Source organism: Centruroides vittatus, unplaced genomic scaffold (assembly GCF_030686945.1).
Source record: "Centruroides vittatus isolate TY-2023 unplaced genomic scaffold, ASM3068694v2 scaffold_3315, whole genome shotgun sequence".
Classification (NCBI taxonomy): domain Eukaryota; kingdom Metazoa; phylum Arthropoda; class Arachnida; order Scorpiones; family Buthidae; genus Centruroides; species Centruroides vittatus.
The window spans coordinates 2,378,707-2,522,885 of record NW_027122703.1 but is presented as its reverse complement, the minus strand read 5'-3'; the positions used below and the strand labels follow the sequence as shown (position 1 = coordinate 2,522,885).

The 144,179-nt window shown below is 29.9% G+C and overlaps 5 protein-coding genes across 10 annotated transcripts; 4 read left to right on the top strand and 1 right to left on the bottom strand.

Annotated features, from left to right (window-relative positions):
* The first annotated feature begins 12,192 nt into the window (after positions 1–12,192).
* On the top strand, positions 12,193–16,134 carry LOC136988449 (cubilin-like). The gene is made up of 2 exons (XM_067286293.1): positions 12,193–12,492; positions 13,347–16,134. Exons 1-2 carry the CDS (start codon positions 12,402–12,404, stop codon positions 15,716–15,718), a joined length of 2,463 nt encoding a protein of 820 aa, XP_067142394.1. The 5' UTR covers positions 12,193–12,401; the 3' UTR covers positions 15,719–16,134.
* Positions 16,135–18,567: 2,433 nt separating this feature from the next.
* On the top strand, positions 18,568–21,572 carry LOC136988453 (BAG family molecular chaperone regulator 3-like). 3 transcript variants are annotated; one of them, XM_067286300.1, is made up of 3 exons: positions 18,604–18,723; positions 20,001–20,078; positions 20,201–21,572. In XM_067286300.1, exon 3 carries the CDS (start codon positions 20,219–20,221, stop codon positions 21,416–21,418), a length of 1,200 nt encoding a protein of 399 aa, XP_067142401.1. In that variant the 5' UTR covers positions 18,604–18,723; positions 20,001–20,078; positions 20,201–20,218; the 3' UTR covers positions 21,419–21,572. The 3 variants fall into 3 exon arrangements, with proteins under 3 accessions (XP_067142399.1, XP_067142401.1, XP_067142400.1); XM_067286299.1 differs by having other exon boundaries at positions 18,621–18,723; positions 19,974–20,078; XM_067286298.1 differs by lacking the exon at positions 20,001–20,078 and having other exon boundaries at positions 18,568–18,723.
* Positions 21,573–27,484: 5,912 nt separating this feature from the next.
* Positions 27,485–65,206, top strand: LOC136988611 (trans-1,2-dihydrobenzene-1,2-diol dehydrogenase-like). Of its 2 annotated transcripts, none has more exons than XM_067286517.1 (8): positions 27,485–27,579; positions 45,181–45,319; positions 48,678–48,789; positions 50,446–50,609; positions 51,231–51,477; positions 58,243–58,367; positions 63,749–63,899; positions 65,030–65,206. In XM_067286517.1, the coding sequence occupies exons 2-8, from the start codon at positions 45,221–45,223 to the stop codon at positions 65,128–65,130; spliced, it is 999 nt and encodes a 332-aa protein (XP_067142618.1). In that variant the 5' UTR covers positions 27,485–27,579; positions 45,181–45,220; the 3' UTR covers positions 65,131–65,206. The 2 variants fall into 2 exon arrangements, with proteins under 2 accessions (XP_067142618.1, XP_067142619.1); XM_067286518.1 differs by lacking the exon at positions 27,485–27,579 and adding an exon at positions 29,066–29,133.
* A 7,468-nt stretch (positions 65,207–72,674) lies between these two features.
* On the bottom strand, positions 72,675–92,544 carry LOC136988440 (organic solute transporter subunit alpha-like). 2 transcript variants are annotated; one of them, XM_067286287.1, is made up of 8 exons: positions 92,365–92,544; positions 91,597–91,696; positions 91,323–91,474; positions 91,172–91,245; positions 88,289–88,447; positions 81,311–81,422; positions 76,987–77,239; positions 72,675–73,549 (listed from the first exon to the last, which is right to left on the bottom strand). In XM_067286287.1, exons 2-8 carry the CDS (start codon positions 91,655–91,657, stop codon positions 73,440–73,442), a joined length of 921 nt encoding a protein of 306 aa, XP_067142388.1. In that variant the 5' UTR covers positions 91,658–91,696; positions 92,365–92,544; the 3' UTR covers positions 72,675–73,439. The 2 variants fall into 2 exon arrangements, with proteins under 2 accessions (XP_067142388.1, XP_067142387.1); XM_067286286.1 differs by having other exon boundaries at positions 91,597–91,701; positions 92,369–92,544.
* A 1,192-nt stretch (positions 92,545–93,736) lies between these two features.
* LOC136988430 (RNA-binding region-containing protein 3-like) lies at positions 93,737–139,670 on the top strand. Of its 2 annotated transcripts, none has more exons than XM_067286273.1 (12): positions 93,737–93,868; positions 114,528–114,681; positions 117,435–117,589; positions 119,952–120,065; positions 123,898–124,009; positions 128,877–129,058; positions 129,529–129,758; positions 130,621–130,800; positions 130,878–130,972; positions 132,221–132,279; positions 136,467–136,599; positions 139,497–139,670. In XM_067286273.1, exons 1-12 carry the CDS (start codon positions 93,864–93,866, stop codon positions 139,551–139,553), a joined length of 1,476 nt encoding a protein of 491 aa, XP_067142374.1. In that variant the 5' UTR covers positions 93,737–93,863; the 3' UTR covers positions 139,554–139,670. The 2 variants fall into 2 exon arrangements, with proteins under 2 accessions (XP_067142374.1, XP_067142375.1); XM_067286274.1 differs by lacking the exon at positions 93,737–93,868 and adding an exon at positions 113,041–113,088.
* Positions 139,671–144,179: the final 4,509 nt, after the last annotated feature.

The window sequence follows — 144,179 nt, the reverse complement described above, 5'->3', positions numbered from 1 at the left end:
CAGTAAAATTAATCTTATATGCAATATATACACATACACATATATATTGTATTTTAAGTGCTGTTTGATAGATTGATGAAATATGACTTGTAAATTATTCATTCGTCTTTGATGTCATCTTTGTAGTCGGACGAGTTAAAATATTCGGATCGATATGAGTCGAGAGAATGCAAGCGCTTCTAATTAGACTTACGTATAAACTAAATGAGCTACTATTAGGGAGTCCATTTTAGGGTCTCATTTTTTAAAATTTATTATTATTTGGTGGTAGTAGAAGAACCTCTTACACCTTACAAGGCCTGATTTGCACATAAGCTAAACAAGCTACGGTTTAGGACCTGGCATCATGAAACTATTAGCTTAGGCCCTCACATTTTTATATGTATCATTTGATAGAAGAGAAAGGCTTGTTACATATTACACTTACAGCCACACCAGGTCTAAATCTTAGATTAGTTATGAGCCTAAGTCAGCGGACCCTCAGACAATAAAGAAAGGAGCACAAGCTATAAAAAAGGGCATCATACGTACATTATGCAACATATACAGGTAATCCCCGATTAACGCAGTCTTTCTCCATCATATAATTATTAATTTTAAAATATGAGGCCCTAAACTGCGCTTTTTTAGTGTGACGCCCTAAGCTGTTTAGCTTATGTATAAATCCGACCCTGAGTGTATTAGTTTTTCTTTGTAATCGATAAGAAAAGAAATATCTGATAAATATTCTATTCAATCTCAACATGCGGGTCATATGTTAATTTTTTATCAGAAAGGCTTAGTATTGAAGAAAATCTTCAAATATTTTTCTACCGTAAGGTTTATTGATTTGTTTATTGAAGAAAACAAAATTACACACACACACACATATATATATATTCAATATTAAATCTACTGTAAAGATGTAAAGAAAGGAAGAAGTTAGAAATAAATTATGTCTGACAAATACGTGTTGATTAATTAAGGATATAATTTAACGAGAAAAGCTAAGTCTAAGGATTATAATACTATTGCTAATTAGCATTATTATCAAATACGCTGATTAATTACTGATTAAAAATTTAATTATTTTCAAATGTTAATGGCTATTCTTATGTAAATTTATAATCGCAACTGTAATGTGCATCGGAAATATTTCTAGACAGATTTTTTTAAAAAATAAGTTAAGTTTATAGACTTATTCTGAATTGCAAGATATTTAATTTGCTAGAATTAAAATTCTGTTTATTTCATTCCTTTGTGTATATCAGGTTTATATTGTTATTACACTGATCAAACACACAATCTCGATAGTGAGGATTTTAAATTATGCTAATCCCTCGGTTGGACTTATTTCCAAATTTACTTGTATATGATGTGAAGCTTGTATTATATAATAGTGCTACTTGATGTACAGTACGTACAAGGTCTAGCTAGCTAGCTATCTAGTATAGATGTTGTACAGGGTACTAGCTAGCTAGCTAGACCTTGTACGACATACGAAGAGCATTAATAGCATTACTATAATATGAAACATATAGTGGGACGAATAATGTTAAACAAATGTTTTTGAGGCCTTGTAAATATGTACAGTACTGTACGTGAAGTACGGGATAAAAGGCCCTGCTGGCATTTCCTAAGATAGGGTCTGCTGGACCAAGAATATCAACTATTAAAAATATATTTGTGCGTGGAAGCTCTCGACAGCCATGCCAATATAACATACACATGAAAGATAATTTATAATATATTATTAATATGTTTTGAAAAACGGAAATTTCAAATAATATATAATTAAAATATTATTTTAAAATAAGCAGAGATTTAATAATTATTTTGCATATTATTCCCACATTTACATCTAAATATTTACTAACTTTTCAGTTATTTGTTACAGAATTAGTAATTGAAAATTAACTATCATGCAAATTTAATTCTTGCATTTCGATTTCTATCCTGCTTGCATTTTAATTACTTTGATTTTCCATTATATATTTCAATTATTTATTCCTTTAACAGTCAAAAACTTAATTATGTTTTTGTCTTCATTTTCTTAATTAAAGAAGGTTTAAACAGTTTTATATATTAAAGTAGAATATATAATACAAAACTTTGATCCAATTTGACATTTTATCATTAAATCCTATAGAATATTGGAATTAAAACGTGTTAAAACTTTATAAAATTAACAAATTTAAAGAAAACAAAATACAGTAGCCCCTCGTTATATCCAGGCCTTATCGTAGAGAAAGCCAGCATGACCTTTGGCCGGGCCTCTCATTTTTGGAGCCTCAAAAACATTTATTACAATTTATTTATTCCATTAAATATTTCGTGTATTAAAGCAATTTTTAATTATTCTTTTACTGTATACATTAGATTTAAAAGAGCGAATGTCTCGTGCCTCTCTTGACCTCTAAGAGGCCCTAATTCAATTTAATAACAACATACAAAATTAAACGATAATTTTTGTATTTCTAGATTTCCAACAGTAATTACGTATTTTTTTAAATGTGTTTTCTCCAATTTTTCAAGCTATTTCATTTAATTTACTTCCTTTCTATATTTCCTGAAATGCGTTTGTATGATTGAATGTCGCGTGATATTTAAATGTGTGAATACTTACAATTCGATGTATGAACAACAGTGGTAAATGCCATTTGCGATAAAAGACACCCAGGCAATACTAATAAGTACCAATCGATAGTTCTCAATGGCTTCAACGCTACTAACTTTCAACAAGCAAACCGCAAGTAACTGTCTGAGGTATTGCATAAACAATAGAATCTAGGAAATTCAAATTAATTTAGTAATAAATTAAACTTCACTAATATTACGGTTATAAATTTTAAAAAAAATTATATAATTTTATCAATTTTTATGATTTTTTTGCTTTAATTTTGCTTGCAAAATGACTTCAAGTTCGAATGAACTATTAAATTAATTTTGAAATTCTTACTAAAATATTTTCAATTCAAATTATTTACAAGTTTAATTATAGAAGGATTATTTTTCTCTTTCTTTTGAACTTATTATTTTATAAATAAAAAATGTAATTATAAATATATAATAAGAATTATAAAAACTGTTATATATATATATATAATAATATTTAATAAGTACTATATTGAATAGTTATTATGATTATTCTTTTATATATTTTACATTATATTATTTTATATATATATATATAATAATAATAATAATATATTTTTTTATTTGAACAATATTTCTTCTTCATCGATAAGAAATATTGATCAGATAATATCAAGTTAGCTTAATGCCTTAGGGATTGGAATCAAACCTAGTTGGACGGATATACGCATAAACTAAACAAGGCCTTGTACTGCACACTAGATTCTTGCTAATCCGGCCATTCCTTGCACAGAAGAATGCCGAATTAGCAAGAGTCTAGTGTACTATGACTTAATATGTCGCGCTTTAAATATATTATTATTTAATAGAGGGGTAGGTTTCTTATGTTATGGCTTAGGACCTTAATAAATCTGCCCATGATGAATTATGGAATGATGCTGTAACATGTACGGCAATAGACATCATGGCATCATTCCATAATTTATTCTAAGCAGCCCCTCGAAGATCATTCAGGCACTCCTGTTTATTTTAACATAGCTAAATTTATGGGCACTATAATTAATTTATAATTAAAAACGATAATAATTTTTAATTATAATTAATGATGCATCACAGGGCGTCATTCCATATTCCTCATCCATGTTGGTCGACTTTATCGTAAGTTCAAGCCGATTGTAAATGGGTTTTATTGTGCCAAGTTTACAATGTGATAGTACCTTGCAATTAATTAATTAATCAATCAATCGATCTAACTCTAATAAATCTTGATTATCGAGATGTAAAGTTTTGAAGGTTTAAAAAGTATCATTTATCATCGTAATTATCGAGTTTAGTTTAAAAGCTAATCATTAGCAAAGCGCTTTATGGTTAGTTTTTGTGTGTTCTCAATAGATTTTTTACATATTTAATCCTTTAAAAGTGTCTGTACTTATCACTTAAACGCTAAAGAACAATTTTGAAAAGAAATTAAATCAATAAAATATCTATTAAGATATTTAACAGTGATTTTCATCAATCACCATCTCCATTGTATCTGTGGTAAGAAAAAAATATATATATCATCGTTCCCAATCGAATTTAATTCGCTCAAGTATGACTATAGCAAAAACCATCTTCTTAATCAATTAAATTGTACCTAAAGAAAGGAAAGGAAAAAAATTCTTTCTCCAATCTTTTTAAACAGTACTCAGATCCAATAATCCATATAATGTCCTTTTGAATTTGATTACAAAGAGATAGCATCGACGTTGACCCAAAATTCTATTTTTGTAATTTACTAGATATTTTTATGGCCATACAAAATTTTAAAAAATTACTAAATAATTATATTTTTTAATTATAATCGAAAATTTTTATTTTATTTAATTTAAAATATATGCTCTCGATCTCAAATTAGCAGTGCTTTGCCCCTGTAAATCATACTCTTCCTGATAGCAACAGAGTCATGCCAGTCATCTATGTAACTTGTTCTGGAAAAAAATATTTGAATAGAAATCACGTGATTTCCGGTCTAGACCGGAAGTTTGTATATAGTTAATCGGGGAATACTGCCCCTAAAGTTTCCATATCTGGTCTCGAATTTGATCTATCTAGCTCCATTCTCGATATTAAGGAAGAGAAGACTGACAAACGGACGACGATAGGAATTTATAGGTTTACAATTTTTCTTTTAAATTGCGGCCCAATTACAGATATTAATTATATTTATTGATAAGTAAAACAATAAAATAATAAGGTAAAATTTTTTTGTGAATCCAAGAATTTATTTTCGTGAAGGTTTCTGGAGAAGATCATTTTAAAGAATTTTGTTTCGTGTAAATGAGAAAAATATGCTATATTCTCCTTCTAAAAAGTAAAAATATTAAAAGAAAAGAAGTCGTCTACGCTATTTAGTTACATCCGAACAGCTTTGTTTTCACATAAGTAGACTTTTCTCTCTGAAAATATCGCATTTTAAAGTAAAATATTACAAAAATGTAAGTGAAGTATCGATCGTATTATTTAGTTTCCTAATATATAAAAAGACTTTTTTTAAATAAAAAAATAATAATAATAACTCCATTCGATTTTTTTAAAACTAAAATATTCTGTTAATTTGTATCAACAATATACATTAATTGTGTATCATTTTATTAAAGCTTAACTCATGAAAGGTAAGACATTTAATTAAAAATTAATTAAAACAAAAGGTTAAATTTTTAATTTTAAATTCAGAAATATTTATATTTATAAATTAATTTAAAACTTCGTATATCACTCCGGGCAAAAATCTTCATTCTGTTTCACTAGATTTTCATTAATAAATTTCATAATAAAAAGAAAGTTATACCTTATGAACAAACAATAATTAATTTTATTTATAAAATTAGATAAAAATCTAGAAAAATAATCTATATTTGTAGAAAAAAAAGAGAAAGAAGATGACATTTATGATTAAAGTAAATATAAAATATACAAATTTCATTCCATAGCTATTTGAATTCTTCCTGGGGACTAACTAGAATTCTAAACCATATAAATGTTATAATAGCTTAAGAATTCAATCGATATATTGTCCTTATATATATAAAGATCAGGCTCAACAAAATATTATTTATTTATTTTCTTTCTGTTTACGTATCGGAAAAAATTTTCGAAAGGAATTCAATTCTTTCATCTTGTTCGATTATAAATAATATCATATAACCTATATTTATATATATATATAATTTTAAATATAAGATACGTTAAAGCTGTAGAATAAACTAAATTGAACGAAATTAGTTTAATTAAATTTAAATATACATAATTAATTACAGTTTGAATCAATTTTTAGACTGGCTATTATTTAATTTAAAATATATGCTCTCGATCTCAAATTAGTAGTGTCTTGCCCCTGTACATCATACTTTTCCTTTAACATTAAAGTCGTGCGGGTAAATTCAAAAAATAGATATAAAAAAATAATAATAAATAAACTTTTATGATATTATAAAGAAAAATCATTTTTTATATTAATTTCTTCGTTTTTTAATGAAATTTAATCATAATAATCGTGCTTATAGTAGTTGCATAGTTACACTCGTTATTATATAGTAATATAATTGTGTAGTAATTATATTATTTATTATATAGCAATATGATAAAGAATATAATTACTATAAGCATAATAACTCGTAAAATGATATTGTAATCACCGTTGTAATTTATTTTTAAACGTATCTACACTGAAAATCAATTATTCTATATAAAAAATAAGATAAATTCCCTATGGGTATAGTTTATTATATGAAAAAGCAAGAAGAAATCATTTTTTTATGAAAGAAATAAAGAAAAATAGTTTTGATATTATTTTTTTTATCTATCTTCATTAATTTTAATCATAGTTTTTTTTTTGTTCTTTATTATAGTAATCGTGTTCATAGTAGCCATACTCACTGTTATATTATGATATAATATGACACATGATTACTATGAGCATTATACATTTAAAATTGTATATAACGATTGCTTTAGTTAATTTTTAAGTATAGTTTACTGAAAATACTGTTTGTACTATACAAAAAATAAATAAATATTAATAAATAATAAAATAAAATTTCTTTACCTATAATACATTATCTAAATAAACGAGAAAAATATTTTTTATAAAAGAAATGAAGAAAAATACTTTTGATATTTTTTATTTTTGAAAAAATTGTAAACCTATAACTTCCTACTGTTTTTTTCTGTCTGTTCGTCTGTCCTTCCTTAATCTCCAGAAGGGGTTAAATAGATGAAATTCGAAAACAAATGTGGAAATATTAGGAGCAGGTGGCCCCAGGTAACTATATACGAACCTCTGATGCAAACCGAAAGATACCTTATTTCAATTCAAATTTTCCCCTGAAAGGAGTTAGATACGTGACAAGCATGACTCTATTGCTAACAGAAAAAGTCTGATGTACAGGGGCATGACACTACTAATTTGAGGTGGAGAGCATATAATTTATTATTTTAATTAACTTTTTCATCATAGGTTTTTTGTATTTTTTTACAGTAACATGCTCATAACAGCACTCAATTTATCAGCAGAGTCATTTGGTAAGGGCCTCATATTTATGGAGGCCTCAAAAACAAGGTATACAAATTTTTCAATTGTTTTGCATTTTTTTATATTAGAAAAACTTTTACTTTTACCAAATTCTATTATTTAAATAATACGATAAAACTTTGACGGTAGTTTTATTTTTTTAATATACTGTGGAGTCTCAAAAGGGTAAGTAATTGGGCCTCTCTTGACTTCTAAAAGACCCTTGCTATGCTCATTATAATATGTAATATAATAAAGAAAATTTCGACGAACGTTATAAACCGTAAAATTGTGTTACAATCATCATTTGAATTGATTTTCAAGCTCAGTTTGCTGCCAGTATCGATTATACTATATAAAAAAGAAAGAAAGAAAAAGAAATTCCCTATGGATATTTAAATAAACTACAGAAAAATAAATTCTTTTTTGTTTTATGAAGTGTGGAAAGATACATTTGATATTCTTTTTCTTTATTAAGTAACTAAAATTACACTGTTAATAATTAAACGTTATGTATAAGAGATGAATAACTTATTAGCATCATTCTTAATCATTTCAATTTATCGCTAATACTTTAATAACTTGAAGATAAAGATTTTATAACTAATATAAAACAAGTCTCTCGTAAAAATCTAACCAACACTTTAAGTAATATTGATCGAGAGATGTAGACTAATAATCTTTAAAACCAACAAAAATAATTTATTGATGAAATTTTGTGTAAAAAAAATTTAAATATCAATAAATTAGTTTATTAGAAAGCTAAATATAAGTATTTTTGTTAAATTTATACTTAAAAAGATGTGTTTCTTTTAATAAAAACACCAGTCGATTGAAGTGTAATTTAAAATAAAGATAAATCTGTTATATTCGTTCACTTATAATATCTTTCTACAAGCGTAACAGTAAAGTAGATGTTATTTATTATTATTTTTTTTGCATGAAATATACCACTGTTGCCCATCTGTTTGTCTGTCCTTCCTTAATCTTGAGAACGGTATTAGATAGATGAAAGTCGAGACCAAATATGGAAAGCTTAGGGGCATAAGGCGGGACCTCATGCCCCTAAGCTTTTCATATCTGGCCTCATTAACTACATACGAACTTCCGGTCTAGACTAGAAGTCACGTGGTTTCAATTTAAAAAATTCCCCCTGAAAAGTGTTAGATAGATTTACCCGCACGACTTTAATGTTCAAGGAAAAGTATGATGTACAGGGGCAAGACACTGCCAATTTGAGATCGAGAGCATATATTTTAAATTAAATAAATTAAAAATATGATTTAAAAAAATTGAAGCCAGGCATTGTGACTATGTCACAATAATTTTTGCATGTTATATTTAAATTTATTTATTTTTAATATTTTAACGTTTTTTTCGAAACACGAACAATTGTTTGGAATTTATTTCATCTTTAATGTAAAATAAATTAACAAATGAATAGTATATGCTTAAATGCAATTTTGCTCGTTAATTTTAATTGATTAATTCCTCTCTCTTTTCCATTTTTATGACTAAATTTTATTTAATAAGACCAGAAAAATAGAAAGAAAAAACAATAATAAAAGAAATTAAACAGAGTAATTACAGTTAAAATGACATTAATGAAGATATTTTGTATTATAAAAAAACAGAAGATAATTAAAATATAAGAAGAAATTAGAAACGTTCTTTGATATAAATTAACCAAGGGAAAAAACTAAATTAAGTTTATCTTCTTGCTTATAGCATTATAATATCACTGCACTTTATTAAAATTGATGAATTATTCACTAGTAGTTGACGTTCTACATTAAATTTTTTTAATCGAAAACTTTTTAATTGCAAGATAAATAATTATTCAAATGAATATTTGAGTTCTATATTTTGTAATTTGATATTAAGTCCGACTATTTGCATTTTATTAATTTTCAGTAAAGGGAATAGTAATTACTTGGAAAATTATGCACAATTTAATCCTAAACTGTAAGGGATACGATTCATTACTTGTATTTTATTTAATAAAGATTGCGCTATATTATGTTTAAAATGAATAAATAAAGAACAAAACACACTATATGCATCATTAATAAAATAGATAAATAGAGAATCATAAGGTATTTTTTTAGGGGTAACGCAGATGCATGCTACTTCCTGTACACAGGGGAGATACAGTAGGGATTGATAACCGTAAGAAAGGAGGAGGAGTGCCATAATTATATATATTACAGGGTGGGATCGTTTATACAAATTTAATAATAAAGGAGGGGCACGAATACAAGTAATTTCACACTGAAGACTCTTTCAAAAACTTAAAGTTTAAATTGCGTAAATTCTATTATTAACACTTAAATTTCACTCTTTAAATATAAACAGCCCCTCTTATTTATTTATAACGTCTTCACTCCTCACTATACTGTATACATCTTTAATTGAATACAAATTTTAAAGGTTACATTTTTAAAAATATGGCACAAAAATCAAATTGATCAACGAAAAAGGGATCGAACAATTGCAGCATAAAATTATTATAGATTCTAATAAAAGAATTATGAATAAATAATAATATAATATTCGAAACGAATACAAATAAACAAGAATAAGCAATTGAATAATAGAAGAGAATCACTAAAAGAAATGGACGTATATATTTCCGCTGGTTTTCTCTTGAGATGATAAAACCGTATAACATGAAATGGAAATGAAATTCGCATTAATTAATAAAATACTCTGCAAAGTATAATGATTGTAACTTTATGGATTATTTAAACAATCATTACTTTTTAAATTTAATTTCAAAGCAGTTTTAATAAATGTATGAAGCGCTTAATGCATTTTCAGATTCAAATATAAGCTTATATTTGTTAATAATGGCTTGCGTTATGGCTAATTCTGTAAAATTTAGCTACTAACATTCTATTTAATTATTATAATTTGTTAAATAAAATACTTTTAATGGATGCTAATCTAAGAGGATGCTAATCTAAGAGGAAACAAGAATTGAACCGATCTGATGTTTATAGGACCAGACAGAGAAGTCAACAGCGCAATTTGGATCGACCCTTGAAACAGAGGACCTCAAATACGGAATTTTATATAAAAGATGTATAAAAAAATCATACGAAAGTGATATAAACTAAAATTTATATTACTTTATTTTAATATAAGTGGTAAAGAGTTAGTCATTTAAAAAAATGCAAGGTCAACTAGTATAATACGTAGGACAAAAATTAACGTTATCGAAATCATTTCGATTGGATGCCTGCCCATTAATTCTATTCACGTGTTAATGGCGTAAACATACCTATGTAAACAAGTGTAGTGTTTATAACTCTTATATAATATTCTGTAAAGTAGGCAGCTGAGTCAAGTGTCTTACAAAACAATAAAAGAATCGCCTGTCTTTCTATTTCGTATACCGTATTAATTTCGAAAAATATTCGAAAATTTCACTATTAACGATATTCTTCTAAACGTGAAGGGTGGTCCAAAAATCAGGCTCTTTAATTGGCTCACTCATTCGAATAGAAAAACAAACGCTGTTCTAAACTTAGTGTACAAATCATATTCACAAGTATATCTGGATAACTGCTTTTGGACAGGATCTTCTATGTGTTTATAGGGCTCTTTTGTACTTTTGTAGCGTAGTTTATGCTTTCACAGAATATTTTAATAACGTACTTTTATGTAAACCTTATTGTCAATAAAAATAAACTTTTTTCCCAGCTTAAAATGTCGAATTTTAATTCAAAAATAATTTTAAAAAACTACGTATAAGAGAAAGATAAAAGTTTAAATTCTAGAATTTTAAATTATTAAAAAGCCTGTTATTTAATATATTTCTTCAGCAGACATTCCGCTTTATACATACATATAACTATGATGTTTAAAATAGATAAAATAGTCAAACTTTATATATCACGATACAATATTAAATTTTAATAGTAATTTTTCAGCCTAGATCCAAAAGAAAATTATTAGATGATAATTCGTTTTGACATGTAAGATTTGAAAATATTTTTTAAAATTTAAATGTGAATAATATTTTTGGTTTTCCTTTCGTAATGTCTATGCTAATTTTTTACTCATTACATAACTCAAGATAATTCTTTCAAAAAATATATTTAAAAAAATGAAATTTTGTGATAGTTTTTTACAATTTTAAATTATAAGAAGAAGAAGAAGAAGAAGAAGAAATAAAATAGATAAAATTTTTAAATAAGAAAATTATTTACATTTTAAATCATACATTTTTCTTTTTAAAATATTAAAAAATGTACTTATAAATATTTTAAAATTTAATGTATATATCTATATGTGTGTTAAAAAGTAGAATTAATTTAATATTGAAAAAGGAATGGTATGCCTAAAACACGTCCTCAATAATTATAAATAATTGAGAGTGACTTGAGCACTTAGTTTCTATATGTCTTTTAGAAAATTATTTAACACTACTTTTGATATATAAATTTTCACTTTATAAAATTCAAATTGGCACCCGAACAATGATAAATATAAATTATTTATTGTTCTCACTCTGCATCAATAAAATAAAATAGATAAAATTTAAAGCCTTACGTAAACTTATGCCTTAAAGCGTTTAAAAGTATAGAAAACGATTGGTTTAAAGAATTATGCTAATATTTTTTTATGATCGTCTCGTCTGATTTCCATAATTTACATAGACTAATTACTTTATAATTGTCTTTTAACGGTGGAACAACGATTTAATTCCGGAAAGTTAAATACATACAAGCATCTACATATTTCAAGAGTACGCTTTGGGAAATCAATGTTATGATTAAACAGGCTGTTTTAACTAAAACAGAAATTTAATTATGGCCAGTTAAGCAGATATAAAAGTGATCAAATGTATTCTCTTTTCTCTTAACAAACATTTGATGTGCAGAGATCAACTACATTTATAAAATAATTTTCTACTTTTTTATTTATTTTTTTCGCATCTTGTCTTTTTTTCTTTAAGAAGAAATAACTTAGAATATCAAGAGAACTTCTCAAGAGCGCTTTTTGATACAGTAGTACATTTATAAATGAAGGATTTTAATCAGTTGAGCGTACAACAGTTTTCATCTAAACATTGCGGACTTCCAATTCTTAATCGATAAAACGTTGCACATGCGTTGTGGATCGTAATAACAACCACTCTCAGTTGAAGAAGGGTCAGAGCAGTTTAACAGTGATGTGGACTCTTGTAATTACTCGTGTATCGAGAAAGAGCATGTTAAAGATTAGAAAGGCGATTTATTAGACTAATAACATCCTTTCCCTCGTCGAAATGAAGAGTGAAATATATAGGCGTACGTTCTTTCTGCTTCTATATTGTCTTATTGAAGGCAGCATGGCTGCTGATGTTGCCTATAGAGGAAGTAAGTAAATTCAATTTTATCATATATTCTGACAAATTAATTTATCAAAAACGTCGTTTGTAATAATTAAATTTATTATATATATAGTGAACTTTATAAAAATTAAAATTTATTATCGAGTCGGTTTATGCAAGAGCATTAATAATAGAAAAATATTCGTGTGTATTATTTGAATTATTAAAACGTTATGTCCTTTTTAATTTGCATCAATTAATTATCACTGTTCTGATATTATATGAGTCGTTATTTATTTATTTAGTGTTATTGTGTGGTATTTATCGTTTGTTACTGTGGTTAGATACAATTATGCCGCTTTTTTGTCGTTTAAAAAAGAATAATTTTCGATATTGACTGCATACTTTGATATCTCGCTGTCACATTAAAGTATAGTTGTCATAGTAACTAGTTTATGAACAATGTTAGGTAGACCCTCTATTGACAGATAGCGTGCACGTGGGTAAGGTTCCACCTTGCACAAATTTGCAAATAATTGAAGATTTCCTTTTATCTACTCGTTCTGAGAATTCTTTTCATTTTAAACAGGTGGAATCATTTTAAAATTTTATTATTATAATGTTGAAAATATATAAAAATTTATTAAAATCTTATTTCGTTTACGAAAATCTCATTTGATTTCTTTTTCCAATTTTTAGTCTATAATTTTATAAAATGTAGAAAATTTGATTCGAAATTTTCTAAATTTACTAGAGATAAATTGCAATTACTTTTATACAGATTTTTTAAATTTAAATTTAAATTTAGTTAATTTCGAATAATAAATTAATGCGATTATTTTAAAATGAGTTAAAGATATCTAATATATAATGTCTATATACATATATTTTTTAATTTAGACGAAAACGAAGACAGGTGCAATAAAACTGTAGATATATATCAAGCAGTATCCAGTCCTCCTGTAACAGAAGCAAATCGTGGCAAAGCATTACATTGCAGCTATCGGGTTCGAGTTCGACCAGCACGTGACGATTGGGTAGTCTTTGTACGCTTTACTAAACTCCGAATAGGTCGACCCACGGAAGACAGGCAGCAATGCATCGGTGGTTACGTACAGATAATTGATGGATATCGAGAAAGTAATCATAGCAACCGTGCCAATCCTGGTTTTTATTGCGGAGATATTGACTCTCCGAAGACATTTATATCCGAAACGCCTCACGTTAAAATTGTTTTCCATGTCGATAAATATGACTACGATACCTATCTGCAGTTCGATGCCAATGTGGAACAGCAAAGAGAAGTTCATGCCAGATACGGACAATATCCACAGTTATATCCAAACAGAAGGGGTGCTCCGATATACGGAACTTATTGCGATCGTGTTTTTCACGATTGTTCTCCGGGTAGATGCTTTGTACAATCACCAGGTTTCCCGGGAATTTATCCACGTGCTTTACATTGTAGATATCGTCTTAGTGTTCGACACAGTTTGGTAGGACTTGATCTCACTACATTCGACGTCGACGGATTAAGGTGTGATAACCTTTTAATGTGTTTTCCTCGCCCTATTTCGCGCCAGGCGGAAGATTGTCCATTCGATTACGTTCGTGTTTACGATGGACCAACCGAAGATAGTCCAGTTATCGTCACCTTATGCGGGAGAGGAAGGCTCAAATCTAATATAATAGCCTCCGGTTCTGAAATGCTAGTAGAGTTTATTACATCTCCAGCAGGACCGTTGCTCAATACGGGCTTCCATTTCAAAGCTGATAGCATCTACGATACTGGGGACACAGAATCACTTCAATTAAGGAACAGCAGCTGCAGTATCGAACGACATCTGCGAGGATATAAGGAGAGTGATTTTTCCAACTTGAGATCTTGGTATCCGGGTAATACAACGTGCTTCTATCGTTTTGTGGCTTCTGAAGAAGAAGTTATTCGTTTAGAATTTTTGTGGTTTCGAGTCGAACGAGTAACTCTTTGTGAAGAATCTATTAAATTGTATGATTCGTACGAACCGGATGGGATGAAGATAATTTCTAAACTGTGTGATATGAATAAACCACGAGCCGTTTATGAAACAACGGGGCCGGTAATGTTTGTCGAATTTTTTAGTCACGCAGGATCTTTAGATGGTTCATCACTCAGTTATGGCTTTCAGGTGAAAACTGTTAATGTTATGCCTCAAGATAATCATATAAGTCAATCTGCTTGCAATAAAATATACGATGTCGCCAGGGAAGATATTGGCTCATTCAGTTTGTCACTGCAAGATTTAAATTTTACACTCGGAAATCAACCTATAGTGTGTAATTATACATTCGATGCCAGCTCGCTCCCCCACGGAAGAATAAATATTACCCTATTATCACCGCTCTCGAAAATGGTTGTCAATTGTCACGAATGTTTGGGTGATCCACTTCTAATGGAAGTTTACGCTGGTGTTTTAGATGATCCACCGTATTGTTTATGTCAAAGTAATCGTCAACGTGTTCATCATATTACTTCTCTAGGATCTAAAGTGTTGCTATCATTACATTTAACTCCAGAAGTGAAGGGGATGAAGATTAAAACCTATCTACAGGGAAATTATACCCATTTTAGCGATTATAGATGTGGTACGGAAATACGACCATTAGATCTGCAAGGAGTAATTCAATTTCCACCTTCCAATGTTTATCCAACTAAAGCCATGTACTGTAGATGGAGAGTTCCCATTTTTCCAAGAATGGACGTTTCTTTTCAACTAGAACATTTTCACGGTCAGAATAATTGTACGTTCGATTACATAATCGTCAATCAGATAATCCTCTGTCAGACGTTATCATCTACAGACGAGACATTTATCTTAGAGAAAGAAGAAATTCGCAAGTCTGATGTTACGGTCGAATATCGTACATCAGAATCGTCTGAAGGAAATTTTACTTTATGGTGGACACAACTAAAAGTTTTACCAACTCCCTCCAGTTCCGATTCACTCGTTTCACTAGGAAAAGATTGTGAATTTCTTTGTGCATCGACCATGACATGTATAAGAAAAGAACTGGTATGTAACGGAGTACAAAACTGTCCAAAACAAAGTAGCGGCCATCGTAACAGATTATATGCTGCGGATGAGGATCCAACTATATGCTTACCCCAACAAGATTCGTTTCGACTGTATTGGTGGATCATAGGTTTTGCTTTGGGAGTCTGTGGATGTGTTTTGCTTTGCCTTGTCTTCTCACTGTGCAGACGATGTCAAAGTAGAAGACAGAGGTTTTAAATCGCTCAATTACAATATCTCATGAATATTCATGTTTGAATGTGTTTTTACATTGGTATATAAGTTTTTACATGTTTTTAAAATTATTTTAATCTACAATGGAGATTATTAAAAGAAAAAAAAATTCTTGACACGATTTCCCAGAAAAAAAAATCACTGAAAAGAAAGTGATTTTAAAGTGTTATATGTAGATCAGTTTGATTTTTAAATTATTTTATAGCAGAGGGAGGAATAAAAAAAGAAAAGAAACAATTATATCCTCGAGATCATATCATCTTCTTTGTCACACAATCAATCGACTTTGTACACATTTATTACGTTTTATGTGTGTGTACCAGGAAATTGTACCTTTTTATTAATGCTCTATGCAGGAAGCCATGTTTTCAAGATGTAAATAAAATTGCTCAAACCGAAAATGATCTAGATTATGATTTATTTCGAAAAAAAAAAAAAAAAAAAAAACTTATTCTAGAAATATTTAAACACAAATTATTAAATTAATTTATCTAGTAAAGAATTTTAAATATAAACAAAATTCGGTAGGAACGTATGCTATTAAAAAGAATAAAAATAAAAAAAAATTTAATTATTAAGTCTTCGTTTCGAGTTGAAAATAAATAAATGATAAGTTTTAAAACTACTAATAAAAATTTATCTCGAGTGCCACTAGATATGAAATAAAAGAGAACAAAATAGTCATTAGCAGGAAATAAAAAAAATGGCAAATGAAATATTGTATAGAAATATAAAAGAAGGAAGACAAATGAAAAATTCTGAAAGTTTTTTCCTTAAAAATAATTTTTTTTTAATATATATATATATAAATTTCGATCGGAAATTAAAATTACATTATACAAAACTCTCTCTCTCTCTCTCTCTCTCTCTCTCTTTTTTTTAAATTTAAAATTATTCAAAATTGAAGTTTTGCATAAATGATGATACTCACTTTAATAGAGTTTACATACTTAAAAAAATAATAATAATAAATTTTTTTTTGGTTTCTACTAAAATATAATTTATTTTAAGAATTTTCTGTAATGAAAGAAACATTTATAATTTTCTTACTTATTAATTATTATGGTTTTTTCCCCCCTCCTCTTAAAAGCTTAATTTATTTTACCTGGTTTCTTTTCTTTTAACGTTTATAAAATCCAATTTTGAAAAATATTTATAATATAGATACAATATTGGAAAAAAATTGTTTTCATAAATAAAACATAAAAATAGATGAGAGCAATATCTGTTGTGGAGATTGTTGTGGTTTCTCTTTTATGGGGGCTCATAAATTAATCCTTTCAATCTGATTCTCTATCAAAATTGCCTCATATATTACAAGATAAACTGTAAAGGGTACACTTCAATTCGGGATTTTCTATATAAGTTTTTACTGTTTTTAAAGTATATAAAGTATAGAAAACTTGAAAGATGTACTACGAATCTCATTAAAACTTTTATACTAAATCATGTTCGGAATATTTAAATGAGAATTTTTTTTTTCTATCCCTTTCCTTCTTAATTTCTTCTTAGTTTTAAATATCAGAAGACTTAAATATATTAATTTTAAAAAAATATACATTAAATTCTTTGTATGAGGAAGCTTTAAATCAACATAAATTAAAATGTTTTTATTTAATTAAATTATGAGATTTAAATATTTTTTTAAAAAAGATGTAAAGATAATCTAAAGTTAAATGTCACGTTAAATATCAAAAATTCTTGTTTTATAAATCGAAAATTGTGTAGATAAATAAATAAATATACTAGTGGAAATATTATATATATAAATACGTACATAAATAGTGGAATAAAACAGTGTTTTAACGTTTACATCGGTTAACTTTTAGGCCACGCTGTATCTTATATAACGCGTATATAAATATATTTTTAATGTACCGTACGCATATAAAATTATGTATATAAATCAGAATATTATTTATGGATGTGTTATATTAGGTGGCCCAAAAATCATTTAATCACGGTTTGTTTTTATGTGTTTTGAATCTGAGACATAAATTGAATTTAGAACAAATCTTTGTTTTTGAAAAATTAGCGAAAACACGATTAAAACACGGGGAGGTGTTTAAACAACACAACTATTTAGTTTTTATAATGACTTTTGGGCTACCCTATACGTTAAAAAGAAAAAAATGTTCCTGCTAATGTAGAAAAAATTATACCTCTAATAGTAAAATCAATATTTCTTTTTCCATTTATGTGCCTGTTTATAAACTTTGAAGCAGACGAAAATTCTTAAAAAGAAACTTTCTAGAACATCAAAGTATTGGAAGGAGGAAAAAATATATATAATAAATTTACAGGAAAAAAATATTTTTCAAATATATTTTTACAAATCAAAAATAGATGGCGCACAGATACGTAAATACACAATATAAAAAAGAAAAACTACCCTTAAATAAATAAATAAATACGTTTAGCAATTGTAAACTACCTGTTTAAATAAAATTAATTTATTTAATATTAAAAATTAATTAAATTTGAATTTTTTTAAATAGACATATAATTTAAAATAATTAAATTATTTTAAGTATTAATTCCCTTTAATAATTAACAGAAGATATGTTAATAATAATAATAATAATAATAATAGGGGAAAAAAAGAGACAGTTGTTTATTCTCAGTACGAGATTATTTTCGTTATTTTTCAACGTTAGAGACGTTAGAAAATGAGAAAGTGCAACGCAGAAGTCTTAAAATACGTGGAATTTATTCTTATTTTACCTATCTCGTCACTTGACGTCACTATACAGGGGTCTAATTCCATTTAAGGAAGTCGCGCTATTTATGCTATCTCATTGGAGAAACAAGCGAATTAACAAGCTATCATTGGTTAACTCTTTTTATTACGTTACTTTTATTTGATAACACTTTTTCGACGTGGGATATAGCATCTTTCTCGTTTTGTAAGTCTAGCTTAAGCCATGTTTTACGATCCTACTCCTCCGTTAAGTTCCAGTTGGTCTGAATGGTCGGAAAGAATGAGCAGAGTAAGTTTTGTTTTCCTTTTTTTTTATATGTTCGACATTTTTTCGGCTGTCTTAAAGTTTCAAACAATTGCAGCCGGTGTTTTGTCTATTAGACGCAGTAACTGCTGCGTAGATTCTTAAAATAGAAAACAAGTAAACACAGTCTGCTGTAATTTATAATTGAAAAATATATATATTCACGACCTTTACACTAAAATTTTATGTGTTTTACGGCTTTGTATTAATGTTTTCCTTCGATTTTTAATGCAATATGGGCAGAAAGTAAGCATAGTTAAAGGCCTGGACAGATGTCATCGTTAAGAAGTCATCAATAATAGGTTTGGGCATAAAATCTTTTATTATAATAGATATAAAATGGTTTTTATATGTGAAAAATAAAGGTTAAAAGGGTGAACTCTTCTGTATATAACTTTCAGGAAAATTAATAAGTGGGCGTTATGTTTATTTCCTTAAACTTACATAAGTTATAAGATATAAAAATAGAAGATTTAACACTTCATTTAATAATCTACTTTTAATGGAAATTTTTATTAATCAGATTTATTGGCTTAACCTTTAAGTTAATGGCCGATCAATGTATTGTGAAATTTCTACACTATCGATTGATTTGATCGATAGAGAAGAATGAGACGTATAAAATGAAGCTAAATTATGGCTTAAATTGACTTAAATTTTAAATTGTACAGGGGGAAAAAAAGAGTTTAGAAAGTAAATGTAGATTGCAGGATATTGATATTATACGACTCGTACTATCTAAAGTTAAAATGATATAATTCCCTCTTTGTCATTAATGTAAAGTATTGTATAGAAATTTAATCAACAAAATGCGTTTTAATGACTAGAAAAGTAATAAAAGTCCGGAAATTATGACGTAAACACTCTATTTAATGTCAGTGCTTTTGTTCCACCACACTTTGTAGTGACAGTTGGATTCGTTGACCGGAAAAATTGTTCGAAATTTATATAACTTCTTTTTATACGTACCCAGATCGATAACAAAGTAGTACTTTTTATGGTAAGTTAATAACCGTGGCTCGTTTTTTATGTTTCTCTTTTTTTAATTCAAAAATTTTGCGTGTTTTCTACGAGTGTATGATGATTAAACGCGTGAACAATAAACTCTTAATAAGGTAGGAATTGATTAATGTAAATTATAATATAACGTTACTAATTAGTCAATAATCGATAACTTCCTGCGGTAATCAAGTTTACAAAATGCTTTTGCTTTATATTCGTGTGTTTTACTTAAGGTCACGTGTTCTAAATTCTTTGTATAGTTTTGAAGTACGTTGGATGGAATTTCGCAATTAAGGTCGTGGGAAGATCGAAGACCTCTTTATCTCAACTAGATCAAGGTACCTGAAAGGGTGCCAAACCGTTTAAATTTTATTTTTAATAAATTCCAATTAAATGCTATTCAATTCTATCGGTTGTATTCTTAAATACTTATTTTTTTTTTAATTTTCTTTTTTTTTAGCCCAGCCATTACGATGATATGGAGTGGGGTAGACCTTTTAGAGAGTACACAGGGTCTCATACTAACCCTAGAGTCAGAAGATTTGATTTCGCTGATGAAAGTCCCAGAATGTCAAGAACTAGTAGTCGGTCGGATGTGGAAAGCACGCCAGAAACAGACGAAAGCATTGAACAGGAAGGAAAACCACCAAGAGTGCACCGAATTCCAATTATGGTGGAGTGTCGAGACGAGTTTCAATCTAGCAGTCGCCCCCAAACTCCCGAATCTTCGAGAATACAGGAAGATATGCCTCGGTTTACGGATTTCGAGACTCAACAGAGCAATACGGTCCCACGCAGGAGACGTAGAAACATTGTAGATGAAGACATTCAGCGTAGTCAGTCGCAGTCTTCCGCAGAGCCTATGTATCATAAATTCGCTAACAGAGTCCCGGAACGTAGGCGACGAAATGTAACAACAGTCAAAGTCAATTGCGAACCCGAAGAGTTGAAAGAAAAATCGAGAGATCAATCAACAGAAATCGAATCTATAATTAAAGAAGTAGAAGATTTAAAGACGCAGGTGGAGAATTTGACAGAAGTCCAAGATAAACTATATCGTTATTTAGACGAAATGTTGACTCGCTGCATGCTAAAATTAGACGATATCGATACCATGGGCTCGGAGGATATACGCTTGGCAAGAAAAAACGCTATAGGAAGAGTCCAATCGTGTATCGACTTATTAGAATTGAAAGCTCATCCTCCTCGTCCTCCTCGTCCTCCTCGTCCTCCTTCTCCTCCCAAGCCTTCTCAAACAGATAATCAAAATTCCGACTGCGAAAACATTGTGATCAGCTTACCGTTCTACGATAAACAGCCATCTAGAGAGGAAACGATGTCACAAACCGAACAGGTGTGTAGTAAAGATGAGAAAGATGACAACGTAGAACCTAATAAAAGTGTTATAGTTCTCCCTTATTACGAAACAACGGAAGTGACGCATCCCGACCCGCAGAAGGATAAAACAGACAAGAACGAAGACGTAGAGCCAAACAAAAATGTTATAGTGCTCCCTTATGAGAAATCAGAAAAGGAACAGAAAACACCCGAAAAGACTGTTATTATGTTGCCTTTCCACGAAAATAAGGAAGAAAATAAGAACGTCATACCTCTACCCTTCCACGAAACTGTCGGATGCAACGATTCCTGCAGTGAAAGTTACTGTACAAAGCTGTGATGACGGTTGTCTATTAATAGGCTATATAGTTTATTAATAATACATACAAATACTAGGTGTTCTTTTTTAAAAATTTGTATATTTATGTACAGATTAATTAATTTAATACGCGGGCGTATAAATGAAAGAATAAACAAAATTTGGATTCTTCGTATATCCGTTTGCTGAGTCTAGCCTCAATACTTAACATCCTTGGCCGAATAATTTACATTAGGACACCTTGGCCGAGTAGACAAGAATAATATATATGTAAACAAATGGAGAGTAGTCGTCAAAAAATTTTGTACGAATTTTTTCCAAAAAATCGAAAATTTTATCAAGGAAATGTGATGTAATATTTATGAAAGGCAATTCTATCGATGAATAATTTATATTTAAGATAATAAATTATTAAAATAATCAAAATTTAGGCTTTAAAATTACTCAAGAGTTCCTGTAATTCCATAATTAGTAAACTTTGTGTATGAATCATCAAAGCTAAAGTTAATTTTCTATAGAACTTTACATAAACTTGGTATACTTTTGTTTATTAATTTCCTCCTTATCTGTTTATAAATATCTTTAAATTCTTCTACGGTTTAACCACATTAAAACTAATTTATATTATTATTATTATTTTGCAGCATTATTTGCTTCCAACTATAAAATAAAGTTTTCTTTTTAATTGAAACTGTCATTTAAGTAATTAAATTCAATTAGTTGTGTATATATTGGATAAGAAAGATTTTCATTTTACAAAATTATAAATGTCAATCTGCAAAAAAAAAAAAAAAAAAAAAAAAAAAAAATTGAATTATTCTCTAATGTTTAACGTAATTTACATTATTTTATATGAAAAGAATAGAATTTTATAAAATGTTTTTAACAAATTACTGTTAAATGCATTTTACTTTCATTCAATTAAGGCGATAAATGCAGAATAAAGGGATTTTTAAGTTTTAAATAAATTTATTAAGCATTTTTTTTTTTTAATTTTCTAATAAATTCAAGAATTATAATATAATTAAACGTAATAAAATTGAGAGGAGATTTATAACATATTTTTAAATTTAATTTATTTGATATAATAATATATTTATGTTTATAGATTTATATCGCTATTACTACTAACCTTAAAAGGATTTAATTTTTAATACGTTGTATAAAAATCAATTTTATTTATATGAAATTCTTTAATTTATTATATAGATATTATTACAATTTAATATTTGATATTATAACTGATTTAAATCGTATTTTGGAATCATCTAAGCTTAGTTAACTGTAACGCAATTAATCAAATATTTGAAGAAATATCTTATATTAATTATAGGCTTTTTTTTCTTAATAATCTAAAATTCTATAATTTGAACTTTTACCTGTCTTATATATATTAATTATTTCTGAATTAAAATTCAACATTTTAAGCCGAAAAAAGTTTATTTTTATTGACAATAAGGTTTACATAAAAGAACGTTATTAAAATATGCTGTAAAAGCATAAACTACGCTACAAAAGTACAAAAGAGCACTATAAACACATAGAAGATCCTGTACAAAAGCAGTTAACCAGGTACACTTGTGAATACGATTTGTACACTAAGTTTAGAACAGCGTTTTTTTTTTTTCTATTCGAATGAGTGAGCCAATTAAGGGGCCTGATTTTTGGGCTGATTTTTGGGCCATCCTTCACGTTTAGAGGAATATCGATGATTATTTTTCGAAATTAATACGGTAAACGAAATAGAAAGACAGGCGATTCTTTTATTGTTTTGTAAGACACTTGACTCAGCTGCCTACTTTACAGAATATTATGTAAGAGTTATAAACACTACACTTGTTTACATAGGCATGTTTACGCCATTAACACGTGAATAGAATTGATGGGCAGGCATCCAATCGGAATGCTTTCGACGACGATAATTCTTGTCTTACGTATTATACTAGTTGACCTTGCGATTTTAAATGATTCGAACGACTTCCTCTTTTACCATTTACGGTAGAAATGCCTCGGCTAGGTGTATTCTAGTAATCATTCATTGTTATTATTATTATTATTTTAACTTTTACAGGTACAGTTTTCCTTCTTATGTCATATTATTATCAATTTTAATAGGGCGGAATATATACTTAGGGCATGCACAATAGAAATAATGAATTATTTAATACTTTCCATTAGGTTAACACCTTTAAACGGTTAAGTAATGTTATGCACTCCGTTGTCAACTGTAAAAAAATTTCTAATTTAAATAAAAATACAGATAAATATTTTTAAAAATTTAAAAACTGGCAGGAAGTATATTTTTAATGAATGTTTCAATGTAATTAATTTTTTGCAACTTTTTATGTTAATTAAAAGAAATTTACATGTTGGCGTTATTTATGTAGGCGAATGAGTCATGCTATCATTTTTTTTAAATAAAATTGCGAGTGAATGAACTGCGAAGGTGAAGAAGATTAGGAGGAGTTACCGAATTTAAATGATTTGTTGCAATGTGTTCGTAGTAGAGATAGGTGTACGTTTATCGAGTGATATATATGTTTAGTATCGTACAATTACGTATTAAATTGTTATCACTACAACTCATGGAATGAGAAAATTTACGAGCTCCTTCTAAAATCCATTTCTACTGAATATATTTTTGCAGTTAACGTGTTTTATTTATTAATATTCGAGAATGATACTACAACAGCATCCATAAAGTTACCATTAAACCATAACTTCGGATTTACTTCTCAATAAGGTCGTGCCAAATAGTTCATCTTTTGTTTAAATTTTTCGTAAAATTAATTGTAACTTTCATTCAACAAATTTATTTCAAATCCTCACGAAAAATAAATTACACATTTTTAAAGGAAACAATTTTTTTTCTATGCCAAAAACAATACAGTTTGAGCCGAAAGCTGGTTAACTTTTTGTGCCCGAATCACTTGTAACTTATGAGTCATAAATAATTTATAATAGAGTGATTTCTTTTACAAAATTAGTATAATTGATACAGTTGAAATACACCAGAAAAACACACAAGACTAAAACTAAATTGATTATAAATTAAGGATTCCGCTAACTGACTTTTAGGCTATTACGATAGCCTAAAAGCAGGGCTGTATTAATGCAATAGCACACCCGAACATACCCAGCCGTTGCCAGAGACAAGGGTCCTCGAGGCCATGTTAGAGGGTCTCGTCTCACTGTTTATTACTTATATATTTGTTCGATATCTGCATCTATATAATGCGCGTAAATCAATTTGGCACGGGTCTCAAAAGCTCCTAAAACGACCCAATTAACGAAAGTTTATCGAATAAAGCAAATTTAATTAATACAGTAATAAATAAAGCTTATATTCTATGCAAAATACAAACTTAGAATATCAAATTACTAAAATTACGGATATCAATATCAATAAAATAATAATAATAATAATATGTCCGCTATAAATCTTGATTATGAAAATTTCCAATGGCTAGAAGCGAGGATAAAAAACGAATATTTTTCTTATCGTTAAGAGTGGAATCTACACTTTGCAAAACGAAATAGGAAAATTGTAATATAAAAAGATTTTTATGTGGTTCTATAAACACGAAAATAAGGTCTAGGACGTAGAAAAGCGAATATTGTCAAACCAGTTATTGACTGTTTTCCTTGACGTAACTGAAAGTAGGTTGTCGGTATCCTTGAAATGTTTTAATGATTTCATATATTTTACCCTATATTTTAAATTTTCGTAATATATATACGCATATATTTCGACATTTCTGTCCAAAGTGGAAAGTTTCACGGATGCACAGCCAAGTGCAACTGTGTGATAGGTTTTTATAAATTTGGCTTCATTCCTATTCTTACTACTGTGTTCCTTTTCTTAAAAAAATATTTAATATTTCTAAGAATAGGAAGTTATATTTGATTTACAAGTAAAACCAAAAATCCTCACTCGATCGATAACGAGTAGGATTTAAGGAAGATAATTCACGTGGGGTCATTGGAAAAGTGACACTAGTCACAAAAACATGTTTGCGTTTTTTTTAAATAATAAAATATAAAATTCATTAATTAAAAATAGAAGAATAATAAATCTTAATATCAGAGCAATTAGGGCCTCTTAGAGATCAAGAGAGGCCTGGACCAAGTAGATTCTTGAGATTCCCAGTGTATTAAAAAACACTAAACGGTGTTAAAAAATTGTATTATATTATTAAGAAATAATAAAATTTTTGAGGCCCTTCAATTGTGAGGCCTGTTGTTATTATAATTAGATATATTTATAAAAGTCTTTATATCTTTTATACTACTAAAAAGTATTAAGATAAATTTATTAATGGGATTTTCTTATGTAAATAAGAAACTTCTCCCTTTTATTTTTTGTTTTTAATATTTAAAAAAAATGTTTATCATTTAAATTTTTAAGATTGTAAAATCAAATTTTGTTTGATTTTATTTATAATATTTATTCAAATACTGTATAAAAAAAACATAAAAATACATATATATATATATTTATTTATTTAAATGATTTATTACGTCTTTTATAATATATTATTAATGAAAGAAAAAAGTATAACTCGTAAATAAATGAATTTAATTAAAAAATATCAATATAAATTTTATTATTTCAAGAAAAAACATTGCAGAAAAGCCACATTTAACGGTGGTTTGTTAAATAAAACATGTAGATGGGTATTGAATGGCCTACATTTTCTAGTAGTTTTATGACACAACACATTCTTGAAAGAATAAAATTTTCTACACAAAGATACTTGACACTTTTATAATATATAATCATCAATTTTGCTCTTTTCTCCAACATATAATACCGTGAAGTTTTCATTGACACGGATGGAGCTCATTATGTGACAGTGACGTATTTTAACAATCTTTTGAGTAACACACACATACAGTAGAAAAATATTTTGTATATAAAAATAGTAAATATAAATTCTCGTTTTTATTTTTATTTTAGTAGAAATTACAGTTAAGTTACGTAAATTTAATACTGAAAACTGCTTTTCTTTTTAAATTGTTTATAGTTCTGTCTCTCTCTATCTATAAATATATAGAGGGAGAGAGAGAGAATTCGATCAGTCTTAGTCCCCCTCTATGTGTATCTATATATAGAGAAGGATTAAGAGAGCTAAGATAGGGCCAAACCAGTAGTAGTTGTGGGCCCCTTTCTAAAAGCCTTAATAATAAATTAAATAAATTTAATTAAAAGAATAAAAACAAAATTTTCGCCACTTACCTTTAGAAACTAATTTATATCATTTTTTAAAATGATTATATTATTCCCTTATGTAAAAAAAAATGATGAGAGAAAGGAGCCATGGTTTTTACACGAAGGGCTAAATTCGGGGCCTTGTTTTTTTACATAAAGGGCTAAATTTGGAGCCCCGTTTTCTTACATAAAGGACTAAATTTGGTGCCTTAAATACGTCAAATTTAGCTCTTTATGTAAAAAACACGGCCCTTTCTCTGTATAATTATTCTCTATTGTATCATACGGAAAATTTGAGTATCTAAAGTTATTGTGGAAAAGTATCGTTTCCGGGTTTTGGTCTAATTTATTAACTTTAGAATGAAAAAAATTTTATAAATTATTATTATTAGTCAAATTTATTCACATTTTATTTATTACATAAACATTTATAAACCTGAGATAATTTATAGTGTAAAATTAATTTAAATTTTCAACAAATTAAATTTAAATCTTAAAATTGCTGCAGAAAATCCGAAGTTGGCAGAAGCTAGGCGAGAGGTTAAAATGTACAATTTATGTGTGTTAGAACAGAAGCATGCTACTGTTCTCTCTACATAAGATTTGTAACTTCAGACGTGGCCATAATTTAAGCATACTTCAAATACTTTCATTAATCATTGTGACTTTGACCTGCGCATATCACTACCAGATAAACCACGCGTTTAAAAAATAATAATAATAATAATGAATTTTAGCATCATTTATCATTTATATTGCTTAATAAATTTAATTTAATTTTAGAAAAATATTTAATGAATTTTTAAAATAAATACAACTTTATTGAATGGATAAAAATAGAAATTTCGGAAAAATTCTAATAGTTTGCAGAAAATAACGAAAGGGGGCGTAAACATACATACAAGGACAACACGTGATTAGAGAACATCGCGTTAAGAGCTCGAACTCCTTTATTTAGAGGAATAAAACTGTAAGTGCCATCTTTAAAATATTTTTAAACATAGAAAAAAGGATATTTTAGGACGTAGTAATACTGAAATATTCGTTTGTTCTATCCATCCAATAAAAAAATAAAATAAAAATAAATTGTTTAGAATATAATAAATAGATTTTGCATGACACATTACATAATATGAGCAACTCTAACAGAAATATTCAATTTAAATCCGTTTATTTGTCGAATTTCTAAACGATCCGAGGTCAATTTCTTGTTAAAGTTCTGTCTAGATTAATCGGATTAAATGGTTAATGACTACTATCGTTGGCACTTCCGATCATTAAATAGAAGTCCATTGATGTGATGTAATCGTCATTTCCTGAAGAATTGGACAGTTGACAACAATTCCATATACTTCTTTCATCGACACGCCTTGTTGCTACATGCGACAATGCTGCCCCGAGTGGTGCCTTGTGGAAGTAAACACATCAATACATTTGTGTTTATTTCGTTTTATTTGTCTTATAAATGGAAACTTAATATTTAATTAACTTTAAAAACTTTATCAATAAATCATTTTATTTACGATTATTTAGATAAATTTGTTTCCATTCTCCTAAGCATAGAAATTATATAACTGTACTCTCTCTCTGCTGCCATTTTCTTATAGCAACGATCGTGTTTTGTTCGTCGATATCGTGAGTGAAATGACCCGATAACCTTGATTTGATCTCTGAGTCACATAGTAGAATAAATTAAATAAAATTCGCCGGGTTAGAAATCGGTAAAACGATTGTGTGTCTCTTTCAAATGTAAATCTTTAATGAAATATTAATTGAATTGAAGGATATTTTTAGCTTAGAAGGATAATAACTTATTGTTTAAAAACTGTTTAAATGTTTTGGTATATAACAAAGATTCTAAATTTTATAATATATATTGGTACATACAGAAATACAGAATTATACAACAGAAATCAGGAGAGTTCCGTTGCGTAATTCTGTATTTTTGCGTATATTTTACAGTTATATAATATCAAAATTAAGAAGAATCATGCGTAGAATTCTTCTAATGCTGATGTTGCATCTGCAGGAAATCAAGAAAATATATTGTTTATTCTTTTATAGCTACTGTTTGGTTATTTGGACGGACTTTAACGGAAAAGTAGCCATAAAAGAACAAACAATAAAGGAAGAAAAGGCAAGAAGCTTTATGAATGATAACTAAAATATATGTTTTAGGTTTTAAATAATTCGGTTTTAATATATATATATTGAAGTAAAAAAAATTTTTTTGTCAATGCATTGCTGTGTTTGTAATTATTTTTTTTTATTCAAAAAAAGTTAAAAAATATCTATAAGTAACTTTTTATTTATATATTATTAGGATATTATACTTCATATCTACATTGAAAATGTAATATCTACTATATAAATATTATTTTCGTGAAGGTTAAAGATCATTCAATAAGTTTTTTGAGTTGAGATAAGATATATGATTTAGATAAATGTCTGTTGCTGAAGGTAATATTTGCTTCTGTTATACTTGTATTTTGAAAAGACTTCTCGTTCATTATTGATTTTCTTTGTAAGTAGTTTCTTAAACATTTGTAATCTACAAACTTTTTACTCGCGACTTTCCTTTATTAGATAGAAGTTTTGTACGATCCTAATTATTGTTTTCATTACTTTTTATTTCTACTTAACCAATAAAAGCGTAGTGTGGGACTTGGTTCACTTTTTTCTATTTTTATTATCGTATTTTATTGTTTTTCCTGAGATTCCTTTGGGGATCGCGATTCATAATTTGCGTATCATTGGTCTAAAGTGTATTAGTTTTAATTGTTTCTTGCAAGAAACAGTTATATTTTATTTCTATTGTTTTAAAAATAATGCTTATTTTTTCCTATTATAAGATTTAAAAAAAAAATTAATTTAAAAATGTTTCAGAGGATAATTAAGATTGTATAAATTTATTTTAAGTAAGTATCTTTGTAGAATAAGAAGAAAACATTTGCATATTGTAATTAAAACAGATTTCTATAGCCACATATTCCATATTTTATTGTAAGTTTTTTTTTATGTATTTTTCTCCTAATACTTGAAAGTTAATATAAAATTTGGCAGACATTTTAAGTATATTTTTTATTAACCGAATGTAACATACAAAATGAAGTATAATTTGTCTTAAAGTTATTGAAAAATTCTATATAAAGATTTATAAAATGCAACAAAATAAAACCAATTACTGTCGTTATTGCCATTGGTAGTAATAAAAAGCAATTAACACAGAGAATACCAATTTATTTATATGCTATAAATATTATAAATATAAGATTAGTAGAAAATTTATAAATTAATATTTTAAAAAATATTTCTACTTTTAGTAAATATAAGTGATATTGTATATTAAAAAAATACGTGTAATATATGTTTAGACCTTTAGTGTTATATAATGTTGTAGTTTTTCAGATTTTTCTTCTTCAAACCATTTATTTTATTATTATTACCACTACATATTTTATATAATATGTAAAAAAAAATCCTCATGTTCTTTTTAAGGCGAGATATATTGCATGCGTGCTTTTTATTTTTTAAAAAGTAAGGAAAAGTATATGAATAAAAATAGTAAATTAATAGTCCTTCATGTTTTAGAAGTGAAGATGACTCGTTTGCTTTTAGTTCACTCTTAAAAATTATCACTTTAACAATAGATTTATGGAAATAATAAAAGAAATATTTAACGAATGTGAAACATTTCTAATAAGAATGGGAGTTATTTTGCTTGATTATTAATCCGTTACAATGGAATTCGAAATGAATAAATGATTACAAAATCGAAGACAAGACGTTATTTTTTTCAAATATTATACCGGAGGGTATAAATTCCGGATAACTTTGATGTGGAAATATTAATTCTTTATAAATTTATAAAGAATTCTTTTTGCAGAGGAAACATTTCTGCATTTTATGTAAAAATTCTAAAATTTTTCCTAATAATAATTTTTAGCCGCTTTTTTCCGTTTATGTAGGCATAACATGAAGCAAAATAACATATATATTGAAAAATTGTATTATTAAAATATATACATCCAATAAAAATGACCGGTAGTCTTGGATGAATAAGAAGTATTCTTTCTTTTCTTTTCCTCTCTTTTTTCAAAACTCTTTCCATTCTGTGGACACCAAGAGGGTCCTTTTTCGTGTCCACGATAGATTCGGGGTGAGGTGAGATGTCCGATGTGTCCAGATTAAATCACTGGTGAAAATTTCCAATGGTTTTGACCCGAATAACTAGTCACGAGTTAGGCATTCATTAAGACCATTCACCGAACGAGTTCGTACCACATTCGTGTAGATATTCTCATAACTCGAAATTTGGAACCTTGATCTCGAATTTAAGTCCCAGAGTATTAGGTTGATGCCTTAACCGTGTAAAATTAAAGAAAGAATATTTTAATTATTTGAAAACGAATTGAATTTAGTCATGTTTATATTCAGTAACATTACATAAAATTACAAGGAAGTGCCGTTGTTTAAAAAATGTGCTATTGACAGGTTGGCTCCGGAATCTAACTTTTGGCATTTCTTCATTATATTTTTCCATTATAACTTCAAATATTAATGAGAGAAAGGAAAAACATTTTGACTTTTTAATACATAAAAGTATTCAAATTACTGATATTTTATGATATGTTTTGCAAACCTTTTTTACTAGATGTTAAAATTTAATGAAAATCTACGAAAGCTCTTGGTGAGGTATTTGTTCTTTTACTACTGTAAAAAATCTATTTCAAAATCCAATCTCATAAAATTATCCATAAAAAAAAAAAGAAAAAAAAATTGAATCGAAATTCGTATTTCGTTCCTCGTGGAGTCCATTTAATTTCTATAAATGGGCAATTTTAATTGTAAGTTAATATCAGCTGTTAAGTTTGAATTTATTAGAAACAGTTCGTTTTTCAATTAAGAAAACTGGACTTTTAATTAACATCTGAGAAATTAGAATAATTAGAAATTAAATAGTAGTAATACAGTAATTTTTCTAATGGCTAAACAGAAATAACATAGCATTCATTACAAAGATACAGTACGTTAGTAGATATGATATCATAATTTTATGAAATAAAATCAAATTTACAGATTATTAAACTCATAGTTCTATATTTTATCAAAATATGTATGATTCTAGTAGCTACAGAAGTTTTTGAATTTTCAAAAATATACTTGGCACCTGGTACTACATTATACTAGGTGAGAGTAAAAAGAAATATTGTACTATATACGCGCGGAAACCATTGAAGAAGAAACCAAGTATAACACTAAACTACCCTATAGTAATTTGATTGTAGTGCTGCACAAAGTACTATGCCAGAATTGGGATCCAATTTTTTACTGTGTTATAAGCGACACCCGCATTTTATCGGGTCTCGAGTGTAATCTATTAAAAGAAGCCACCCACTTCTATTAATATATTCAAGAATATAAAAATATGTAATTATATATATATATATATAACATTACATTTACAATTAACCTTTATAATAAATGATTGATAAAATAAAATGCAGGATGATACGTTTGTTTCTTCGATTTATACAGTTGAACGCCATCTGCTAATATCCATTCACCACGCCTTCGGCGATGTCTTCATCTTATAGCCTCCTGCTTAGCTTCGGTTACTTTTTCCAGGATCTTATAGATATTTTTAATTTTCTTCTGAAGTCCATAGGAAGATCCTGGATAGCCATCTCGCCTCCCCATCTTCATCTTGCATCCATACCATTTTAGTTTTCCTCCTATTCTTTTCATCAATTCAATTTCTATTTCTGTCGTTCTTCTAATATCTTCTTTAGCAGTTCTTTCAAGCTATCACTTCCTAGTACAGTACATCCCATCTTTAGAGCATTTACTCTTTTCTTGTCTCGCGTTTTCATATTCTATATTTCACTTTCATTATTACTATGTTGCCAATTAGTGCCTCATACTTATGCTTTTAGCTTTTGATACTGATATTGTCCCATAACATCGGATTTATTGCTCTTAATATTCTTGGTTATTTCAGTATTTTTCAACTTTTTTTAATAATGGCATCCCGAGCTCGGTAATTTTTTTTATTTATCCTTCTTTACTAATGTTATTACGCTTTTCGTACTTTCAGTAATATACGTAAGAAGTATTATGGCACTGCTCAGTACTACATTTCGCGGCACCATTGAAGTGTCGTTGAAGCACCCCAGTTCAAAACTACTGTGTTAGTCTGTGAATTAGTTCTCCTATTCCCTCTGAATTGAGTAAAACTCATAACTCACCTTTGCTATTTTGTGAGTATAAATGTTACTTACAATTAACATTTATTCATTATACACTCTCCCGATAAAGGCTATTATTTCTGAATATATTCCTTTCTTTCAAGTGTTTCTCATAACCTGCAATGTGAGATAGTCATATGCCTTTCTAGGTTTATCAGTGCTAACTAGGCATGTTTCTTAGTGTCTTGCCAATCTATTTTTCAGTTAGTTGTTGTAATGCAAATAATTTATCTATACATGATCTTTCCACTCCAAATCCATCTTGTTCCTCACTTATTAAGTTCTAAAGTTAGCTTCTTAGAATGATATGATAACAATAATCAGGTATTCCTCGATTGTAGATTGCTTCTAAACTACTAAGTACTATAATTTCACGAGTACTTTTTTATATCTGCAAAAATTACTGGAATGTATATCTTGCACCTGCTTTTAAATTGACTTTAAAAAGCACAGAGAACTGCAAGTTATAATCAGGAAATTACTGTAATAAAATTTTCGTATTTTCGTTATATATTTGTGTTTGATTAAATGCCAACATGTTTTCGATTTTGCTTAATTTCAGAACTTCTCTTCGTACAAGGCAAAACAAATTACAAATTAAATATTTGCTTCATATATAATTCTTTCGATTTGTCGTCATTTATTAACTTTTTATAAGTTACAAGTCATTAATATAGATATATAAATGTGGCCATTATTTCTTAAATTTTTAATTGGTAATATTTTTAAAATTCTCTTGGAATCAAAGTAAAACTTATAAATTATCTTTGCTTATTGCAGAAATACTTTTAAACCGATTAAAACTTGTTTTCGAAGTGCTATAGTTCAATGTTGTTTATAATTATTCATTGTTTAAACAATAGCGAGGTTGAGGCCGAAGTTTTAAACGCGAAAACGTATACGTCGGACGTTCGGCGTCGCTTTCCTGTAAGCCTAGAAGTTTGACAATGGCCTTTGGAATGTCGAGCATGATTCCACTGACATTCCAAAGGCCATTGTCAAACTTCTAGGCTTACAGGAAAGCGACGCCGAACGTCCGACGTATACGTTTTCGCGTTTAAAATTTTGGCCTCAACTTCGCTAATATCAAGTTGTGATATTGGAAGGACAGACAAACGGACGACAGTGGAAATTTATAAGTTTACAGTTTTTCTTTTTTAATTACAGCTCGATTAGAAGCTTTTGCCAATAAACTGTCGTCGTGAAATTTCAAATTTTGTTTGAATGCTTTCTCATAAGTTATGTGCACACATAGTTTGTTTCTTATAATATGGTTTTGTTTGGATATCTTACTAATTCAATGGAATTGGGTCGAAAAGATCTGTGTAAATACAGTATGTTGCACAGTGTTAGCAGCCAGTAAAATACAGCACTAGTCGGATTTCTTTTTGGGTTGCAATTTGAAAAAAATTGTAGACCTATAAATTTCCACTGTCGTCCGTTTGTCTGTCATCCCTTAATCTCGAGAACGGAGTTAGATAGATGAAAGTCCAGACTATATATGGAAAGCTTAGAGGAAGACGGCTCGATTAACAGGCAAGTATGTACAGGGGCAAGACACTACTAATTTGAGGTGGAGAGCATATATTTTAAATTAAATAAATTTAAAAAATATGATTAAAAATTGCAGCCTGAGTTAAAATAATGGCTCTTTCTGTTGTAGTTTTCTGCGTGACGTGGTACGCACAAGATGAACACAACATTTATGTATGAATTAATCAGGTTAATGGATTAAGAATTTACAATAAAATAAAGAAATAAACGATTTTCACTAGTTTATGAGAAATAGAAATTTGTGTTGAAGATTATGGTATAGTACAAAGTTGTATATAACTGATTATATATCGTATGCGTTCGATATAGGCTTACTTATATTATAGAATACCTATAATATAATCTAACACGGTACTTTAGTACTAAGATAATAATATATTACTGTGTTAGACAATACGGTATTACTGTTTAACGTATCCAACTGATAGAAAAATGCATAGATTAAATATACAGAGAGATATTTATGTGAAATTTTTTTAGACATTTTTGAGAAACCGACACGCCATATTTCTTGCCGTTGTGATTTAAAATACTTTTTAAACTAGATTTACGTAATCATCTCATTGTATATCATTTTCTTCTTTATTTAGCATTTTTATAGTGGTTTTTATATGGGAATTTCTAATTTCTTTCTGTGTTAGTTGACTGGATGGCCGGGGTGGTAAATGCATCTGGGAGACCCGAGATTGAATCTGAGAGTTTAGTTAAGACTAGGCTGAGTCTAGTATTAACTACTTGCAAACTATCATATTCGATCATAAAACAGTCGAATCCTACCATGATAGATAAAATTTGATGCTCTGTAGTGATTAGTGATGACAATAGTCTAAGATACTGAAAACGTCGTGGAAAAATTCACTTCAATCAACTACAGTAGAGCGTCGAAAAGTGGAACCAATTGGGGACTGGGGTCCTTCCAGTTAATGATTTGTTCCAGTTTCCGACTTTGTACGAAAAAATACATTAACCTGTCCGATGTTCAAATTTTTCTCCATTGCGTATCGCTTCCTGTTGAATTTTTCTCCGTTGCGTGTCGCTTCGTGTTGAATTTTCGTCGATTTTAAGCCTAACGAAAATTTTTATAATAATCATCGAGGCTATCGTATCGTTAAAAATTATTTCTGCATTTTGTACAAACAAAATAAATATATTAAAGAATATAAAAAACATGAAAATTATACTTTAGAAGTAAATTTAGTATCAAAAACATTCGATTCAGCACGACACAGTCCGACTGAAAATCGTTCCACTTTCCGGCCATTCCACTTATCGACGCTCTACTGTAATTTGTTTCGACTTTTTGAATATTTAAATGTTTAATTTCAATGCAGCAGTCGTGCATATTCGTTGACCACTACCGAACTTGTATATGTTCCACTCTGCTTTATGTAATTCTAGTTATTCTAATGAATTAGAAAAATAATTATCAAATCTCAAATGCAAACGAAAATTACGAATTATTTTACATAAAGAATAAACATTTATTTGGAAGTTATGTTTGTATACCATATTTCCATACCTAAATCACAAATATATTACAGTTATAGAGCATTTTTTGTTAGTTTCTCAATCAAGGGTAGTATAGTATGAGTTTCTCGATTATCCGTGCATTACCGCCCGATCATAGTACGGATAAGGCAATTAAGGTGGCAGCCTACCGCTCTGAAGACCCGGATTCGATCCCGGGTCCTCAGAGCGGCCCTTAATAATTCCTAAGGGTCAAAAACCCTTAGGAATTAGGGGTGATCCGTCCGTATATATCTGGGCCCCGTCTCTCACCATTCTGGTCTGTCCGAACCCATAATGGGCATGCTGAAAACTCTTAGTGCCCACGGAGGAGAGTTAAAAATGATCATAATAATCAGTCATTATTAACTCACAGAATTATAACATGTTTTTACTTATCATGTATGATGATGATGATGATGATGATGATGATAACTAAAGTATAGTTTTGAAATAACATTTGGCCGGAACCACAAAGGTAATTTATTGAAGATATTTTTGAGGAAATATTTACGGATTTTCACATTTACGAGAGTAAATATTTGCTTCTGTAAATGTGAGACCCGGGTCCAATGGCCCTTCTGGTCTCCTTGTGACAGGGCCTGTGTATATACAACAAAACTACAAATTAGCATCCACACTTGTTTGTTTCTGAAATTGGTGCTAAGCTGATGTAATGAACGTCAAACAATAAGAACTATGTATACAGGAATGAGGTATTCACATAAGTTAGTAAGAAAGTGTCGTTTGAAATGCAAAATTCTATATTTAGTAGTTTACAGGTACTGAAGAGATCTCTATTACGAGATATTTATGGTGAAAATCTGTCTAAGAGTATTGAATGGGACTTTACGAGAGTGGCGCTACATGACGTTTGACTACATGTACACATACACGTAAATATACAAATACAGACACAAGCTATTTGATTAATATAGCTGTCAGTAGATATGCACGCATCTAACCGGCAAATTCTTAAATATTAAAAATTAAGTTTATATTGTAAAATAGGTAGGAAAAGCGATGAAAAAAGCTTTCCCTATTATTTTTGAATGGCTGAATATTTTACGTATGCTCGTTATTTATTCACACGACTTTTCAGATAAAATATTTTATTAATTGTATGTTACCAATTTCCTAGTAAGGTGCTGCCCATTACGTCTGAATTTCTTTTGAAATTTTACACCCCCTCACCCTCTACTCCCAGTTTGTCCAAATTTCCGTAACCCCCTCCCCTCAAGCGGCCAGATGGCCGAGCGGTCAAGGTGGCAGCCTACCGCTCTGGGGGACCCGGGATCGAATCCGAACGGGTCGAAAATCCCCAGGAATTTTTCGGGGGGATGGTCCGTTCGGATATGTCGGGCCCCGTCCCTCACCACCCGGTCGCCCCATTGTGGGCCTGGCCGAACCCATAATGGGCCTTCTAAAAGAGGCCCTCTTAGTGCCCACAGGGCGGAAAGAGTTATACAAAATAAACCCCCTTCCCTCCCAGTGGGACATCATCTATGGACAGCCCTTAATCATGCAATCATCAATAAACTTAAAATGCAATAAAAATTCAATTATTTTATAATAATCCAAGAATAGGATTAAAATATATATAGTAAATTTGTAATGACTAGGATATGTTTAATACATTTATTAACTTTTTAATGAAATCAATAATAAACGAGAGGAAGTGAGAACTGGATAATGTTTCATTGTAAAAACATATCCTTTCTTATAAAAAAAATTCCCTTGAAGAGCAATTGATTTTAACTGAGAGGAAGTTCTTCAGACTGAACTTTGATCACATTTTAATTTCAAACATCTTTAATTTATTATGGAAAGGCGATGACTCGGAAAAGAAGGTGAGGCTCTGCTGTAGCATCGCATTTAAGGCAAGACATTCTACCTAAGGCGACAAAAGTCTATAGAAGGTAGATCTGAAAATTAAAAACACAAAAAAATTAGTCATCGCACACCTACAAATAAAGTAGACTGTGGCCTATCCTCCATTTTTAGTTTGTTTTCATTGAAAATTAATAAATCGCTTCCTTATTCTATCTTTTAACCTTTCCTTATTCGGTTAGTAATAAATACACTATTTTAAATCGTAATTTATTGTCATAGAATTCAATCCTTTACAGTTTTTTTTTTTTTTTTAATTCTTTCCTCCCTGTGGGCACTCAGAGGGCCTTTTTATAGATTCGGTCAGGCTCACAACGGGGCGATCCGAGTGATGAGGGACCGGATTTGACTTCAGTTTTTACCTAATCGATACAATATTTTTTACACTACGAAACAACAGAAATAAAGTAAAAGTTTCAAATTATTAAATTTAAGATATGTTTTTATGATAGATCAGTCATGAATTATTTTTTTTTATCTATTCATGTATGACTTAATAAAGTACTGTATTTACTAAGTTTTCGTACGTGCAATTTTGAATAACACCTCGCCCATGTAAATTTTGCATGTAACAAATTTCTTCCGTGTTTGTAGAAATCGTTTGCATTTCTTTTTTTTTTTTAAAAAAAAGGAATAAATAATGATAAATGACATGAGATATTCAGGTCACGCGGAATTCATTCGTTCATTCGTGTTCCATCTATAGTGAGATTTCACGCCAATTTCCGCAACTTTATGGTTTTATTATATTCGTTTCATACTTATTTGGTTTGAAATTACGTTTTTTTCACCACATAATTCCATAGTTATGTTTTATTATCGCATTTTAACGTGAAAAAGTCGAGTAGTAATTAAGTACTTAATCGAATTTTTAAAAAAATAGCTGGCTATCGTTTATCACACAACATCCAAATGCAAAACCTAAATGCGATATTGATATAATGCGATTGATAGCATATAAACACAGCACACAATACGATTTTAAAATAATTTTAGCGTTGAAAATGCCTTGGAAACTTTAAAATGTGGCGGTGTCAAGATGCGAACTTGAGACAAAAATAATGACTTCCGTATCCGGCATTGGATCCGTTGTAAAAAAAATCGATAGGTCTTATTACACGAATACGAAGAATTCTTAATGCAAACTACTTTCGTTTAGCTGTTTTTTATTTTTATTTTATAGTGTTTATATTATCAATTAAAGAAAATTCTAGACAATAGTCACGTTTTAACTCGTCAGAAGAGATAATTTACTCCCATTTGACCATTTAAAATTTCTACTTTGATTCTCTCATTGAAAACAATATCATCTCTCTATACTGTGAAGTAAAACAAAAACTTTAATGATGTTATAAACAAGGCCGTTACTTGATTGTTGGCCGCCCAGATGCAAAAACGAAAACAATAGTCTATCTCCGCCGTTATTAGCGAGGTCGAGGCCGAAGTTTTTAACGCGAAACGTGTACGTCGGACGTTCAGCGCCGCTTTCCTGTAAGCCTAGAAGTTTGACAATGGCGTTTGGAACGTCAGTGTAATCATGCTCGACGTTCTAAACGCCATTGTCAAACTTCTACGCTTACAGGAAGACGGCGCTGAACGTCCGACGTACACGTTTTCGCGTTGAAAACTTCGGCCTCAACCTCGCTATTAATTTAATACTAATTAGGAATTTTATATGCAGTATTTACTTTTATATATACATATACGCAGTTTTAAACCATCAAAAAAGCTTGATTATTATTCTTATTAGTCAAATTTTACATATAATAAAACTGTTGTAGCCTCCCTTAGGTTTGTGGCACTCAAGCCAGCTAAGTTACTGGTTATAAAATATATTTTGTGTTTTATTATACACAAAAAAAGGCCGGATACTTTCTAATTTCTTTTTTCTTTTACGTGATTGTAGAGATCACGTTCTGTTAAATGTTACGTGAAAAGTAGAGGTTCAAAAACGAAAAAAAATATATATATATGTTCGTCCTTCTCGTTATCCGTTGTAGATGTGAAACAAACGAGAAAACTTACAACACTAATGGTCTCTTTTTTTCTATTTTTCTACTTCTATTACTGTACTTTTTCCCTTCCATTTGATTCTTTTAAAAGCATACAGATAACTACAAAACATTACCATTTGTATTGGTGATTTATTAACTAATTATGTATAACTGGTTGCTACGATATCATAAAACGCGAATCAATGCCAAAATTATTATTAAGTTGAACTTAAACTTATAATAAATGACATTTGCATTGTTTTTTGCATTATTTTTGTTGGATTTGATTCAAAACTAGTAGTTTCTTTATTTTAAAACATGGAGTAAAAATATCCTTTTACATGAAGCATGTTAATAATTGCCAACTTTGAAATAAGGCAATCGATAAAAGAGAAAGCAGGTGAACAATAAATTCAAGCCGTTAGAATAAAGGAGTCGATCCATTTGGGGAACTTAATTTGTCTTGGCATGTTCTCTGTTGGGAACTCACTCAGTTTGTTTACATATATGGATGAGAATTGATTTTTTATGCCAACCTTGCAACAGTGTCTCTTGACTGCTAAACCTCTTACAGTTGTGCGCCTTTGTTCTAACAGTTTTTGTAATATTATAAATTATTCACTTGTCCTGTTTTTGTATTCTCTTGATGAAATTATACTTTTAATATTCATCAAATTGAATATTTGTATGTTAATTTTTTACAGAGCATTAATAATGGAAATTAATTTTTACATAATGTCTTCTCCAGTTTAATTTAATAATTGGATTTTAGTTTGTACAAAAAATTACTATTAACTTATGCTTTCTGGTTCTATTCTTAAAATTTACCTTTTATTATTATTATTATTTACATTATTATTTTAATGGAATCATGTAGGCAAATTAAAACATTAATACTGTATTTGATTAATAAAGTGATTAAAATTTCTCCGAAAAGTTACGGTTAATCAATAAATATGTTTATTTATCGATTAGTTTTCCTGCAGCTTTTTAGTTATAAATGCATATATATGATATACAATATTTTTGCAGTATACTATTAATATTTGAAGTTTCTTTAAATAATAATAATAGGTTCCTTCATGATTAAAAATGCTAAAAATAGTCAGATTAATTAATACAATTTAATCAATAAAAGATTTACTTGTAATGTATATGAATATTATAATTAAAATCTGTTTTTGTTTGCTGATTATGAATTTTTAATAAATTTAATTATACAATACATGAAATGAAAATAAATTATTTTAGTCACTAGTATTAATTAAATATGAATTTAAAAACAAATCAATTGACTGTGTTATAGATAAATGTAATAATTCTGATATTTTGAATTAACTGTTTGGATTTTAACATATAGAATAGTAAAATTTTTCTTTTTATACAAATTATATAACTATTTAAGTATCAAAACTAATGACTAGATTTTATGGAGCTGACCCTTTTATCCTTTTAAAAATGTGAAGAAAATTTTAAGGACATATTCTGTGACACATTGAAATGTGTCATTTTATATAGTATTTATTGCATCTTTTTTCATTTTTCATTGCCATTCTCTTTTTTTGACATTTTTCCTCTTTCTTTTAGTTGATTTGTTAATTTTTTTGTATGCTTAACTCAAAAAAACTTTTTAAAAGGGTGATTAAAAAGAGTAAGAGATGATTTATGTTTAAAACAGCCATGTGTTTTGAGAGATAAACAGAATGACCTTGTTTATCCCAATTGACAATACACAGTGAATTCCTATTGTTACAAAAATTCAAATAGTCTAAAAACAGTGTAGAGGACTTCACACCAATCTTCAAAAGCAGAAAAATATGATAAACTCTGTCATGTGATAGCAAGTATCAGCTGTAGTCTTTGTTGAAGACTACAGGAACAGGAAGATCTGTCATCCTGAACATCAATATGAGGTTCTCACTTTATTTTTGGACTATATTATTTTTAAAATTAAATTTACTGATCTCCTATTTCATTTACAGTAGAGAGTCGTTAATCCGAATCAATTGCGGACTGGGGTTGTTCGGATTAGTGATTTGTTCGGATAACCGATTATGTACGAAAAACTATATTAACCTGTCCAATGTTCAAATTCTTCTCCGTTGCGTGTCGCTTCGTGTTGAATTTTCGTCGATTTTAAGCCTAACGAAAATTTTAATAATAATAATCGAAGGCTATCGTATCGTTAAAAATTATTTCTGCATTTTGTACAAACAAAATAAATATATTGAAGAATATAAAAAACATGAAAATTATACTTTAGAAGTAAATCTAGTATCAAAAACGTTCGATTCAGCACGACACAGTCCGACTGAAAATCGTTCGGATAACCGGGGTTCGGATTAACGACTCTATTGTATTTCTATTGTTGTCAAGTGAGAGGTTATTTGTATATTTGAAACTTCAGTTTAGTACATTGGCATTAGAATACACATTGGCAATTTAGCATGTTTTCTGGTACTTTAGCAAACAAAATAAAATGGTATTTTAGTGTCTAAATTTTGTGTTTAAAATTAGATTTCAGTTTTTTCTTTATTTAGCTCAAAAAACTTTTTTTTTTTTCTAAATGTAGTAGCAATTTTTAACATTTAATTAACACTATGAACAATGAAGAAAAACAGTTTTAGCATATATATATATATATATATTTTCAAGCATAATAAAAAAGCTAAATGTCAAAGTTAAAGAAAAGCATGTTTCAGAAAAATTGGTGATAACTTTAAAGAAGAAAGTATTGTTATAGATAGTATTATACTTAGGTGTAGTATATGATGTAAAAATTTTTGTGATTGACCACATCAAATGGACTATATTCAACAGCATATTAAATTTCTTAAATATTAAAAACATAAGGACCTTAAAAATCTTTCAAGCAGTCATTTATTAAGGATTCTTTACAAGCTTCTTCAAGTAAATATACTACATATCCTTAATTAAAATGTGGACTCCCAAACTAGGCTGATCAGTTCTGCTTTTTAATATACTATTTTGATTTTAAAACTATCCTGAAAAATGTCCCAATTTTGGACTGTTTCATAATTATATTCAAAAATTGCCAATATTGATTGCATGAATTATAAGTCAAAGATGAAATCACATTCATGTTATAGCATAAAAATTTTTAATATCCAGTTTATTCCAATTGGCAATTTATTGCCCAGTTTGGCAACTTGTTTATTAGAGAACAATGAATGTATACTATGCATATTCTTTAACTACAATTATTTTGGCAAGTTTTCTCTTTTCACTGCAAGAGGGAAAGAAAGGATAATGCATAGTCTGCAGATATCCACTATCTAAAACAATTGTATAAAAATTAATCACAAATATCTGAAAAAACAGAGCTATAGAAAAATTTATATATATTTCTGTTAAAATATCAAATACATTTAAATTTAAAAGTTTTGTAAATTAAAGTTATCTATAAGTGATCATTTTACTTAGCATTTGTATTATATTTTTTTATACAGCATTATTTATGCATTACAAGAAATGTACTAATGCACTTTATGGGAGTCTGTACTTCACATTAATTGTAGAATACATAAAACTTTTGATTAAATTGTTTATAAAAAAATACTTTTAAGCCTTTAAATACTGTAATACTACCTACTGTATATTTGACCAGCTCTTACCCAAAAGTTGACTCACTTATTGTACCAGTACTTGATTGAATTAAATATTCAGTTATACTTTTAAAAGCATTCATTAATTTGTAAAAATAGACTTAGCAATATCTGATTTAATATAATATTTTTTAAATTTAATAATTATAATTTTAATTAATTAATTTTAAATAATTTAGAACCCCTGGAAGAAAAAACAGCCCAGAGCAGGACTTGAACCCACAACTCCTGTTTACCGTGCAGATGCGTTGCCAGTTACGCTATCCAGACCTCCAGTTTGATCTCTTCTTTCAGCACATATATAAGCTAACGTTATAATCATCGACGGTTATAACGTTAAGCGCGGTAAGCAGGAGTTGTGGGTTCGAGTCCTACTCTGGGCCAATTTTTTTTTTCAGTGGTTATATTTTTTAAATTTCAGCTAAAGAAAAACATATTCATTTTACATCTTAGAGACAAAGAAGTGTTATATACTTGTATTAACTTTACATTTAGTTTTACAACTTTAGTGGTCCCTTTATCATTTTTCAGTGTTTTACTGAAATATAAAAAAAGCAAATGAATGTAATAACATCTTGCAAAATTAATAAACAACAAACAAATTTAACAATTTTTAAGTATAGTAGCACAAAACAGCATGACATTTGAGAATATAATATAACAGTAAAAAAATATATTGAAGAATAAAAAAAAATTTTTGTCTTCAAAATCTGTCATTTCAAATCACTATTGACAAACTTAAAAAAATGCATAGCTTCACTTACAGAGACAACCTTTTATTTGAGGACTCTTCAATATATTTTTTACTATGCACATTATTGTTGGCCATCTTTTAATGAACAATAACAGTAAACTTTACAAAATAAAAAATTATCTGTAAGCAATAAAATTGAGCCAAAAGTAAACACATGCTTAATTGACAGAAAATTTAAATATGTGAATATGGTTGGTTATTGGGTCCTGTTCAACTATTAGTGTGTGTATGTACAGTACCTTAAATATATATATTGTTATTCAAGAAAACTAAAGAAAGGCTATGGTTGTTTGAAACTAAAAAACACATGGATATTTACATTTTATGATAATTCCTCCCTTCTTGTGACAAAAAGAGAAAATATTTCAAAATGGTTGCAGTTATTGAATATGTGTATAGCAAGTGCTATGGTCTTGTGGATCAGTTATAAAAGGATTGTGTTAACTGACATTAAAGGATTAAGAGTTTAAAGGGCTAATTTACAAAGGAGCACTCCTGACAAAAACATTTTGCATAAAAATTATATAGAATCTGAAGTCTTGAAGTCTCATATCAGAAATGTATAATGGAACAAAATTCAAAACATTGGTACATATGACTAATTAGCTGTAATGACAAAGTATTAACAATAGATAGATCTATCCTTGTAGGGAATCCCTGAAGCTAATGTTTTTAATCCTTCCTATTGATAACTTTTATTGGAACTTCCAGAATTACATTTTTGTTTTTGTTGATTTCTGTTTTAAAGTTGCCATTTCAAACTCTTAATAAAGCAAATGTTTTGAAGATGATTTTTAATTCATTCTGTTTTCATTATGTTTTATTGTCGTCAGCTGGTTATTTATCGATCATCCCTTAAAACTTAATAGGGGTTCTTGGGTTCTTGAGATGTTTATAAAATTTAATAAATACACAATAACAAAATATTATTTTTATTTAATATTTATTACTTTTATTTATGAACAATATGATTAAAAACTTTTAATTTTATACTTTCAGTTAATTTGAAATATTGTTTAATAGCATTTGATGAAAAATCATGAAAATAATGGCTACCAAGTGGGGAATAGTAACTGCAGGAAAAATAAGTCATGATTTTGTTAGTTGTTTGAGAAGTTTGCCAAAAGAAGACCATGAGGTAACTGTAATGTGTTATATTACAAAATGACTAAATTGAATACTAACCTTATTTGTAGACAGAAAACGGAACTGGCACCACCAGTTTTCCGTTTTCCATCAACATTTCAAAACAAGTCACTAACCTCTGCTATCTTGGAGTTTAAATTCTTTTAAAAAATTTTATTTTCATACCTGAGTACTTTTGAATGCATTACAAATCTGTTTTCAGAGGTAATCTTGAAAATTTTATGAATGAGGATCATTTGATATGATGTGATAATAGGACATTGGTAATATTCTATTCTTCTTACATTCCGTGAGAAATTGTAATCGGGCTCTAGCCCTAGTTAGGGTTACAAGCATTTTATGCTATTTATTGGCTGGCATTGTTACTTGGTAAACTTCTACATGCAAAGAACACCAGGATGAAATCAATCATGTACCTGGAACCTGTTACCGGTGTGGATGATATGACAGATAAATATATCGCAAACATTTTCGAACAATAATAGTTCTTCCTCAGGCGATACAAAAAAACAAGCAATGGAATGTAGAACAACGTAAAATAGAACATGAACATTTAAAATTAGAATTGAATCCACATCTCGTGTAAGAACGTTGTGTTGGACATGCACATTTCATGTGGGTAATTGGTGATTAAAGATCGGTGTCCAAGAGGGCCTGCCAGGCGATGGACAAATTCAGCTCCTCTTTGTAATTTATGCAGGTGGTGGTGCGGCTAGTTTTATAAATGGAAATAGCCTCCAACTATCTCAGGTGCTCAGGGAGAGGTGAAGAGATGATGACCCTCGCTTCGTTGAAGGTGGCCTCGATGTCAGGTCAGTCGATAAATAGCAAGAGCCGTAGCATTCCTGCCATGTCGAATGTCTGCAGTGTGCTCACATATTCTAACTCCCAAGGAGTGTTTAGTGGAACCTATGTAAATACAGTCCCTATCACACCTGTGGTCCTTAAGAGGGATGGAGTAAACGCATGGGAGTCTGTTCTGATTGGGAGAGTCTTTTCCATCCCATTCAATTCTAATTTTAAATATTCATGTTCTATTTTGTTCTACGTTCCATTGCTTGTTTTTTGTATTGCCTGAGGAAGAACTATTATTGTTCGAAAATGTTTGCAATATATTTATCTGTTGTATCATCCACACTGGTAACAGGTTCCAGGTACATGATTGATTTCATCCTGGTGTTCTTTGCATGTAGAAGTTTACCGAGTAACAATGCCAGCCAATAAATACCATAAAATGCTCGTAACCCTAACTAGGGCTAGAGCCCGATTACAATTTCTCACAGAATGTAAGAAGAACGGAATATTACCCATGTCCTTTTATTGCATTCACCTCCCACTGGGTAGCAAATCTCTGCTCAAAAATTTGATATGATCTTTGTAAAATAGAAACTAATGTATGACAATATTAAATCAAGTCAAATTTTTAAGAACATTTCTGAAGATAGACTAACATTGATTCCAAAAGTACTCAAGTATGAAAGTAAAAGTTCTTGAATTCTTTAAGAAAGCAGAGGTTATATTACAATTATATGTTAATTATACAAAACTATTTTTTTTACATTCTGAAAATATTCTCTGATTGATTCTCTTAATGATGAATTGTCAGCATAAGAGAATTAGAGAAAACAGTTCAAAGCAAATATGGGGTTAGCATCATAGTCCAGTTATTTTGTTTCACAAGACTCAATTACTAGAACTATTAGTAGTTTTTTTTTAGATAACTAGTGTTTAAGTTTAATTTTAACATAAATGTAAGAAATAAAATTAAATAACATTAATATCAATATTAAAAATGGAATAAATTAATTTGCAATACAACCAGTGGCATAACTATAGTTTTGAGACCTCTGCAAAAAATTTTCAGGAGCACTACTGATCTAAGAAAAATGAAAAATTATAATTTTTTCAATAGTCATTTTTTATATTGCATGGAGACAAAACTAAGAAACTGAGATAAAATAATATCTGTTGGGCTTTTTTTAATAATATATATGTAATTTAAAAATATGATATAAATTTTGAAAAACATCTAGGCAGTGCAGGGTTTGTAAACCCCTCTGTATTAAAGTCTTTTGAAGAGCCTTTAATACAGAGGTCTACAATTACACTGTGGAATACAACACATTAAATTGCATCATTCATTTGAAATAAAACAAGTTCAAGTAAAATTTTTTTTTTCTTTTTTTTAATGAAAATCAGTAAGAATAAATATCTTAATCCTCATAATATATGTTCTTTAATCGTATCGTTTTCATAAAACACTTCATTTTAAGAAAGTTTTTGATTTATTTCAAGAAATAAAATACAGTATATCTTTCATTTTTAAAATAGTATACTGAGATTTTTTGCATTTATTATTGACATACAGATATTGACTAGTCTCTCCTTGACTTAAAATGGGGTTATGTTTCAAAAAACACATTGTAAGTTCAAAAATATCTCAAGTTGAAAATAAAAATAAATAAATAAATAAATAGAATAAGATATATGCAAGGTTATATAATAAGTAACATGAGTTTGGGATGCTGTTGATTGTGATAGCCCAAACTCACGAGCAACTGCCATAACTGTCATGCTCAGATATGATCTCTTAGTTTTCTCATTTGAGATAACAGCCTTCCTCTTCTTCTTTTTACCAGTAACAGAAGATACAGTGGGGAATTTTGCAGACATAATGGATATACTGTAAAACACAAGAATGTATATCTTCAGTGTTTATATATCGTTATATCAAAAGAAATATTAATACATCAGTAAAGCAGTTTGGATTTAAATTCTAACTATTTTCCTGTGCTTCTACTTCACTCACATCGGCCATTGTATGTGTGAAACATCATATATTGTGAAACATAAGTCGAGGAGTGTCTGTATATATCAAAATTTTTGAATAATGACAATATACACTTCAACTTTACATAATAAAAAACATTCATATGTTTACATTAAATTCTTATGTTATCTTCTGATCTCTAGATTAAGCTTTCTTCAGGTTAGCTTTAATCCTCAGATTGAAAGCATTTACAGATAGTTTAGAAACTTATCAATATCATAACATTTATATCGTAATAGTTATTCTCAATATCATATTTGTATTTTTTAATCAGTTTTACTTATTTTTATTTAAAATGGTTGAACTACCAAGGTTGAATGTTATCATCTTATCCCCCTATTGGCTTGAAATTACAGCAAAAATTTCTAGATAGTAAATTAAAGCCTAAAATCTTTAAGAATGTTCTATAACACAAAATAATGAATATTGCAATATTTAATAATTTTCAGAAATTTTTTAAAAATACACATAAATGAATATTTTCAATAAGTTTTCAAAATATTAATTTTTTAACAATTAGGTAGTAGCAATAGCAGCTAGAAATGTTGAAAGGGCAGAAGAATTTGCAAAATTTCATAATATTCCAAAGGCATATGGAACATATGAAGAGTTAGCCAAAGATGAAGAAGTTGGTAAGCATAATTATATCTGAAAAATTCTGGTCATACAATGAAAATTTGGTTTAAAATCATAAACTATAGTTTCTGACCTTCACAAATAGATTAAGAATGCTTGGGGATACTATCGATTACCACTTATGGAATTTTGGGACTTTTGAGTATATATCTGTGTGGCTGTACGCCATATATTTTTATACATATGTATTATAGATTTAATTAGTTTTAATAATTTTCTCTCTTTCTTAACCCTTCTTTCTAACTTCCTTTGTTCATTGTTCTGGCTTCTGGGAACAGAGGCTTCTCACTCCCCACCCACCAGGGGGCCGTGTGGAACAAAGGGTTCGAGTGAAAGACGAGTCAAATCTGGGTCACGAAGGGTCACTTTTTCCCCGGCCGGACACGAAGAAGCACGGACGAAAACGGCGAGCTCGTGAGACGGAATTCTACGAGGGCCAAATAGAGAGCCGCTGAGGTGAGGATCCGGACTGTAGAATCAGAGACACCGAAAAGAAATTATAGTAGAAGATATTTAAAACATTGACGAACCCAGAGACATGCAGAACAAAGCACCAGCCGGCATCGGAGTTCAGCGAGAACAAGGGTACCCCACTATCCTATCAATTCTTCTCATTTCCCGATCTCTATACTTTTCTATCCGTAGGTTTAATTTAGTTAAGGATCACGCGGGTTTGATTAGTATTGTCGGGCAAGTAGTTGCCAAGAAGGTAAGCTACTTGGGTTATTGTTACTATCGGACAGTAAGAGAAATTGGACTGAGGGAATCCAAAAGAACTCATCTGTATAGATTTGTTTATCGCAAAATTAAATTTGTTTTAATTGAATTCACATGTCTGTATATTCCTATTGCGCTTCACACTTCACATCTGAACTGAGGGGACTGAGATGAGTTCAACGATACCCTACTTTTGGACCGGAGACAAAAAATTAAAAAGTTATCATACTTTTTTCAGTGATGGTGCGATGATTGGGAGTCGCATCGCTCTCTCTGCTAAGTCTATTGCGTGTTTAACAGGCAGTCCGGCAAGTCGGCCATATATACCTTCAACAGAGGCAGATGTTGATCCACAAGCACACTGATCATCTGCAGTTGGAGTTAAGTCCTTTTCGCACACCCTCGCGCTCCTCAGCTACCAACACGCTCGCTATCACTTGTGGTCAGCTAGTACTACGCACCACTTTCCCGGCTTGTCCAGCAAACCTAACCTATTCCTCCAGGAGATGACTGAAGTCCAACGTCATGGTTTGCAGACTTTACTGCAAGATGGCGGTACTAGCAACTACAGTGCCATCTGCATGATAGCATTAAAAAAGTATGATAACTTAAAAAGTATGATGACTTTCTTATTTTTTTGTCTCCAATCCAAAAGTAGGGTACTGTTGAACTCGTCTCAGTCCCCTGAGTTCAAATATATACTCAAAGTCCCAAAATTCCATAGGTGGTAATCTATAGTACAGCCAAATGCTTATTTGATGTCTTGTAGTTTTTAACTTCAAAATGATTAAATTCAAATTAAATGTAATTTTATTTGTATTTCATATGATAATTCAGGTTTATCCTGTTTCATACTCTGAATTAATTTAATTTATATTATGTTACAATGATAGTAAAAATTACTTTTTTATTAATTGTTGTAATTTATATTATAGAGGTTATATATGTTGGCACAATCAACACATTTCATGTACCATTGGGTAAAATGTTTCTTGAAGCCGGAAAAAATGTTCTGATGGAAAAACCAATGGGAATGAATTTACAACAGACTCGAGAATTAATAGCCACTGCCAAGAAACATAAACGATTTTTAATGGAGGTTGAGAGAATTAATTTTAATAATGATTAAAGTTAAAAGAAATTCATAAAGATTTTTAAACTTGAAAAGCTTAATATAAAGTTATAACTTAACAGATTTATAATAAACAGAAATCATAAATTTTTAATTAATTTTTAAAGTTTCTGAATTTAATTCTTTCTTCAAAAAATCTAGGATTTAAAAGTTTCTAAAAAGTATAAATAATTATTTATTTTATTTAGTGTTAGTTATTTAGAATAGATTAATTAATTTAAAAAAAACGAAAAAAATGTTATCTTTAGTTAGCATTTCCTATTTCATTGATATTTAATAATATAATAAAAACATTTATTATATAAACATAATAAAAACATTGTTAAATGCTTTAAAACCTGATCAGTATTATTTAATGATTGTATCTTGAACAAATGACATGTACCAATAAAAATAATATAGCATTTTACTTAAAAAATCTTAAGCAAAATTCAAGAAATTAAATGTACAGTACTATTTAACAAATATCATTTAGATATATAATAATAATTCTTATCCAATAATTTCATTAATTTTTCTCAATGAAATTATTGGAGAAGAAATTATGATCTTATTATTCTGAAATTTCGATGTATATTTTCGTTACAGGCTCTTTGGAGTAGATTTCTTCCTGTTTATGAAAAACTAATGGAAGAACTAAAAAATATTGGAGATGTGTATTATGTACATTCATGTTTTGGTATTTTGCTTGAAAATGTTGATAGAGTTAGTAAAAAGAAATTAGGTGGTGGAACTATTTTAGATTTAGGTATTTATCCTGTCAATGCTATTAGCATGGTATATGAAGGTTTAAAGCCTAAAAAAATAGCAGCAGTTGGTCATCTTAATTCTGATGGTAAGAATTTTTTTCAAAATTTTAAATATTTTAAATTCATTTTTTAATAAAAAAGTTTTATATATAAATAATTAAGATAATTCAATACTTTATTCTATATAAATAACTTAAAAATTAAAGTATAAATAAACTAATTTATAAACTGTATGTTTACTCAATTACATAAACAAACAAAATCTATTGTTAGATAGGAATGAAAGTCAGTATTTTCAATGCTTATTGGATGAACTAAATGAACTAAATAAACTAAATTGCTAAATTAAGCTAGATAACTAAATAAGCTATTAGAATGAAATATTTTGATGATTTAACTTGCTAATGGACATTTTAAAAATTTGCTTCAATGGTCATATTTTTCTAGCTTGATTTTAATCTGTTATTGAACAATATGTTCTAACAAAATTCACACCTAAACACTAATTCCAGCATAAAAGTGAACAAACTTTAATGTTCGAATGTTTTCGGCTTTTTTTAGAGGCCCTCCTCAGGAATGTACGACAAAAAAATAGTTCTATTGTTTGAAATTCTTTTGTTGAAGTTCTATCATTTGAAATTCTTTTCAAATGATAGAACTGTTTTTTCATTGTATATTCCTGAGGAGGGCCTCTAAAAGAAGCCAAAAACGTTTGAACATTAAAGTTTGTTCACTTTTACTGCTGGAATTAGTGTTTAGGTGTGAATTTTGTTAGTATAGTTCCAGTTTATATGTGCTAATTTTTTAATATGTTATAAATATATATAAATAACTGAAATGTGAAAATTTAACAGATAAACATACTTTTTTATGGAACATCATGAAATTGCATTAAGGTATCTCATACGATGCTTTCCATGTGCTTGTGTGACCCTCCACATCCCTTGCGTTAATGCCATTTGTATATTTATATTTTGAAGATTTGTATATTTCTAATAATGCTATTTCTTTTACCTCCTTTTAATTACTTGAATGATTGTCCACACATCAGAATTTCCAATAACTGTAATCCTTCTTAATATTATCACTAATTGTTGCCATACAGCATTGCCAGATATATCATTCCAATAAAGAATAATTTTTATATTTTACTTGAAATATTAATTTCAATGAATTTTTATTTATTTTTGAAACAATTTTGTTATATATCACGTCATTCAGTGGTATAATTTTTTATTTATGAAAAATTCCAATTGGGAACTATCATAAATTATTTTAATATTATTATTTTTGTAAAACAAATAAATTTTGAAACTAAATTTTGCATTACAAAACCAGTAAGCTCATTTTTCAAATCTGTAGATCGAAAATTGTGAGGGTCAGCCGTGGGTAGAGAGACAGGGTTAGCCCCTCTACTACTTATTCGGCAGCACAGTTGGGTGAACTGGCCCACTGAGTCGTAGGACGGCTTTCTAAGTCTTAAGTTTAAGGTTTAATTTGTAGGAATCCCTGCAAGTTTGTTTTTCCTGACACCAGCCTAGTTAAAGCGTTAGGCACGCTCATTTACACTTGAGAGGAACTTCGAGTGGGAGGGACGTGAATAAGTGGATAAGATGTTAGCTCAGATTTGAAACAAGAATGAGACCATATTTAAAACAATAACAAGAATTTAATAAAAGCAAATCTTAACAAGTTACAAGACAAATCTATTCTATCCTATTTTGTGGGAGAAAGAGAGAGTTTACATATATCAAATCTACTTACTAACCTTAATTAGGAGTCTTCGGATTGGTGACGAATTACTTTATATATCTTCTAATCCTTCTTTAATTTAGTGCACCAGTTTAAAATAGTATTGAGAGAACCTTTCTATGCAGTCAAGATTCTTATAACTGCTGTGTAGAGAACTGCTGGAGCTTCTGCTCTATGGAGAATTGTATAGAGTCGAACTTTTCTCTCTGAAGATCTCAGTCAAACTTCTCTATCGAGCTTTGTGGAAAACAACTTTTCCCTTTGGAGGTTTGTGTCTAACTCCTCAATCTAGGAAATGGTTCTCTATATTAAAACATGCCTAACCAATTAAAATGTAGAATTTTCTGCACATCAAGGGGATGTTTGGGGAATATGCGAAGGGGGTAAACTGACATATGGACGCCTAGCTTTGGTGATGAGGGGTGTGGGAAAGGAAGTTGATTTCCCTTTTCTCCAAAAACGACAGATGTTACATCCTTTCTTATGAAATCATTTGAAAAAAAATAAAATATGTTAATTGTGAATGAATTAATCTAAATGACTAATCAATCCAGAATGTTATAAGTAAATATTCCAAATTAATCAATCCACTAAATCACAGATTTCACAAAATTATAAAGTAAATTCTTTAAGATAATTCAATTAAATAAATTAATTTTGTTTAATCTCAGGTACAAATGTAATCTTAAATAAATTTATTATAGCTCAGCTACTTTACATAAAAAATTTTCAAAATATATAATTTTTCCCCATCGAATGTTAATGGAAATTTAATTTTATATGATTTATAAATTTAATGTTTAAATTTTAAATACTTATACATATTAATGGTGTATAAATATTAAAAATGTAGAGAGAAAATATTTAGCAGTTACAGAATAATTTAAAGCAGATATATATTTCAAAAGGACTTCACAAAAGTTAAACATCAAAAATATCTTATTTAAAATACAAAATAATTTATATAGTGCGTTACACGTCTTTAATATATAAAAAGTAGTAGCTTTTCATCATATATTGTGAATATAATTTCCTTAATAGGAAATCTGAAATTATGCTTTTCATTTTCTGTTGAGTCAACTCTTATAAGTATTTTTTATGTATCATATTAATCTTTTGTAAAACTTTTTAACTTTATAATTAATAAATAAGAGCTATCAATTATATTTTATTCATAAATTTAAAATTTGGATTGCATTTGTTTCTTAGGTAGAAAAATCTACTTTAATATATAATGTGTTTATGAAGTAATAATTTATATACGATACATATAAATAATTTGTTTGCATATTGCTTGTAAATGTATAACTTACATAAAAAATAAAAAATGAGAATTATTATTGATTTGACTGTATGCAATGAATAAGTCATGAATTCTAAAATTAAAAAAAAAAAAAAAAAACAAATTGCCAGTAGTAGTCCTATAACATTTTTAAGATGTTAATTTATAATATAAATTACCTAATGATAAATAATAGTTGTTAATAAATTTTTTCTTTAATTAATTTTTAACTTTTAAAAAGACAACCAATTTGATAATTTGACAAATTATTTACATTAATTTTCTCTATGTAATTTTTATTTAAAACAAATTTTTAAATTATTTAATTAAAAATTTTAAATAACAAAAATTAATTTGCTGTTTTAGAGTATGATATATGATATATATATATATATATATATATATATATATATAGATCATACTCTGAAACAGCAAATTAATTTAATATATATATATATAAAATTAAAATTTTAAAATATAATTTTTTTATTTTATGTTTAAAATAATTGAAATAAGGAATAAAACATTTATTTATTCATTAAAGATCATACTTAAAATGAACATTACAAATTATATAAAACTAAAAAATAAAGGAATAAGAAGATAGAGATGTTTGATTAGACATACTGTAATAAGGTATAAAATATAGAGAGAACAAGAAGCATTCAAGTACTATATAAAATATAATTCTAATTTATATACAGGTATACCTCGGGTTACGTCGTTTCGACTTAAGTCGTTCTTGATTATACGTCGTTTCTCAAAAAAAGATACATGGAAAAATAAAAATCGAGTTTGTCATTTTATTCGACATTACGTCTGTCCGTCACAAATATTGAAGTCGTAATATCACTAGAAAAGAGCTATAAAAGCATATAAAATCATGTTACTGTACAATAAATAAGAATAAAAGTATATAAAATCATTTTAAAATACTCAGAATCAGAATTGAAATACCACAATCAGCTGTTGATGCTGATGATCCACAGCCATCTACGTCCGCGATGTAAATAAACAAATTGAATGTAAATATTGGTAAATTTAACGAATTAGTTTTTTCTATTATTGCATAATAATTTTAATAACTGTATTTGTTATTTAACCTTCAAAATCATTTTATTTTATAATGTCTTAGAGCCAAACCACATTCCCAAATAAAGAGTCTGCGATGTACTGTAAACATTGCCAAATTGTAAGCATGTACTGTACATGTATTCGTAAATTTAGATTACTGTATTTTTTTTCTGTACTATATTAAAAACTAAAATTTATTTGTTCGTAAGCTTAAAATAGATTCTTATTAACCATATATTATAAAAAATGCATTTATAAATAAAATACAGAACTGGGAATGGTTATTTGTAGTTTAGCCTAGTGACAAGTAAATTCGACTTAAGTCATTTTTCGACTTGAGTTGCCTGTCCTGGAACCAATTACCGACATAAGGTGAGGTATACCTGTATATATAACATGTAACAAACATTTCAGAATGATATAATTCTTCAGTCTCATTAATCTCAATAGAAACATTATTTGTAAATTAATTATTATTTATCACTTAATGTGCTATGTATTTTTTTTTTTTTTAAAGAGTCAAAGTATTAAAAAAAATGCCAAAATCATGCAATTTGGTACTGGTAAATTGAGTGCTAGGTGTACCTATGATTTGACACTAGATTAGGGATCTGAATATCAAATATTAAATAATCATTTAAATTATATATATCATAAATATATTAAAAATGGTTATGGTAGTAAATGCATCACTTTGCTGTTCTGAAGAATTTGAATTGTTTATTTGCATCCATCACTACCTGTTTTCTCCAAAATCCTCACTACTTGTTCTTCTAAAATTATTATAAAAAGTTTTAATTCACATAAATTTGACCTTTTGTTATTCTGGATAACATTTTCAATGAGAATCATTCATTTAAATGCAATTTTATCCTTACAAGCATGTAATTAAGTGATAAAGTAAAATAACTGCATGGGAACCTCAGTGAATTTTGACCTATTGACCCAGAAGTTGCTTGAGCACATCACTGATAATGAGAAAGGTTAAGTTTAAAATTTGAACTTTCTAGATCAAGTACCGTATATCTCGGCAGATAAGACGACCTTCAGATAAGACGAGGTATAAATTTTCGTTGAAGTTTTATAGTTTTAGTTTATATGTGTCCTATAAGACGACCCCAAACTATCAATGGCCTATGAATTTAGTTTAGATCAGCGATCATCATCCGAATAATATCAATAATACTGTATAGCGTATATGGAATTATGTCCTATTTGTAATTTTTCGAATGAACAAATTTTATTTTCTTGCACTCCCTTGCGATTGTTGCAAATAGTCGCACTGATCCGGCATTCGGTTAATGACCTTGACTATTCACAAAAATGTCGTATGGGCTATTCTATTTTGTGAACATACCCTACTCTCTACTAGTAAATAATTATGGTTTGTCCGTTTTTTTTATAATGGTTTTAATTTATATAAATTTCAATCTAATTTTTTGTATCTGTCCTATAAGACAACCCCGGATTTTCGGGGCCTTTTTTATGATTCAACTATCGTCTTATCTGCCGAGATATACGGTAATTTTTTCTCTAGGAATGTCTGCAGTGCTGGATGAAGAAAAAGAAGAAAATACAGCTTTTTTAGTGATTTATGCACTTTTCAATGTTTATAATTTGGCAACCTCTTCCTGAAATTTTTGCACAATATCTAAGAAAACAATTATCTTTCAAATAAGATGTTCAAAATTATTTTAGTCATTTGGAGGGGACAGAAATTAATCCCAAAATTGGCAACTCTGATTCCTGTATATATTGTCAGTCAGTGACTTTTTACTGGGCATGGAATCACTGCTCTGATTCTCAATTTAAGCATTAAAAACATTTTGTATGTAATGTTTAGAAATATGTTTGACAAGATTTCATAGATTTAGTTAAACAATTTTCCATTAATGTTGCCAATTTTTCCAGAGTAGTATTCAGTTTTTCCAGGAATTGGCATACAGTATATTAAAACTAACAAAACATTTGCATTAGAAACACATTTTAAATCAGACAGCAAAACATCCAGAAATTCTGGACAAGATTCGGTAAACTCAGATTTAGCATAACTTTGGTTTATCACTCACAAAAGACTTTCTGATTAAAAATATATGCTATCCATTTCAAATTAGTGCACCTCAAATGTTCAGGATGCAGATTAAAAACATGATTATAATGCATGATAAAAAATTATGTCACAAAAATACTCCTGAAAGTAAAAAAGATGATTGTTTCTAATAGAAGCATTGAATATTTTTGATTGAACATAGAAAAGGAAAGGATTAGTTCCTAGTTCTATTTTGAATCTCAAAAATTTCATATTAAAATTATAATATTAATGAAAATTTAAGTTCTTGATAACTTTTATTATAAATTTTCAGACAACAGGAATGTAAATTTTAAAGATATACAGTATGTTCATTTTTATATTAAAGATGAACAGATATGTTTAAAATATACAGCTTTGTTGAGTGAAAAATTAAATTAACACTATATATTCTCTGTATTATATTCTATAATTGCTGGGAAAATAAATGAAATTTAAAGAACTATAATAAAACTTCCAATTTTCAAACTAGTGGTTTGTCTTTATTTCTCTTTAATAGTTGATCAGAAATGCTTGGTTATATATTTAATTAAACATTTTCATTTTCATGTTTTTGTTCCTAAAAATTATATATAAATAAATCGAGCATACTGTTTTTTTCTTATGATTATAATAGAGTGTATTACTTGACTAATAGACATGAATAATTTTTAGGAGTTGATGAAAATATGGCAGCTTCTCTTATATATGAAAATGGAAAGTTAGCGAATATCAGTTCTTCAGCAAAATGCAATTATTGTTGTGAATTAGTTATATCAGGAACAAAAGGATGTATAAAGGTTTGTAAATTATTAAATAACATATAAAACTATAAATAAAATTTAATAAGAAAACAATAAAGTTTTAGCTTTCAAAAATCTGATTTGAACTTTGAAGGCATGTATTTATTTTGAAAACTTACACCGAATGGCCAAAAAATTAGAGACGCCCCTTATATGAAAGTAAACCAGTCCGAACAGTGATGTAGAGTGACGTAACAATGCAGAGTTGCTTATATAAGGAACACTCGGCTTCGGATGATGTAGTTATCATGGAAGTTAATGTCAAAATGGGTAAGATGAAAGATTTAAGTAACTTTGAATGAGGAATGATCATTGGTGCAAAAAGAGCTGGTGCCAGCATCTCTGAAACGACGACTCTTTTAGGATTTCCTTGCCCAACAGTATCTTGGGTGTTTAGAGAATGGCAGTTGAGAAGAAAAACTTCAAGCAATAAGGACAATTCTGGTCGAAAAAGGCTGGTGAACGAGAGAGGTGAAAGGCGATTAGCACGCATAGTTCACAGCAACAGAAGGGCAACAGCACAACAAATTACAGCTGAATTCAATGCAGGTGCATCACAAAGCATATCCCAATGCACAAAATGGACTTTGCAAAGGATGGGCTTTAGCAGCAGGAGACCATCAAGAGTGCCTTTGGAATCACAGAAATATAGGAAAAGGCACCTATTGTGGGCCCAGGAAAGACGAAATTGGTCACTTGAGGACTGGAAAAAAGTATCCTGGTTCAATGAATCTCGTTTCCTGCTCCATTGTGCAGATGGCGGGATCAGAATATGACACAAACAGCATGAATTCATGGAGCCCTTCTGCCAAATGACAACTCTTCAGGCTGGTGGCAGTGGAATTATGGTGTGGGGAGATTTTCCTGGAGTACACTGAGTCCCTTGATATTTGTGGACACATCTCTTAATAGCACAGCTTACCTCAACATCGTTGCCAATAATGTACACTCGTTTATGGCTGTAATGTTCCCTGATGGAGATGGTCACTTTCAGCAGCACAATGCACCTTGCCACCATGCTTGATCAGTCTCAAATTGGTTTGAAGAACATCAATCAGAGTTTAACCTGCTTCCATGGCCAATCAGTCCCCTGACCTCAATCCTATGGAGCATTTGTGGGATGAAGTCGAAAGATCACTTCAGAGCTTGGAAATGCCACCATCTAATCTGACTCAACTTAGAGCTACCATTATGTCAGCATGGGCCAACATTCCTCAGCAGCAGTATCAGCAACTTGTTGAGTCCGTGCCAAGAAGAATATCAGCTGTGATCAGAGCTAAAGGTAGACCAACTCATTATTAGAGGGTGTCTCTAATTTTTTGGCCACTCAGTATAGATGTAATCAAATATTTAATTTTATTTTATGAAATCAAAATACTCATTTAGCAATATTTGATGGTTATTTTATAATATTCATGCTGAATACTCTTTTTGATATATTTCTATAAGAAATTTATAAAGCTTCTTGTTAGTATAAAATTAATGGTAAAGTAATATGTACTAAGATCAACCTAAGCATTATTCCAGCAGTGGAGAAGGTGTCTGATAAACTCAATATTGAGTTAATTTCCAGCATTAAAAATTCATATTTAATGGTAATATGAATTTAGTCTTTTTACTGTCCTAAAACAGGTTTATAATTTTTTTTGTTTGTCAGTCCCATTCAAAAATTAGATATAATTTGCTAACTTTTTTCTGTATTGATACAAAATAACAGTAAATTACAAATAGGATGAAATAATAAATCATACAGGAATTAATATCTTTTATTAAACATGAATAAAAATTCAAAGCTCTGTATTCTAGACGTACCTGTACCTTTTACCGGTGTTGGAGAAAAGACGAAAAAATATCGTAAACTTTTTTGAACCTTAATAGTTCTTCAGACAATAAAAAAAAAGAAGTGACAGAATGCAGAACAAAAAATAGAACATCGATATTTAAACAGAAGTCGAACACACGTCTCGTTAAATCTAGCCACACTACCACGTGCATAAATTATAAGGAAGAACTCAATTTGTCTGTCGCCTGGCAGGCCCTCATCGATACGGACCTTTAATCGCCATCTACCTGCATCGAATATGCACGTCCAATCCAACGATTTTAACGAGATGTGTGTTTGATTTCTGTTTAAATATCGATGTCCTATTTTTTGTTCTGCATTCCGTCGCTTCTTTTTTTATCGTCTGAAGAAGAACTATTAAGGTTCAAAAATGTCTACAATATTTTTTCGTCTTTTCCCCAACAACAGTAACAGGTTCAGGTACATCTTGATTTCATCCCGGTTTTTTGTGAATGTAGAAGTTTATCTGTATTCTATTTTATTAAAATTGAAAAATATATTAGTTACTATTATTCCTTAAAATATAATAAAAATAAATTTGTCCATTAACTTCCAAATGATTCTACTAATTCACCAACTCTCAGATAAATCAGTTGATTCCTTAGGGATCACTAGTAACTAGGTTGGCAACCAGATGTCCAAACAGTTAAGGTGGCAGCCTACCACTTAACTGCTTCTGGATCTGACATCGAATCCAGATGATTGAAAGAACCCCAGAAATTTTTTGGAAGATGAACCGTCCAGATATGTCTCACCCCATCCCTCACTACTTGACTGCCCCATAATAGGCTTGCTATAAGGTGCCTCTTAGTACTCATAGAGCAGAAAGAATTAAAATTAATAATAATAAAAAAAAAAGAAATCAGGTTGGAAGCTTTTGTTCTAAAATATTGTTTAATGATGAAAAATAGTTTTAAATTTTAGAAAGATTTGTTGTATTTATGAGCAAATATGAAAGATTAATTCTAAATTTTTAAAAATTTTAAATATAATTACTCTGTTAAATTTGTGCATAATATTTAATTTATTGTAGCACAAATTATATCACAGCTTGTAAACATGATAAATGCAAGCTCTAATCTTTAATCATTAGCAGTTTCTTACAAGAAATACATTTTGGGTTACTTTAAGCAGTCATTATCAGATTAATATGAAGATTGCATTTGAAGACAAATCACGTTTTACAAATTTTTAAGTTTAGCTGCATGTTTAAAATTTGTAAAGTATATGTCCCCATATGAAGATGTTCTAGAATAGCGACATTTCTTGTATTAATCTAATGATGACAAATGGTTGGATGTCTCCCATTCTGACGACTCAGGATTGAATTTAGCAAACAACTCCAGGAATTTTTTACAAGCAGAAATTTCTAGATTTGTCAAGTCCTGTCTCTCACCATCTAGTTTCTCCATTGTGAGCCTAGCTTAACCCATGATGAGTATGAGAAAAAAACTCTCTTTGTGTCTAAAGGTTGGAAAAAGCAAAAAATGAAAAAATATCTCATAATGACTGTTGGAAGCAGCCAAAAGTATTAGTTTTTTCTAATTAAAAATTGATCGCTGGTAATTAAATATTAGAAGCTTTGCATTTAATTTATTTTAAATAGGAATTTATTTACTTATTTAATTCTGTATGCATAATTATTTTAACTTTTAATGCTATATGATTTAATTTATAAGTAGTTTAAATTAAGGTGACCAATTTTTTTACAATGAAAAGGAGGACACAAATAAATTGAAGGAAAAAATATCGTAAATAAAAGAAACATTTTATTTGTTGCAACAATAATACACTATAATAATCTCTACTGCATGCGTATGTGTCGTGTTATGTGTAGGATATGCACGTGGTAAGTGATTCAACAAGAGAATATAACACACACAAATGTTCTCGTCACCCGTGTTTATTTACTTTACAGGATTCTTTTACAATTCTGACACTCCTCATTCTTTCACTATTAACCTTTTCTACATATAATTCCTGCAGATACTCGGGTAGAATTGTTAAGAAACCTCGCAACAAAGGAATATTCACCGCGTTACAAAAATAAGGAACTAAGACTAAATACTTAAAACTACTTATACAAATAAAAAAAAGAGAGAGGAAAAGATAGACAATAGGATAGTTGGATATATAATGACAGAAAAGAATGGGTATCCAAAGTGTCGATGATCTTGGGGTGATGGTGGCGAATGCTAGATTATTAACTTTCTGTGTTGTTGATTGTGGACATCTCTCTGATCCTCTCAATAAGCTTCTCGAGGTTCCTATATCGGGATATTTTTCGGATTCCTCTCGAGCGCTAGCTTAGGCTTATCGTCTCCTTTGTCCTCCAGTTGATGCCAGAACAACCTGGAGGTCTTCACAACACGTCCTATCTCTTCAACGTCCCAGTCAAAAAGTGACCTCTTGTCCTACACTTAGCCCTCAGGCTACCACCTTTTCTTTGTCTTTTAATTAGGTCACTACCATTTGAACAGGGAAGGGTTAGGGAAGACAGAAGTTTCTAGGAAAAGATAGACAAAAGAACTAACAAAGAGGAAGAAAATGGAATAAATACTAAGAGTAATATATACTACAATATACGAAATAAGGCGCACGGCCACATATGTTTTGGTAAGAAGTAAACAAAGCTACCTGCATGCAATGCACTCTCTCAAGGTCTCCTGTGCAGAGCACATGCGTTTCATAATCGCGTCTTGCTGCACTGTACCAAGCCTCGATGAACCATCATGTCAAATACAAACACATCACATTACATGCAACGGATCGGCTCAGCATCAATCGAATATGGAGATTTACCAATTAGTCTTCAAATATCAAAAAGGAGGACATGTAGGAGGACCAGTGGCGTAGCGTAGTGGGGGCGGCAGGGGCGCCCGCCCCGGCGGCACTTTTAGGGGGCGGCATTTTTTCACAATAAATAATAATAATATCTTGTAAAAATTTGAACCATTTCGTTTCATATTTTTGTCGCATCTACAATTCGGACCGATTGAAATGAGCACGGAATTTTTCATTACTTACTCTGTGACAAAACTGGGGAATCTCCTTTCTTTAAATGAATGTATAATAATGACATCTTGTTCATTGTAGCGACTGACAACACCGTCTGTACTGACTTGTAGAGATTCCCCGTATTTTATTTCAGGAGAAATTTAAAGGGGGCGGCGAAATTTTCCTCTGTTCCAGGCGACTGTCACCCACGCTATGCCACTGAGGAGGACACTTTTCAAGGGAGGACAGAACTTACAAAAGGAGTGTCCTTCCTAAAGGAGGACGGTTGGTCACCTTATTAAATTTAATGATATTTGAAAGATTAAACTACTGTTGAATGCTGTTTACATTGCTGTAATATTCTTATATCAAAACTTATGTACAAACAAAGTAAGCCTTTTTGATTTTTGAAAAATGTGAAAATTTGTAAATCCTAATTTTTGTTAATATTTTAATTTTGTAACAGGAAAACATATAATTTATGTGATAATAGAGAATTGTTTGTATAGCATTTAAATTAATTATAATACTTTTATAGGTTCCACATCCAATGTGGTGCCCTACCAGTATAATTACGCCAACAGGAAAGTATGATTTTCCATTACCGGATACTGTGACACCTTGCAATTTTACAAATAGTTCTGGGTTAAGGTATGAAGCAGAAGAAGTAAGACGATGCTTAAAAGAAGGTAAATATAATAATATAAATAGACTTTATTATTGGATGTGGATAATTATATAAGTCTATATCAATAATGTTCCTTGTGTGATGTAAGTTACTGAAAAAAAGCCTAAATTTAGGCTTAAAAAATACACAGAAACTGGTAATGGGAACAATCAAAGATATAATTATGATTTTACTTCCTGAGAAAACAAAAATAAAAAAAACAACTTAAAAGCTATAAAAATGCTATTGTAAGTTTTATCCTCATATGAAAAATAAACTTGAATGTTATTTGATTGATTCATATCGCAAAATATTTTTAACAATCTATCTTTAAAACCAAATTTATTGTTATCAATTACAGATGAACTTGCAAGATAATCCAACATTATTTTGCATTTTTGCTCTAGTTTGAAATACAGTAGATTCTTGATTTAATAGACTTCAGATTTAATGGATAAAAAATTTATAATCTATTTTATTTGCACATAAACATGCTAAAAGATGGGTCAATGAATCAATTACTCAATTAACCTGTGCCTGTACATTATAATAATATTTTATTCATACTTATACATTATAACATTTTCATACATTCTGTATGTTGTAAGCTTGTTTTTAATATACATTCAATATTTAATGGACTTTTGGCAATAGCCTGTTAAAATGAAGGCCTATTGTATTAAAATTGATTCAGGCAGGTTCATATTCTTCACATTTTATGAAGCATTTGGAGAAATAGCCAAGGTGATAAATCCAGCCTGCCATTGTACAGACCTAAATTTGAGTGTTTGTGCCCATTATTGGTCTGATAAGCTCTCACTATTATCTCCCTCACGGTTGTTGATAATTTAATTAATATAACCTAAATTTGAGTTTGGATGAATACTTTTACAGACAGTTTGACTTGGATATTTCAGGCTTTGTCATTTGACACCTGGTCACACCCATTTCGATCCTGGCTAAACATATGCGGCGAAAAGAATTAGGAACTAAAAAAATTTATTTATTTATTTAATGTTAAATTTAATATTTTTAATAATATGACTCTAAAACTATAAAAATTTTAGAATTATTCTAAGAATTAATAATGAATTCGTTGTTACAAAGTAGTTTATCTAATTTAATTTGAATTAATTGTATAAATATTTATAGGTCTTTTAGAATCACCCAAAATGACACATCAGGATTCAGAATTATTGGCAGAGATCATGGATGAGATTAAAACCCAACTTGGAGTAGTGTACGATATATAATTTAAATGCTAATTTTGTTATATATATTTGTAATTATTACTAAAATATAGAAATATGGGATAATATAATTGTTTTTCACAAATTGGAATGTTATTTTTAATTATAAATAACATTAGTTCTATACTAAAAAATAAATATATTTTTCAATTAATATTTTTTTACTTATATTTGAAATTAATTAATATATTTTAGTATTTATGATGTAATTAAGCAATGCATCAATATCAATAACAAACTCTAAATTTGCTTAATAATTAAAAGAAAATTTTTATTTGTATTATGTATTAAAACTATAATGCTTTCCAATTATGAATGCATAAAATATCTGCCTCTGTGATAATGCCAAACATTTTTTAAGTGAAAATAAAAAGAAAGTAGCATTTATTTCATTTATAATTGTATTTGATTTTATTTTTCTTAATTTAATACTATAAAAAGAAATTATATGTATACACAATTACAGTATTTTCATGTACATAACCCACAAGTTATGTAGTGTTTAAGACAATTTGACAGTGGGCATGGATTTGTGCCATTGTGAATTACACACACAAAATTACAGTACAGGTATACCTCGAGTTATGTCATTTCGAGTTACGTCGTTCTCGATTAAATCCTAGAGAACAAAACATGAAAACATCTGTGTTTCTGTGTTGTCGTCTTATTTAGCGGTCTTTAAGTGCTCATTCTTGGCATTTTTTCCACCGTAGTTTTGACTTATGTCGTAACTACACAAGCTACTACAAGTAGCTTGTGTACATAAGTCATAACTACACAAGCTACTTGTGTAGTTTCGACTTATGTCGTAACTACACAAGTAAATTCGACTTACGTCATTTTTCAATTTACGTCGCCTCTCCTGGAACCAATTACCGACGTAAGGCAAGGTATACCTGTATTGCATTTTACTTTCCTGGTTGTTATGTGTACATAAGAAGGAAAAGTATTGGAATTGTGTTAAATTTAACCCTCCCTCTCTGAGTTTTTTGCAAATCTCCATGAATCGAGATCCCTGAACCCAAAAAGTAAAAAAACAAAAAATTCCATGGATGTGTGTTGGTGTCTGTTTCATTTAATATCTCAGAATGGGATAAAGATTAAGAAACAAAATTTGGCATGATAGTTTGTGTAAAAGGGGCATTGATGCCATTAAATTTTGGTGGTTAAAGATCAATAGGGTGGTGAGATAGAGGGTGGCCATGTGTCATATCTTTGAGTTGGGTTGGGCTTAATGAAGATTTTACTCACTGTTAGCATTTTCAACTTTTTATAAACTCATCTCTTCCATCAAAACTAAGTTTTTTGCCGTTTTATAATAATTAATAATATGAGATTTTATTACAAAGACTATAACAGACAGGAAAGTTATGCAACTGTTTGCTAGATTTTTCTGGATCAGAATTTGCACTCGCAATGCAGTTTATGCAGAAGATAATAATTTTAAGAAATTTCTGTTGGAGTTTAATAAGGTAAATATATGCTTATAATTTTTTATGGTTTCAAAAGGAATTTTTTACATGTTGTAAATCACATTGGAACACAGAGACACAGTCTAAAAACCTTTCACAGTGTTGTATACGATAGAGAACCAACGAATGTTTTCGGCCTCGGTGGAGGCCAAAAATGTTCGTATACAACACTGTGAAAGGTTTTTAGACTGTGTCTCTGTGTCACATTGTAATTTAAAAGCATATATAAACATCTCAAAACTGGATATATTAGTAATAAGCCAAACAACTACTAATTCTGTAATACTAAATTTAACTATAATTATTAAATTTAATAAGAGATGGCACCTAACAGTGACAAATTATTTTAAAATAATTGTAGAAAAGTAGTCCGACGTAATCCGGCAGTTTGGTTTATAATTTAAAAACAACTGAAGTGACACATAAAGCTAAAAATACATCTAGCACATCAATAAACAATCGTGAATTACCATTTATCAATAAAAAAATTTTTAAAAAGTCCATGTGTTACTTAATCTTCAACTTGACAACTTAACCTGGAATAAGTGCAACATAGTTTACGATTGCAAAATAATTGTATTTAAAATAATATAGTTAAATTTTTTAAAAGAATTTTTTCTCTGACAGTTTATCAAGATGAATCAAGCTGTGCATTTAATTAAAATAACTCATTATGTTATACTTATAGATGTATAATTTTCAATTCATATCCATAAATTAACATATATAAACAAACAGTTTACCAATGACAAAATCATATTGTTTTCATTGGATACATTGTCTTAAATAAACAAATTTTTTCATTAAGAAATTGTTGCAAAATCTTTCAGTTCCATTTCAAGCATAGGCTGATGTCAGTGCCATTGTTTGCTGTTCCGGGCCATCCTAATATACAGTATTTAAGTGCCCTGGACTAACAATATCAGGTGCCCCTTTTTCATAATTTAAAAAAATCTAATTTTGTTTTTAGAACAGAATACTGGTACAATTTCACCAGTAAAAAGGCAAATGGATCATTTATTTTGAAAGTGGTGCAAGTCCATTTATTGTTGTTTCGAGAAAATTGAAGGTTAGCATATTAGTCAATTCAGAAATATAAATTAATTATGTCAAGTCTGGCAATGTTTCTACTAATTTATCAATATGTAATTTGATTATATAAATTTCTTTTAGGCCAATTTAACTAAATAATAAATTGACTGTAAATTGACTTACACTACTTCTTTCATAATAATTGAACTGTAAATGTCATTAAATTTCAATTATGTAAAATTCAATTTAACTTGAAATACATTGTGTTTTATTCTGATTTTGTTTATAAATAATAACAAGAAATAAAATAGTGTTGTTTATTTTTAACATTAAAGATATTTACTTATTGTTAAAGTATTTTATGATAAGTTTATCATTATTATGAACTTATCATTAGGCACTTCTTTTCATTTAGGCTCATTACATGGATTTTTTTTTAAATTTCATCTATTTCCATTCTATCAAATTGTGCTTTTGTTGGCAAAATGCAGATGTAATTTATGGACAGTCCATAAGCGCTTAATTAGACTGCAGAAAATGGACTTACACCACTTTCATAATCAATGGTTATTCAATTCTATTTACTGACAAATTTTTAATTGATCAAAGCATATGGTTATTATAAAATATTAAGTGTGAATTGTTTATAAATAAAAAGTTTACAGTATGTAACAAAAGTACATACAGTAACTCTAGATTACTATTTAAATGTCATCCGTAATCAAATGTATGTGTCTGTGTCAGTACAATCAAATATTTTTCTGCAGACTGATGATATTTTTTTGTAGACCAGTACTATTCACTTTTCTAGAGAGCATTTTTTAAATTGAATATAAAATTGAAGGAAAAGGTTATGTACACATAATAATGTGTGTCCATAACTTTTTCTTTCAATCTTGCTAAACATATGAGATATATGTATTTCTATTCATCCCATCCTTGCAGAGCTAAATTTAAGATTAAGAACAGTTAAGAATTGTCAAATAATCTGTAATTTATCTTTATTTGATCTTGGTACAGCAGGTCTTTTGTAAAATTAAAAGAAAAACAACTGTTTATCAGTTATTCTGTGTTTTAATTGTAAAGTGTGAAGCGCGATAGGAATACACAGACACTGAATTCATAAATGTCATTTAGTGATTGATATTATTGTATGTCTGTACTACAATCAATGATAGGCCTACATTTTTGGTATCCTGAAGTTTGGATTGTTATGGCGCTCCTTCACAATGAGCAATAATCGGACACATCTAGCAAACAAGACATTTTGAGGCCCAAATCATAGAGAATAGGATGGTGAGTTGGAGTGAACTGAAGCTCTAGTTTCTGACTAATAAAATCAGCAGAAATATACATAAAAATATCATCCACACTCGGATGTAGCCAGAAATTTCTGAGCGTGGATGATGGTTTGCATAGACTTAGCACAGACGGTTAAGCTACTCAATAGCCATGAGCACCAGTGGCGTGCCGTCATTGGAAGCGGTGGAAGCGCCGCTTCTACCTTCCAATGACCTTCCCTTGTATTTTCTAAAATATAAATTTTCATATTCTAACGTACTTTGAATTAATTAAAATTAATATTTTATTATAACCGCATTATGTATCCTATTAAAAAATACTATACTATATGTGAAAAAAAACGATAAGATTGCTATTGTATATTCGAATGTCAGTGGCGGAATGGAAGCGCTTACGAGACAGCTTTCACGGCCAGAATAACTGAATGGTGTAAAGTAGCCAGAGGGCATTGGCGCATGCGCTTTACAGAGCACCAACCTCGGCCGGTTTAGCTGGTGGAAACTACACACGTGTAACACTTCCAACGGTTCTATTCCGTAGCCACTGTGTAGGGAGTTATCTGACTAAGTGAATTGTTTAAGATTTAAAAAGTAAAGAGTATTCAATGTTATTTCTATATACGTTTTTTTGCAAAGTTATATTTAATTACAGTATAGTTAAAAGAAAATTATAATTATATTAACAGATTTTCAGACATAAAATCTTTAGAATTTTTATTACTTTTAGATGTTTTTCATAATGTTAAAATTATTAACAATGTTTCCAAGCTTGTTTTTAATTCTTTAAATTAAGTAAATTTTATGGGAAATTTTTTGATTTATCTAAATTACGCAGCGAATCGCAATATTTATATTTGTGTCAGGACTATATTGACAAGTAACTCTTAGACATAGAAAGTAGTATTATAATTAATGTCGATCCGAACGAAGACGTACTAAAAGAATTATATGATTTAATATCATTAATTTTTACGGTACCATCTACCAGTGGGTCTGTTGAGCGCAGTTTTTCGACCACGGAGCGAATTCATACATTGGCCAGAAACACTCGGTCGGAGGAAAGATTGTCGTCGCTAGCGTTGCTTGATAGAAAAAGTTCTTTTAAATACGTTGATGGAGTCGACAACCAGCGACTTTTATGATAAAGTAATTAACGACTTTGCGGAAAAAATCGCCGAATAGAATTAGTTTATAAAAAAAAACAATTTTTTCTATTATTGTTTGTATCATGTCAATTTGTATTATGTATGTATTATTTGTATTTTAGAACTAAAATACATAAATTGTTTATTTTTGTCATTTCCAATATTTGTTTAAAACTTTTATGGAAATGTGAGGTTCCGGACAGGTCCGACCCGCCACGAAAGACGCGAAAAAACGGTTAATTTAGAGAAAAATTTATTAGTTAAAAAAACATAGGTAAAAGTCGTTTGTAATCGGACATCCATTGTTTATATCAAACTGCCAGGCAGAAACCATAAATTGCGGAAGGAAGTCGTCCTATGATCGGTGGAAGATCGAATTCATCTTCGATTTTGACTTTTCTCGCGTTCCAGGTAAGAGTCTCGTTACGTTTAGTAACGAGGACCAACCACTCGGGAAACGTGATTGAGGAAAACGACCAATTAAAATGGATGAAAGATAAAATAGAGATTGATATAATCTCTCCGACAATCGAGGACACCTGGCACTCGGTTAACGTTCCGAATAACCAAAACGCCGTGTGTCAAAAAAAAACAAGTTCTCGCCTATTGTGCCAACCTGTAACCCGTGCCACTTCGGACTTAGACCGTGTCCCCGACTCCAACGAACGAAGTTTTCCTGTGCCTTACAGACTTGTCAACGCCAATGTCCCGGGGCTACCTTCGATCGACCATCGAAGAACCACATCGACGCTCAGGACGTCCGAACGGCTGATTGTCCTAAAGGAAACTATTTTGTACATAGTATATGTTTATTTTATGTGAAAATAAACGGTTTTTGTCAGATACTTGTCGTCTTTGTCTCTACAGCCACCATCCATGTACGAATGGACCCTAGACCATTACTGACGCGCAGTTAACTGATTGCCCCTGGAAGTCGGCTTCTTACAGAAACACAGCTTCCCTATTATCAAATGTCACGGCATGCCACTGATGAGCACTAACAATACATTATTGTAAAAGTAGCTATCATGTTGGTATGACAGTTCCTTGTGTGTTATATGCAAATTAGTGGTAATTACATATGACAATACTCAATAAAAATAGGCTGAATAAGAACAAGTATTAAATTTTATTCTGCTTTGTACCTGTTTATATAGCCTAGTATTTGAATCTTTTTTTTGTTTCATTCAGTGATAACTGTTTGTAACATTTTTACATCGTTTATTTTTAAACTTGAGTGGGGGTAACAATGGTGGACAGCAGAGAGTGGGGAATAGATGTGGAAAATGCCACTGCTTAAGGCTAAATCCCTCCACACTATGACCCAAGTTTATAAGCACATTTTGACCTAGGCACTTTTGATACTAAACACTAACAAAGATATAATCAAAAACTTCCCAAAAATGAAGAAAAAGAAAATTCAGAGGAATGAATATCCCACCACCTAACATAAATGCAAAGAGAAAAAAAATAGTTCATTCTCTACTGTGGGTAGAAGGTTATCAAAGTGGGCTCATTAGGATAAAGAGGTGAAAATCTGATTTTTGATGTTAAAATGCACAAGTGAGTTGAGTGTAGCCTGAATTGAGAATTCAGATGTCTTTTTATGTTTCCAATTGGCTCTAGCCCAAGCTACAGAATATTAAGTCATGCACCAATGAAGGATTCAAAAATCTAGCTATTAAAATGTGGGCTAAGAATAGATTCTGGCAAACTCAGTGAGCCCATACATCTGGATGTTCAGATACTGCAAGCCCCTAGAGAAAGTTTTGAAATTTGACCAATTATGGGGACATTTTGAGGCCATATGAAATGGTGTTCAAGCATATGCTAAGGTCAGTATTAAGTACTTCAATCCATTGACTTATGATTCTATCACTAAAGGAGCTAACAAACAAAAAAAAATTATTGGTTTCATTGAAAAATTCAATTATTAAAAACAGTCGTTTCATTAGTTTCATAGCAGATATGCCATTGGCTACAGTATGTGCTGTATCGCTTCTCCAACATCTGAAAGTTACCATGTTAAAAACATGCCAACTCAGATTTAATTATTATTCAATGTTTATAATAAAATAAAATAGAAATTTAGTAAAAGAAATATTCAGAAAACTCTAGCGTTAGTTAACAAGGATAATTTTTTTTAATATATGTCATTTAGGTCGTATAAGCCTTTTTTCCATGATTCCACCAAGTCTACAATGGGATGGCTGTGTGGTGAAGAATGGTGATACGATTTATCCATGATAGACTATGAAAAATTCCAAAGATGTCTGACCAAAATTTGAACCGACTGCTCTAGAGTGGCAGGCTTGGGTGTCAACAAGGGTAACAGAGATGAAAATTTAAAAACATGGTCATAATAATTTGTTCTTTTAAACAACTATATTTCATTATTATCGAATTAAAATTTTATAACAAATGGTGATAATCTTAACAATGTAATTACACATAAACAAAGTTTATATGCTGCATGTAAAAGCTTTATTACTTGTACAGTACATCACTATTATACACTATAATATATATAAGTAAATGTATATTATATACAATAAATATAATATAGAAAACAAAACGAGATATTTTGTACAGGACATACGTAAACAAAATTTCTTATGCAGCATAAATTACATATTTCTACATCATGAAAAACTTAAAATATCTAATAAAGAGATATTATTCACTTTTGCTTAAAATCATTCTAAACATAATCAAAAGTATAATAAAGTGTAAAGAAATTTTCATTCTTTGAATTTATTAATTTTAAAAAAAATTATGTTTACCAACAATTTATAATCAACTTTTTAATATGCAAAAGCAAGCACTTATATAAATATACTTTCTCACTAAATATTAGCAATAACTAATTAACTACACTAAATCTAGCAACGTGTAGCTAGATTCTGTTTTCTGACAATGTTTCTAATAAGATATTTTAGTGATATTCTTTAATAATTCATTTCAAAACAATAAAGTTGTGAAACAAAATATATAATTTAAATGTAAAGTGAAAAGCTTCTTAAAAGAAACTACTTGTCGAGTGACATTGACGTATTAAAACAGTATACTTAGTATTTCGGCACGTATATGAGATTTAGAGATTAAATCTATACATGTATATTTATATGACATTCTATAAAATTATAAAATCTAACTCTTCAATTGAGATATTCTCAAATATTCTTACAATTTCCATGCAATATATCAAAATAGAAATATAAATTTTTTTGTATTTATATCAAAATTTTTAAAAATGGTCCCTTATTTGAAAAAAAAAACTTTAATTGATAAATAGTTTGTAAATGAATTTTTGAAGAAAGTGAAGAGAAAATTCTTATAAAATCTGCTTATTTCAGAAACAATCAGGTTCTTTCCTGTTGACGAGAAAATTGTGGTGGTGGATGCAAAAAGAAAAATCTTGCTAACACACACAATATAAATCCTTCTCCTAATAAGACAGCACTTTTAACATCTGGAAAAAATTAATAAAAATTGAAATAAAAGTAATTATTTTAAGAATAATAAAAATATGTAGATTTGAGTGATTTCTATTATTAATAAAAATGGTTCATTTCTCAAATTTTATTAGTTCAAATGAAAATTTAATGATGCAGTTATAGATTATCTGTATCATAGAGATTATTTATGATATCTGTATCTCATACAGATAATCTATATCGCTATCATCTCAATATTTAACATTACCTATACAATTTTTATTTCAGATACATTTTCCCAAATACCAAAACAGTAAAATTAATAAGATCAATCTTGAATTATTACCAAATACCAAGTATTGTAAGACCCCGCTTAACGCGGGGATGCATTCCTAGACGACAAAGCGCTAAACGAAACGGCATTAAACGAGGTCATTTTAACAGAGTAAACAGGGATAAGGGAACACGCGACTAAAAATAAACAAATTTTACTTAAGTTATTTTTATATTAATTTGTATAATAATATATGTTAAATAACATAAACATATGCATACAGAAGTGTAAAGTTCATTTCTGTGACAAAGGACTTTTGTTTTTTTGCAATAAAGTCATGAAGTTTCATTTGTCGCTTTTTTTCCTTAAGCAAATGTTAGTAGCGGAAGATCGCATCCAAAACACTTCATTTTGCTTTTGCACTCCTTTCAAAATCTGGATCATTCATTACAATTTGATCAATGACTTCGGTTATCGTTACCGAACATTTACTAAAGAAATCTGTAGAGAAATATTTTGGGTTCTTCACTTTCAGAATCTCTATTTTCCAGTTCTACACAAATTCCTTGTTCTGCCAGTTCTTGAAGGTCGTCGTTGGTAAGGCTCTCGCCAGAAACCTGCAGTAGCTCCTCAATATCCTGGTCATCTACATCTCCTAGTCCTGCTGTATCTATTAGGTTGAGTTTGGTCAACCTAATGATACAGTGATATGCTCTTCTCGTTGAGAATTCTTGGATACCTTCAGCCATAACTTCTTTCACACTTCATTCGTGCATTTATCAGTTAATTCTTGCCAAGCAAAGCCGATATTGCCTGTGGCATCCATGATGTTATATTTTTTCCAAAATAGCACCAAACAAACAGATTTAAACAAAGTACACTATTTTGCCACCTTTTACTGATTCATTTGTGTTAGTATATAATTGAATTATATATATGAATCAATGAAATGCCATGATAATTTAAATCGGCATAAATTTTGGGCTTTTTTTTAGGCTTCAGCAGACCGTGTTATATCAAATCAGCGTTAAGCGGGATCTTACTGTACTCTACATTATTACCAAATAAAACTTTAAAATTATTTTGCATTTGGAGCTGTTTTGTATGTGTCATCCTGTACTTTTTACATTATACATTTGATTACATTTTTATTTCCAGATATACTGTACATTTATTTATTTTTATACAGGGTGTCCATAAAGTATGTGTGCAATTTAAAAAATATATAACTATTAGTATTTGTGATAGAAAAAAATCTGTAGAAAGTATTACAAAGTTTAATGTATCTAGTTTTAAGTAAAATTATTTAGTAAAAATTTTTTTTGGCCTCCACATTCACCAGACTTGACTATTAGATTTTTTTTTTATGGGGACGTAAAAACAATAGTGTATGCAACCAAACCTCAATTGTTAGAAGACTTGAAAGCTAAAATAACTAATGTGATTTCAAGCATTACTGTAAATCAGTTGGCAAATGTTTTTTAGAGCACTACAAAATCATATTACCCTTTATATTACTAATGATAATGGACATGTGGAAATTTAATAAAACAATAAAAAAATATAGATTTTTTTATTTCCAATACATTCTACGAGGGTTATTTTTTTCAAACTCCGCTGACCCAGAATAAAAAAACAATAATGAAGAAAAAAACCACTTTATTTGTAGAAAGTAGTTATAGTCTTCATCTATTTTTCCACATAATTGCCCTGTTGATTCAGGCAGACATCATACTGTGACACCAGCTTTTGTATACCCATGTCGAAGAATCTTGCCGCCAGGCCATTCAGCCAACCTTTAACACTGTCAGTCAGCGGTATACAGTATGGACCTTGAAATTTGTGGAAACTCCTCACTGAGCTCAGAAACTGTAAGCTGATGCCTTTGTCGCACCAATTGATCCCTTTTGTCGCAACAAATCGTCGGTCGTCACACACTTCCTCCCTTGACCACCCTCATCATGAACATTGTCACATTCTTGTTTGAATTTCCTGCACCATTCACGCACACATCCGTAGCTCACCATACACATTACACATCCTTTGATGAATTTCACCTTCATTCAGCCCTTTGGCCTGTAGATATTGAGTTACTGCTTATAGGGAGACTGCCAATCCATCAGGACAAGTCATATTAAGCATATATGGCTGTTATTTTATCAAAATATCAAAAAGTTCTAATATATGCAAAATAAACGTAGCTATTGAAATAAATATTCAGCACTGCTAATTTTTTTTGTAAAACTTTTTAAATTTGTATTGTAAATGTTCTCAATGTTATCAAATTTGTCAGCAATACCGAAACTATATTCAGTTTTTATGAAGTGTATTTCAAAGAGCCGGCATCAAAATATTCTTCACTGAATAACAAATACTGTAATTATTGAAGTTTCACGAAATAATTAACATTTAAGATCAGAATTCACGAAGTGTCTAGTATCAACACTTCATGGTGTCTCAAAATATTAATGAAGGACAGTTTCAACATATAGAAGAAAATATTATTATTATATAATAAAATTTTTCTCAGTAGTATATTAAAACAATATGCTTAAATCATTTTTACTATTAAGAAATAGTATGTCATATTTTAAAAAAGTTATGTGATATCCAACAAATTTAAAGAGAGAAACAGCAAAGATGCTATAAAACTTTACGGAAGTGGCAGTCTTGTTACGATAACCCATGGAATAGTAAACACGATGGTCATATATGATATATGCTCTTAGAGAAAATTAATATGATGTTTTTAAATAATTTATATAATTTTTAATATTTATAAAATTCCCAAATTTTGATTGCATATAAACAGTAAATGCCTGAACGTTCTAACTTTTAAATTGTAAAAAGCATCACAGAATGCTTCAATATTCCAAACGGAATGCCAGAGATTTTTATTAATTTCGTTAGTAGACCTGATGTTGGCCTATAAAGTAGGCTGAAAACATTTGTCCGTTGATTAAAATATTTGTCGGAAAAGTGGATAAGATTATTGTTTGTGTTAGTTTTTTTTCTTTATCGAACTTTAAGGAGCTTAAAACAGGGAATTTACAATTAAGTATAGCTGAATGTTAAAGACTCTTTGCTGTATTTCTTGTAAATTTGTCAAATATCTTCATTCTGAATAATTTATTAATTAAAATATTTAAAATTAGTATAAAAATAATCGAATGATACATTATAGATTAGAAGACTTACATAGAGCAGACACAATAGGCGATATTGGTGGATGACACGGAAGTGCACCTATGTCACCGAGTATTTCAAAAATAAAGAACTGGAACCGAATTAAGATGAAATGTAACTGTAGAGTTATAAACTTGCTTCTGATAAAATAGCCAAATAATATAGCTGATGTCATCCTTATAAAAATAACTAGTCCATATACACCAAGAAAAAATGAAAGTGCATTTGTTGTAATTAAATAAGGACTGAGCTTGTTCATTGGATACTAAGAGAAAGATAAATTATATATAACATTATATAAATCACAAGTGAATAATATGAATCTTGTAATAGTAAGAACGATTTCAGTTCAATTAAAATTGTAATATTTTAAAAATTATTTTATTTCATTTTTAACTATAAGGAGTCTTCCATTAATTACATGTACAGTTTAAGGGAAAGGAGTTGTGAAAAGTACTGTACATCAATGTAGATGATGGGGAGGAAGGGAGATCAAAACATTATCTATCTAAATTTTTTAGTAGTATTTAGTGGCATACAAATTTGTTCTTATAGGCTTTTTAAATCATTTCTTCAATATTAGAGGTCCATAAACTATTGTACTATACATGAAATTAAAGGGAAGGTGACTTACTAAAAGTACACTATTGTATATAACAGAGAAGGAAGAAGTCTAAAATGGTTCAAAAACTGTCAATGTAATTAATAGACAGCCCCTAATATAATATATGTAAAATATTATTACAGGGACCTCAAAAATATTTATTTACACTTTTTAAAAAGAAATCTAAACTAAATATTCAAACACAGAAAAACGTTTTTAACCTTTGCAATCACACACTGCATTCAAAAAGCAGTATGGATTGCAAACGTCAGAATTTCTAGAGCTAAATTATTTTAGTTTAGATTTTAAAATAATAAGTAAATTTATTACTATTAGAGTGTATTTGATTTGATAAATATAATATGATGACAACAATGATGGTGGTAGAAATAGGCAAAAATATCTTGCAAAAATTTCGGATGATGTAGAAATGATCGCCTAAATGATCAGGCTACATTTCTACTAAATTTTAAATAATTAATACAAAGTAATTTGCTACCAGAGGTAGACTTTAGGCACCATCTCTAGTAGCAAATTACTTTGTATTAATTATTTAAAATTTAGCGGAATTGTAGCCCGATCATTTAGATTATCATTGAATGTTTCTATATACTTATTGGACTTTGAGATGTTTGTTATATGTTCAAATGTTCAAATGATGTTTTTAATACCTTCAAAATAGATATGTTACATATAATGTTTATTTAAAAAAAAAATAAAGAAATGACATTTATAAATAATCTGTTAACCTTTTAACAAGAACATTTTTTAAAAGTTTTTAATAAGTGGATATAAGATTTGGTTTCTTCATAATTATATTAGTAAAAAACATTATAAAAATGTGCATAGAACTTAAAAGCTGTTTCTTTTTTTTAAATTCAAATGCTTGAATTTATTTGATTGTATTGAATTATGTAATGTCTGTTAGGTATTATTATTCATCAAGTCTACTTACCCATTACTTATTAACATCAAAAAGCATTAACAGACTGATATACAGTGGACATTCGTTATAGCGCTGCTCACTGTACCGCAAACTCAGTTATAGCACGGGCAATGTTCGCGACGCAATAAGCTCAAACACGTTTATACAGGTCCGTGCGGCGTTAGTGTGTAGCGTATTTTATTGTTACTGCGTATTGAGTAATTGCGTATGTATTGAGTTCCTGCATGTATTTTGAATAGTGTTTAATTATTGTATGCATGATGAGTAAAAGAAAAGCTTACCGTGTGAAAGAAAAGCTTGACATTATTGCTACAGTAAAGAGCGGAGTTTCGATAAACAAACATAAAAGCAAACATAGGGTGAAAATATGGCATACCTGAAGGAACTGTAAGGGGTTGGCTGGCAGAGCAGACAAAACTGAAATCATTTGTTGATAAGCTTGACCAAGATGCTGGGCTTACTCAAAAAAAGACAAGACTTGGAAAAAATCAAAATATTCATGATTGCCTCCGCACCGTTCGGTATAATGCAGTTCACCTTATAACACGGGTGTTGCTTTCCGCCCTACATGTGCGTTATATCGGGGCTCCATTGTATTTGCAACAGCATTTTTTTCAGATTACATTAAGTATTCATTGATGTAAAGCTTATCATCAAATGTAATCTTAAGAAATTTGACATATGACATGAAAGATATATTTCAAGGTATTCTTGTTAAACATGCTAAATATGCACAATCAGGATTGCATCTATCATAAGTAGCTGAAGCAGCCACATAGCCCTGTTTTTCATTATCTACTTAACATCTGAAGAGTATGGATACTCATGGAATCACTGAAGAGTATGGATAATCACTTTCAATTTTACCATATTTTTGTCTAGATAACCCACAGAAAGCTTTCAGAACAAAAATAAATATTTGCATAACCTATACTACCATACACCCTGCTGCATCTATATAGGAATCTATATTGCTCTATAGACACAAGTTCATAATTAAAATTTAAAATTGGCATATATCCTTCACATCTTTTAAACACAGATAATGCATGAATTATATGCATGGAAATATGGTAATTAAATATATTTATGAGAATTTACACACTTTTTTTAAAATATTCATAAAACTGTACTTAATCGTAATCTATATTGATGAATTTATGAATTACAATAGGTGTTTTGTTTAGTTTGTAATTATTTACTTCAACCATTTACTGCAGGTCCTAAAATATATAAATCTAACCTTGAATACAATGGTTTACACACCTCTTAAAACACAAATCTCAAATTACCTTTAATTTAAGATGTACTTAAAGATATGAACAAATTGAACATTTGGAAAAAATACTTTTACATTCAATTTCATTTTAGTTTTATATAATTATATAGATTTTATGAGCTTTGAATATTCATAGGAAATTAAAATGGAATTGATCTTATTTGTCAGATGTGACATGAGACTAATAATCGTGTTACAAACTGAATACATTTATATATATATATATCTATTAAAGAGGGGAAGAAACGTTTGCTTTATGCATTATTTTATTTTATATCAGAATGTATTTTATTCTAATCTTTTTGTTTTGTTTTCTTTGATAAAATAACTGATAATTTTGAAAATATATTTCATTGTATAAAAAACATAAATAGTAGAATAAAATTCTAAATAAACTGATCTCATACTAAAAGGCACAGATATGGGTTATTTATGACCTACCTTAATTTATCATCTGGATTATTTGATGTGCAACTTTAATGACATAGAATGGACATGTGTGGTTGTGATGTAGTAACAGTAGCAGCAACAGCAAGTGTGTTGTTGTCTTCCATTCACTAGTCTAAAATTTGGCAAGCAAACAAAATGACAGATATGACTGAAAATTATTCCAAGTTTGAGGTGCTCACAATTATCGGATTTTTGCAAATAGTTAGAGTAAATCAGAGTGAGATTTGTCACAGGTTAGAAAATGTTTATTGCCTAAAGTGGACATATTTTTTGCAAGCCAAAGTGGTACAATTTTTGTTTTGTTAATTTCAGGTATTTGTATATTTGACTCCCTCTACACTCATCAATGGTCTTATCCTGCTTTGCTTTGCATCCTACCCAAAAGTTATTAAGAATAAGGTGTAAATATTCTCACTTCCTGTCTGGGATAATGCTTCCTGATGTAGCCCTAAGTTAACTGATTGCATAGACTTATCACACCTTGTAGGTTAAGTGATGAAACGGAGTCAGAGATCAAGTTCAAAAGTATACACTTTATTAGTATTGGATACTAATAAAGTGTATACTTTTGAACTTGATCTCTGACTCCGTTCATCATTTAACCTATAAGGTGTGATAAGTCTATGCAATCAGTTAACTTTGGGGTACATCAGGAAGAATAAGGTGGTCACACAAGAGAACTGAGAAAGGTAAGAGTGTCTGATTTTTCTCTTCAGATCAGCATCTGCTTAAATCTTTATTAAAACATTTAATTTTTAAACCTCCATTGACCAGTAACCCTGTATCTACAATTGTACAGTGCAAGCATATATCAATAATTAAATATATATAATATGTTATTTAGAATATAGCAATTATTTTTAAAAATGAAGATACTTAATTTCGTAATACATTACTAAGAAAACAAATATAATAAATTATGAATAATTTTATATTTTAAATATAAATGCAAATATTTTACTCGGCAAACTAATCACGAAAGATATGGAAAAATTAGTAAAGTTTTAAAATGTATTCATATATTTAGTGTAAAGTATATAATTTTTCAATATCATACCTCAACTTCTGCATTAATATTTACAGCAATAAATATTTCATCAATGATAAATGAGATGACAGGAATAAGAACAAACTGATATATGGCAGCTCTTATTAAAATAAAAGTTGTCCTAGAGAAAAATATAATTATGAATAATTTAATTTTAAAAAAATCTTGATTAAGTTCTAAATACTCTAGAATTATGTGATTGATAATGATGTGAGGTAGCAAGAGTATTCAGTTTCTTAACTAATGTAGTCATTCTTAATCTTTTCTGATGCCTACACCCATAACATAAAAATATTTATCTTCCAGAAAAAGGTGTCTCACAGAAGTCTTGCATATTAGAAATAATGTCTTGCAACCCCACAAGTAGATGTATTCCTAAATGATTAAAAATCATTGGACTAATGGAATATACAGGGTGGGGCAGAAAGGACAGACATTTTTGAAATGGCTAGAACTCACCACCAGTTAGAGTGGCAGATTTGTGGCAGGTAGTACGAAAGTAGTAAGGTCTTAGCATTGTCTTTTCAGCTGAAGGCATGGAGCCATGGATGATAGAACACTGTGTATTTGCATATGACTGAGGAAACAGTCGTACGCAAAGGGAATCGTTCAGTCATACACATCTGATGGGAATATGTTTCCACATCCTTGCGTATGATGGAAACGTATTCCCATCAAACGTGTGTGGTTTCGACGCGATGGGGCGACGGCCCACACAGCTAGAACATCAATTGACATTATTCGTCATCTCTTCCCTGGTCGCCTCATTTCCAGGTTTGGTGACATTCATTAGCGAGGTTGTGGCCAAAGTTTTCAATGCAAAAATGTGTATGTCGGATGTTCAGCGCTGCCTTCCTGTAAGCCTAGAAGTTTGACAATGGTGTTTGAAACATCGGTGGAATCATGCTCGACATTCCAAACGCCATTGTCAAATTTCTAGGCTTACAGGAAGACGGCGTTGAACATCCGACGTACACATTTTTGCGTTGAAAACGTCGGCCGCAACCTTGCTATTGGCCTCCTCCTATCCACGTGCAATTATTTTTTGTAGGGACACCTTAAGGCATGTGTATATGAGCATAAGCACATTCTTTGCAAGAACTGAAGGAAGTTATTCGTGTGAAAGTCGCCAAAATTGCCTCCAGAAATGCATCACTGATAACAGACACCACATAGGAGATGTTGTTTTTCACACTTGATTCTGTAAAATGCTATTTCAATACGAACTCATATCTTCCAACGAATATCTTTTGTAGTAACAATTACAGATGATGTGATTTTTTAAAAAACATCCGTCCTTTCTTCCCCACCCTGTACAATAAGATTTGGAATTTGATTTGTTAGATCTTGAACTACTATCTAAATGCTTCCTATCTCAAATAATTTTAATAATTATAGTGCTAAATGAGAATTGCATTCCCCTACTTTCATAGCAAGGATGAGGTAAATGAATAGTTGCCCAAACATAGCAATGTTAAAGGTGCAATATCCAAAAATTTTCAAAGATAAAATTAATTTTCTGTTCAGAAATTTATATTTTCTTCCTGAAAATTTAAATTTAAATAATGTTATTGACAGTTTTCTAGATATGAAATTTATAAAAAATTTTTGTATTTAAATATTTCAATAAATACAGGTGATCCAAAATTAGTTAATTAAGATATAATAATCTTAAAATGTCATTAAGTAAATAATTTGAAATACATTCTGATGATGGACTCTTGGGCCACCTTGTATATTTCAAAGAAATATATTTCCAAGAAATAAAAAATAATTTTTGTTGTTATTTTGATATAGCTGTAGTTTGCCTCATATGTGTTAAACTATAGCACTACAATCTACAAAATTAATAAAATATCCCGTAAATCGGGGGTCGGCAACCTTTCGGCAGTGTTGTGCCGAACCTAAGTTATAATGTTATTCTGGATGCCAACACGATTCTACCAATTTTGTTATATGTATTATCAAAATTGGTCCGGTTATAACGGACTTCAAAAATACATAATTTTGAAGTTAAGTTGTTAATTGAATTATGTTCTTACATGTGAGGCACATGCACAATACATAGATGGTGACACAGAGCATAAACACATGCATTGTAATATAAATATATGAGCAAGAGATTGTCTTTAACAGAAAAAAATTTAAATACCTTCTAAAACCGATAACCGGTGCGAACTATTTTTCTAAATGGCGAACGTTTTCATTGCCCCTCCTGGGCTCTTCCTCAGGCCAATTCTGGATTTGATAATCGAACAGCATAAATAAATGGAACGTGTTCCGTAATTTAAACGATCGAGTACGTTGGGCAACCGCAAACGGCACGCGGTTTGCCCAACGATCGAGTACGTTGGGCAACCGCAAACGGCACGCGGTTGCCCAACGTACTCGATCGTTTAAATTACGGAACACGTTCCATTTATTTATGCTGTTCGATTATCAAATCCAGAATTGGCCTGAGGAAGAGCCCAGGAGGGGCAATGAAAACGTTCGCCATTTAGAAAAATAGTTCGCACCGGTTATCGGTTTTAGAAGGTATTTAAATTTTTTTCTGTTTATACAACCCGGTGTGGGAGAAGTGTTAGATTGTCTTTAATGTACCACAGCTTACATTGAACTATGGTTTCCATTTAAATGTGTATTTAATAATTAAAATATAACTTTTACTACATTTCTATTCAATCAGAGTGCTACTGAAAATCGTCTCATGTGCCAAACTTGGCATGAATGCCATAGGTTGTCAACCTGTGATAAATGATATTTTTTTATATTAAAAACTACATATGAATTCAATACTAAGAGAAATGATTTAAAAGACAATTGTTAAACTAATAAAGTAATCTGCAATGGCTAGCTATAAATAAAATTTTCTTCTACCTCATAAAGTATTTAAAAAGTTGATAAATTGACAAAAATACAGAAAAGTAGAATTCAACAAAATGTATAATAATGTTTTCATATTATTTTTCTTCAGCTTGACCCACTGAGTCAAGGTGAAGTAGGATCACTGTATTTAATGAGTTTCCTCCACTGTATCTAATTTGTAATCATATCTTTTTTTAATCCTTTTTCCTTGGTCTTCCTCTAATTTGCTTTTCTTCAATTTCTATATTTACAACTTGCTTTCTGAGAACTTTCATTCCTTCTCATGACATGCCTTTACTAGACTGCCTTCATGTATTTGTTGGCAATAGCATTTACTTAAACTGTACCTCAAATGTATTCACTTCTGTTTTGATCAACTTTTGTTACCCCCAGACATTTCTGCTACTGTAATTCTTGTTTCATTCTTTAATGTTAAGGTCTCTGTACTATACATTATGGCTAGTCACACAACTGTTCCTTTCAACTTGGCTAGTATCTTTTTATCACACAGCACTCCAAACCCATCCAGCTTGGATTTGGTTATTCACTTTTCTTTCTACACCATATTATAAAAGATCAAGAAGAGTTCAGAAAATTTGTTGATAGAAACCATGATAAAACTTTACAAGAACTATTAAAGACGTGATCAAAAAGTGTATCTGCGACAACAATACAATGAGCAATAAAAAAACTTGATTACAGCTATAAAAATCTTTTTCTCGTCTGAAAAGCAATGCTGGAGCAAAGAAGTTTCAAGAAATAATTGCAAAAATTCCAAAAAATAAGTTTATATTTATAGATGAATCAGGAATTGAAAATAAAGCTATACATTATCAAACCAAGTTATTTAAACTCTCTTGATCCTCTTTCCTTCTAGAGTTATGAGTTATGTTCTGATTGTTTCTTTCTTTACTTTTACAGCAAATGTATTCTGTCTTGCTCTTTTTAACTTTTATACCATTTTCTTTCATGCTTTATTCCAACTTTTCAGTTTCTCTTGTGCTCTATTTCTTGTCTCTGAACAGAAAACGATGTCATCTGCATATAATATTCTCCATAATTTTTTCCCTCTGGTCTTTTCTGTTGCTACTGCCATCATAATGTTGAAAAGAAAGAGGCTTAAAGCCAAACCCCGATGAAGTCTTATCTTTACTTCAAAGTTATTTGTTTTCATAGATTGCTTCTCACTCTAGCATACACTTCATTGTATGTTACCTGAATCAACTTTACATACATTTCAGGTACATTCTTGTTTTTCATGCTGTACCAAATTACATATCTAGAGATTATCATAAGCCTTCTCTATATTTTTTTTTTAACTCTTTTTGCCCTGTGGGCACTAAGAGGACCTCTTTTAGCAAGCCCATTATGGGTTCGGCCAGATCCACAATGGAATGGCCGAGTGGTAAAGGCCTTCTCTATATTGACAAAAGTCAGATGTAGTTCCTGCCATTTTTTCTCTGAACTTTTTAATTGTCTACCTTAGATCAAAACTTGTAACTGATTTTATTGGAATGAAACAAAACTATCCTTCCTTTATAGCTACTTCTTCTCTGTCTTCTATCTAGAATTCTTTCCCAAAGCTTCAGTGTGTATGAACTTTAGGCCTCCATAGTTCTTGCAGTCCTGAACATTTCCTTAGCTTTTGAAGACTGGAATGATTATACTTTTTTCCATTCATTTGGTATCTTCTTTTGCTGATGTGCTTTTTCTACCAAATTCCATAATATATCTATTCCTTCTTTTCCAAGACTTTCCATGTCTCCATTGGATCACATCTGGTTCAACTGCTTTTCCATTTACCTGCCAGGAAGTCAAAGGAGCCATAGATTTTTGCATTTGATTTTTCTGCTTCTATTTTCACCTCATCACTTGTCCATTAAGTAGTTCTGAGAAATATTCTTCCTATCTACACTATATTTCTCCATTGCTTCCTTTTATCTGCTTCACCTGTGTGATATTTTTATTAACTATGTTTGATGTTTTGCCATCTACAGATCTGTCCTTTCCTAGTTTCTATTTCATTATACATTTATTCATACACTTTAACTTTGGCAATTTTTTTTTTTTGCTTATTTTTTCTATCTGTACTCCCAAAATCTATAGTTAGCCATTTCTTCCTATCTTTTCCTCAATGATATCTTTGCTTGCAATGCTGCTTATACATTCCAATACTAGTTTTCTTATTTTCCTATAACCTTCCTGATGTTTTCTCTAGTATTTTCTTTCCATACTCCTTGAGTATGTGCATTTGTAGTCTATCACTTCTGTGTGTTCTCACTTATATAGTATCACTGCCTTGAACTGTTTCGGTTCTTTTTTTAGTTCTTCAAACATTGCTACTTGTTTTTAATATTATAATCTCTATCTATAGATTTATGCAGCATAGTCAGTGTTGTGCTACTACATGATTACTAGATATGACTTCACAATTCTTTGTTTCTTTGAAATGTTTTCTCATATATAGGATAAAATCAATTTGTGAACAGGTGTGATATCACTTTTGTATGTGAGGAAGTATTCTATATTCTTTCTAAAAAAAGAATTTCCTAAGGCATGTTTGATGCTATTGCAAAATTTATGATTTGTTTACCTTCTGGTATTACCTATCCAATTCTATATTCTCCATGGATCAGTTTAATACTTTCATTGTGACTCAGTGTGTTGTGTCATCCTTATATATTGTTGGGTTACCTTATTTTATTGTTTATTTTCTCGTCTATGTTCTGATTGTCGTCAATATCAATATTGTAAGTTGTCATTTTTTTTATTTATTTCTGTATGTGTGACTTATTTAAAATTGTAAAATATTCCTTTTTTTTTATATATGTATATATTTGCATATATATTTTTGGGCATTATTGGTATGGCAGCACTGTGTTGGCAATGGGGGCTATATAAGGTAGAAGGGACCGGCAACGTGATATTCTGGTTCCTGGTGTTGGAGAAAAGAAGGAATTTTCACGAGTGCTGTGTGCATAGGGATGAACTGGCCTTCCTTCTCTTTGCGTGCATGAGGAAGTTCCTGGTTTTTGGTAATCCGTTCTCATCTGAGGGAGAAATTTGAAGTACAGTATAATATTCAGACAAGTGAATCGTTTGCTGGTTTATAAGCTCATGGAGTGAATAGTTTTTTTTTGAGCCGATTGGATTTGTTCAACTCTATCTTCCCGCCGAGGGACTTTTGTTTTGTGAACCACCACGTGCTACGTATGTGCCAACTTTGTAGAGACATTTATAATTTATGTACATAAAGTTAGTTTTAAGTGTATTTCTTGCTCGCCTCCTCCTTTTGTGGTAATCAAACTCACCTACATTTGCGAATTTTAACACCACGGATCTTTGCAATCCCACAGTGTCCATTCAAGTCACTCCTATTATCATTCTCTCTATTATCATCTCCTATTATCATTCTGCTAATATTTGTATCTCATCCCCTATCATATTCCAAAAATCATCTTTTTCTTCATTTGTTCATTCAACTTGTGAGACATATTGCACTTATCATCTTTAGTTCCATTCCAAAGTCTGATTAATCAGAATGAAACTGTTTTCTCTGCAGCATACTTCTGTTCCACAATTCTTTTGACAAGATAATACCAATGTAATTTCTTCTTTGCTTGTTAGCTCCACTGCAGAAAATCTTATAACAATCTCTTAATTCTCTTGCTTTGTCTCTTTTCATCTAGTTTTCTGGGTATACAGTATGTCCCATCTTTGCTTTCTCATCAGGCCTGCAAGTTTTCCTCTTCCTGTCATGCTACTAATATTAAGGGTTCCATCTTTAATATTCTTCTTATAATTGTTCATTTCTTTAACTTCATTTGCTCCTTATGATATCCAATAACTCTTGCCCATTTTTCATTGTCTGCAGGTATTGAGTCTGCATGTTGCCTGTGGGATATCCCCTCGCATTACCTTTCATGCTTTGCATATTCATCATAAGAAGTTTTGGCAGAATGCTCTTCCTAATGCCAAACTTTACCATTTATCTGAATTTAGGATATGCCAATTTTGGGCTATTGTCTAGCTTGGTTGGGTTTATAATGTTATTTCATATTATGGATTAAAATTTTGTAACTGATTAAATTATGATTTATTTTATGAATAAAAGTATTTTACCTTGTAAAAGATGGTGATGGACACCAACAGCAAATACAACAAAGTGGAGGTCCTTGTAGAGGGATGCTATTTCCTAATAATCTCTCAACAGTACGTTCTTTATTATCCATGTAACAAATGACTAGTTGGAAAAAGAAGATCATTGGAAATGGCAGATATCTGAAATAGAAATGCATTTACATAGTTAACAGTATGCTCATAGAGGCATAGTGCAGATGAATGACACATTATCTACTGTATATCCTCAAAGTGTATACTTAATCATATTTACAAATGGTTCAGCATCTACATCAGAATAAAGAATTATCATCAAAATGGCTGGTAAAAGTAAGAGGGATTTCAGGCTTTGAAAAGATCTTATTCAAGAAGTAATCAGTGAAATGTTGAAAATTTTGATCTAAAACATATACTATTTACATTGTTTCCTGACATGGAAACAATATAAATTTGGGCATGTAATAAACAGAAGGAAGATGGCAATTGTAAGGTAATTAAGTGAGAATAAAAATAATGTTTCTCTTTTTTAATAATAATACTGGATTAATCAACAAAAATAGTGATAATAAAAGTATACTTTTTATCAGAGCAGCTTTTAAATGATGTTAAGATTAATCTGAGAAAGACTTTTAATAGAACGAATCTGCTGTCATATATAAGCAGGAAGTTAAAGGAAAGGCCTGACTCAATGGTATACCCTTGGGAAAGAAACGGGATAGTATGGTTAAGTAGAGTATAAGATAGGGTGGGAATAAGAAGGAAAAGAGGGAGGAAAGGAGGGTCACAGAGCATCTGCTGGGAACCAATTATGGAATGCAAATGATACAGAAGAATCCACATGTGGATAATTTACATGATAGACAAAACAATTACCATATGGTGGAAGATGATAAACAGGTACCACCACGACAACAGGAACCAAGAGAAAGGTGGGTAAAGTACAGTAAGAGCCGATAGATGTTGATACATATTGCATTCATTTTACAGAGTAATGCTTATTGCAAGGAAAATACATGGTACAGTGGTTAAACATAATACAGCAGGTAATCATAGTATAATGGTTATACGTGTTACAAAGGGTATACAAGTTACAATGATTATACATATTACTATGGTAATCCTATTTCACTGGATATACGAATTACAATGGTTAAACATGATATGAAGGAAATCGATGATGCCATAGTTAAACAAGATACAATATACTAGTAGAGGCTGAATAGCATTAGGGTAACACAGCAAAGAGGATGTGGAGTTACAAGTTGCTTATGTTGGTTTGCTGGCAATTCATAAGCTTAAGGTTGTGTACAAAGTTTGTAAAGGCATGGTATATTTTCCTGTTGTCCATGAAGGTATTTAGATTGCAGAGCCAGTGGTACCTGTCGTTTTCCACCAGTTGTCTCACAGATGGGAGCAGTGAGTCATATATAAGCAAGATGAAATTTATTAAACAAGATTTCCAGATGAGATCTATTAGTCTCATATTTTTGTATATCAGTCAACTAGCCAGAATTTTCCATACTTTTTTGACTGAGTACAATTCTAATTTATTTTTAAAAAATAACTCCCAATCAATATAAAAGTAAAACAAGAGATTTTTTTAAAATCTGAATGTTTAATAATAAGTTATATGGACAGTTTCTTATGAAATTGGTGTAAGTTTAGTTGTGGAAAAATTGAGAAAACAATAATTCAAATATAATTTAGTGCAAACTTTTTATTTATATACAAAATTTACAGTTTATATTCTGAAATATCTATAGGCTTTGATCAATTGAAAATTCATTGGTAAATGAAATTGCATAATCATTTATTATGAAAGTGGTGCAAGTCTATTTCCCATATTCTAATGTTACACCTTTGATGATTGTACATTTCTTAATTTTTGGTTTGTTAAATAAAAGAATATTTCATTATAGTAATTTATGGTACATTGAAATGTAATAAGAATTGTAATTTCATTAATGCAATCTATCAATTTAGAATTTTGATGTATTTTCTAAAATATATGACAAGTCTGTCATGTTAGAAGTAGACACCATTATTTTGTTTAAAGATCTCTGTACAAAATTATAAATCGAATGCTAATAATATAAATTTTATTAATATAAAAATTTTAAGCTGAAGTTTAATGAATTGTATACTTATTGTTTGAAAGCCTAACTTCAATGAATTGAGTAATTATCAGGGGGAAAACAGACAATAAATAATTGTATGCTATTCACGTTATCTTATGAAAGATCATAAATAAACTGCACAATTTATACATTCATTATGGCTCAATTCAAGCTCTGAATGCAATGGTTGGGACCTTAACAGAGCTGTAGAGCATACTCATACAAGTAAAAAAGTCAAAGGAGCCATACCTCTACATGTGACCCTTTGCAAGATATAGCATCTTGCAAAGGGTCACATGTACATGTAGAGGTATGGTTCCTTTGACATTTTTACTCACATGAGTATGCCCCAAAAATTAATATCAAACCTTTGAAGTCCAGAAATCTCGATATATTTAAAGAACAAACATTTATAGTACTTTTATTAGCCATTTTATTGGTTACTTATTTCAGAATTTTAATGGATTGTTCTTTAAGCCCATTGCTAGACTTGAAAGATTTACTCTGATATGGTTTACCATTCAACTTTTTATATATTTGAATCAGATCTAAGTTATATATATGAATGAATAGTACAGGATTTTTATCACAATACATATATAAATTTAGATTAATTTAATACACTAAGTGTTTTAAGAATTATAAATTTTACTCTATAATTTCAAATGTTAAAAATATAAAAAAATATTTAATAATTAATTTAATTTGTATAATTATAGTTAATAGAAATGTAATTATAGCTGTAAAAATAATTCAATTAAAAACTTACACTTTAATAAATGCAGTAAGAGTTCTCCCAGCTCTTGGCACCAAGAGGCACAAAAATAAACTAAGACCAGAAATCTAAAAATACAATAATATATAACCATATAAATACCATATGTAATGTAAATCTGGGTTTTTATTTTAAGTTTCTTTACCGGAAAAACACTAAGGCATCCTACGGTATATAAATAAATTTTAAGTGGCCAATGGTGATACAAATAAATAGATTCTTCTAAAAAAATTCCTAACATAGTTGCAGCAACACATCCTCCAACAGTTATAAGAATAATTCCCAATGTTCCAGATGCTATAAATAAACTTTTATTAAATTCTACGAATAATTTTCATATTAAAAATTTATTATTTATTCATTTAGAACTTAATCGATACCCAAAATTACAGGTTGCGTTTAAGTTTTTCGTATCTTACCTTCAAGGGATTCTGCAGTTGTCGGAATGTAATTTGAAGTCACCAACTGTGTACAGTTCATATTTGAAAACCATTGTTCACTTATTCCATTTTATTTTTTCTTTCCTGCATTACAGATAAATGATATTTAATTAAGATTGAAAACATATATATATATATTGAGATGAAATAGCTGAAAACCAATCTTATGCAATTCACTCTAAAAGTGATGAATATATTATTCATTGAATAAACTATTTAATATCTAAATTAGCATTTTTAATAGAAATATTATAAAAGTTATTTAGGAAAAGAAATTCCTTAAAAATACCAAAGTATTATTTGAATATATGATAAAACTTTTGATATCTTTACATAGATTTGATAGATAGAGGTGATTTAACTATTATTTATATATAGATTTCTTTTAAAATATTTATCTATAGACTAAATTAATATATATATTTTATAAGTGCTACATGTAGAGAAGAAATATATGTACTAAAGAAAAAAATTAGACCAATATTTGATATAAATATAAATGGCAATAAATGGATAATTTTAATTAAACAAACTATTTGTTAATCTTACATAATATAATTAATATTAAAAATATTACCTGCATTTAATAATATTTATTAGGAATTCCTAAGCAGAAAGAATAATTGACAATTTCTAACAAAGCAAAAAAACAAAGTAGGTCAAAAAGAAACCTTGACATTAGAAACAAAAGTAGAACACATAAGGGCAAAGACCTAATTAGAATGAATGAATATTATATTAAGTTACTTACAAATCTACTGGGATTAATATACATAAACTGACGATTTATGTTTTAAAATAATGCATTGCATCAATAGCGTCTATAATCGCGATAGTACGTACAAAAGTAGATAAGATCTTATTGATATAAAAGGTAAAGGTACGGGGATGAGACGAGCCATTACAGTATAGGAGGATATGGCAGAGGATAAGACCGCCCACGTGTTTGTAGCACGCGATTGGTAACTATTCCAGCTGACGGAAATGACGTAAGAGAGAACGTCAGAGACGAGACAAATTTTTAATAATTGTTGTAGAGCAGCTTGCGTTTAACATGCCATAAATCACATAATCTTTACTCGTAAATTTAGCACGAGTACCTCATAAAATAGCACTTCAGCGATCAATCAAATATTTTATAAGTTTAATTTATTCAGAAAATATTTCAATTACATATCGGTGCGTGTTATATAAGGAAACCGAATTGTTAAGTGAATATAAGTCAAATTTATTATTGATTTCATTAAAGATTAATTAATATCGATTATTGAAAGTATATTCGGACGGATTTGGAATGCTAATAACGACGCTAATCTATATCTGAATAAGTTATCATTTTTCCGACATGATTTTGAATGATAAATCAGCTATCTAGTTAAACGTTATTGTGTAGAAGTTAAGAAAACGTCTTTTATATTCGTTGTTTTTGAAAATAAATCGGAATTTTATATATAATTTATGTATAAATTATGACATAAAAAAGCTGGCCTTTATTCTACAGATTTGTATACAGTACACAGGGCTATAGGAAGAGGATCTGGCCAAAAAGAGAGAGAGGAGGTTGTTATAGTAAGGGGCTGTCCATAAATTACGTCCGCAGTTTTCTTGAAATTTTTACTCCCCTCCTCTAATTGTCCCAGTTTGTCCAAGTTTCCGTAACCCCTCCCCTCTTTGGACGCCCAACAGAACTCAACTCCCCTTAAAACCTTTATCACTTTATGAATGATGGGTACAATACCATAAATAGAAACGAAACACGCAAGAAATTTTGAAATAAATATAATAAAATGCATAAACTGTATAAAATTTAATGAAATGAACGAAAGCCCACTGAAATTCGACCCCTCCCCTTGTTCGACTTTGTCCCCTGGAAGTTCTAGACGGCCCTAAAAGGGAAGGAAATTAAAGTATTGTTTTCCCTCTTTGAAAAAGTGTATTAGATTAAATTGAGAGTGTTACACTCTAGCGGGTGACTTGAAATTAGAAATGTATTCTTAACATTGGCACCATGTTCCTAAGGCCTTATTAAAGACTAAAACGCTGAGAATAATTGGAATAGATTCTTGGAATCTCTTATCTTATGCAGTAATTTATGGATAATAAATTTTAAGTTATTAACTAAAGATAAGATGATGTGAGCTTAGTAATTTTTACTTCATAAAAAAGTGAAATGAAAAAAATTATAGGAGAGTTCGATTTATAAATAGCCTAATTATAAAATTGCTTCTCCATGGATATAATATCAAATGAGGTCAAAAATCTGTTCTATTATTATTGTTGTTGCTGTTGTAAAATTTAGTTTATATACATTTTTTAAAGTAAATAAAGATATTTATATTCTAATAGCATGATTAGTAGATTATGTATCCTGTACACAAATATAAGAAGTAATATTATTGTGCTATTTAATATTTTATACAAATACTTTGGTTTTAAAACAATTACTGTAAAATTATTTTCGGATCGTATAATTTTAATATTTTTTGTAATTTCTATTGTATAAAGAAACTTTGTACAATAGAAATTATAATAAAATAGCATTTTACATAAGAATGTTTAAGCATACATATACGATAATGTTAAGGAATTTATCATTATTATGTGTATAAAAACAGATATTTAAAGTTACTAATTATTACGTATACTTCTATATGTCTAAATGATATTTGTTACACGTAATTATAGACTATAAAATAGGTTAAATGAGAAAATCGATAAATGAATTTATTTGATGGAAGAACAAATGTTTTATACGACAAACCTTATAAATGCACTGAAAGAATTAAAAGCGGTATTTAAAATAGGAGAAATCATTTTTCGTTAAATATTTCTTTTTTAAATTTTAAATAAAAATAATGTTCTATGGTTCCAAGTTGTATCCAAATTAGAAAAGAATTAAACTTAATTGAAAGTAGGAAGAGGGAGAAAACAGATTATTTACTTTTATTAAGTTCAGTCAACTAATGTCAATGGATTTTTAATTCGTGTTTTATTTAATAATTATAAAAATTAAAATATGTCTGTAGGAAAATTTGATTCAAATGAATATATCCTACAGATATATCGAAGTATGCATGTGAAGTATGATTAAATTGTAAATGAGAATTGACCCACTTTCTACCCCAATAAGTTCGATTACTTCTTTTTGCATGTAATTGTTAGTTTCTCAGAATATTTCTTTCTATTACTCTAAAAAAATCTGTTAAAATACGTTTCTACTAGACAATTACTGTTACCTGATACGATTTTTATGTCCTAAAAAAGGTAAATGTTTGTTGCTAATGTAATTTTATACCACAGTGTAAATTGCGCTGTAAACTATACAAATTTAATTTCATATTACCTAATACAATATTAATCGAATAGAAAAATATAATTCTTATTCACTTTGTACAGTGCCGGTTAACATAATTATGCCAGACCCTAGACAAGCGTGGAATCGTCAGGCCCATTTTAATGTCATAGCCCGTTTCAAACGAAACGGTTTGGTTTGCTTACTCACCTGTATTAAAACCTCTTTACCAGGCCACGCGCCTTTGATGATGTCATTTCTGTTAGTGTTGACCAACGAAATGCTCGGATACCTACAAGTATCATCCTGCAGATACTTGTAGGTATCCGAGCTCCTTAAAAATTCGGGGCCCTAGACAAAGTTGCGTGTGTTATGTAAAACAATCACTGGCCCAGCAATACTATGTCTTAATGTGAGATTTGATTTGATAATTTATAGTTCGTGAGATATGACCCAAATATTGTAAAGTTTACTCATTAAATTTCCGAGTTCCGTGTTTTATCACGAAATCTATGGATTAGTTAAATATTACCGTAAATAGAAAATTTTACACTGAAAATTGACCTCTCGAAGCTGCTAACTGAAGACATTTGTATCGTTGCTGGCCGAGTGGCTTAGGTGACACTTATCGGATCCGGCAGATCGGAAAACCCCAAGAATTTTTCGGGGGTGGTCCATCTGGATATATTGGGCGCCATCCTTCACCATCCGGTGCCCCATTGTAGATATGGTCGAACCCCTAATGGACTTGCAATTGTTAATCCGTGAAAAATTTGTCATCAAAATATTTCTTTGTGCAATTAATCGTCGGGCTAAATAAATAGTTAATTACAATTATTTATTTAAGTAGAACGTTGTGTCGAAAATAATTATGCTTAAAATGCAATCAAGTAATAACTGTAATTCATATTGTTTGTAATATAATGGTTTTAGTTTGTGTTATACTGTATATCTGATTTTAAAGGGCTTTTTCATATCACTGGCATTAAATAACATTGAACATTGTCAACTGACATTTCCATTTGCTTGTAAAAATAAAATAAAAACAATAAAAGATAAGCTGTTGCTGAAAAAATGGATGGAGTTTTCATAAGAGAAAAATCGAATAAAATTTGTTTTATTCCTAATTGTTGTTATAATCTGAAGAATGTGGAATACTTCTAATAGAAATGACTCTAAACGATCAATGCATTGGGAGTGATCGTTAAGTGTAATTTCCCCGCTGATTCTCGGAAGTGGTAAAGGGTTAAATAGCATTAAACAAAGCATGGGTGATAAGAATAACAATGCCAGCACCGGTATAAGTGAGAACGTGACAAAAAGTATCCAATCGACGAAAAATATCGATGGAAATATGAATGTAGGTTTTTGTCCCTCCAAGGAATTCTAATTAATTAATTAAAATTTGATTCTGCAATTAAAATCACTGATAATGTCATCAACCTTAAACGTAACCTAATCACGTGAAGAGAATGAGTTTATGCAAATAAAAATATATTAAAATATACTATGAGAAATGTAAATGTTTATTACATTATTGATTTATTTAATTCTATAGTGCAGTTAGAGTTTACCATCATTGTAACTAACCCCCAGAAATTTTCCGGGGGTGGTCTGTCCAGAATATGACGCGCCTCGTCCTTCATCCAATGGTAGAGCCTTGTCGAACCCACTGCGAGCTTGAAAGTCGTCCTCAATGCCTGTAGAGCGGTTTAAAAAATTTGTTGTAAGTATAAAAAAAATTACCATTTTATGGAAAATTTCTCATTCAAATCTTGATTCTATAAAAAATTTTAATATTAAAAAGTTTTATAATTAATAGGATTTTTCTCATGTATTTAAAAAAAAAACTCTTTCTGCTCTGTGAGGCCTAAGAGAGCCTTTTAAACCATATGCATTTTGGGTTCGGCTAGGCCCATAATGGAGGTGGCTGTGACATACAGAATTTAAAAAACTATGCTTTTCAAATAGCATATTTTCTTCAGCGTAATAAATAATAAAGAATTAACCAGTTACACTAACAATAGAACAGTACAACAGAAACAATAGAATAGTAATTTTCTAATTTATTTGAAAAATTCGATCGGAAATACGATTTAAAAAAAGCATTTTTAACTTTTTTTAAAATCTGACATGAAACATCAATTATGGAACAGCAAGCTTTTTTTCTATCGATCATAGGAAAACAGGTAAAGTTAGCGCGCGACAAGAAATTACGCAGCGCCATCTCCTGTCGTTAGCAATAACTAAATTCGATAGACGGCATCTGTGAATAGGCGGCGTGTCCATACTAGGGTTTCTCAAACGGGATTCCGGTTGTTTTTTTAACCCGGGAAATTTTTCTCATCCCGGGAAATTCCGCAAATTTCTTAAAAATTCACTTTTTTTTTTTTTTAATTTCGTGTTAAGGTTGAGGAAATTTTGCAAATGGAAAGTATAATTAACTCATAAACTGTCAGAATACATTTGTATTTATTAACTTTAAACCAACTTATTAGTTTTTTTAAATTTTTGCTCGTTATGGCATGTCACAAACGGTCAATAATCAATACGTAGCTTATTTGTGGCAAGACTAAAAATTCTTTACTTGCCAGAACCGGTAATATCTGAATAATTGTGCTTACGCTGTCTTAATTTTTAACCGTGCCCAGTTGCTACAATAACTGCATTATGCCAGGTTGTGCAAATTGGGCAAGGATAGAAACGAGTACGAAGTCTGCAAGTATGAAGTTTTTCTTCATACACTCGAGTATTAAAGACAAACGAACTGCCGAATTATTGGGCAGTGCAAGAAACGTTGCGAGCTTGATGTTTCTATTAAAGCATCAGAGGTAGACAAATCAAGAATGCTAGAGAGCAAAAGAAGTACAATACTACAGTCTCGAAAACGAACTAGAAATCTTCCAGGCTACGGGTGAAAAAACATAACACCTGTCTTCTCTTAAATGCATTAATTAAAGACGATTCCACCCGCATGAATTGAATCGGAAAGGGCATTCTCGGTAGCAGGTTTTTCATTAGTTAAATAAGAACCAGATCGAGTGAATGAAGTATTGATCATCTTTGCTTTTTAAAATCCTATTATAAAAATTTACAACAATATTTTGTATTATGTTTTATTTAAAAACGAAAATTACCTTCCAACTTAGAAGTTTGACCTAAGTTTATTTTGTTTTTTTAGATTTTCAACTCAATTCAAAGCATTTTTATCTTGTTGTTGTTGTATGCAGTTTCCAGAAAACTGTAATAATTTTTTTCTATTTGTGAAAATTTCTACGCAATTCAAAGGTAATTTTAAAATACCGTATATTTTACACTGCATTATTAATATTTTGATTTTGGAGGTTGCAGAACGTATAAATTACTTTAAAAAATGAAAAATATTATTTGATTTTAAAAGAGTTTTTTTTATATTTTAAAAATAATTAATTTTATCCCGGTATTTCGGGTAACAGTTTACTTTTTTCCCGAAATCCCGGACAAGCAAAAGACTGGGAAATGAGAAACCCTATTATGTATCTTATTAGAAATCTCTATACCACATGTGATAAAATGATAAGATTGCCATTGTATATTCGAATATAAATTCGTACATGCATCTTCCCAATGGAAACTCTGTATTGTCGAATACGGGACAGCTTCTATGACGAAAATATTTGAATGCTGTAAGCAACCAAATTACAAGCATTTGCGCAAGCGCTTTACAGAGCACCAACATCTCGCTGTTTAGCTGATGGATGCTACGCACCAAAATATCTTATAACACTTCCGATGATTCTATCCGGGGTAGTCACGGCTTTCTTATCATCAAATGTCACCGCATGCCACTTTTAATATAAACATTGAAAATGACGGATTAACCTTTCGCTTTTAAGCGAATTATACTAGAAGAAGTAACTATAAGCTAATACACCCATACCTCGCTATACGGCCGCTCTTTATACGGCATTTCCCTATAACGGCCCTCTTCAATTAAGGCACGTTTTCGATTTACGGCCTAAAATGTTTCGCTATAACGGCAAAAAAACTTTTTTTCGATGTCGATATATCTACATGTTGCCAATCTTGCGCAAGCGCAATCTCGATGCACACTCTTTGCTATTTCCTCTTGTTTACGAGCCTTATTCAGTGTGTGCTCATAAAGCGGCTGGTTTAGACTTGTCTGTGAGTGTTTCATATACATATTTATTACTGATTGTTACACATTAACTGGAAAAATTGGAAACAATTAGGGACATTTTTCGTATGTAAGTACTGTACATATGTAAGTACAAATTAAAAATTTTTAATCTAGCACATGATCTCGGCTTTGAAGGTTTGAACGAACGTGATGTGCTTGATCTACTTGAAGCTGATAGGGAACCCCTTTCATATGAGGAACTCATTCAGTTGCAAGCAGAACCGGCATTTGATGAAGAGACAGAGCCTGTTGTATCCAAACAGCTAACATCAAAAAATTTGTCGAAAGCTTTTTCCAGTTTCGAACAAGGAATAAACATCCTCCTTGAAAACGATCCTGACGTCGAACGTAGCGCTAAAGTTTCTCGAGGAATTAATTCAGCCATTAGCTGTTATAAATCACTGAAGAACGAAATAGACAAGAAGGCAAGACAAACAACGTTGGACAATTTTTGTAAGCCAGGCCCATCCTTACCAGCGAAAAATGATAACGACAGTGATCTGCAGGTTACCATTTCTTCATCGTCTTCAGATTAAAGCCATTTTTTAAAAAAATATGTATGTAAACATACACATATTTTATGTAACATGAAGTTGTTTCATTTTTGTTTATAGATTATTGTTGGTTTTTGGAGTCTGTTATTATTTTATGTACAAATGTATGTACTTGTTATGTATGTATTTTTGATTTAAATGAAATAAAAAGATAAAATGCATTTTGAATGATAAACCATGTGATATATTTAACAAATTTGGAACCGATCCCATTGAATTTGTATGAATTTGTATTAGAATAATTGATTCCTTATACGGCTTTTCGCTTTGCGGCCAAGTTTCGTGGAACGTATCTAGGCCGTAAAGCGAGGTATGGGTGTAATTAAAATAATTTATTGCCAACATGCATGCAAGGAAATGCCACCTACCCATATATGCTGGGAGGGTGGGTTTACGTGTGCCAATATTTTCTTACGGAAAATTATAGTTATGCGCAAAACCGTAACTAGAGCGTGGCAATAAGGGGGTTCATTCCACATATTTCTGAATTTATTCCAAAGAATATTTTAATTAATTATATAAACGTTTTAAGCACGTCATTTCGACGGCCGGATGACCCAGTGGTTAAGGTGGCCATTTATGGCTCTGGGGCATCCGGGATCGAAAAATCCCTAAGAATTTTTGGAAATGGCTCGTCCTGATAAATCGGATTTCGTCCTCACCACCTGGCCGCCCCATTGTGGGCCTGGCCGAACCCATAATGGGCTCGCTTAAAAGAGGCACTCTTTGTGCTCACAGGGAGAAAATAGTTAAAAAAAAAGCACGTCATTTCTGAATTACCGACAAATTGATGCGCTTGACTAGTATAAATTTCCACAGTAATGGTTCCGTCTTACCCCGATATAGAAAAACCTTTAGATTTTTTTCAAAAAGCTTGATGTAAAAATACAGTATGTAATTTAAAATTTATAAAAGTTTAGAGTTTAGAAGAATGACACCTCGTGACAGTTCCTATTTAGTAATACTGTACTTAAGGCATATACAGTAGAGCATCGTTTATCCGACCCCCGATCAACCGTCACATCGGTTAACCGACCGCGTTCTAGTCGGCAAATTCAAATGTCCGCTAGTGATGTTGCGCTACAGTATTTGGCTATGTCTTGACTACTTTAATATTATTTTTGTTAAATTTTTGCATGTTTTAGCTGGCTCGACCATGAAAGGGTAGCAGGTATTTAAACGAGGCTTAATTTTCTATTTTTCTTTATTTTTGAATTTATTTTGTGCAAAATAAAGAAATAACTTTTAACGATACAATAGCGACGATTATTATTAAAAAAAACAATTTGTTAGGCTTAACATCGATGAAAATTCAACGCGAAGTATGTTAATAGCGATATACTAATTACATGGGATATACTAATAATGTATTTTTTCATACTTTTCCGTTATCCATTTTTTCAGTTATCCGACCAACCCCAGTCCCCAATTGAGTAGGATAATTGATGCTCTACTGTAGTTTACTACTATAAAAAAATTACACGTTTTTCTATTTACACGATACCACACAACTTGGAGTATTAATAACGTAGACGAGAGAAAAAATGTCTTATCATAATTATGCCGAAATATCCTCCAATAATTAAACATATAATTAAATAGAAACTTAAATAAAATATGTTATAATACCGTGGCCATAGCTACGTGTACCATTTATTTGTATAATTCTTCTTAAATGTCTTGTGAATTACAGAATAAACACAAGAGTCTAGCTCCCTGGTAAGTATTACTTCTAATGTAGTTAGTGTTCAAGTAAATTTCATTTAAAAAACATAATACTGCATATAAGGAATTATATTGAAATTAGGCAGTGTGTTATAATTTGTTTAGTAAAATAAACGTTTAGAAATTGCAAAGTTGCACTTATAAAAGAAAGAAATGCCGAATAGTTCTCCTAGCAAACATTACGTTCCTTCCACCTATAATTGGCTGAGTGAAAGGCGGTTTTACTCTCGAAACCTGTCTTTTCTCTAAGTAGACCTATACCTTCCAAAATAATATTATTCAGACAATATGATGGTTGCGTATGTCATGTGAGTAATGAATTTATAATTAATGCAGACAGTAATTTTTTAAGGCTATATACTCATGCATATTACAGAACGTTCGATTACTACTAATAATAGCACTTATCTCCGTGGAAAATATCAAATTTTAAGTCCCCCTGTTTTATTTTATTTCCCCGTCTCGTAATCTTACAATATTAATTTTTTTTAACATAGACGAATTCATTTTTAAGCAAGATGTCTATTCATAAATTTATTTTATTTTCACTTTTAACTAATAATTTCGAACAAAGCATTTATTATGAAAACAAAACAGTATTGTACCGATATATCACAGATCGTCATTGGCGTAGCCAGGGTTTTGTTATGGGGGGCTTAGTAGAGGCTGTAATTTTCTGGGGAGGGGCACCAGATTAACTAGAGGGGCGTGCCCACCCATGACCCTTCCTGGCTACGCCCATGTAGACCGTACTGTTTAAATTTTGTCTATGACTATATTTTAAACCACATTCACTACATTCCATTTTATTTAACGTATAACGAGTTGAACAACGTCGACAGTACGTAAACAAATGATATGGCTTGTAACTACGACCCGAAACTGACTCAAATGCAGTTGCCGCCATAGGCGCTGTTCTCCGTAGCGGCATAATTTACAACTAATTCTTACCAGGAAGCTAAACTCTTGTGTTTTTCCGCAATTTACAAGACATTTAAGAAGAATTTTACGATAAATGGTGCACGTAGCCATGGTCACAGTATTATAACATATTATATAATAGTCTACTTAAATGTTTAATGTTTAAAATAGACTCATATGTTGGAAAATATTTCGGCATAATTATGATATATAAGACATTTTTTCTCTAATCTACGTTATTAATACTCCAGTACTGTGATTTCTCTATAGTAGTAGGCTATATATCATAATTGTTAGTAAATAGGACCTGTCTCTTCTTCTAAAGTTTCGTAAATGCTAAATTACATATTTTTACATCACGCCTTTTTAAAACAACTAAAAGTTGTTAGTATATCGTGGTAAGACGGAGCAATTACTGTGGAAATTTATACTAGTCAAGCGCATAAGTCTATCGGTAATACAGAAATGACACACTTAAAACGCTTATCTAACTTATTTAGAATATTCTTTGGAATAAATTGAAAAATATATTACAGTAGACCCCTTTGTTACCATGCTCTAGTTGCGGTTTTTTCTCACAACAATACTTCTCCATAAGAAAGTATTAGCGCTCATAAACTGTCCCTCCCAGCATATATGTGGGTGGCTAGTATTTCCTTGTATTCAGTATTGCCAATAAATTATTTTAATTATTAGCCTATAGTTACTACTTCTAGTATAATTCACTTAAAAGCAAAAGGCTACGGTGCCGTTTTGAATGTTTATATTAGAAGGCATCCGAACATCTTGCTCCAATCGGCTAATTTGTACGTAAATAATATCTATCGTAAGGTTCATTCCGCGTAACGTTACCCGACTTTGAACCGATTAATAACGTTACGCGAAGATATGGAAATTATAGAAATAGTTCGTATCCTAGACGTTAAACACGACCAGCGCGTTCTTTTAAGAGCAGAATGGGGAGGAGAGTTTAATAAATTGTTTTTATTGATTTAAGCTTTTTCTAGAAAGGTATAATTCTTCTGTAGAAAAAAAATTGGTGGTAAGCGAAGTGATATCGCTTACATCAGCGGCCAAATGGATAAGAGCAAAGACCACTGTTAGCGAGTTCGCGCCCGATCAGAGGATGACCATGTGGACATTTTCGAATTTTCTTTACGTGTTCAATACCTAAATAGGGGCAGTCCTCCCGGAGACACATTTCGACAGATTGCCAAGTGTGGCGTTCGTTGCCTTATCACAAAAATCCAATATTAAAGATTTTGTGGCCAATTTGTAAGCTCGAGGCTCGAGAACTCCGAACAAATATGAAGCCCATAATGGCCGAGTTAATAAAACCACCGAACATCGACATTCGATGGTGGCTTGGCACCCGACCAACGGCCGCATGAAGTGTTCCGGATTTTCTTTGCGTTGGTAACACCTATAAATACCGTCCAGTATCCCATAAAAGACCTACGGGAGGCTTCTCCCTTGGCGTGCGTTGCCGTGTACAAGTAAACCTAAACTTAAACGGAACAAATAAGAATAAAGCAAGGAATATTTTCATTATCCAAAACTCTTTATTAATAATTTAATATTGCAGTTACAATTTTTAAAGAAGATACAACATACAACATATATTGTATTATTGAAGTAAAACCGGAAGTTCGACTCTGAGGTGCACCAATTAAAGGCTAACTACAAAGAAAAATAAATATCTGAATATAATTTTAATATAAAATATTACATAAATAATGAAATGCCTTTGAATATTAATTTATTTTAATTAATTAATTAATTAATATTTTAGCTGTTTTCTACAAAACAAAAATTAAAAGTTATTACAATAATTAGAAATTCAAATGCAGCGGAAGCTCGCTTAAAGAACACCTCGCACAGCGAGTATTTTGCATAACGAGCAAAAATTGCAAGAATATACCTCGCTTAACGAGCGATGTTTCGCATAACGAGTGATGTAGAGAAGGGAAGTCCCGAATTGTGCGCATGCGGCATGCTCCATCAGTCTGTTTAGCACTCCTTACGCGAGCACCTTTGTGTCGCTTGCGATCACATATTTTTTCAAACTTGTGTTCACACATATTACTTATAAACATCAACAACCATAGTCCGTTATATAATAAACACGCCAAACGATATGCCAAATTCTTGGGTCATTAAATTTAATGACCGATTCCAAATTAAATTTTAGAAGTGTCTGAATTAAAAATTAACTATTTATAATAATTAAATTTAAAACGAGATGGAAACATGACTGTCTACCTCTAGTCAAATTAATTAATTTCTAATAATTAATTATAGCCTTTACATAACCCAAGAATTCGGCATATCGTTTGTAGTGTTTATCGAACATATTAGCTGTGATTTTTTTTGAATAAACGTTATACCTAAAATATTTGAGCATTTTTTCGGCGTAGAACGCATTATCGTATTTTACATTAATTTCTATAGAAAAATTGTTTCGCTTAACGAGTGTTTTGCATTACGAGTAAGACTCTGGAATGGATTATGCTTGTTAATCCCACAATTGCATTCATATAATTAGTTGTAAGGAGCTAATCGTATAAGGCAGTCAGTTGCCTTATACTTAATTCTATGAGAGAAAAATAAAATATTTAATAAATTCATAAATAGAACAAAATGTGGCAAGTCTTCCACCTGCATTGACAACTCTCATTAAAATTTGACAATCGACTTGTGACAATTAACGGCTGCCTGACCCAAAAATCCATTAAAATTTGCAGAGTTAAAATAGAAAATAAAATTTGACAATCGACTTGTGACAATTAACGGCTGCCTGACCCAAAAATCCATTAAAATTTGCAGAGTTAAAATAGAAAATAAAATTTGACAATCGACTTGTGACAATTAACGGCTGCCTGACCCAAAAATCCATTAAAATTTGCAGAGTTAAAATAGAAAATAAAATTTGACAATCGACTTGTGACAATTAACGACTGCCTGACCCAAAAATCCATTAAAATTTGCAGAGTTAAAATAGAAAATATATTTTCTATTTTAGAATTAAGTATAAGGCAACCGACTGCCTTATACGATTAGCTCCTTACAACTAATTATATGAATGCAATTGTGGGATTAATGGGATAAGGCAACGTGACGCCTGGACCGTCTGCCAAAAAGAGATTCCTCCGGGGAGTTATTTCTACGTGAAATTGGAACCTAATTAGATGTTAGAGACGTGAAGAAAACTCTAAAACCTCCACTCAACGGAAGTCATGTTATTTCAGTTCAAGTCATGACCGGCAGGACTCTGTTGCTAACAGGAAAAGTATGATGTACAGGTTGTGGACAATAGTATTGTGACGAAAAATTGCATGCCGACATTTTGACGACGTCACAATGAATAATTGTTCGTTATAAGTAAAATATTAAACGTGTCCCGATATGTCTCCTTACCAAATTTGGTGGCATTTCAAATATTAAATATCTCTCTAGATATATCTTAAATATCTCTCATCGTCTATGGATATTTTAATTGCGATATTCCCGTATAATTTGCATAAGGTATTATTTCTTTACCTTATGTTATTGTTACATTAGACTTATTATTTTAGTTGGTTATTTAAATGCTAATATAATCAGTTATTTAAACCTCAATCTTACAAATAGCTTCGTGTTGAATTCAGATCAGACGTACAACTGACGTTTTTACTATTATTAAAATGAGTTTTCATAAGTTAATTAATTAATATTGAATTTATTTCATTAAAATTAATATTCTGTAAACCTCACTTTTTTTCGCAGATCGTCCATGTGTTACGTTGAGTTATTCCGTTTGTCCTACGTTTGATTTTTTTTACTTCTTTTTCCCTATGGGCACCAAAAGAACCTTTCACTGTACTTATTACAGATTCGGTCAGGCCTACAACGAGGACGACGGACATGGCCACACCTAAGATAAACAAACTGCACCTATAGACACCATCATATATTTTACGTAATTATTTGATGGAGAAAGAATCTTTTATATGTGATGGGATTAATGGAATAAGAGTACGCAGTACTTGGGCCATCTGTTAAGAGGAGAGGTGCCATTCGAGAAAGCTTTCTACGGGAATCTGGCTCCTATTTAGGAGTTAGATACGTGAATAAAACCGAGAAAACTTTACATCGGTCAGGGGCAAACCTACGAACAGTGTTCGGTGGTTTGATCTATTAGGGCACTGGTCCCGTTAAACTTAAATGTATATTACTCTGTAAAAATAAGTTTCGTACATGAAAGAGAGATTTTGTTACACTTCCAATTTTCAAAGAATTTTTTCATATTTTGAATACGTCTGCACAAAATTTTGAACAATTCGCTTTCGAATTTCTTTGTTTTCTGTGTCGACAAAAGTCTTCTAATTTCGAATAAAAATATCCTCTCAGTAGACGTGTTTACAGCCTCGAATCGGGTCAGTTACTGAAGCAAAATATGTAAATTTAAATAAACATTCACACGATTGGACGTTTTAACATTCCCACGCGCGACATCATCGACTTTGATCGACATCCAGATGTTCCGCAATCAATGAAATTACGACTAATTGCATATTTTTCTTATAAAAAGAAGCACCAATTGCGTGTAGTCGGTATACACAGTTAAAACCTTCAGAAACACCAGAACAATTCAGCATAACTAATAAGCGAAGATGAACAAGTTCCTGTTTACGATCATCGTTGTCGGTAATTAAAGTTTATAAAGTATCTTTTGACGTACTTTATAATGATTTTGTACAGTCAAACCTGCAATAACAACCATCGAACTGTGACAGTTTTCGTCAGGAACCTGTTTTGGAACAAGGATAGATGCTTACAGAATAGTCTACAAATTCTGCCATTGTTTTAACGTTTCTTTAAGTGGCTGTTGTTCATAGGTTTAACTGTATTTATAAGTAACTCAATGACTAAATATATATATTTATTTTTTTTTTTCAGGAGTTATTTTCTTAGAAAGTAGCGATGCTCGATACAAGAAAACTGAAAGACGTGATCAATTCAGGTTGGAGGAATTATTAAAAGTACTGGGCATAGATATTGGTGCAGATACTAATGTAGACGCTGATGCAAGTCTCGGAGAGGAGAGTGATCCGTTAGATTCGGTCAAAGGTCGAGCTGATACTACAATTTTTACTGGTTTCCGAGGAAGAGCCTTTAACAACAAGAATATAAACAATCACCAAAGTAATGAGTAGATCGGTTTATCAGAATTAAGAAGGTCAGTATTATCATTAAACAAAAAAATGTATTAAATTATACGGAATGAAAACAGTTTAGTTTTTAATTGGGCTGCAATTTTAGAAAAACATGTATATCTGTAAATAACCACTGTCGTTCTTGTGTCCGTCTGTGTGTTCTTCCTTATTGTCCGGAACGGAGTTACATAGATGAAACACCAGAAAACATATGCGAAGCCAAGGGGCCAGAAAGGAAAAGTGTGATGTACGGGGGCAAGCACTACTAAGTTCAGATGAAGAGCATATATTTCAAGTGAAATAAATTAAAAATTTGATTAAAAATTGCAGCCCGGCATTGTGAACACCTCACAAATAACTGCTCGTTGTTTATAAAATAATTACCATTTGCTTCCCTTTACGAGTATAAACAGCTCTAATAAATATTAGAGCTGTTTATACTCGTATGGAACCTCGCTTAACGAGCATAATCCGTTCCAGACTTACTCGTAATGCGAAACACTCGTTAAGCGAAACAATTTTCTCATAGAAATTAATATAAAACACGATAATGCGTTCTACGCCGAAAAAATGCTCAAATGTTTTAGGTATAACGTTTATTTAAAAAAAATCACAGCTAATATGTTTGATAAACACTACAAACGATATGCCAAATTCTTGGGTTATGTAAAGGCTATAATTAATTATTGGAAATTAATTAATTTGACTAGAGGTAGGCAGTCATGTTTCCATTTCGTATTAAATTTAATTATTATAAATAGTTAATTTTTAATTCAGACACTTCTAAAAGTTAATTTGGAATCGGTCATTAAATTTAATGACCCAAGAATTTGGCATATCGTTTGGCGTGTTTATTATATAACGGACTATGGTTGTTGATGTTTATAAGTAATATGTGTGAACACAAGTTTGGAAAAATATGTGATCGCAAGCGACACTAAGATGCTAGCGGAAGGAGTGCTAAACAGACTGATGGAGCATGTTGCATGCGCACAATTCGGGACTTCCCCTCTCTTCATCACTCGTTATGCGAAACATCGCTCGTTAAGCGAGGTAAATTTGTGCAATTTTTGCTCGTTATGCAAAATACTCGCTGTGCGAGGTGTTCTTTAAGCGATCTTCCGCTGCATTTGAATTTCTAATTATTTTCATAACTTTTAATTTTTGTTTTGTAGAAAACAGCTAAAATATTAATTAATTAATTAATTAAAATAAATTAATATTCAAAGGCATTTCATTATTTATGTAATATTTTATATTAAAATTATATTCAGATATTTCTTTTTCTTTGTAGTTAGCCTTTAATTGGTGCACCTCACAGTCGAACTTCCGGTTTTACTTCAATAATACAATATATGTTGTATGTTGTATCTTCTTTAAAAATTGTAACTGCAATATTAAATTATTAATAAAGAGTTTTGGGTGGTGAAAATATTCCTTGCTTTATTCTTATTTGTTCCGTTTAAGTTTAGGTTTACTTGTACACGGCAAAGCACGCCAAGGGGAAAGCCTCCCGTAGGTCTTTTATGGGAAACTGGATACTATTTATAGGTGTTACTAACGCAAAGAAAATCCGGAACACTTCATGCGGCCGTTGGTCGGGAGCGAAGCCACCATCGAATGTCGATGTTCGGTGGTTTTATTAACTCGGCCACTGTGGGCTTCATATTTGTTCGGAGTTCTCGAGCCTCGAGCTTACAAATTGGCCACAAAATCTTTAATATTGAATTTTTGTGATAAGGCAATGCCACATTTGGGAATCTGTCGAGGTGTGTCTCCGGGAGGACTGCCCCTATTTAGGTATTGAACACGTAAAGAAAATTCGAAAATGTCCACATGGTCATCCTCTGATCGGGCGCGAAGTCGCTAACAGTGGTCTTTGCTCTTATCCATTTGGCCGCTGATGTAAGCGATATCACTTCGCTTACCACCATTTTTTTTTCTACAAAAGAATTATACTTGTCTAGAAAAATCTTAAATCAATAAAAACAATTTATTAAACTCTCCTCCCCATTCTGCTCTTAAAAGAACACGCTGGTCGTGTTTAACGTCTAGGATACGAACTATTTCTATAATTTCCATATCTTCGCGTAACGTTATTAATCGGTTCAAAGTCGGGTAACGTTACGCGGAATGAACCTTACGATAGATATTATTTACGTACAAATTAGCCGATTGGAGCAAGATGTTCGGATGCCTTCTAATATAAACATTCAAAACGGCACCGTAGCCTTTTGCTTTTAAGTGAATTATACTAGAAGTAGTAACTATAGGCTAACAATTAAAATAATTTATTGGCAATACTGCATACAAGGAAATACCAGCCACCCACATATATGCTGGGAGGGACAGTTTATGAGTGCTAATACTTTCTTATGGAGAAGTATTGTTATGAGAAAAAACCGCAACTAGAGCATGGTAACAAAAGGGTCCACTGTAATATATTTTTCAATTTATTCCAAAGAATATTCTAAATGAGTTAGATAAGCGTTTTAAGTGTGTCATTTCTGTATTACCGATAGACTTATGCGCTTGACTAGTATAAATTTCCACAGTAATTGCTCCGTCTTACCACGATATACTAACAACTTTTAGTTATTTTAAAAAGGCGTGATGTAAAAATATGTAATTTAGCATTTACGAAACTTTAGAAGAAGCGACAGGTCCTATTTACTAATAATTATGATATATAGCCTACTACTATAGAGAAATCACAGTACTGGAGTATTAATAACGTAGATTAGAGAAAAAATGTCTTACATATCATAATTATGCCGAAATATTTTCCAACATATGAGTCTATTTTAAACATTAAACATTTAAGTAGACTATTATATAATATGTTATAATACTGTGACCATGGCTACGTGCACCATTTATCGTAAAATTCTTCTTAAATGTCTTGTAAATTGCGGAAAAACACAAGAGTTTAGCTTCCTGGTAAGAATTAGTTGTAAATTATGCCGCTACGGAGAACAGCGCCTATGGCGGCAACTGCATTTGAGTCAGTTTCGGGTCGTAGTTACAAGCCATATCATTTGTTTACGTACTGTCGACGTTGTTCAACTCGTTATACGTTAAATAAAATGGAATGTAGTGAATGTGGTTTAAAATATAGTCATAGACAAAATTTAAACAGTACGGTCTACATGGGCGTAGCCAGGAAGGGTCATGGGTGGGCACGCCCCTCTAGTTAATCTGGTGCCCCTCCCCAGAAAATTACAGCCTCTACTAAGCCCCCCATAACAAAACCCTGGCTACGCCAATGACGATCTGTGATATATCGGTACAATACTGTTTTGTTTTCATAATAAATGCTTTGTTCGAAATTATTAGTTAAAAGTGAAAATAAAATAAATTTATGAATAGACATCTTGCTTAAAAATGAATTCGTCTATGTTAAAAAAAATTAATATTGTAAGATTACGAGACGGGGAAATAAAATAAAACAGGGGGACTTAAAATTTGATATTTTCCACGGAGATAAGTGCTATTATTAGTAGTAATCGAACGTTCTGTAATATGCATGAGTATATAGCCTTAAAAAATTACTGTCTGCATTAATTATAAATTCATTACTCACATGACATACGCAACCATCATATTGTCTGAATAATATTATTTTGGAAGGTATAGGTCTACTTAGAGAAAAGACAGGTTTCGAGAGTAAAACCGCCTTTCACTCAGCCAATTATAGGTGGAAGGAACGTAATGTTTGCTACTCGGAGAACTACTCGGCATTTCTTTCTTTTATAAGTGCAACTTCGCAATTTCTAAACGTTTATTTTCTAAAGAAATTATAACACACTACCTAATTTCAATATAATTCCTTATATGCAGTATTATGTTTTTTAAATGAAATTTACTTGAACACGAACTACATTAGAAGTAATACTTACCAGGGAGCTAGACTCTTGTGTTTATTCTGTAATTCACAAGACATTTAAGAAGAATTATACAAATAAATGGTACACGTAGCTATGGCCACGGTATTATAACAAATTTTATTAATTGTCTATTTAATTATATGTTTAATTATTGGAGGATATTTCGGCATAATTATGATAAGACATTTTTTCTCTCGTCTACGTTATTAATACTCCAAGTTGTGTGGTATCGTCTAAATAGAAAAACGTGTAATTTTTCTATAGTAGTAAACTACCTGTATATACCTTAAGTTTTGACGGCCGGATGCCCGAGCGGTCAAGGTGGCATCCTACCGCTCTGTGGGATCCGGGATCGATTCCCAGGAATTTTTTGGGGGGTGGTCCGTTCGGATATATCGGGCCCCGTCCCTCATCACCCGGTCGCCCGATTGTTGGGCCTGGCCAAACCGATAATGGGCCTTCTAAAAGAGGCCTTCTTAGTGCCCACAGGGCGGAAAGGGTTTAAAAAAAAGTGTAACTGGTTAATTCTTTATTATTTATTACGCTGAAGAAAATATGCTATTTGAAAAGCATAGTTTTTTAAATTCAACTGAATCGAACTTTTTTGATACTAGAGTTACTTCTAAAGTATAATTTTTATGTTTTTATATTTTTCAGTATATTTATTTTGTTTGTCCAAAATAAAGAAATAATTTTTAACGATACAATAGCCTCGATTATTATTACAAAAATTTCCGTTAGGCTTAAAATCGACGAAAATTCAACGCGAAGCGACACGCAACGGAGAAAAATTTCGACATGGGACAGGTTAATATATTTTTTCGTACATAATCGGTTAACCGAACAACCCCAGTCCCTAATTGATTCGGATAAACGACGCTCTACTGTGCTTTAAATTTTTAAAAGTGTTCCAATTTCGATGTTCAAATGGGTGAAGACTTAAAATTACAATTAATTTAAATTAGACAAGTTATAGTAGGATACATTCTTATTTTTCTAGTAAAGCAACTGTCAGGCCCGCCGTGAGCGGGCGTGCAAGACGTGCACCGCACGCGGGCGGCAAATTGGTATTGCTGGAAAGCTCAGCGTAGGTAGTCGTAGTTAAACAGGGGCGGCATAATCGGTATTGCACACGGGCGCTCAAACAGCTAGCGGTGCCCCTAGCAACTGTAATAGTCGTAATCCATTGACAATATCTAAACAGCATGTCAGTTTTGACTTGTTCTATCAATGAGTAACCTTCCGGTAGTTGAAGTTGTATTTCCGTAACGAGCGTAACATAGCTTCTTGTGGTATAAAATAAGTGCTTAATTTTTCTTTATTCTGATATATCAATAGCTTCTTGGTACAATTCTAGATCCGAATGAGGGGGTTGGGACTTTAACAGAGCTGTAGAGCATACTGATACTGAATGTAAAATAGAAATATAAACAAAAGGGTGTTTCTAAATGACAAACAGATAAATAGTTCGCTAGAGAAAACGTACGTTTTCTGAACTACTCCATTAGATTACTTCGCTGCCTGTCACTTGAAAACATCCAAAACGGAGATGAACAATTAAATAAATATAATAATTTATTATAACATTTCATCATATTTTAGTATACGAAATTGTAATTAAAATATTAAATTCAAAAGATTTTGGAATGTTAAAACTGGCAACACTGTTCCTATTGCGCTAGAAAAGTAAACACATGTGAAATGGATTAATATTTAGGTAAATTGAATAATTTATTCGAAAAATAAGCTTGATCTGTTTAATTTTGTTGTTAGAGTTATTAATAATTATTATTTTATAATTTTTTTCACTATTCATTAATAGTGAAAAAAAAAATTCCAACAGCTTAAATGACAGCCCAGTGTTGTTTCAGTTTGAGAAATTTGAATATAATACATGTGTTTGAAATTTAGATTTTATAAAGAAGAGTGTAACGTACAATACTTTATCTTATGAACAAATTTTGTAAAAAAAAACCATTTCTCGAATATTGCATGTGGGTTATCATGCCAATTAAGTTGCTAATTACCTGAGAAATAAGCATGTTTCTTAAATATATTAATAGGTATGATAAACAGTATACCAGTGGCACACTCAGGATTTAATCTTGGGGGAGCCAAGATTAAATCCTGATTGCAGCATTGATGGGATCTGTAAGTGTGGTTGAATAAAAATGTTTTAATGCAAATTCAATAAAATTCCCACCTTATGTGACTGCTAATTCATGAGTAGTATAGAAATAGAACACAGGACACAATATAAGTAAAAAAAAAAATGAATTTTAATTAGGAAAAGATTTTTGGAAAAAACATAACCACTGGTGAATGCACATCTTTACTTTCTGTAAATGTAAAGATGTTTTAATTGACAAATTTGGCTAGTTATCCATGAGTTTTATAAATAAAATAGTTGACATAATATAGGTATACCTCAAGTTATGTTGTTTCGAATTATGTCATTCTCAATTATATGTCGTTTGTCAAAAAAGTATATGGAAAAATAAAAATCAAGTTTAAGTCATTTTATTTGACTTTTCATCCATGCACCACAAATATTGAAGTCATAATATCACTAGAAAGCATTAAAAGCACATAAAATCATATTAAAATATGTACATTTACAGTAAAAGTTAATATAATCATCATAAATCCTAGAGAACAAAACATGAAAACATCTCTGTTTCTGTGTTGTCGTCTTATTTAGCGGTCTTTAAGTGCTCGTTGTTGGTGTTTTAAACTGTAGTTTCGACTTACGTCGCCTCTCCTGGAACCAATTACTGACGTGAGGCGAGATATACCTGTATACATAAAACAAAAATGATGAGCTCTAAATATTTCTAACAGTGGCTGATTCACTTGTATAAATATTTCTAAGGATATTCAACAACTTCTAATGAATATTTTTTACTTACATAATTACAATCTTTAACAACATATTTTGATCCGTAAATTTAATAACGTATTTTATAATAATTGTTACGAGTTTTGCAAAGAAAATATAAAAATTTACAAGAATATCATTTATGTTATGCAATGTATTTAGTTTATTTAAAAACTTTTAAAACTTAGCAATAATTCTAATTTAAAATATGTTTTATGCTTTTTAAAACTTAAACTATTATGAAAGTGATGTTATATATCTTATTTCCTATAATGCAGTTTTTGGTTCATTGAAGTAAAAGTGTCAATTATGGAATCAACAACTTTAATAATTAAACACTTACCTTCTGAATTTACTACTGAAGAAAAAGAAGAATTGCTTCAGCATTTTGGAGCCACTAAAGTACGTTGTATGTCAAATACTGGGAGAATGGTAGGTATTATTTTCAGTCATATCATGTAAAATTCGTATGATGCTACATTGTTTTTATTGTGTTTTGTTGAAAGCATTTGTTGAAAGCATAATTTAAACCAATTATTTTAAAAACAGAAATTAATAATAATATTTTTTAAGCTTAATTTCATTTATTAGAAAATTATAAACCAGAATAATGAAATAGTAAGGAGTAATAGGACATTGAAATCTACAGCTAGATCTATACCTCACGTTCAAACATCAATTATTTTTTTTATAATACAAATGAACAGTAAAATATATGATAAAGCAAAATGTGTAGCTAGAATTGAAATCTTTCAAATAAAATTTCTGGATAAATTAGATTAGAAGTTATTTAAATGTAAATTTCATCTTCTGCAATCATCTATTAATTTAAAAATTGTGTTTGTAATCAGGATGTTATTCTGATAATTGATGTTTTCTCACATAATTTTAAATCGTTATAACTAGGAATGCGCTATTAATCTCACTATCAAATTTTAAGAATTGTAATTGCAAAATATTCAGTAAATATTAGAAAAATTACCATATTTAAAATAAAAGAAAGAAGTACGAGGCGTGTTTTTAAAGTAAGTACTGTTTTGAAATATAAAAAAAACAAGCAAACATTTTTAACAAAATTTTTATTTATGTGAAAGCCCATATTTTACACTACTTTTCTACATAATTCCCATTAATATTGAGACACTTATTGTATCGTGGGACCAGCTTTTGTATTTCATCCTCAAAGAATGTTGCCGCCTGATGAGACAACCACTGCAGAACGGTCATTTTGACTTTGTCGTGATTGTTATGGCGCTGCCCTGCCAGATGCTTCTTCAAATGCAGAAACAAATGATAGTCACTCGGTGCTAGGTCGAGACTGTATAGAGGGTGGTCTAATTGTTCCCAGCCAAATGATGTGATTAGGTCTTGAGTTTGATTTGCCGTATGTGGACGAGCATTATCGTGGAGCAAAATGACACCCTTGCTCAGTAAGCCCCGCCTTTTGTTTTGTACTGCACGGCGCAGTTTTTTTAAAGTTTCACACGTCTGTTCTCTTTCACTCTACAGTCCACTTTTTTAATCAAATCATCGATAATGACTGAAGGTTGCCCACTTCATTCCTCCTCGTGAATGTTTGTACGGCCATTACTAAAGGCCCTAACCCATTTTCGTGCCATTCCATCACTCATAACGCTTTCACCATAAACTTCATTGATTTGGCGATGAACTTCAGCCGCTTTCGAGCCTTTAGCACTGAGAAAACGAATAACGGCACGCACTTCGCAGTCGGCGGAATTCTCAATGAGCGGCGGCATTTCAGTAACACACAAACAACAGTAAACACAGTCGACTGGCTCCGTAATGGCGTTTGTGGCTTCCCAACAGATGTAGGTACACAGCGCGCATGCATTAAGTGCCAACTGCAGCGCTCCAGCGGCGTTATATTAAAACGGTACTTACTTTAAAAACACGCCTCGTAAATATTCATTATATACAAATACAAACTTGTATATAATGAATTTTTGGAGATTCAGTATTGTTATGCAGCTATATCCAAAATTGCAAGTAGTAGACATATTTAAATGATTCAGTAAATCTCAGATTTGTTGTAAATTTAGAATCATCTGGAAGAAAAGCTGGCAAGCGCACTGCATCACAAGCAGAGGCTGTGGGTTCAAGCCTTGGTTCAGATGGTTCTAAATTATTTAATAAATTATTAAAATTATAATTATTAATTTAGTTAAGAGATGGTATCTAATGTCTACCTCTAGTAGCAAATTACTTAGTATTAATTATTAAAATTAGCAAAATTGTAGCCCAATTACTTAGGTGATCGTTTGACGATGTTTTGAATGATTGACACATCGGTGTTGCGGCGTTAATCATTCATTACTATACGTTGGCGTGAAGTGTAATAATATTATTCTTTTATTGATGATGTTTCTTTTCAGTTTCTAACTGGTGAGCCAGTTCAGATAACCTCACAGGTCAGATTTGGCTTGTGGCTTCATTTTCAAAGCCCACATTTAGGTTTTATTATACACCATATATAAATTCTTAAATCTCATCACTTTCAAAATAAACTCCTATTGTAGCTTTAGCCTATGTTCATACCACTTGTCAAAGTAGTCCTAAAAGCTATTTTTAGGATGTCTTTATGGGCTCTTGTTGCTGCAGGTCACACCTCTGCTTATGATTGGAATCTGCAACCTTCATCTTTTTTATTTAAGGGAAGAGAGAAAAGTCCTTAGGGACAAGATTAAAAGATAGAGAAATTGTGGAAGTAACACTATGACCTTTTGGTAAATATTTGCTGATTGGATATGATTAATGAAAGCCAAATGTGAAAGCTGCAGTGACAAAAGCCTTTAAAATCACAAAAATTGGAATCTAGGACTGTTTTAATAAGCAGTATGGATGATGGCAAAAATTTCTAGCTGCAGAAGGGGCTTACTGTAAACATAGTCTTCTGTAAAATTTACTATTAGCATAAAAGTTACATTAAAAAGCTATGTTTATTTTTTGACTATTATGTATTTTGTCTACTGATGTGCATTATATTAGACCAGTTTTGCTATCTACAACAATATAAAATAATTAAAATATATTCTCTTTTCATATTTATTTTGTCTTTTTCCTTTAATATAAAATTAATGTTTCTTTGTAATTTATTTAAAAAAATAATTACTCTAGAATTAACTATTCTTAAATATATTACAATTGCTAATGTATTTTTATTTTAGAAACACACAGCGTTTGCTAATTTTCCAAATAGAGAGAATGCAGAGATAGCTCTAAAAAGATTACATCAGTTAGAGATTTTAGGTTGTCGTCTAGTTGTAGAATTTGCTAAAGTTCAACATCAAAATGATTTTCCTCATGAAAGTGACTTTAAAAGGTAATTTATATGTTGTTATCACATCATTTATTGTATCTGTTATTATTATTTATTACTTCTGTTTACATATTAAGCTTTGCTGCAATGATGATGATGATGATGATGATGATGATGATGATGATGATATCATTATATTCTTATATCAAAAATATTTCAATTATATACACTATCACTATATCCATGACAAAAACAAAAACAAAAAAAAAAAACACTTTGTCAGTTTGATGAAACAATAAAATAATTTCATTCAAAAAATTTTCAAAATATATTTAAAAATTGGTTTAAGTTTAAATTAAAATGCAATATATTGAACTTATTAACTAAAATTCTTTATTAGTATGGAAAATTTTACATGGAGCTAAGTCAACATAAGAAAATTATTACAGTAGACCCCCCTATAACACAGTAAATACGTTCTGTGTTATATGAATCCATGTTGTACAATCACTTAAATACATGAGCCAATATCATGTATTTAAGTGATTGTACAACATGGATTCATATAACATGGAACGTATCTACCGTGTTATAGGGAGGGTCTACTGTATTTTACTAGTTGTACACAGTTGAATATTTACTGTAAAAAGTTACAAATAAATAGGGAAAATAAAGAAGCAAATAAATTTATTTACAAAATATTTATTAACATAACACTTATGAAATTTTTTGGTATACAACATTTTCTGTGTTCTGTGTAACTTTTATGGTTATGTATTAATTTCTGCATGTAAATTAAGTTGATGACATTTAATTGAATGTAGTTTTTCATTTCTTGTTTTTTCAATTAATTGTAATAAGAAAACCAATACAAAAAGTAAGTTATTTTGGTGAGAACTAATGTTTATCAGATCTATTAGTAAATACATTCAAGTCAAAGTCATGCCACCAATAAAAAATTAATAGTTTATACAGCATAATTACACTTTAGTACCATTACGTAATGTATGTAGTGAACATTAGTATGCTTTTACATATGCGTATTTACATCAGTGATACATGATTGATTCATCGGCTGTTGAAAACAACATACAATGTAGTTTTCATGCATATTGACATTTTATTAATATACATCCTTTGTCAGAAAAGTTCCAGGACAAAGCTCATAAAAAAATAGAAAATTGCAATTACCAAGTAATGATGCTAGCCCCTGTCAAAGTAGTCCCCTTGGCTATCTATACACAATTGCCAATGTTTCTGGAGGTCTTGGAAGCAAGCAGAGAAAGCTTCAAATGTGATGCTTGTTAGCTCATTTTCACAGCCTGTTGGAGCACCAACTTTCATCCCCTGCAATAATCTTTGACACAAATGTTGGATTATGTCTGACTCTGTCTAATAGTTCAGCAGCGATTGTTCATCTATGATCTTTCTGTTCAGATGTTAATACATAAGGGGTGATTTTTGCATTAAGTTTTCATTTTCCTAAATCTTTGCATAAAATCTTATGTCACACGTTACGATTCAAACTCAGTTTTTCTGATATCGTGATGTTACATGTTACATGACTGTTTTCTTGCCTTACAGCCTTACACGCTCCACATTTGCATTGCTATCTGCTGAAGATAGGCAACCAGCCCTGGGATCATCTTGCACTGAATTTCTGCCTTCACGAAACCTTTTGTGCCACTCGAAAATCCGGCTTTTTGAAAGTGCCTCACCCGCATATGCTGCTTAATCATATTCCACATTTTGGTAGGGGTTTTTCCAAGCTTAATGCAGAACTTAATGTTCACTCTTTGCTCACAATCAGCATTCATTGTGTCACTCCAACTATTGCGACAGCAATTCAAACAGTGTGTTGATAAGTGCAGCTCTGCCACCTATCAAGTTTGTGCAGAAACATTTCCAAAAATATGTCGAGTAAGAACACATACCAGGTGATATTAAAACACTAATTTATTGCTTTTTATTTTCACGTGTACAGAAATAAAAAAATTGTCCTGGAACTTTTCTGACAAAGGATGTATTAATCTCTATGTTAAACAAATTAAATAAGTTCTTTAAACATGAGTTTTAGTTGAAAATAAAGGTAGTTATATTTGTTTATATCTGCTGAAGTTATGATAAATAGTGCACAGCAGTTGTTAAGAGTGATGTTTCACTTGTTTACCAATCTGTGGTAAGAGTTCCCAATTTATATATTTTGTATAAATCAATCTGTTTTCTAGAGATTTTTCAGATTTAAAAATTTAACTTATATTCTGGAATATATGGTAAATGAAATATGTAATGTGTTTAATGATATCAAAAAGTAATTTTTGAACAATGTTTTCCAATATTTTAAATTTTTTTTTTACAAAAATATAAATATATATATAAATGTATGTATGTACAAAATTAATTACATTATACATATATACTTTAGATTTTCAGATAAACAAAAGGATGTAGAAACAAATGGAATTTCTGAAAAGGAAAACATGAGATTAAGGATGGAAGAATTTTCTAGGAGAATTCATGCAGTTGCCCCACATTTACGGTACATTTTATTTTAATTCATTAACAATTAGTTTAAACTGATCATTTTTTTCATTGCATTTCTAATTGAAATATTTCAGAATTTTTGCTAATAAAATGGTTTATTAATTGTTGTTATTAAATTAAATATTTTCAAATTTTAAAATATCAGTTTAAAATATTTGTAAAGAAAAACTTTAAAATTATAATTTTTGACAGTAATTTTGCTTAAACTAACTCTAATTTCTGAATGAAAACTAATTATTTTCATTAAGACAATTTGATATTTTAGGTAATATGAAATTTATAAAATGTACATGAACTACAATTTTACAAACTTGTAATTGTCACGATAATTATAAACAAAATGTTTATTTCTATTTTTGTATTTAATATATGAATTTTAGTTTATTTATATAATGGTCTTATAACGTAAAATTTAATTTAATTAGTAATTGACTTTTAAAGTATAATCATTTACATTTTTATATATTTTGAATTTAAGTATCATAAGAAAAAATTTAATAGTATGATGTACAGAGCGTTTATAATTAAAGTATATCACTTTAGAATTAGAACAAGCAGCAAAGAAACTGTTCAACATGCCTTTGGCTACTCACAGTCACATATTGCAATTGAGTTATCATGTTAACAATAGCAGAATACATGTCAGGACTAATGAGATTTACTTTTCTTTCAATTCACTTCTTTAGTTTTCATAAATTTGCTAGTCCACCTGTATAAGTCCTCTCTTTCAAATAGTCCTGTAACTCTAGTCACAGTGTATGAGATCAAGTTAATGAGCAGGCTATTGCATTGGAAAAAATTGACTGATCATCCTTTCATCACCAAATGTGTTAGTATGTCCCTCACAATGACTGTGGTTTGGGATCTTATACTTGCACCATGTTACATAAACATGATGTTATTCAATCATCTCTATTGTAGTTTAGGAATAACAAAAGTTTGCAGAATGTCTTTGTTGTGCTCTGTTGTGTTGTTATGTTGATGTGACAATAGTGCCATAATAGATCTGAAGCAGCAAAAATTGTAACTGTTTTTGATGATAAAAGAAATGGTACTTATGGATTAAGGGAATGCCAGTCGAAAATTGTGAATTTTTTGAGTAATGCAATTTTTATTTGTCACATTTATTACAATTGATAAATCAAACAAAAAATTAATGTTATACAAAAGGCATACTTTAAATAATTAACAAATTTCCAAAAATGCTTACTTTTTATGTTAGTAATTTATCATTTCAGTGGCATGAATTTTGCAATGTCTCGTAAGATTGTTGAAGATGCTTCGTTTTTACGGTTCTCTCTTCTCCACATAAGCTCGATCAGATACGAGTTAAGATAATGACGAGAAGTACCTCTTTGTACCTTGTTCTTCCATTTAGAATTTCCCCATAACCTCTCTATGTTCTGCGTGTGACATCCGGTATCCGCATTGACAAAGTTTAATTTGTGATTCACTTGATAATGAAAATATCCTGCTTCTTGTAATTCTTTGGTATTATAGCCTTTTCAACAATCTGAAAATATGGTCGTTCATTAATGTGATTTACCACTTCCTTCAATAATGTTCCTGCCAACTGATTTGGCACAGGGACAAGGAAACATTTCTTTGTCTCTCGACATAGTCCACCAAACACCCATTGTTGGGGTAAAACACGACCAACATTGTACTTCCTTCTTGTATACATCGTTTTGTCTATTTTAACTATCTTGTCAACACCGCCTATCTTTACGTCACAACGAGTCATTAAAGAATGGGCGCAGACCTCCCTCATGTAACTGTTCCAATTGATGGTTGCAGAAAAGTCAAGTCCTACTTGCATTTTACAAAATTCTAATGAAGAAAGTTCCAGCGACCAAATGTATATAAAATGCAAAGCATTAAGGAATGATATACGTGACCCGAAAAACCAGTTATCTGTCCTAATGCCCCTTTTCTGACGACATGTCCTGACATGGCATTTCCATTTCGGAGCTTCTGTTTCACAAAAATACAAATGCATTGTATGGTTATTATTGCAAAAACGTTCAGAATGTAAAATTCCTTTTTTCTGAAAAAAACTTACAGCTCCACGTTCATCGTTCGGTAAGTCCCAAAAGGTATATTCCATTTTCAGATCAGTCATGAACGTGATAATGAATCTCACTATGTAACACAAATGAGCAACTTGCACATCTACTTTGCATAAGAACACGAGCAAGTCATGACGTTAGATCTACTTGTATTTGACGTTAATTTGTATCAACGATTGCAGATAAAACGTAAAGTCACGACTTGAAAACATAGTAAAAATAAATTATACACACAATAAAATAATAAAAATTGCCACACTCCACGATTTATACCGATATAACAAAATTTCACACATTATGTTAAAAACCACATGAAAACACTAATTGTTTTGTAGAGTATACGGAAAAATGGCACACAGGTGACATCAATAATCATTTCTTGCTGTTTTTTCATTTTTTCAAATTAAACAGTTATTTTTCTTCTTTTTAGAGTTAAATTTACTAGTCTATTGTTATTTAGATAATTTCATTCAAAAATGCAATTTTGATCGCAATTTCTGACTGGCGTCCTCTTAACCCATAAGTACCAAAGAAATAATAATAAACTTTTTCAATTATAAATTAAAACTTATTACTAGTGAGCTCATACGTGGTACGATCCAAAAGTTCAGGGACTGCAGTAATCTATGACAACAAAAGCATGTATTTGAAGTTACAGCATATGAAATGGATTCTACCAAACCACCTCTACGTGTTCAGGTTAATTTCACCCATGTCATGTGATTAAACCGCAAGTGCTGCTGTTTTTTTCCAGAGATAGATACCTTTGTCCTGCGACGTAATCAAAGTGGAGTTTCAAGAACAACCTCCAACATTAAATTTTGTCAGCGTTTAGGTAAAACACCTACAGAGATTTTAAAATTGCTAAGAAAGGTGTACAGTGATTCTACGGTGAAAGGTCACGGTGAAGTCGAAATGTTGGAGGTTGTTCTTGAAACTCCACTTTGATTACGTCGCAGGACAAAGGTAACTATCTCCGGAAAAAAACAGCAGCGCTTGCGGTTTAATCACATGACATGGGTGAAATTAACCTGAACACGTAGAGGTGGTTTGGTAGAATCCATTTCATATGCTGTAACTTCAAATACATGCTTTTGTTGTTATAGATTACTGCAGTCCCCAAACTTTTGGATCGTACCACGTATAAATTTTGTTATGAACAAATTAAAAGTTAATTTAAAATTTTATTTTTGCTTAAAAAATCTTGTTATTTTTGTATACATTTTGATATTTCTAATCATTAGAACATTAGATATATTATGATATTAAGGAATACTAAACTGCTAATAAAGTTCAAGCAGTGAACATTTATTCTGATGAAGTGCTTTGAAGGATAATTTATGTTCCATTGTCAGATTAAACTCTCACATTTCACCATCAAGAGACATAAATCATTCTGAAAAACATTTAATCAGAGTAAATGGTGAATTCTTGACCCTTATTAACAGTTTTGTATTGAAGTTGGTAAGAATTAGGTATCAATGAAATTAAATTATGATAATTTTGTTGTTAAGTTTTTGGAATTTATGAATTTAATATCGAGTAAATTCAAAATTATTTAAATGGATTAATAATATAATAATAATTTTATTCAGTTATTTTTTTTAATCTTTCAAACACTAAAAGTTTTAAATGTCTTTTCCCATGAATTACTTTCCAATGAATTAGAAATACACACATGTAAACAAAAGTTTGTTTTTCTGATTATTAATTAATAATTATAATTGATTGATAATTAATTATTGTGTTAATTTTTAGATTAGATTATTTGCCATCACCATTACTTAAGTACTCATATCCAAGTCCTTCACCATCTATTATTAGTAATATAGCAAATGCACTGGCTTCTGTTCCAAAATTTTATACTCAAGTGAGTAAAATTTATTTTCAAAGGTTTTTTTATTAGAATTATTTTATGTAAACAGGGTTCATAGCAACCATGGAAAACCAGAAAACATGAAATTTTGATGTATTTGGAAATTAGACATAATTTCATCAAAATTGTTTTGATGCATGGAAGTAATTGCATAAAAATTTTTTTTTTATAGTTTTAGTTTTGTTTTAATAATAAAATTGATTTTATTTTTAAAATATTTAATTCAAAAACTTTCTTAAATAAAATTTGTGTGTAGGAAAAAATTATGGAAATTTAATAATTACGAGACAAAAGTATGGAAACTTCCTTTTTGTAATTAAAATTCAGAAGTGTAAATCAATATTAAGAGAACATCTTTGTAAAGAAGTATCCTGTATAAACATTTGCATATATAAAAGGATGGAAAACTGTAATGCCACCTTAAAACTATCAGGTGACATATGAGAATTAATTAATATAAAATGAAAAATAGATTAAAATATGTTCTGATTTACAGCTTAACAAAAGCTGTGTAGGTAAAACAATAATAAAATTCAATGAAAATGGAACCTATCAAGCAAAACCTAGCCAAGGAAGAAAAAAGATTACAACATGTAATGAAAATAAGCAAGGTAAAGGTCTTGAAGAACCAATAAAAGAAATTCCATCAATTGACTACTGCTTGGAATGAAATAACTGGGAAAGCTAAGTCAGCTAAATCTACTAAGGTTTGTTAGCATGTTAGGGTTTGTTTCAAATTTATCTTTGAAGAAACTACTTTTAACTAACTAGTAAGTATGTGAAGAAAAAAAACAGCTTTACATGGACAGACAAACACAAAACTTGAAAAAAATGGAAAACAGTTTTGTTTAGTGACAATGTCATTTTTTGTTATTTAATGATGGTTGGCTAAGAGTCATTTGCCATACAAATGAAACATATCATGCAGCTTGTATAAACCTGAAGATGAAGTTCCCAGCCAGTGTCCTGATTTATGGCACAATCTGCACTAATGGTGTTTGAACTCTTTGTTTGACTGAATACACTTTGAACTTGGCTACATTAAAGTATTAGATCATTTAATTCCCACTGCTCAGTTTTATTACAGGTGTGGAAGATGGGGGAAACTTTGAATTTTATTTATCAGTAGGATGGAACACTATGCCATTTAGCTGGTTCAACCAAACATTGATTTGAAGAATAGTTTATTCCATTATTAGACTGGCCAGAAAATAGTCCTGATAGCCCTATAGAAAATATATGAGATAAAATGAATGAAAAAGTAACAGAGACAAAGTAGGATGTTGCATCATTTAAAACTGCTGATGAAGAAGCAAGACTAGAGTATAATGCTTTAAGCAAGAAAGGAAGAAATTAATGCCTTTATGATAATTTCTTCCTTTCTTGCGTAAACAAAAGATCAGCGTGACATCCAATCCAACCCTCGAATCTCAAGTATCATGCTTTAACTGAAACCATGTGACATTGGCTACACTTGTCTCACAAGGAGAGAGCCAGACATTCGAGTCTCTGATTTGACAAGATTTGGTGAGCATGTAGCACGAAACACAAACAGCTCCTTGTCCAAATAATAGGATCCACTTCTCAAGCATATCTGAAAAATGGAGCTCTAAAAATTGAATGTTTAGCTTATTGGTCTTTGGAAGTTTTACCTTTTTTTATAACAGTGATAGGCAAGTGAAGATGCTAAGTACTGGAGCTACACAATATACGTTTGACCTTGCTGGTTTAGTTTTTTTTAAGGTTTTTTTTGATTAAGGTGTAGTTTTTTAATAAAAACTACACCTTAATCAATCTAGCAAAAATTTAATACAATAAAAATGTTTTCAATGATTTTTAATGATCTTCATCAGTTACAGAAAAAATAGAACATTAAAAATGGAACATAAAATGATTTTGGAATAAATATAAAAAATTAAAAATTAACAAAAGATGCCCTTGCAGCTGAAATATAGATAGATAAATAAATAAATAAGTAAATAAGGCCAAAATATAGTAAAAAAGAATAAATAATATAAGATATAACATCGAAACTAGTGTAATCCGTTAGCATCATTAATTATTGTAAAATGATCATCAAGCAGTAGACAATGCGTTCGCATCCCTATAGTTTATATACAACCAGTTCTCGAGTGCACCTTGAAGATTTCCAACTTCTCAAGATGTTTCACTATGTGCTTATTCGTCGATGTTTTGATAATAGCTGCCTGATCCCATTGGACATTAACATCTTGTTGTCTTATGTATGTGCCTAGCACAGTTCTGTCAAGGTTCGTTAAAAACGATTGAAAACGTTTTGTTTTTTTATTATATTGAATTTTTGCTGGATTGATTAAGGTGTAGTTTTTTAATATATTCTGTTTCCAGTACATGCTTTGTTATTTTTTTTTCAAAATTATTTTATACTTTACCATACATTAGCATTATTATTACTATTATTTATTATTTCCCATGTTTTGAAAGCTCCATTTTTTTGGAAACGCTTTAGAAGTGGGTCCTATTATTTGGACGAGTAGGTGTTTGTGTATAGGGCTACATGCTCATCAAGTTTTGCTTGAATCAGTTACCCAAATAGTCTGGCCCTCTTCTTGACAGCAAAAGGAAGATGGACAAAGTATTAAATTACCTTTTTTTGAAAAGTTTTCATAATTTTGTCCTATATAAATTTTACTTTTAAAAATGTTTGAATTAAAATTTTTAAGAATAAAATCGATTCAATTATTCAGATATTATCAATTCTATCAAAACAAAGGTAAAATAATTGTTTAATTATTATAATTAAATTTTGTGAAAATACTGATAATTTTTAACTAATCAAAGATGGAACTTGCAGAGAAACAAAAAGTTTCTATAATTTTCTTATTGAGTTTACAAAGAACTTTGTATTATTGCTATATTATGAACTTAATAATTTTGTCTTAAGCACAAAACAAGCTTTAAATCTAATAGTATTGGAAATTTTCTATGATAACATGGAAATTTCATGGAAATTTACAATGACAAACTGCTATGAACTCTGTAAGTTTGATCTTTGATTTTTATAGAAAATATAAATATTGATACTCAAGTATAAATGTAAATGTTTATGAAAATGTAATTTAATTTAGTTTTGTGTGTGTGAGGAGTGTGCCATACACACAAGCACACAAATCATATATATTTGCTTGATTAAAAAGACACATTAATATTTTTATTGACTTTCCACTAGCTTAAATTGAAATATTTTATTTTTACTTATTTAGATTAAAATTGTAAATTTAATAAATAATTCATGTATTTTTTGCTTGTACTTTTTTTTAGCTTGAAAAAAATGCCATATGAAATATGAAAAATTTGAAAATAGCTTGTTTTTCTGTTCTTCTGCTCATTAAGTGAAGTTCCACTGTATTTAAAATTTTTGACTTAAGTCTCCTTTGGGTTTTTCTGGATCTGCCATTACAATAGATTGATTTAGAATCTCGTAGGCAAATTTATTAAAGTTTAATATTTATACAGAAATTTTCAAATTCAATAGACAGCTATTTAAATTGATAATTATTTAATTGATTATTCAATATTCATCAAAATTTAGTTCATGTAGATTATTATTATGTGTGCCAGTTGTACAATACAGTACAGTACCTACAACTAATGTAAAGATAATGACAATGTAAGGTTTTAAAAACATACTATTTATATATTTATTTGATATTTTATTTAGATAGATAATTTCGTTGCTTTAATGATGTTATTACTGAAAATTTCCATATTGAAAACTGTTAAATGTCAGCTAATATTTCATACTAATATGTGAACATACTTTTAAAATTTGCTTGATTGACAGTATTTTTTAAAAGTATGAAAATATAGTCTTGAGTTGTTTTAGTGTCCCTGGAAGTTAAAGAACAATAATTTTACAAAAAAAAAAATTGGTTTGTATGTTACTCATTTATAACTGTTTTTTGGCAACTTTTCACATTTTTCAAATACTTTTAGGTCATTTAAAAAATATTATATGTAATTCTTTATTATTTAATTCTAATTATTATTGTAGTGCATAATTTTAATTTTACTGTTTTGTATAATTTATCTTATATGTAGTGAAATAGCATATTAAAAAGGATATTTGTTTATATATACAATCTCACTTTATATAATTTTACTATATCATGATTTCAAAAATTTAAAATAGACTCTGAATTAAATCATATATCTATATGTAGGATTCAGTCATTATATGTTTAACAGTGTCATAAGTGTTTATTAGCTGCACTAGCTGAAGATGATACATTTTTTTAATCACAAAATACTTGGATTTTATGTCTTTTTTTTTAAAGTTGAAAATTGTCAATTTGTAAACCCACAACCTTCAAATGAGTAATGAAAAATCAATCCATACATTGGTTCTTGTATCATCTGTTTTATAATCTGTTAAATGATTAGTTACAGATGTAACAATTAGAAAAAATTAAAATATTTCTTTTTAAATTTTAGATAAATAGTTATTTTTTATTTTGGCAATGTATTCTTACTTTTCCTTTCTTAGTCAACTTGCTTTATATCGTTTCATTTTACACAATACTTTATTGGAACCAATTAATTGTATAATTCAAAGGGTCTCTTCTGTACAACTGTAAATCTATAAAAATAAAATCATGGTTATACTTATACATCTATTAATCTATTCATAACATCATAAAAATTCAATGATATGTTACAACTGCAAATTTGCAACAGTTAACAATTATTAATTGTTAATTCCTAATACAGAAAACCGACTCAGCAAACTTAAATATGTTTTGAATTGTAATACCCTACAGCTTTTGAGTATTAATAGTTTTAATAGTATAATAATACTATATGGAAAGTTTTTCTTTAATAGGTCTTGCATTTAATGAATAAAATGAATTTACCTCCTCCATTTGGGCCAGTTACTCAAGCTCCTCCACTACAGCCTGACATACACATACAAGAGAATTTAGAACAAGATATTGTAGAAGAAGAAGAAATGGACATGACAAGTTCTGAAGAATCTGAATTAGAAAGTGATGATGAACTTAAAAAGTAATTATTCTTATCTATATTTATATTACATGGTTATTTTTAAGTTAATTAATGATTCTCAATATCTTTTATTACCTGAAGTAAGAATTAGTTTGAATTTAACCTTTCATATTAACATTTTAGAAGTCATATTGTATAGTGTTTAGATAATTCAGACATGTGATATTACCTTTTGAGGCTGACTGTTTTTTATTAATATTCATAATTATATTGAAAGACCAAACAAACATTTTATATCATATGCAGTACTTTGTATAACAAATGAAAAATATATACAAAGAATTAAATGATAGAGAAACATAATTTTATCATCAATTAATTTCATTATGATTATGAAATTTTTTAATAAATAGCAAATGCATAACCAAACAAATCAATTTAAAAATCTAGTTGCTATGATTAACATTAATTTGATGATTTTAACTATAGATTCCTAAAATGATTAAATAAATAATTTAATGTTTTTATAGACAACAGCCAACAACTGTAAAAAGGCAATTAAAGAAGCAGAAAAGAAAAGTTAAAAAACCTAAACTAAAGGATTTACTTGGAACCACAGTTACATCATTTCCAAAGACAACTACAGGACCAGTTTTAACTCATACAGATGTTTTTGACGTTCCATCAGAAAATCAAACTTTAAAAAAGATACAGATCAACTTAAAACCTTCAAACGAAGCAGAAAATATAGATGAAAATGGTTTGTTATTTATTTTTATAATCCTAATAAAATTTGTGTTCTAAATAGGAAATGCAGTCGTTTAAATTGATTAACAGATTTTAAATTTTTACACGAAAAATAAATTAATTTTATTTTTCATATAATTTTAACTAGTAATATATTTTTTATGTAAATATTATAAATTAAGCAATAGTAATTCTTTTTGTGTGTTTTTGTATATATTCAAGTCGTAGCTTTGAATATAAATATTAATTCCAATTAAACAATACTGTAATTTAGCAGACTAGAGAAATAAAACTGTCTTTATATTTTTACAACTTCTGAACTAAAACAGATTGAATTAGAGTTTTTATACTGACTACTTATAAAATCCAAATTTTATTAGTTTGAATAGCTTGAAAAGATGAGAAATATGACATCTTTTAGCTAGAATATATAATAAGATTACACATACATTCCATAATAATTAATTTTTTCAATAATGCTATTTTTTGTTATACTTATAATTATGATGTAGAAATATGTTTATTTTGTTACATCTTAAATTTTAAAAAATGTATCTTAATCATTCTATAATATACATTATCAAAATTTACAGAGAAAACTAATACTAAATAATAAAATATATATTGTACTATTTCTTGAGGATGTCGTAATGTTTTTTTAAGAATTAATAAAGAAATTAAAATTTATAAATAAATAAATTTATTTATAATAATGTTAAACAAGATTCTAATTTCATGAAGACTCAGAATCCTGTTTTTGATTACATAAAAAAATTAATAGAATTGATAGAACTAAGACTAAACATTATTTAAATATTATTTATCTAGTATTTTAATAAAATATAATTAAAATTTTAATGTTTTAATTTTTGCAGATGATGTAGCCAAAGATAAGGAACCAATACATGTTGAAGAAGGAGGATTTGGTACTATTGCTCCACATAAAACAGATGAAGATGCAGAAACAAATCAAGATGAAGATATGGAAGATATATGGAGAGAATCTAAATTTATTACATTGCAAGAACTTAAACGAAAAAAATGTTCAGAAAGTGGTAATTTTTAGTATTGGTATACTTTAATATACTTCAAAGAATTTATATAAATTCAGATTGTTTTTTTTACTTGATAGAAATGAAACATCTTCCCGTATTTAAAAATTATAAATCTGGACAACCCACATATAGACTGTATATAAAAAATCTTGCAAAACAAGTTTCTGAAGAGGTAATGTTTTTAAATCATGCAATTAGTATTAATGATTAAAAATAAGTGATAGAATTATACAAATATAGTTTTTTATTTAATTTATGTAACGAAGCCCGCAAGTCATGTCCTGACATAAAGATATTTTCTGTATAATTTTATCATTACAATTAGTGCTTCTGTGTACACATAAGTTTGAACTTAAATAGTAAATTTTCAAGATTAATGAAATAAATTTACAACTCCTTGTTTGCATATTTAAATTTAAAATACTTTTAATCAGCTATACAGAAAGTTAGCATAAATATTTATGTATCTTATACTTAAATACATTATAATAACTTAATAAGTTTGTCACCTAAATGTTGTTATTTGTAAAAAAAGGTTCTATGAGATTGTTACTAATGAGTTGTTTTTTTAAAATGTATAAATATACAAGAGTTTACAAGATTTTATATAACAAGAAATCATATTTAAACTGATAATTTATTGTAAAATAAATGTTGGATAAACAATAGTAAAATTGACTGAAGAGGGACTAAAAGTCTGAAATGCATTTTGATTTAAATAAATATTATATGAAGTAAGAATTGTCTTCTGTGTCAATCGTGACAAATCTAATGAAAATTGGATAGAATAGCCAATCACCAAAATGATAAATTAATATTTTTTTTATCATCGCTGCTCTGGGGCCCACTCAACCTTCATTGTAATGAGTACAGTACCTTCTCAGCATTAAAAACAACTGGAAGGTGACATGACAGACTGAACGGTGACAGCCAGCAAAATTTTCAGTTTTGATACTCGATGCCAATACTGCCCAGTATTGATACTTTAAGGCCAATACCAATATCAATACTGGTATCAATACTTTAAAACTACTCATGATACCGGTATCGATACTTTTGTGGTATCAGAACATCTCTAAGAATAACAGATTATGAACTTTTTATTTTTAAGTGCCTGCAGGCACTTAAAAATAAAAAGTTCATAATTAAATTATAATTAAATTCTATAATAAAGTTCATAGCATTTTTTACTATTATTAAAATAGTAAAAAATGCAGAAAATTATTGAAATAATTTTTTCATTTCACTGGGATATTCAATTAATTAAAATTTTTAACATTCTTTGTAATGAATTTTTCCAAAAATAGATTTATTTTTTTATTATATAATTTTATAGAAATAATTTCCTTATCATATGTTATTTATCATTGCACTTGACAGGTTGACAACTTTATTTTTTTTTCTTTTGCATTACTAATAGGATCTCAGATATGTTTATGGTAGATATATTGATCGAACTTCAACAACTGAAAGAAATATGTAAGTAATTTTAATAACTTATTAAAATAATTCTAAATTTAATTAATAAGTTACAAATGAAATTTAAATCTTTGCTTTTTTAAGAATAAACAGTTTTTGTAGTGAATCAAAAATAAACTAAACAAAATCTGAAAATAAATCTAGAGATTTTTTTTATTCATTGTTATAAATTTTTTATTTTTTAAAGTTTTTTGTTTCGTTTACTTTGCTGAATCAACCAAGAGTCGACAGGAATAAATCATGTGGATAAGAGATGATGTAATTCTATCTTTCTTTTCTCTGTAACCTTATAAGTAAGTTTAAGAATTTCAATACTGCACTTTAACATCAAAAGGTCTTAAAGTCATTGTTATTGAAAATCTTTGGATGTTAGAAGTGTTGTATTGACACAATACAGTTATGAGCTCAAACAACACAACTCAGATGCTGTAGCAACAGTAAATTCATCTTTATATGGGAATCTGTCCCATACAACAACCTTAAAACCATGCAACACTTGATCTTCTCCACAAATGGGTTACTCTATGTAAATGGTTAAATAGTGATTTACATGTGCTGTCACACTGTTAACATGGATGCACGCATGCACCACATGATGTCATAACATTGAGTGTAATCAAAGTTTATAACATGTTTGTAACGGTTTTTAATTCTTAATTTTTAATTTTAAATAATGTTTGTTCCACTCACATTGGAACATTTGTATTCGATTTTAAATTCTGTATGCCTGACGACAACAAATATAAGTTCATTGAAAGTGCTAGCAATACAAAAACTATTAATGCTGAACTCAGTGAGTTTTCCTTTCTTTGTTTGTGTTATATTGAAATTCTCAAACTTGTAAGGATTACAGGAAAAGAAACAGGAATAAATCAATTAAAAATATGTGTAATTAAAAGGATAAGGGGAGATGCTAATATATAGAATGTAGATAATGTTAGTGTTTATTTAGTCTTATGAGATCAACAGTGAATTTTTAAATTCTTTTATAATTACATTGCTTATTTTGAACACTGTTTGTATCAATATATTTTCATTAAATACTTTAATGAAAACTTCTGTTTATTTTCAGTTTTATTTTTGACTTTTTCTATCCTGTGGGCACTAGGAGGAACTTGTTTAATTATATACATTTTGCATTTAAAATAAAATTAAATTTATGGGAATAAAATATGTATATACAGATATTCAAAATTGCGGATCTTATTATGCAGAAAGTTAATTACTTATAATTACAAATGATATATGTTATCTTAAATAAACAAATTTAGGGGATATAGGATATATGAACAGCATTGAACAGTACAGACAAAAATTCTGATTTTATTCAAAGTGTTAGCCAAAATTATTTTTGTACAGCAATTTTCAGTGGTACTTTGTGGAACTTTGTTTCAAACTTTGTTAATCATTCGCATTGCATCTAGAAGTTTCACTCCAAACTAGCATGATCAATCTTCAGTAACAAACAACATCTTTTATAGGATAAGCTTTCTCTACTATAATTTAAAGTTTTGAATGATTTTCTGATCTACAGTTGAAATCTAGAAGTTAAATTTGATGTAAAAATTGAACTGTTATAGCTTTAAGAATGGGAAAGATGAAATGTAGTCATCTGCAGTCATCAATAAAAAGAATAATTTTTCTGTTTTTGGCAATCATGCAGGTATCTAACTTTTTCAACCAGTTAGAAAAAAGCTTTGACGTCATCCATGCTTTCTTACTTGCTGCATATTGTGTTGGTAACATCTTGCTGTTATGGAAACATCAAGGCTTTAAAGATTTGGGAGCAAATATGACATGTAATGTTTTGTTAACTGTCATGTTTTCTCCCAAAAGAAATGTTACATGTTCTTTGCATTTTTTTTACCTCTGTGATATGACTTTAATCCATCTGTTTCGTTCAGCAGACATTTAAAACATAAGCTCGTCTATGTTGATATCATCATCTGGGTCTTAGTTCTTGCAATTTCTGGTAAACTTTTCAATCACTTCACGTAATCTTTCGCTATCACTTCTTCATTTTCACCATAGATTTTATTGGAAACTGTTCTATGCTTCTTTATCCAGCCACTTGCTGCTTGCTTTGAATCTGGTATGTCCTAACTGTTGTCCAAATTGTTCAGCTTTTTTTCTAAGAATTTTTCCATTATCAGGAATATTCTTGTTCCTACACTGTACTGTACATATCACTTCAACATAGACTTTTTAGCATCTGGATAATCATTTTCTGCTTTCTTTTCCAAATCAGAATCAGACTGGAAAGAAAATTCTTGTCTAATTCTGTTGTTCATTGAAGATTTTCAAACTCTTCTCCTTGTTTTTCAGATATGTATATAGAGAGAGTACTCAATGTAATGTCAAATTCTTTCACAATTTTTGATTTTTATTTTTTTGCTTTCCTTCATGATTTTTGTTTGATAACTTTAAAACTCCTATAACAAAATCTTTAGTTTTCTCCCTTGTTTGCCATTTCTATCTATTTTGGAATGAAAATGATCAATATACTGATTAACTAGTCATTATCAATAATCAAAATGCTTACATGTGATTTAAACTTTATAGTGAAATTTATACAATGTGAATGCTTAGTTCCAAATAAATAGACATATAAATAAACTCATAAATTCCATTAGCCAATAATTCAGTAAGTTGCCTGATCACAGATTTGTTCATTAGATTTTAAACTTTTGAAAATCCATAAAGTAACAATATTAAAGCTCTAAGATTTGATTAGTCAGTTTACATTTATGAATATAATTGTTACTTTAAATGCAAAATGTTGTTAAAATTTTGAATTTTATATTATGCGATCAGAGGCAAAATTCTATACAATACTAATCTTCAAATTCATGATGATATATCCCCTTGAAAATACAAAATAAAGTGCACAAAATTGTATTAATAATTTAAATTATGTTAATATGAAAATTAAATTACAAAAGTAATATCTGGAATACATCAAAATACATATAAATGTTTCATATGTGTACAGTTATCTATCCTATTAATTTTATTTTTCTCTTGTTATTATTAACTCAGACATTCTGTATAATGAAAAGTAATTATTTTATTAATAAACACAAACAGTATTAATTTGTTATTTTTTCATAAATATTTTGTGTATTTTTTCCTGATATTAAAATTAGAGATATCAGGAAAAAAATAATTTAATTATAAAACGTGTCATATCGTCCATACTAGAAGATTTCCATTATCTTTTTCTATTTCTTTGGTTAAAACTGTTCTAAAGAGGAACACACCCCTACTATGGTATTGTTTTCTCTATTGAGAAATTGATATTTTAATGTACTGTACAGTATATACAGTGCGTTCTAATAAAATTCAAGGGTTATTTTAAATACTATTAATCTTAACTACTGCTACACAGTTTTCTTTACTAAAAGCTTCAATGTATTGTAGAGCTATTTTTTTGACCTCGGCAACAAGGGGGACTGAATTTTTTGTACTTTTCTGTAAATAAGGAAATAGAATGGCAATCTAATATTTTACTGATTTGTATTAATCCTTTAACTGTATATAGAATTAAAAGTAGTAGTATGGCTTGATTTAGGATTTTTATTATTCATTTTGTGTTCTATAATAATCTAGTTGAGGAAAACACTACTCAAGAGTTTAAAAATTTTAAAATATAATGTTATTCTGACCTTAAATTTTAAGTTAAGAGTAAAATTGCTTAAAACTTAAATGTCATAGGAAAAATGTTGATAAATTATAAAAATATAATGAAATAGTCTAGTTATGCAATTTATATAACACCATAATAGAATATTTCAAAGTTGAATTGGAGTTTGGCAATCGGAAATTTGAAACTTTAATATTACTTCATCATCTAATATTACAGAAAAATATGTCAACATACTTTTTTAGTGTTTCAAGCATTCAAAACACATTTAATGAAATAGTTGATATATAAGAAATAAATGTTACTTTTCTACTTATTGCAAAATAAACCTCTTTCTTTTACATTTATGTATTTACTACTAATACTCAAAAATATTAGTTTAAAATTTAATCTCATGTACTTAAATTTCATCATATTTTTTGAGAAGAAAAATACGGCTTAGATTAAAAGAAATAAAATATTTTAAATTAAATACAATTTTATTTAATTGCTGACATTTTAAGTAAATAATTACTTACTTATTTTATTTTATGATTTGTTTTAGGTTTGATATTCGATTGATGAAAGAAGGTAGAATGAAAGGTCAAGCTTTCATAACTTTAGCAACAGAGGAACAGGCAATTCAAGCATTAAAGGATACAAATGGTTATGTTTTAAGTGGAAAACCTCTTGTTGTGGTATCCTTTGTTTACAGGTTTTTAAAAAAATAAAAAGAATTAGGAAACTTATTTTTAAATTTATTTTAATAACTAGAAATTCTCCCATTAAGTATGATGGAAAAATTTCTAGTTATTTTCTCAATTCTTCAATCTCTACTTTTATGAGAATGTAGAGATTGAAGAATTGAGAAGAGTACAGATTTCAAGAAATTCAAGAAGAGTAACTAATATTTCTACTAATTCAATAGCTTATACCATCCATTGAAATGTGATAGTACATTTTAAATAACAGGTGTGTTAGATTGTTTCTTCTGATTGGATAATAGAACATTAGAAAGTGACGCAATGCAGCTATCTTTTTTTATAGTTTAAATTTTAAATTTATGAAGTAAGTTTAAAATACACCATTTGCCAAAATATTTTAAAATGCATCTTAAGGGAAATACTGTCGTCAAGCATGAACTAAATGAGGTCACTAATGTCACTGCAGTGTAAGTGCAATCACTGATACAAAATCAATAAATTGTTTATTCTATAGCTAATATTTCTGCAAAATAAGTAGCCTGTACTTTCCGTCAGAACATAAAACGAATATAACCAAAATTTTATCTGGATAGGATAAAAATTGCAGGACTTATAAGGAATTCACACACATGCACGACAGATTTTATATTATTAATGTTAAGAATTTGAATTTACTAATAATAATAATATGAAATTGTTTTATTAGAGTAAAAAATCTATAAGAGAATTCAGCTGTTAGAAAGAACTTATTTATATTAAAAGCTATTTTTAAAGTTAAAATATATCTTTGTTTGTAATTAGAGAAATGAATTAATAATCAGTGGTTTTATTATTAAAATTTGAAATCAAATTCATTAATTTTCTACAAATTTTTTACGACTTTAAAAATTTGTATAAAATTAACAAAATTGATTTTGAAAACTGTGAACCTTATGCTAATAGAAGAATTAAATAGAATCCTAACACAGAAAACTGTTTGGTTCTATCTGCTTTCACTTTCAAGAATATTTGGAAAAGGATTTCCTATAGAAAAAGCATTAAATTTTTAATGCCATCTGCTAGGGAATATGTGCATGATCAAAGAGGTTACAATCAGTTTTAATATAAACTGTCTTCTTGCTAATACAGAGATATAATGTGTAGTTTACAAAGATTGAATTAATCAGTGTTTGTTTTGAAGAAATTTTAACATTTTCTATAATAATACAGTTTTTGAATGAATATATTTAGTGTTTTTATTGATTTATACAAAAAATTATAGTCAATAAAAATTAAAAAGTTTAGACAAGATGGTGGTGCAGTAAAGACATTTGTAGGATATGGGGATCTCATGTCCCCCATAGCCTATTACTATGGGACACCTGAGATCAAATCCAGGTAAAGAACTTAAGTTTTTTTTTGGACAATCTGACTTTGATTTGTTGGGTCCTGTCCCTTACTATCCACCCATCCTGATTGTGAGCTTGGTTAAAGCTATGATGGTTAATTAATGAATGTTCTCTTCATGCCCTCATGGTAGAAAGAGTAAAAAAATTAAAGTGATTTTTTTCCCAATCTTTTAACCTTCTACATGATATACATATGTGGTATCTATAGATGGCTGAGCTGAGCATTAAGAAGCATATGCAGAATGCAGTTTAAGAAAGAATATGAAGAGCTTATGACATATAATGGCATATATTTTAATACAATACAGAAAACATTACAAAACGAAGAACACTAAACAAACCATCTTGGTACTAATTATTAAATAGATATTAATTGTCTTGAAGCGGACACGTTATTGCTTCTTTTTTTCTTTTCTCTAACAATCTGTCTTTTTTCCTGCCTGCGCACAACATCGGACTCGACCAAGTCATATCAGCGTGGGGGATGGGCACCACATGTATATCTCATTTTAATATAGAATCTCAGTAGAATCTCTTTTTAATGGATTGCAGAATAAAAGATTCATCAGAATAATGGATTTTTTTTCTAGCCTCACTTATAGTAAACTTCACATTTTTTTCAATGTTTAGTTAATATTCAGGTGTTTCTGGGAATTTTTAGAGTTTGATGATGCATTTCTTACATCTGGGATATGTACAATTGAAGAATTATACAAAGAGAGTCGTCAGTCAGCAGGCTGATATAATTGAGGGAAAGCCACATAGACTAAAACACCATTCTTACACTGGTTCAAGCATAGTATCGAAATTTAGCAAGGCCATTGAGTCTTTCAAAGTTGTAAAGCTCTTCCTGATGAGTTTCAACATAAATGAACAGGTTTCACTGTACATGACACTGCTATTATCAAGCAGTTGTATTCAATAGGCAGAAGAGTGGCATCAAAATAAACCAAGATGGACAAGTTTTGCAACAAATCAAGAAGACAAATGAAGTGCTAATGAGAATACTTAATTTGCCTCTTTTTGTGCTTACAGTATATATTGTTTCTATCAGCTTTGTACAGATGTACAGCATACATGATCTTGTAACATAGATTTTTCTATAGAATAAAGAATAGAGATCTCAAGAGACTGAATAATTTCAAATACTGATATATTTCTAATATGTGGAGGATTAAAAAATGGATATTTTCCAAGGTGTGTGGGAAATCTGTTGTTTGCAATATAACGGAATTACTAGTGAGGTTGCGGTTGAAGTTTTCATCTATAAAACACGAATGTTGAACATCAAGCGTCACTATCTTGTAAGCGATGTTCGACATTCACATTTTACAGACGAAAACTTCGGCCACAACCTCACTATTATCTTGAAACAATGGATGATTTTCAGCGGCCTGAGCAATCTGTTAAAATGAGATTCTACTGTATATAACATTAATATACTGAGTAAAGTTTTTACTTATTTTTATATTTTAAATATAAAAGCCTTAATTCAAGAAATAGCAATTTGCTCGATCTGCAAAGCCAAAAGATCAGAAAACATCTGTAGAATCAGAATGAAATTTCATCATCAAGATGTTTCAGAAATATATAAATGTACTGTATGTATATAATATAGCTCTTCTCTCTATAAATAAATATTTTTATCTATCATTGTATAAAATCTTTAATAAATTTATAAAGTTTGAATCTGTTTCCTTTTATTTTTTAATTTAAATAGTTTTGATATATATATGACAAAAATTATTATTAATATTTTACTCTAAATATATGTAAAAAGTATAGTGATTTTTTTAAAGTTGCAAAGAATACTTTTGAATTCAGTTATTCATAAAATACACACATATGTAAAAACATTTATGTAACTGCCTCTTTTTAAAACAGATTTACTTTTTACAAATTTTTAAAGTTAATCAAAATGCGCTACTATAATCAACTGCATAAGAATTGAAGTTTGTCTAGTTGAAAATCCTATTTCATTATGGGATTACATATATTCTAAATATTAACAGTATTCAGTATTAGCAATAGTACTATAAGTTTGTTTGCTACAGTAGACTGTCATTTCTCAGCAATTATAGAATTTAGGATAATAATTTTGTTACAGCTTATAGTTTAAAATTTCCTTTTTAGCAGTAAAAAGTTTTGTAGAAAACCAAGAAATGATGTAACAAGTAAAGCCTTAAGACTATATTTTAACTACAAAACAATGCTGTTACTTTTCATAATGATATTCTCAATCCATGCAAACTAATATTGTACGAAAAGAATTTTTCTTTGTAAAATAAAAGTTACCGTCTAGTTGTTTATCTTCAATATATTCCTAACTTTACATTCAAATAGTATTTAAGCTAGATATTCAATGAAATAAAAGAAACTGGTTAGAATAGATAAGTTGTGTATATGTAACATAAGCTTCATATATACACATTTATTCCAACTAGCTTTATGAATTTACTACTAAATTCCAAAATCCGGTTATTATGTAACCTCTAAAGATTGAGATTATCAAGATGACCATTATTGCATTTTATATAGACTTTTCAAATAATTGGAGTTCACTTTTATTTACAAATTACTGTCTAGCACTTTTGGACAACTGAGTCTATCTTTTCTTTAACTCTCTGCCCCATGGGCAACGAGGGCCTCCTTCTTTTGCAAGCCCATTATGGGGGCGGCCGGGTGGAGAGGAATGGGGCCCGACACATTTGAACGGACCATCCCCAAAAAATTCCCGGGGATTATTTGACCTGTCCGGATTCGATCCCTGGTTCCCCAAAGCGGTAGGCTGCTACCTTGACCGCCCTGCCTCCAGCCTTCGAACAATCGAGTTTGTTGTAAGGAGAGTACAAATGAAAACATGCCATTAGATGTTTTTAGACAGCCATTAAAAAGATGCCATTAGACTGAACTTTGGAATGACCGAAAATAGTTGAGTTGGTCCCAGACTCATCACATTTTTAGGGTACTCAAAGACATTTATTACAAATAATTCTTTCCATTTAATTTTTTGTGTATTAAGAAAGTATTTTTTTGTCAAATTTTATTATTTAAAAAAATCTGTTTTATTTATTTACTTATTTATTAATATACTTGGAACCCGAAAAAAGGTGAGTGACCCGAGCCTCTCTCAACCTCTGAAAAATTTTGTGAATGTGTTATTGTTATGATCAGTAATAAATTACTCATGAATTAATTTATGGTATTAGTGATTCTCTGTTTTAATTAAATTTTAAGTTTTAAATATGATATGTGTAATTAAACCACTAATGCAGATTGTGATAGTGTTATAAATACAAATTAAAAAATAAATTCCAGACTCCGGGCTGAGACATTGTCATTTTAGTTTTAGGACATTTTGCTGGATCTTAAGTAAAGTACAAAAGTGAATGACACTCTACCTAAGAAATCTCTTTAATGGCTTTTATTAAGACATTATAAAATGTAATTTTATAATATATTAATTGTCATCTCTGATTTCTTATTTTTTGTCTGTTGTTATTACTTTGTTTAAGCTGTTGAGATTTATACTTTGAGATAGACATGAAATGTAATTTTCTAGTAATTTTGCTGGAAGATTACACTTTATGTAATGATTCTAAAACGTTGAATACACCATGCAATTTAGTGAAATATTCTAGTGTGTACAGTAAAATTGCACTTTGAATTACAGAAAATGATATGGTTCCAGTCACAGTTAGTTTCCTTAAAAACGAAATACTTTATAACAACAACCCTCGATTAAGGACGGCAAGATGGCCGAGGTGGTTAAGGCATCAACCTGTCTCTTTGGGGAACCCGGGATCGAATCGGGCAGAAAAAACCACAATAATTTTTCTTGGGCTGTTTCCGATAGTTGAAGTCCCAACTCCACCCGGCCTCCTCCACCAAGGGTCTAACCAACAATGGTTATGGGAAAAAAATAATTGTATTGTTCAATTGGTGGAAATAATTAAAAATGAAACAATACTTATACATGAATTCCCAGTACTTATACATGAAAAATGAAATGAGAATCAGTAATTTGCATATTTGCAAATGATAATATAACTACAAATTACTGATGGATTCAAAACACATGTAAAAAACAGTTTACTATTACTTGTACATGGATTAAACTTTCTTTTCTTCCAGGAAAATCAATACATTTTCTAATGTTGGAGAAATGGAAAGCAAAATTGACCGAATAGAAAATTATATAGCGTGCTGAGTTAATAGGTCTACACGATTTTGTGAATTAGTTTCGTCGCATGTTCATATTTTATACATTAGTATATACTCATCAATAAAAATCGTTTATCTTTAAAGATACTACAACAGCTGTATAATTGTCTCGTTTAGATTAAATTGGCGTTCCAGTATATTATATATAAGATTTGAAAAATGCAATCGCGTATCCACATCTGTTCATCCATGTCCATAGAAAATTTCTGCTGACCAGTAAAATATTCGATGGAATAATTTCCATTCAAAGATTATTTATACCTTATATTTATTGATGATATTTGAAAATTATCTTGGTGTTTCCGATTGATAAATAAAAATCCAATAACTTTTTTCGTTTGTATGTTTTTTGAAATGTATACCACTACTTGATAATCATTGAAAGAATATGTTCGATTACCGTGTTTTTTTTTTTTTTTTCTTTGCAGTGTGCCTGGGCTCCCCTCTGGATGTGCCACTGATTTATAGTGTCTGTGCTTTTTAAAATAATGTTTTGCACTGTAGGTTTTTGACGTATCCTGTATTAAGCACTTCTGAGACATCGGTCCAATTTTTTCGATGTATTATATAGATATGGATTTGAGGTATCCAGGATTTTGAGAATATGGGTACTGCTCGATGTAATTTTAACAAGGCGCGCTCTCGTTTTTTTGTGAATGTTTCTCGATTACTTTTGTTGCCTAATCTTACCCAATTGTTTGTTAACGCAACACTTGGGCGATCTGCCTAGGGATGATTGCCTCGGGAGGTCTTTTAAGGGTAACTGGCCCTATTTAGGGGTTAGAGATGTGGAGAAAACTTGGTAAACTCCACGTGGCCAATCCCTGAACACTGGTAGTTCAGTCCCAGCTCCGCTCTCCGATTAATATCATTGTAATTTAGAGATCAGGGATCAAATCTGGGCCATCGAAAAATATCACTCCACTCTTAACCACTAAAGAGGAACAGTCCTATTTACAATGGCGCATTATCCCATGGGCAAAAAGGATAATTGCCCGAGGCTCCGACCAACAGAGGACCTCAAACCAATCTTTTATAAGAAAATATTTCCTTCAGAAAATTCCCCGAAAGAAAAATGTCTGTAGTCAACACTGTACTTGGGTTCTCCTAATCCAAACATGTCTGGACCCCAAGAAGCTATAACGAGCTACAGCATATTTAAATTAGTTAATTAATCTAAACTTTTCTAAATTTACCAAGTTGAGACTTTAAGGTTATCGATGTCATTGATTAATCGAGCTAAGTTGACGGGAGATGACAGCTGACATGGCATATACAACATGGAAAGCCGTATCACTAGGTAGTGATGTCATTATTAGAACTCCATTACGTCGAAGTGCCTGGGGGCACAGCACTTTATTAAAGTATTTTAATTTTCAATAAATTTGCGGCTGTTATATATAACAGAGGGAAAGTATGGCGATCGGTCAAAAAATGATCCCCCAAAATTTTTACATTTTTGAACTTAGAACAAACGTCGAGAAATGAAAAAAAAATTCGGGGGTAATTCCGGTATGTATGGATGTTAGTGTGTGAAGAGGCGCGATTTTCTTCGCCGCGTTTGAAGGTTAATAACTCCCGTGCTTTTTGTCGAAAATTTCTGAAATTTTGCAAGGAGATTTGCTTATTAGGGGGATTGACGCTACTAAATTTTGGTAGTTAAAGCTCGAGGGGGTGGGGAGATAAAGGGGATCGTGTGTATCTCCAGTAGGGTCGGACTTAATGACTATTTTACTCGTTACAAATTTTTATAAACCCCACCTGTACCCTCAAAATTAAGCTTTTTGACATTTTATAATAGTTAAAAATATAAAAAGGTTTTTTTTTAAATTAAATATGATAACAGATGGCTGTCGTTTTTCTCCGGAATGATTTCTTTAATACAAAGATGTATAAAAAGAGCATAAAAGGAAATGGACCATATTTAAGTTTATAAAACAAAGTTAAAATTATATTAAAAAA

Coding starts and splice junctions, on each gene's coding strand:
- LOC136988611 (XM_067286517.1), top strand. CDS start 45,221: ATGAAAATAATGGCTACCAAGTGGGGAATAGTAACTGCAGGAAAAATA. Junction 48,790..50,445: donor AGCCAAAGATGAAGAAGTTG/GTAAGCATAATT, acceptor TTTATATTATAG/AGGTTATATATGTTGGCACA. Junction 50,610..51,230: donor ATAAACGATTTTTAATGGAG/GTTGAGAGAATT, acceptor TTTTCGTTACAG/GCTCTTTGGAGTAGATTTCT.
- LOC136988440 (XM_067286287.1), bottom strand. CDS start 91,657: ATGAACTGTACACAGTTGGTGACTTCAAATTACATTCCGACAACTGCA. Junction 77,240..81,310: donor ATATTAATGCAGAAGTTGAG/GTATGATATTGA, acceptor TCTTTCTCTTAG/TATCCAATGAACAAGCTCAG. Junction 73,550..76,986: donor GCCTATTGTGTCTGCTCTAT/GTAAGTCTTCTA, acceptor AATTTTTTCCAG/ATGTTAAAAGTGCTGTCTTA.
- LOC136988430 (XM_067286273.1), top strand. Junction 117,590..119,951: donor CATGAAAGTGACTTTAAAAG/GTAATTTATATG, acceptor TATATACTTTAG/ATTTTCAGATAAACAAAAGG. Junction 129,059..129,528: donor AGTGATGATGAACTTAAAAA/GTAATTATTCTT, acceptor ATGTTTTTATAG/ACAACAGCCAACAACTGTAA.
- LOC136988449 (XM_067286293.1), top strand. CDS start 12,402: ATGAAGAGTGAAATATATAGGCGTACGTTCTTTCTGCTTCTATATTGT. Junction 12,493..13,346: donor TGATGTTGCCTATAGAGGAA/GTAAGTAAATTC, acceptor TTTTTAATTTAG/ACGAAAACGAAGACAGGTGC.
- LOC136988453 (XM_067286298.1), top strand. CDS start 18,658: ATGTTTTACGATCCTACTCCTCCGTTAAGTTCCAGTTGGTCTGAATGG. Junction 18,724..20,200: donor GGTCGGAAAGAATGAGCAGA/GTAAGTTTTGTT, acceptor CTTTTTTTTTAG/CCCAGCCATTACGATGATAT.